Source organism: Motacilla alba, chromosome 23 (genome assembly GCF_015832195.1).
Source record: "Motacilla alba alba isolate MOTALB_02 chromosome 23, Motacilla_alba_V1.0_pri, whole genome shotgun sequence".
Lineage (NCBI taxonomy): Eukaryota > Metazoa > Chordata > Aves > Passeriformes > Motacillidae > Motacilla > Motacilla alba.
The window spans coordinates 4,994,863-5,113,678 of NC_052038.1; the positions used below are offsets into that span (position 1 = coordinate 4,994,863).

Sequence of the window (118,816 nt, forward strand, 5' to 3'; positions counted from 1 at the left end):
CCGCCTGTCCCTGTCGCCACCACATGGGTGACACTCCAGAGCTGTCCCTTCCAGCACGGGAAGGAAGGAGAGACCCTAACTTCTGTTTATTCATCCCATTCCGTGCGCCCGGCCCCTGAGCGAGGACATCAGTGCCTCCCTCACCCCGTGACGTTTTCAAAACCCGTTTTTACAACCGAGCTGATTTTCAGCGCCGCCGCCGCCGCCAGTCCCCGTGTCCCAACGATCGCCAGCGGGGTCACCGCGGCCCAGGCTCCGCGCTGGCTTTTTCCATGCCCTGGGGCAAGAAACGCCGAGCAGGAGGGGTTTGGGGCCAGCAGCTCCTGCTCGGGGCACCCACGGGGCTCAGAGGGATGCGGGAGGACCTTGTCCCGGCGTTAATGAGTAATGAGGGAGCAGCCAGGGCTCCGTGTCCCCGCGAGGGGACGGAAATGGGGGCAGGGGATGGAGGAGCACAGCCCGGCTGCAGGAGCGGCCGCGGCTGCTCCAGCCCGTGATGCCACCGCTGCCAGCCCGTGGTTTGGCTTCTGTTTTTCTGGGTTTCACTCGCCAGGGATCCCCGTTTCACCTGGGGACGTGGCAGAGTCTCTGCCTCCCCTCGCCTGTGGCCGGGTCTGGTGGGAGCTGAGCTCTTGTGGGAGCTGCTGTCCCCAGGAGAGTCCTGTCATCACCCTGGCCCTGCAAGTGGAAATGAGTTACCCTGCTGGAGCTCTCTGGGGGATTTCTGGGGCCCTTCACGAAGTGCTGGTGAGCTCCTGGAATTTCTAGGGCTGGGACAACCTTCCTCTTCACCTTCCTCCTGTGCTGCCCTCGCCCCTCTGATGGGAGCTCCCCCCGCAGTGTAACCGACCCTCTCACTGTGATTATTTGGACAATGCTCCATTCCTCTGTGCAGAAATATTTTTCAAACTGGTTCTGCTGCCACACGAGGAGGGAAAGATGAAAAATGGGATTTTTTGGGGTTTTTTTTTTATTTTGGAGGCTAATGACTCGGAAGCCGGAGCCAGCAGCAGAAAGTCAACACAAACACCCAAAATGGGGATTAGAATTTCCTCAGAGCAGCTCAGCTCGATGTGGGTCAGCAAAGCCCAGGGAGCAGTGACACGCTCAACCTTCATCCTGGAAAGGAATCAACCCCCTGCACCATGGAGGGGCCAGGAAATTCCTGCCCAACTCCTTCCAGCGCTCATTTCAATCCTGAGTTTGGGTTCAGACGGGTGAAGGGGAGGGGGGTGTGAGGCAGGGACACAAAAGCCCAGCAAACCCCGGCCTTTCCTCAGGTGTCACCCCAGGTTTGGAGCCAAATCCCCATCCCTGCTCCTGGGAAGCAGCAGGATGCTCAGCTTTGCACAGCCCACAAGATACAAGAGGCAGTGCCCGAATCCCCCAGGGGATGCTGATGTGCTGGGAAGCCTGAGGGATGGAGAGGCTCCTTGCTTTAGAAACCCTTCCAGCCATTTCCAGCAGCTGGCAAACTCCTCTGGGCGTGCAGCCAGGCCCTGGGAGCGTCCGGGAAGGATGTGGCTCCAACACAGCCAGCAGGAAACGCAGGGACCCAAACCCCTCGGAGCCAGGAGTGTGGAAATGCAGCAGAAACCACCTGTGTTCCTGTTGGGATCCTTCCCTTGGCTTTGCCACGTGTCCTGTCACCGGCCTGTGGCTGCTCCAGCCCAGTCCCTGCTCGTCCTGTTGTCCCCTCTCAGCTGGATCACGGAATCGTGGAATGGTTTGTGTCGGGAGGGAACTTAAAACTCATCTTGTTCCGACCCCCTGCCCTGGCAGGGACACCTTCCTCTGTGCCAGGCTGCTCCAAGCCCTGTCCAGCCTGGCCTTGGGCACTGCCAGGGATCCAGGGACAGCCACAGCTGCTCGGGCACCCTGTGCCAGGCCTGCCCACCCTGCCAGGGAAGGATTTCTTCCTGAAATCCAATCTAGATCAGATTGGAGCGCTCATGCTCCTGAGCAACGCCAGCTTGTCCTGGGCAGTGAAATCCTTGCCCAGAGCCTCTGCCTTTCCCAGGCAGCTCCTGGAGCTCTCCTGGCCTCAGGCAGAGCCTGGAGAGCCACGCCAGGAGGCTGAATCCCCCCCGGCCCCGAGTCATTCCGTTTCCAGGAGCTGATGAGCTATTAGCAGCAAGCAGCAGCGCGGCACAGGCTGCAGGCAGCATCTTGGTGGCCTCAGGCGCGCCCAGGACAGAGCACCGTGTCCCCCGGGGCGCTGCTACCGGCGGTGACAGGGCGAGTGTCACCCCCGGGGCCGTCAGGTGAGGAACCGGTGGCGGCTGCGGGATGGGAGGGCAAGGGCAGGACACGGCTGCCAGCTCCGGCTTCTCTCCTGGGGCCGGGGCCAGCCAGGGCCGGGGCCGGGGCCGGGGCCAGCCCCCCCGGGATGAGCGGGACGCCGCCCCGGGGATGACGATGCTGGAATTCCGCGCTCCCGCTCGGTGTTCCTCCGTTTTCCTGCGCCTGCCTCCCGCTGACGCTCAGCACCTCGGGCCAGCGGGTCCCGAGGGCTGCGACAACAGAGGGTCCCGAGGGCCGGGACCGCCCCCCGCTGTCCCCGCACCGCCCCCCGCGCGGAGAGCGAGGCGACAAAGCCGGGACGCGCCGGGGGACGGGAAGAGCACCTCGGGGAGCTCCGGCAGCCGCGGCAGCGACCCCGGCGGCACCGAGGGGAGGGTCCCCGGTCCCCACGCCCCCGGGGCCACCTGCGGGCGAGGGGGGGGCGGGGGCCGGTGCGGGCGGAGCTCCCGCAGCCCGGCCCCGCCTCGCACAGAAACTTTCCGTCGGCGCCGGGCGCTCGGCGGGAGCCCGGAGCGGGGCCGGGGCTGCAGCCGGAGCCGAGCCGAGCCGAGCCGAGCCGGGCGGGCCCGGCCCTATGGGCAGCGGCTGCCGGCGGTGCGGGGCGGTGCGGGGCGCTGCCCGCCGCGGCCATGTCCGCCGGGGCTGCACCTGCGGCGGGCGGCGAGCGGGACCCGGACACGGAGCGGGGCGGCGGAGGCTCGGCGGGGGCTCCCGGGGCTCCCCCCCGGCGGAAGAAGGCCCGGGCGAAATCGCTGCGCCGGGCGTTCAGCTGGCTCCGGGGCCGGCGGCGGCTACCCAAGGACGGCAGCGGCTCGGGAGGGACGGAGGGAGCAGGTGAGGAGCGGGCGGGGAGGTGGCCACGGTGGCGCTTAGGGAGGGGTCACGGTGGTGGCCGCAGTGGAGGTGGACGAGGAGATTTCAGGGTGCTGCTCAAAGAGGCGTCGAGGTGGTGGCCAGGGTGGTGGCAAAGGAGGGGTCACGGTGGTGGCCACGGTGGTGTTGGAGTGATGGCAAAGTGTTGAGCGGTGGCTGTGGGAGTGGGCGAGGAGGTGTTGGGGTGGTGGTCGCAATGGTGGCCAAGGAGGGATAAGGTTGGTGGCTGTGGAGGGCTCAGGGTGGTGGCTCAGGGGTTGTGGCTGTGGCCAAGGAGGAGTCACAGCGGTGGCCTTGGAGGCGGTGAAGGAGAGGTCAAGGTGGTGGCCAAGGAGGCCGAGGAGGAAGAACTGGAAGCCAAGGAGGGTCAGGCTGCTGACCCTGGAGGTGGCCAAGGAGGGGTCACCGTGGTGGCTGAGCAGGAGTTGAGGTGGTGACCACGGACGTGGCCAAAGAGGGGGCACAGGAGGGGCAGAGGTGCTGGCCATGGTGGTGGCCAGGTGGGGTGGAGCTGCTGGCCGTGGTGGCAGCAGCAGGGGAAGGAGGTGGCAGTGGCCGTGGTGGCAGTGGCCATGGTGGCCGTGGTGGCAGCGGTGGCAGCAGGATGGATCCGGCAGTCCCTGGCGCGATCTCGCCCCGGCCCTGAGGGCTGGTGCCGGTTCACTGGGTAGGTTCTCCCTGCGCTGAGTCAGAAGGTCACTGGGGCTGAGGGAAATCTGGAGGGATGCCAGCCGCTGCCACCTCCTCCTCCTCCTCCTCCTGGGCAGGGTGTTTGCGTGCTCCAGGTGTGGCCCTTCCTGTCCCAGATATGGCACTCACCCCGGCCCCTGCGTGGCTGCTGCCTCCACGGCCCAGTCACGTCCCTGCCACCCTGACCAGGACAATCCTGCAGGGGAAGCTGCTCTGGGTCCCCTCTCCTGGCCAGCCTGGAGCTGTGTTTTGGGGATCCAAGGGCTCAGCCAGGGAGCTTTGGCAGAGCCATGGGTGCTGGCTTGTCTGGTCACGCTCCTCTCCTCAGCGCTCTTTTGGCACTGGTGGATGTCCCAGCGCAGAAGGATCACCCCAAAAGCCTGTCCCACCCCACGCTGTCGGGGACACCGTCTGTGTCACACCCCTGCCCGCCCTGCGGGCACCTCTGCAGGGATGTTTTGGCTCTTTTGCCAAGGGAGAGGCCTCTCCTGTGGCACCCGAGCGCAGCAGGGTGTCAGCTGGGACTTTCTCCCTCACTTTGCTCCAGGGAGTAAATTTCCAGGCATCCAAGCCTGCGTGCTGCGTGGAGAAGCACAGAGGGATCTGTGCTAGGACAGGAGTGGCTGTGGAAAGGGAAAAGAGGCTTGGGAAGGGCTGAGCTCTCTCCTGGGCCGATCCATCAGATGCTGCTGGTGGTTCCTTCCCAGCCCTCCGTGTGTGGACGCCGCTGCCACAGCCCAGCACTGAAACCTGAGCAGAAAAAACGAGATGTGCCGGAGCATGTGATGTTCCTCTTCACGGCAGAAACGCCTCCAGCAGCTCTGCCAGCCTTTTTTTTCCATTTTTTTTTCCCTTCCCCTGGAGTTGTACTGTTCACCAGCTAATCCTCAAAATGCCAAGTCACGGCCTGTCAGGGTCACAGCTCAGGGACCTCGCTGTGGCAGCTCGTGCCAGCCAGGGCTCTGTCACTGCGCTGCCACCCTGCTGTCCCATCAGATGCATCCAGGAGAGCTGTCCTGAGTGCCCACAGCCCGTGCTGGTGATGGAGGGCCCGGGGGACTCTTCCGCCCATTTGTGCTTTTGCCAGCACTGCCATCCCGTGGGACGGGAGGTGCCCCAAATTCCCTCGCACCTCCCCTGGCGTGCCGGGGGAAGCAGCACGGATGTGCAGCGGTTGCAGCTTGCCTGCGTGACTGAATCAGCCTCCCCGCGCAGCTCCAGCAGGGAGAGCTCGCCAGGAACCCCTCCCTGCTCCAGCGCCTCCGGCTGCGCCGCCAGCGCTCGCTGGGTTACCGGCATCCGTCCCCGTGGGATGGGGAGAACGTTTCCCCGGAGGATGGGGGTCAGGATGCCTCAAGATGCCGGGCTGGGCTGTGGGAAGGGAAGGAGTGTCAGCCCGGGGTGTTTTCCAGGGGGGCATCAGCCGCACGCGGCTCTGACCTGCCCGGGGGCAGCGCCGGCATCACGAGCCTTCCTTCTGCAGCGGGACCGGCTGGGAATTTTCCCAAACATCAGCTGGGAGCGGGAGAGGGGAGAGCTCTGAGCGCCCTCAGCTTTCCCTGTGTCCGTGTGCTGCTGGGGGTGTCGGATCAGGCCCGTGCCCCCTCACCTGCCCTTCCCCAGGTGGCTTTGGCCGTGGGTTTGGGACAGGGAGCAGGATGGCTCCAAGGGGTGGCAGAGACAGAATTCCTCCCAGGGCACGTGGGTGAGGGCTCATCCTGAGCGTCTGCCCGCCGTGCTGTGGGCTGGCATTGCTCAGCACTGAAATCAGGCAGCGGGAGGATGAGAGCATTTCCACTTTGGATCAATCCCGTGGGTCCCGTGGCTGTCAGCAATCCCATCCCTGGCTGCCCAAACAGCTGAGCTGTGAGGAAAGGCTCCCTAATCCCGCTCCTGGGCGAGCATCAGCCGCCTCGGGGGGACAGCAGCGGCTCCGGGAGCTGGGGGGATGGCTCCATCCCGGCTGGAATTGCCTCTTCTGGATGCTGGGCCCTCTTTGGGTGGATGGGCCCTGCTGGCTGCAGGTGCTGTCCCAGAACCTCTGCTCCAGCCGTGTTTATTTCCACAATAACCTCTGGAGGCAGAGCACTGATAATAATAATAATAATAACCACCAATATTATTTCCACAATAACCTCTGGAGGCAGAGCACTGATAATAATAATAAATAATAATAATATTATAATAATAATAATAATAATAATAATAATAATAATAATAATAATAATAATAATAATAATAATAATAATGTAATATTTCCACAATAACCTCTGGAGGCAGAGCAGTGGTTAAGCCCCAGGCTGGGAGCTGGGGCAGGGAGAGCAGCTGGGCTGTGCCGAGGGTCAAACACAGAGCAAGGATTTGGGGTGCCCGGCTGTGGCCACTCCCTGGGCTGGATTTCAGGGTGCAGAGGTGTGAGCACAGCTCTGGGATGAAGGATGAGATGCTGCTGGGCTCCAGAGGTTTTAGTCTGTTTTCTTGGCTGCTGCTTTATCCAGCTTTCACAACATTCCTCTTAATTCCTTGATGAAGTAAAGGAATCGATGTTCCAGAAATATTAAATTAGGGTTGGCTTTCTTTTTCCTTTTTTTTTCTTTTTTTTTCCCCTTTTTGATGCCAGCTTAGTCCAGCAGCAATGATTTCCTGAACTGGGGTGGGGGACAGTGATGTTAAAAATAAAGCTCTCAATGCTCACAGCTGCTTTGCAACAGCAGCAAGTGCTCGTTGGGACTGGGGATTTGCCATGTGCAGGGTGAGCAGAGGGTGGAGGGGCTGGGCTGTGGTGGGGATCCTGCTCAGCTCCTTCATGGAAAGGGTTTTGAAGCACTGGGAGGTGTTCAAGGAACAACTGGACGTGGCACTCAGAGCTCTGGGCTGGTTGACAAGGTGGGGTTTGATCACAGGTTGGCTTTGATGATCTTGGAAGGTTGTTCCAACCTGAATAATTCCGTGATTCTGTGCTGGTGACGTTTGATGCCACGGGGTGCACGTGAGCCCTCAAGGAAATGTGGGGCTGAGCTGTGGAATCTCCCGGGACAATTGTTTCCTCCATCCTCTCGGTGTAAACACAGTTGAGCCCTGAGCTTGTCAGCTCAAAGGAGAGGGGAGAGGCGTGGGGATTGCTGTGTGTGTGTGTGTGGGAATGAGTTTGCTAATCTGCCAGAGGCACAGAGTGACACTTCAGCAAATGTGAGCAGCAGGAATCCCCTGGCTGGCCTGGCCTGGCACCGGTGAACAAAGAGAGGTGTGTCTGCAACCACAGCTATTCCACCTGGAGACAACTGGGAGGATTACTCCTGGGAATAACGTTCCATAAGATCCGATAAAACGATTTCAGAGGGGTCAGGTTTCCCCCGTGGAAGGCAGGTCTGGTTTCATAAGACAATATCATCATTGACTCCGGCTCCGGCAGCGCTGGGAACAGAACCCGCTGGAAGGTGAAGAGCTGGGCAAGGATGAAGTGAAAAACCATTTCCCTGCCAAGCAGGAGCCAGAGCTTTGGGCTGCTTGTGCTGTGCATGGATAAAACCCACCTGACCCTGAGCAGGGAGCCGCTCTCCCTCCACCTCTGGGGGCTGGAGCCAGACCTGTCATCAGCAGAGCCGGCCTGGACTCCGGCTGGAGCAGGAAATCATTTGAAACCCTTCTGGTTATGTATTTCTGTTAATGATTTGGGATCTCAAGTGGGGTTTTTGTGTTACCTTTGCCTCGCTGAGCTTTACTTCCCCGTGAAGGGAACAAGGGCTGAATTCCTTTCTCATTCAGGCAGCTCAGCTCCTGCTCTGTGTTTGCCGGGAGATGAGATCAGGTTTGGAAAACTCCAGAAGGAGTGGGTGAAACAGCAGGAGGGATGGGTAGAGCACCAGGAGGGACAGATCTGTCCCCTGTGACAGCACAGAGGGGTCCCCGTGCCTGGACTGGCCTCTCTGACCAAGGGAATGTGTGACTTTGGGAAGATCAGATGTGCTTGGGGCAGTCACGCTGTGCTGGCCCGATCTGTATCTCATGAACAGCTTCTCTGCTGCTCCAAGCTCTTATCAGAGTTCTGTCCGTGACTCAAACCAGGGGTTTCTGGCCTGGAGAAGAGATTCTGCCTGGAATCAGCGTCTCTGGCCCCCAGCTGCCCATTCTCATGTGCTGGGGAGGCTGAGGATGCTTCCCCTCCCCTCCCCTTGGGGCTGCACTGAGGTTCTAACACGGAGCAGGGAACTGGGGGGCTCAGCTGTCCCCACTGCCCAGATTTCAGCTGTCCCCACTGCCCAGAGCCAGATTTCAGCTCACAGCAGCACCAGCTCTGGGGTGCAGGCTGGGAGCAGGCCTGCCCTCAGGTTTCAGCGGGGTTTGTGCCCTGAAGCAGCAGTGGGGCAGCTCAGTGGGGTCTGTGGTGATGCTGGAGCCCCCCCACGCTGCTCCCAGCCCCCCAAATCCGGCAGGGACTGAACCACGAGGCGCAGGAGGAGCCGCAGCTCCTGGCGGCTGTGAGTTACCCCATCGCAGCGGCTGCAGCTCCGAGAAGCCACTCGGTATTTTTGGCAGGCGTGGGCTCCGCGGGGCGCCCGGGGCTGGCTCCCTCCCGGAGCTGTGCCCGGGGGCGGGGACGCCTCGGTGGCCGCGTTCCCTGAGCAAGTGCTGGCACGGAGGGAGGGCGTCTGCTTTGGGAGTGGAGGGGGAAGCGTCTCCCTGGATCTGGGGCAGGCTCCGGCCTCCCTGCTCCTCCCAGGGAGGGGAACGCGAGCTGCGCCGGGAGGTTTGTCCGGGGGGACTGCAGAGGAGCCCCCTGGGGCACTGGGGAGGGGTCGGAGTGGAAGGGGGGTCCACGTTTTGGGATGGACATCCCGGGGATGCTGAGAGGGTCTGGGCTGGGAGGAAGCCTCGTCCCAGCCTGGAGGTGCCCCTGGCTGACCAGAGGAGGAATCGTGTCCCACTGGGCACAGAGCAGTCCCTCTGAGCTGCTGCTCTTGTGACCGTTGTTGGTTTCCTTGCTTCATCCCCGCTGCCCCAAGGTGGAAGGGCTGTCCTGTGAACGGGGCACAGCCAGGAGTGGAAAACAGGGAATGTTTTCCACTGGATCCCCTCATCCCCTGAAGAGCTCTCACAGCAGATGGGGCAGCAAACCCACGGGGACAGTCCCTGCCCAGCTGAGCGTGCCCTGAGCACCCAACCAAGCTGGTGAGGAGCTGAACCATCAACATTTCCATTGCTGAGGAGACTGAAGTCCAAAGATTAATTCGGTGCCGATCACCTCGGGAGGTCAGGACAAAGCTGCTGGTTGATCTTTAATTTTTTTTCCTTTCTTTCTTGCACCACCTCCCCGTTTTTGTGCCTTTCCCACAAAACCCTCCTTCCTATTTATCCCAGCCTTTGATGAATCACCTAAGGAACATAAACATTGCCAGCAGGAATTGCCCACCACTGCCTGCCTGGCTGACCCCTCCCTGCCCTCGCAGCATTTAACGTTCTAATTAAAAATCAGGAGGGAAAAGCGGCCTTCGGGAAGGGGCCGTGGAGGGGCTCGGTGGGGTGGTGTGGGCAGCTCTTGGAGCAGCAATTCCCGTGGTTTGGCTGCTGCCGGAGCAGGGAGAGGCTGCTGTGGCCCCGGAGAGGGCAGGGGAAGGTGCGGGCAGTGTGAGCAACGTGCTCGTGACTCGCCCCAGAGGCAGCAGCGGCCGTGGGGAGGATGCCGGGGGTTGCCACCCACGCCAGGCTGCGTGGGGCTGGCGTGTGGCCGCTCGCCCCGGCTTTGGGCAGCGGCAGCGCCCAGCCCGTGGCCTCGGGCGCTTTGCTCCGGCCTTGGGGGAGGTCTCCCCCTCCCCAAAACCCACCAAGCGGGGAGGGTTGTAGCTGGGGACAGCCAGCAGCGGTGGCAGCGCGGCGAAGAACTCCAGCGAGGTGCGAGCGCGGCTGGAGGCGAGATCCCGGCGCTCGGCGGCGTTTGGCCACCGGGGCGTCTCCCTGAGCCCGCTCAGCCTCTCTGTATCACCCAGGCATCCCCGGCGGAGGGATGGGGCTGGGAGGGTGCCGCGCTGATCCCGGCTGGCCCCTCCTCTCTGCCCGCACCATTGGCTCCGGCGCGGCCGCCTGCGAGCGCTCGGCTCCTCCGGGGCCGGAGCGATGGGAGCCGGCGGCTGAGAGCCGTCCTCTACCGGGGCCGCCCGGGCCACACCGGAGCCCTCTCGGCTCGGCTCGGCCATGTAGCAGCACCGCCGTGCCCTCCGCCCGGCCGCGGGGGAGGCGACAGCGGCCGCATGGGCAACGCGCACCGCAAGAGGAGCCCGGCGGGCGGCAAGCCCGGCTCCTCCTGGCCCTTCGGCCGCGCCGGCAAGCCCAGGGCAGGTAGGAGCCCTGGGGCCACCTGGGGGTGGCTGCGGAGTGCGGGGGTCCCCGCTCGGGGTGTTGGAAGGGGTCGCGCCGGGAAAGTTCGGCGCCGGTGTTCTGCCGGGCTGGGAGAAGCGGGGGGCGAGGGGAGGCTCTGCTGTGCCCTGCCCGGTGCTGGGGGGGCGGGATCGGCCCCCGAGGCCGGTGTGGGGCTGGGGGAGCCCCCCTGGCTGCAGGCAGGGCCGCGTCTGGCTGCAGGCAGGGCTGGCCGCGCTATCGGGACGGGATCAGCTGAATGAGTTACTGATTTGTTTTCCAAGTGGGATCCCAGCGCTGCCAGCCTCGCCGTCCTCCCCGGCTCCCCGCTCCCACCCCGTGCCTCAGTTTCTCTCGCCGTGCCGCGGGGATCTGGGGGTGTTTGCAGGGGCTGCTCCCCCCTCGCTCTGCGCCTGTCTGTCTGTCCGTCCGTCCACACACCGATTGCCCCCCTGCTTTATGGATGCCACTGGAATGCCCAGCAGGAAGCAGGGACCGAGATCTTTCCTGCAGGGACCAGGAACAGGGAAAGGGTCCCAGGCCCGGCTGGACCCACGCGTGGAACAGTGACTCCCGTGGGGTGCCTGGAGAGCTCCCTCCATCAGAGCAGGGTGATGCCAGCAGGGAAGGTCTCTCGCAGTGACATCGTCCCCGTCCCGGCGTTGCTGACTGTCCCACTGGTGTCATTAAACTGTCCCTGCGTCCCCAGCCCAGCCTGAGGCAAGGAGGAGCCTTGGGAGGATCACAGGAGCAGGGTTGCAGGGGCCAGGGATGGTCACTGGGGGGTTTTCCCCCACCAGCCCTGTGTGGCCCTGCTGTCCCTCCTGCCCTGTTTCCCTTTGCAGGCGGCAGCCAGCCAGGAGTGAGAGCCCAGCTGTCCTCGGGGTAAACGGGGCCTGGGGTCAACTCTGCGCAGGCCTGGGGACAGCACTGGGAGCAAAACCATCCCAGAGGTGGGGCCTGGCGTGGGGAGACCCCGCAGGTGCACAGGGACAGGCTGCTGGAATGTCCTGGCTGAGAACATCCGCTCAGTGCGTGGGGAAACTGAGGCAGGAGGTCAGCCATCACCCACGGCCGTGCCGGGACAGCGTCTCCTTCGCTGCGGGCTCTCCACATCCTCCTCTGGGTGGCTCCAGGCTCGGTGCCACTGGCCAGGCTGGGCTGGAGCTGCCATCCTCTCCCTTTCCACACGCTGTTCCTGCCCAGAGCTCCATCTCCTCTCCATCCCCTGCCAGCCTCGGCTGTCCCCTGGGCTGTCCCCTGCCAATCCCGAACCAGGACCGTGCCTCCCTCCCCCAGGGCTGCTTGGGAAAGCCCTGCTCCATCCACCTCGGCCGCCCTGGAGCGGGCGGGATGTGGGACTGCCAGAGCCGGGGCAGATCCCGGGGGGCGAGGGCCGGCTCTGGGGCCGAAGGCCGTGGGGTGGAAGGTGCTGAGAAAACATGGGGCGAGTTGTGTTTGTTCTCTGCCACGGCTCCATGGCAACGGCGCGGCGGCCACAAAGCCAAAGAATTTGCATTGTGTCGCTTCAGCGTTTCGGAGGGCGCAGCCGGGATCACCGGCTGGGGGCAGGGTGTGCCGGCCCCCGCGGCGCTGCCGTCTGCCCCCGGGTGCCTCTGGATTTTGGGCTGCAGAATGGTCGCGCACGGCGGGCGGCCGGGGCAGCGTCCCCAGCTCTGTCCCTCTGGTGACTGGAGGGTTAATTTGGTGTTGGCTCGCCAGGCCCGGGCAGGCGCTGGCAGATGGTTTCGTGCTTGTGCCATGCGTGCAGAGGTGTGGGCACCGCCTTTGGGTGCTGAGGGGGCAGAGCAGGGGCCCCCAGGGACCGCAGGGTGGGCGCAGCCGAGGGCTCCGGGGTGGCTCTGCCGCTGAGCCCCCCCGCTCTGCCCCCCAGTGCCAAACCCACGCACCCCGTGCCCACCTCCCCGTGCCAGAGCGGGGCCCGCCTTGCTCCGGGGGCATCCCCAGCCTCTCGTCCATGCCGGGGAAGGTCCTTGAGCCCCAGGGAGACCGAAGCCTCTTATCGCCTCCTTATCGGGACTCCCCGCCGGGCCCTGCTGAGTCAGGGCGCAGGAACGTGGCTGCTGGCCAGGCTGCGCCCCGCGGAGTCAGCGGCGATGGGGATGGGGATGGGATGGAGATGGGGATGGGGATGCGGATGGGATGGAGATGGGGATGGGGATGCGGAGCTCTGGGTGCGGGGTCACCCTGCACCCGCGTCCCCTCGGTGGTCGTAGGGGCTTCTCGCTGGGAAAGAGAACCCCAAGGAATGGTTTGATTTGGAAGGGACCTTGAAGCTCATCGCCTTCCACTCCACGGGCAGGGACATCTTGCACTATCCCAGGCTGCTCCAACCTGGCCTGGAACACTTCCAGGGGTGGGGTACCCGAATGCCCCAGGGGTGTTTGTGGCTGTGAATGTCCCCAGCAGCAGCAGCAGCTGCCTGGAGCCCCTCGGCAGTCCCGGCTCCTGCGGGGCAGCTCCGGTGTGGGCTGAGCTCTCTCCTTTGCAGCCTCTCTCCGTGCCAGCCCCACGCTGGGCCGGCTCCGCAAACACCCGGGGGACGGATGAGAGCGGGGCCCGGTCCCGGCGGGGGACACGCCGAGATTTACACAGGCGCTTCCTCCAGGCACCGCCAGCCAGCATCCTGCTGCGGCCGGGACATCCGAGCCCTGCCGGTGCCCCCTCCTGCTCCCGGAGCAGGGCAGGAGGCGATCCGCGGCTGTCCCCGGCAGGCAGCTGGGCTCTGACATGCCGTGCCGTGCCGTGCCGTGCCGGCTTGGCACGCTCCCGGCCCCGAGAGGCAGGGATGGGGCCTGCCCTGTGCCTCTGGGTTATCCCCCACCCCATCTCGGTGGCAGCTCCTCTCCGTGGTGGCACATGGCCCTGTCCACCTCCGCGGCAGGATCGGCACCTCCGCAGCGTTTCCTTGGAAAAGCCCCGCGGGCTGGGAGCGGGGCCGGGCGCTGCTTGCAAGGACGAGGACGGGGGATCCGTGCACGGAAAAAAACCTGCAACGTCTTGTCCTTAATCCGTCTGCAGGGCTGGCTCCTGCGGGGAGCCAGGTGCCTGCTGTGACAGGCAACGCCTCTGCCGTGGCGAGAGCAGCCGGTGCCCTGCGAACAAGGCCGGGACAGCCAGCCCCGAGCACCGCGGGGGCTGGAGACACCGAGGGAAGGACATCGGGGAGTGACAAAGCTCTGGGGAATGGAAGGAGGAGGTGTTGGCGGCCCACCCATGGTCACAGTGCCACCGGTGTCACCCTCTGTGTCTCTTTCCTGCCCGGAGCTCCCCGGCTGGGATGTTCCCGCCCGGATCCGGCTCCTGCCTGGGGAAGGCTGTTATTTACCTTCAAACCTGTTTGGTGGCTTCTCCGGGAGGGGACGGCAGCGGGGTGGGGACGCGCTGGGACGGAGGCTCGCTGAGCTGCCCTGGGCTGCTGCGGGGGCCGGGATGAGGCACAGCCGGGCACTGGGGGGGTCCTGCCCCAAGACCCCCTCTGGTCTGCTGCCAGCCCCTCGCCCGGGTCTGGGATAGTTCAGGCAGCAGGAGACACTCGGTGTCACCTCAGGGCTGGCTGTGGGGCGGTGTGGGACAGCGGCGAGGTCAGGGCCCGTTGCACAACCCCGAGTGCTCCTGTCATGACAGCAGCCGTGGCTGGGGGCGACCGGAGCCACGGCTCTGCTCCAAGTGGGGTTTCACCCTGCACCAGCTCCTTCTCCAGGGCCTGCTGGCTCACCGAGGTGAGACCCGGCAGCTTTCTGCGCTGGGATTTAGAGGAAGAAAAAAAAAACAATCCAAGTTTGTTTTCCCAGTTGAAATTAATTTTAGTTCAGGCTCTGCGTGGGATCGTGTTTGAGAGCCGAGCCAGCAGCGTGGATGGGGCGGTGTTTATTTGCTCGGTGGAGATGTTTTCCTGGCTGGAGCAGCCCCCCAGGTGTGGCCCAGGGCAGGCTGGCGGCAGGGGCTGTGTGGCCAGAGCCACTGTCAATATTATTGTGCTCTTACCCTGCCTGGAGTGCTCAGGGTCCCCCGGGGTGTTCCAGGGCGTGGATGCTGTGCTGAGACCAGGATTTGGGGAACGGGTTGGTTGTCTTTAGCGGCTCCCAGACACCCTGAAGAGCTGAAGGTTGCAAAGGGAGTGGAGGGACAGGATGCTGGAGCAGAGGGGCTGGATGAGGTCCCTTCCAAGTCAGAATACCCTGGAGCACTGCTCTATCGGGGTCCATCCATGTGCTGACAGCTCCATGGAGCTCTCAGGAATGGGGTTCATGGTGCACCCCACTGGCGTTACCCATGCCCGTGGTGGCAGCTGGCAAGCAGAGCAGTCCCCAGGCCTGGATGGTGCTGGGAGGGACCCCCAGAGTGGTGGGAGAGCACCAACCCCGTGGGGCAGGGGGCTTCTCGCCGCTCTGGCTGCCGGGAGGAGGGAGGCAAAGGCTCCATCGCAGGACACAGGCGGGCTCCCCGGGGACCTCGCAGCCCCTTCCCGCCTCCTGGCAGCTCCCCCTCCTCCCCATTTTTGGGCGGTGAGTCAGTGGCGGTGGAGGGGCGGGCAGGAGCTGCTGCTGCCGCCGCAGGACCCGCGCGGTGCGCGGAGCAGGCAAGTCGGGGCAGTGCCGAGCAGGCAGAGATGGATGTTTGCAGCCCAGCCCGGCCAAACCTGCTCGCGGGAGGCACAGGCCTGGCGAGGAGGGGGACAGGAGCTGGGCTTTGCTCCCCTGGCTCTCTCCAGGTGAAGAGCAGCAGAGTGAGAGCTGGGCCAGCACCGAGTTCTGTTTGCAGCATCGGGCTGGGCGGCCCTGGCCGTGCTCATGTGGGGTCTCAGCCCTGGTGCCTCCAGCCCGTCTCAGGCAGAACTGAAGGCGGCGTGCTTGGGGTTCCCTGTCCCTTCCCGTGCCTTGCTCCGGGGATGCTCTGCTGCCTCCGGGCCGCCCCTGGCGCTGGCAGCAGCAGGCACCGGCTCCGAGCTGGGGAGCCCATCCTTGAGAGGCCGCCTGCTCCTTATCTGCGAGAAGCCCGCTGCCACGTGTGGCCGAGGCACGTGTGTCAGCTGAGCCCGGAGGGCACGGGGTGATCCAGGATGCACCGCAAGGAATGCACAGGGGCCGGGACACCGACTCCGACCGGGCGTGTTGCTACCGGCAGCGGCTGCAGCTGCAGCGGCTTCCCCAGCCCACCGGGACCGGCAGCCCCTGCTGCAGCATCGGGGCTCTCCCCCTCCCGGCTTCCCCCCGGTTCCTGCAGGTTTCCCCGAGTGTTGGCAGAGCCGGGGTGAGGCCGGCTGGGTGAGGATGATGAGGTGGCGAAGGTCACAGGGAGTGGGAGAATGGAGGCTGCCACGGGGCTCCTCCGAGGCCGGGCAGCGTCGTGCCCCGGCTCAGCCCTGGGTTATCTTTTGGGAGGTTGCAGCTCCTCCCCAGGGGTGTCACTGGGCAGGGACACGTCTCCATCAGCGAGGGACATTCTCCAGGTCCTCTGTGTGGGCAATGGGCCACAGGCAGGAAGGTGGAGCAGGGCCAGGCTGTCTGCCAGCACCTGGGAATGTCCTCAGAGCCCTGGCAGCAGCTTCCACCTGTGCTGCCATCAGCAGATCCATGGGGCTGAAGCTCAGCTATGCCTGGGCCCTGCAGCAGCAGCTCAGGAGGGGCTGTCTCCCTTTTCTGGGGGAGCTCCTGGTGCCATGGAGGGGGGCCTGCTGCACTCCCATCTCTGTGGGCAGAGCTGGAAGGCTGGACCCTGACCTGTGGAGCCAGGAGCAGCGTCCCTGCTGGCTGCCACCATCCATGGCTCTTTCTGGGCTCAGGACAGGCTGCCCAGAGCAGAGGGCAGTGCTCAGCTCAGCCTGCTGCCTGCCTTGCGCATCCTCAGCCCTTTAATTATGTCCCTTTTCCACTTGTGCTGTGAAAAGGAGCTGGGGAACCTCTGCCCACCACCACTGTCACCTTCTGGGGAGCGTGTGGGCAGCAGGGCCCATCCTGCCCGTGCTGGAGCAGGTGCTGGCTCAGGCACAGCTGGGGAGCTGCTGCTGTTTGGGGCCGTGGCCGTGTTGGAATTCCAGGGAAGAAATCCTCGCTGAGCCCGGAGCTGCCTGGCTGGGGACACAGCGATGCCCTTCACAAGGTCACACTGTCCCTTGGGCTGCACAGGCACCGCCTGGGGCCTCTGGGACCCTGTGCTGGGTGAGCCCACGCTGCACGGAGCTGGAACCAAGCCTGGGCACAGCCCGTGGGGAGCTGCAGGGCAGGGGCAGAGGGTTTGGCACAAGGACACGGCTGCCTGCTGGGTAAACACTGGGTGCTGCTCACCTTTTGGGGTAAAACACCTGCAAATGGGGAGGATGGAGCTCCCAGAGGTGCTGGGCACCCACTGCCCTGCACAGTGGGGACAGTGACTGGCAGTGCCGCTGTGTGACCGCCTGGCATTTCTGCCCCTGCTTTCACCTGCCTCTGCAGCAGCAGCTGGAGCTACTGGTTAGACTGGTCCCAGACCTGGTTTTCCCCCGTGCTGCCAGCCCTTGTGACCGTGACGTGGCCCTGTCCCTAAGGACAAACACCCTTTGCCCGTCCTGGCTCGTGTTCCCTGCCCGGAACGGGGCTCTCCTGGCAGGGTCCTGGGGGGACACTGGGGACAGGGATGGGGAATGTGACCCTGCTGCCTGTGCTGTGTCATAGCCAAGGTGTGAAATCCTCCCAGTTCCTCCCAGTTGGCCGCCTGTTGTGGAAGCGAGCGCCTGGTTTGCAGCGCTGCCGTGCCCAGCGGGGTCCTGGGGGGTCCCGAGGGTCCAAGAGGGAGGAGCAGGGGAAAGGCTGGCCCCGAGCCTGGAAGAACAGATCCCTGTGGTCTGTGCCGTGCGTGGGAGGAGGCGGGAGGGCCGGGGGCCAGAGGAGGGGCCCCCTCTTCCCTTCTCCCGAGGAGCGCGGTGGGCGCAGCTGGGACCGTCCCCTCCTGCCGGGGACTGTCCCCTCCTGCCACCGCGCAGCCGTCCCCGGCTCAGGCTGCTCCCTGCTCGCAAGCAGCTGCGCCGGAGCTTCTTCGCCTGGCCGAGCATCCTCCCGCCCGTGCGGATGAGGACGGAGGGAGGGAGGGAGGGAGCTGGGGGCCGCCGGCATCCGCCCCGCCGGCGCACACCGGCTGCGAGCAGCCCCGGCACAATAGGCTGAGCCTCCTCGGGGGGCGGCGGAGCCCCCCATCCCTGGGGACCAGACCCTCTCCCCGGCCACCATGGTGGTTTTCATGGGCAGGAACCTCTCCTCGCTTCTGGCTTTCTTCAAGAAGAAGGGTGAGTGAGCGGCGGGCAGGGAGGGAGGCAGGGAGCAGAGCCTTGTCCTTACACAACCCCTGCCCGCCGGGACCCCCCCCCAGGCCCGGCCCGGGGTGCTCGCCCACCCGCAGGGGCAGGGGGGGCTGCCATCCATCCCCGGGGGAGGGCAGGGAAGGTCAGCCCGGCCCTGGCCTCTCCCTCCGCCAAGTCACCGGAATAAATCACTGCGCTCCTCTCCCCGAGCGCGCCTGGGGGGTGCCGGGCGAGGGGCTGCCGAAACTGGGGGACAAAAGCGGATTAGGGACATGATGGTGGGGGGGCTGTGGGTGCCTTGTGTCCCCTGCAGGGATTTTGCGCCATCGCGGGGGACCCGTGTGGCAGCAGCCGCTGTGCCCGGCGGGCCGTGCCCCGGTGCCCGCTCGCACCGCCGGGGCTGGCGGAGGCAGAGGCCGGCATGGCGGCGGGGCGGGAGGCTCCATTGTTCCAGGCCCGCTCCTTTGTGTGCTGGAGACAGAGCACGGCTGCCTCGTTGCCTGCCTGGGCTGGCCCTGAGGGGCCGGGGACACGGGGGGCACAGGGGACGAGGGGTGGTGCGTGCTGCTGGCGATGCCAAGCAGCAGGTGCCCGTGGCCCCGGGGTGCCAGCCCCGACGGTTTCCTGCGCTCGCCCTTCCCTTCCCTTCCTCAAAATTGGTTTTTTTTTGTTTTTTTTCTGGGCAGGAAGAGTTTGAGGCTTCGCTCAGGCGTGTGGGCAGGAGCGGGCAGGGCTGTGCCACGGTGCTGCAGTGCCAGGGCTGGCTGATGCCAGGGCTGGGTGATGCCAGGGCTGGGTGATGCCAGCGTGGCCCCTGGCACTGCAGGGTGCTGGGGGTGGCTCTGGGGAGGGGGCTGCCAGGCAGGGAGTGGAGGCTCCGTGCTGCCCCAGGCGTGGCAGATGGGGTGTTCAGCCTCCAGCGGGGTTCGCAGCAGGGATTTGGGTCCTCTGGGATCTCTGCCGCTGGATGTGCCTCAGTTTCCTTCTTCTGTGCAGTTCCCAGCCTGCCGGGGCATGGGGGGATGTCCCTGCTCTTGGGGTGACGAGCGAGGCCTGGGAATGACGCAATGCTCCGAAGGGAAAGTCATCCTCATCATCCTCATCCTCGTTCCATCCACGTTTAATCCCCTCCTGTGCTGCCCCCTCCCTGCTCAGCTGCCCCCAGCCCCACACAATTCACCAGCTCCTTATCTCCTAACCAAGGCGCTGGGGAAGGAGGGTGGTCCCACACCCTGGAAAGGTGGCTCCCACATCCCACATCCATCCCCACACCCAGGGAGAAAACCAGCCGAGACATCCTGACTCCGGAATATCGACCGGGCGTGGGATGGGATTTCTCTCGGTGTTCCCAGCGCCCGCTTTGGAGCCGAGCGGGATAACGCCACCCCGGCGTGGCTGTCACCACCCAGCACTCATCCCCTGTGGGTTGGGACGCTCTGGTGGCAGCGTGGCCGTGTCCCCCCAGCCCAGCTGACCCCGCTGTCCCCACAGGTGCTGCCAAGGGCGAGGGCGAGAAGCGGCTGAGCGTGCAGTACACGGCGGGCGAGGAATGTCCCGACAACGTCTTCTTCCCCAGCACGCGGCCCCCGCACCTGGAGGAGCTGCACAACCAGGCCCAGCAGGGGCTGAAGTCCCTGCAGCACCAGGGTAGGTGTCCCCAGCCCCAGGGCGGCCTTGGGGACGCGGCGGAAGGGCTCCTGGCTGGCCGGGTGGTGTGGGCGGCGCACGGGGCTGAGCAGAGTCCAGTGCTGGTGGCTGGGCTGTGCAGGGGGCACTGCCAGCTCGGCAGCTGCTTCCTCCGATTCCCCTGGAGGGGTTTACCTTCTGTCTTCCCTCCACAGAGAAGCAGAAACAGACCAAAAGTGCCTGGGACCACGGGGACACCAGCAGCCTCCAGGTGAGCCCTGCCGAGTGGTGCTCCTGGGGGTGAGGGGACACAGGGGGGCTCTTCTGTCCTCGCTGGGTGGTGTTTGGGGGCAGACAGACAACCAGCCAAGGTGGCAGGACCATGTCCGGGGGGGTTGTGGGGCTGGAGCTGGCCGCGTGTCCCTTGGTGTTGTCCCCTTTGCCCCATGATGAGCTGTTTTGCCCATCCTCAGCCTCGGCACGTCCTGCTCTGCCCTGTGGGGCTCTGCCAGGGCCCCCCCTGTGCCTGCATCCCCTGTCCCTTCCCCACGGTGTCGTCTGGGAGCCCTGACTGAGGAGGGTGACCTGGTGGCATATGGGGACTGTTGGCCATGTCCTGCCTGTGTCCCTCCCTGGCTGCTGACGAGGGGAAACTCCCTCTCCTTTGGCCGAGCTGAGCTTTGGCAATCCCTGGGCTCTGACCCCGCTGCCAGTGCCTCACCCTGTTTGTGTTTGCTCGAGCTGCTGCCTCTGGTTGGCTCTCAGCCCCTTTAACCCCTTGGAAGCGGGGGACTGGGATCCCCAGGATGGGCAGAGCCACGGGGCAGTGAGGTTCGGGGCTTGGGTTAACTCTGAAGTGTCTCATCCCAACCTCTGCCTGTGCCAGGGGTGCTTTGGAGGGATGGGGATGCTGGAAGCCGTGTCCAGCATGGGGCTGTGCCCAGGGGGTGCTGGGCATCCTGCCTGTCCCTATCCCTGTCCCACACCCCTCTCCCAGCCGTGGCATCCCTCCAGCCCTGGGCTCTGGGGCACAGCAGGGCCGGGAACACCCACGGAGTCATTTTGGGCTTGGCACGGGGGCGAGCCTGGCAGCTCCTTGAGGTGCTCCTTGCACACCCCAGACCCGTCTCTCCTGCCCTCCGGGGGGCTGCAGAGCCCTGCAGGGTCCCAGGGGCTGCTCCCAGCCCTGCTCCTGGTGGGAGGACTCTGGATGCCGGCGTGGCTGACTCAGCCTTTGGCCCTCGGAAGAGCTTTTGTCTCGGCTGCAGAGTCAGTTCGCGGAGGGGAAGGGGCCTGGCCGGGGCCGGGGCAGTTCTGTCCCCGCAGCCCGGGCTCTGCTGAGCCCACTGTGTCCCCACAGTCCTGTGCATCCTCGGAGGATGACAGCCTGTCCTTCCGGAGCCGGGCAGCCTCCTGTGCCACCGACAGCACCTCTGAGGATGCGCTCTCCATCCGCTCCGAGATGATCCAGCGCAAAGGTACCCGGCTGGGGCTGCCAGGGGGGCTGCCGGGGGGGCTGGGGAGAGCGGCAGGGAGCTGGGTGAGCCTTGGTGTGGCCACGAGCCAGCACAGGGATTGGGGACCCTTGGGAGAGATGAGAACAGCTCTGGCTGAGTCAGAGCGTTGGGGCTGGGCGAGGGGGATGGACAGACAGACAGACAGACAGTGTCTCCTCCCTGCTCAGTCTGTTCACTTGGTGCCTCTGGGCTGTTCCAGTGCCTGAGTCTGGCTTATCCTTTGGCAGTGGGAAATGCTGGGGACACTGGGGACACCTGGCCAGAGCCCCCCCTCACACCAGCTGGACCCTCTCGCACCTCTTGCAGGTTCCACCTTCCGACCACACGACTCCTTTCCCAAATCCTCAGAGAGGGCTGGCAAGAAGAGGAAGGAGAGGAGGACGACAGTGCTGGGCATCCCCCAGCACGTCCATAAGGAGCTGGGTAAGCTTTGGGAACAAGGGGAATTTTTAGGATCTGTTTGCCTTCCCTTGGGATCAGGCTGAGTTCATCTCTCCCTGCTGCCAGGTCTCAGGAACAGCCACGGAGCCAAGGGACATCCCGAGGCGGATGGGCGAGGGCCAGCGGGCCACGGGGACAGCCAGGCAGTGCAGCCCCTGCTGAACGGGGGGCAGGTGTCCGGCGATGCCGTCCGCATCCCCACCATCGACGGGAAGCTGCAGCCTCTGCCCGCGGCCGGCGGCGCCCGCGTCTGCCTGGGAGTGCTGGAGGAGGCGGATGCAGCCCTGCAGAAGCACATCAACAGGGTTTACTACGACGACAGCTTGGTGGGGAGGAAGACAGCGGCCAAGCTGTCGCCCATGGTGAGGCCGAAGTCGCTGGCCGTGCCAGGCATGACCACCTACGCCAACCCCCCGGAGATGCTGGTCGGCCCCGTCATGTCCATCTCGCCCCAGGGCACCTACATGTCCAAGATCATCCCCAACGCCATCCTGCCGCCCATGGTGGACGTGGTGGCCCTGACGAGCAGCAGCGTGCGGACGCTGAGCCGCTGCAGCCTCGTGTCATCCAGCCCGGCCTCGGTGCGCTCCCTGTCCCGCTTCTCGGAGCGCAGCCCCCGCAGCCGCGAGCCCTCCTCCTCCAGCGACAACTGGAGCCACTCGCAGTCCACGGAGACCATCGTCTCCAACAGCTCCACCATCTCCTCCCAGGGCGGCTGTGACCACCGGCAGCCCGAGGCGGGGCCGCACGGCGAGGCGGACGCGGCGGCTCGCTCCGATGCCGACCAAATCAGCATCTACAGCTCCACCAGCTTCGCCAGCTCCTGCTCCAAGCCTGCTGCCGGCCTCGCCCCTGCGGGCCCCGGGCTCCTGGGCGTGGGCAGCGGCCGCGCGTCCCCCGCCTACAGCACGAGCAGCCAGGCGGAGGGCTCGGACACGGCCAGCCTGGCCAGCGAGCGCTCCTCCGCCCGCAGCGTCTCCCTCAGGAAGATGAAGAAGCCCCCGGCCCCTCCTCGCAGGACCTACTCGCTGCACCAGAAGGCTGACGGGGAGCCCAAGGTGCTGGGGCTGCCCCCCCAGGCCCGAGCGGCGGCCCCAGCGGGAGAGCAGCGCGCCCTGGTCCCCGCGGCCCGAGCCCTTCAGCCCCACGGGCGAGGATGAGGTGTTCTCCCCGGCGCTGAGCGAGACCAGCAGCCTCCGCTCCGAGAGCCTGGCTGGCGCCAGCTCCCCCGAGGCCCCCCGGGGCCGCCCCGGGGTGACGGTGGTGCTGAGAGAGCCCCAAGCTCAGGCCAAGTGGAGCTGCCCCGATGGCTCTGACCGCACCATGTCCCCCTCCAGCGGCTACTCCAGCCAGAGCGGGACGCCCACACTGCCCACCAAGGGGTTGGGACCCCCAGCTGTGTCCCCGGGCAAGTCTCAGCCCCAGAAGCCGGACCGGCTCTGCTCCCTGCAGTCACCGGCGCTCTCCGTGTCCTCCTCCCTCACCTCCATCTCCTCCTCGGCCTCGGACCCGACCCCTCCCGAGGCGCTGACCGGTCGCTCAGACCGGTTCATCATCCCGCCGCACCCCAAGGTTCCCGCTCCCTTCTCCCCGCCACCCACCAAGCCCCAGCAGCCCCCGGCCCCCGCCGGCCCCCTCCAGCCCTCACAAACCCCCCCAGCGCCCAGCACTGCCAGCCAGGAGCCCTCGGCCAAGCCCAGCGGCAAGTCCCCGCCGCCGTCACCGCCGCCCGCCTACCACCCGCCTCCCCCGCCGGCCAAGAAGGTGGAGGGGAGCCCCCAGACCAGCAGTGAGCCCCTCGCCGACACCGCCTGGCCGCCGCCACCACCGCCACCGCCGCCAACCCCCGCAATCCCCGAGGAGCAGGATCTGTCCATGGCAGACTTCCCCCCTCCGGATGAATCCTATCTCTGCAGCCTGCCCAGTGCCACCTCGGCCCCGGCGGACGGGCGGATGGCAACACCGAGCCCGGGGCCTGCTTCTTCATCATCTCAGCAGCAAGAGCCACCCGCCGGGGTTCCACAGCCTCCACACCCCGCCGAGCCCCTTCCCACGGCCTCCGTGCCCCCGCCGCCACCGCCGCCTCTCCCGCCGCCCTCGGCTCCGGCCCTGCCGCCCCAAATCAGCCTTAAGAAGGCGGCCAACGGCCCCCGGGCGGAGGCCAAGAAGGAGCCGGTGTCACGGAGCAAGAGCGGCCCGGCGGCCAAGGAGGACGCCAGCCTGCCCATCGTCACCCCGTCGCTGCTGCAGATGGTGCGGCTGCGCTCCGTCAGCGTGGAGCCCGCGGCCGGAGCCGGAGCCGTGGCCGGAGCCGGGGCCGAGGAGCGTCCGGCCCCCCAGAAGCCCGTCCGGCGCTCGCTGTCCACGCGGCAGCCGCCTCCCGCCCAAGACGCGGTGCCTTCCAAGCAGCTCCACCACGCCGTGCACCTCAAGGCCGCCGCCTTGGCCTCCGCAGAGGCCGCGGAGAAGCCGCCGGGTGGCCGAGCAGCCCAGCCCGGCCCCGAGGGGCCCCCCGGCGATGGGCAGCTGTCCCCCAGGAGCAAATCGCCGGCCTCCACCGCCAGCTTCATCTTCGCCAAGAGCTCCAGGAAGCTGGTGATCGAGACGGCCTCGTCCCCCGAGGCACAGGCCGACCTGAAGAGGAACTTGGTGGCCGAGCTGATGAATTTCTCGGGGCAGCGCTCGGCAGCCCCGGCTGCTGCCGCCCCGCAGGGCCCCGGAAAGGCGCAAGCCCAGCGGAAACCCGGCAAGATCCCCCCTCCAGTAGCCAAGAAGCCTTCGCTCGGCTCGGGGCCGGCTCCTTCCCCAAAGGCACCGGGGGCAGAGGCGTTGGGCTCCCCGGTGCTGGACGGGGATGCCAAAGTGGAGGAGAGCAGGACTAAGAGTGAGCTGGCGGGGACGGAGGGCAGGAACGGCACGGAGCCGTCGGCTCAGAGCCTCCCTGCACAAGGTACGTGGGGTGGGAGGCACGGGACGGTGCTGCTGGAGGTTCAGCCTCGTGCTCAGCGTCCTGAACTGTGCATTCCCAAGTGATGAATTCCCAAGCTGGACACCCGGCACGGCTCCTGGGTTGTGTTCCAGCTGGGAGGCACTGGGACAGCAGGGACGGAGCCTGGTAGGGCTGCGAGAAGCTGGGATTTGGGGTGGCTGACGGGCTCTTTCCTCCTGCTTTGCAGACAGACGGGGAGAGACGGCCTGAAGGATGACACTGCAGGACTGGAGCCCCCACGGACAGGAATCCAAATCTCTCAGGGACCTGGGCAGGTCAACGGACGAGTGTGGAACTGGCAACTAACAATACAGGAAGCAAACAGCCTTAGCCTCCACGGCCTTGATGATATTTATGCAAAAATGGTGTTGGTTTCACTTTCCTAAGTACTACAGCTTTATTTTGCTTTTTTTTTTACTGGACTCGAGGCCCGTGCCCAGAGCCAGCACCTCCTCCCTGCCAAGCTGATGCTTGGTGTGGGTGTGTGGAGCTGAGCAGCCACACCCAGAGGAGTTTGGGGGCCAAAGACACCGGAGCTGGGGCCGAAGACGCCGGAGCTGGAGCCACCGCTGCCGGCCAGACAGGCCCGCGAGGAATGGAAGCACTTTGGACAAGGAATGGGAAGGCTTTGGCCACGACAGCGCCTGGGGGATGCAAACAGGAACAGGGGGGGATGGAGGTGCTGGTTGGGAGGGATCAGGGCTTTGGCTCTCGATGGAAAGGCAAGAGGGGCTCGTGGCCAGCACCGGCTCTGGCCACTCGCCACTGCCCAGCAGGAGGAAGGGCCTGGCTGCCCCTGGAGCTGGCCCTGGGCTCTGGGGTAGAGCCTTGATTCTGTTTCTGTAAACTCGGGTCACATTTTGATTTCTGTGATTGTAAAAAAAAAACGAACGAAAAACCAAACAAAACAACAAACCCAACCAAACCAAACCAAACCAAAAGCAACTGACCCTCTGCCGCCGAGTAGCTGCTCAGAGCTCTGTACCTGGCTGGTAAAAATGATGACCGAAGCTTGCTGCCTCCTGTTCTTCCTGGTTTATGGTTGCAGGTCCCTTCTGGTGCTGCTGAGCTCCAGGGACACCCTTGGGCTGGCTCCAAGCACCGCTGCCCAGTAAAACTCCGGAGCAGGGCTGGCTGCCAGCTCCCCTGGACAGATGGGGACAGCCACGTGCAGTCAGCTCGATATTTTATTGGGTTTTATGACAGACAGATGGTTCCCGAGTCAGTGTTTAAGGCCCACACCCCCCACGGGCTCAGGACAGCCCCACAGGTGCTGTCTGGGCTCCTGGCCAAAGAGCAGCACCAGTGGCCACAGCGCTGGGTGGGCTGGGGGTGGAGCAGGGGACGGGGCCTGCCGGGCTGTCCCCAGCTCTGGTAGCAGCAACACAAGGTTGGAGAAGCAGCTTTTCCCTTCTGCCCTCACCACAGCACCCACACATGCCACCCCAGAGGACAGGGAGTCCAGTCCGTGGCACAATTGGGAGTGAGCCATGGCCCCAAGGCCAGGGGGATGAGTCACATGAGTCCCTTGGGTGTGGTGGCACCTCCAGTCCCCAGAGGCCCAGGGGGATGCTGGAGGCTTCTCCGGGTGAGAAGCTGCAAGTTCAGTCCCAGGGCTGAGCCCCGACTCGGGGCACGGTGGGGAGATGACTGGGAGGAGCCTGGCAGAGGTGCAGGAGTCAGGCAGGAGGCACCAGAGCAGCCCTGGCACTTGTTAGCTGATGCTGCCACCCCTCAGGCTTTTACAGGAGACAGTCCCCAGCTTGGTCAGGAAGTTTCTCTGCTTCCACTGCGCCACACAATCCTCGGAGATGTGGAAATCGGCCTGGGGAGCACAACAGGGGGCAGGGTCAGCCCTGGGAAGGTTCATCTCCTCCCCAGTAACAGCGAGGGGGCAAACAGCCCATCTGGGGTCACCCAGAGGTGGGGACAGTGTGGAATCCAGCCACTCCAGCTGTTCCCAGGCCTCACCTGCAGCTTCTCAAAGACCTTCTTCTTGGGTTTGAGCTCCTCATCGGGCTCCCCACCCTCGTAGCCCTCCACGTAGACGCGCTCCCCGGCGCAGCACCCGGCGGGGGGGTCCAGGAGCTCCACTTGACGGGGCTCCCCCACACTGAGGAGAGGTGTGGAGACACCAGAGTCACCCCATGGCCCTGCCCAGCTGCCCCTCAGCGCCCCGAGGCAGGAGGGGTGTTCCAGCCCCGGTGTCCCCTGTGTCCCTCACCTGGAGGCACACAGCACCATGCCCTGCGACTCCACCCCTCTCATCTTCTGGGGTTTGAGGTTGCAGAGCAGCACCACGAGCCTGTCCTGCAGCTGCTCCTTGGGGACAAAGTGCACCAGGCCGCTGACCACGGTGCGGGGCTCGGCCTCGCCCACGTCGATCTTCTCCACGTACAGGCTGTCGGCATCTGGGTGCTGCCAGGGGGAGCAGGGGTGGGAACGGGGTGGCAGACAAGGTGGCAGTCCCTCCAGGCACACCCCTAATGTCACCACATCGAAGGGTTCCTCCCCTGTCCCCATACCTTCTCCACGCTGATCACTTTGCCCACGCGGATGTCCAGCCGGGATGGGACCACGTCCTCCGGCTCGGAGTTCTTGGTGCCCTTCTCTGCAGGCTCTGCAGGGTGAGGGGAATGGTCACAGCACTCAGCACAAACCCGGGCAGGTGGTCAGCCCCAAATGCGGGCCCTGGGGGGAATCCCTGCAGGGAATTCCATGCTTGTCCCTACACCAGAGAGCAGAGTCCCTCCTGTGCTGGCTCTCCTCACCTTTCCCCATGCTCTCCATGGCTGCTTCTGAGTCTGGAGCTCCAAAACTTTTCTCTGACCTCAGCTCCCTGGAGAGAGCTGCCCCACTCAGCCCTGCATGGCCAGGGCCCCATTTCCCTGAGCTCCCAGGGCCCCACTTCCCCAGGCCCCCAGCCCCTCCTTACTGGCTTTGGATGGGGTGGGATATGCAGCACTGCTCAGCTTCTTCAGCTCTGGGCTGTTGAATTTCTCTCGGATGGGGTCAAGCAGTTTGTTCAGGGCCACTTCCACAGAGTTCTTCAGGTCTCCAGGGTGCACAACCTGTGTCAGGACAAAGATGTTCCTGTCTGAGGCCACAGGTGGGAACTGGAGACCCAACAATGGGAAGATGAATCCCAAACCATTCTGATTCTTCTTGGACATCAGAAGTCCTCCTGCCTGGGAGCATCCCACACTACCAGGCCACGCTCCACACCTCCTCCTAGTGCAGATATCCATCTCCCAGCACTCCCAGATTGGTCCCAGGAACCTCAGGCAGAAGCTTCAGCCCCTCCCAGCACTCACCAACTCAGCAAAGTCCTTCTCCAGGGCCTCGTAGGACGTGTAGGTTTTATTTCCTCCCCATTTTTCCTCTCGCAGGACCACAAATTCTGGAACAAAACAGGTTTTAAAGCTCAGATCAACTCAAGGCTCAGCTAAACCACCCACCCCACTCTGTCCAAGAGCAGGGGCTGGGCAGGTGGCACTCAGGGACAGCCTTGTTTCAGGGGACACACTCCTGTCCCTTCCTCATATCCACACCCCAGCGAGCCCCTCACCTGACTTGAGAGGGAAGAGGACGTGCTTGATGAAGGAGAGGACACCGTTGTTCTCCACGTTCCCTGGCTCACAGAAAACCTTCTTCAGCTTCTTCTTCACGTCCTCCTTGCGGTCCAGGAGATCAATCTTGGAGTCCTGCAGCAAGAGATTTCCTCAGCCCTTCACCCAAGCTCTTACCCAGGAAATTCATGCTGGAGTTGCTGCACCTTCTTAGAACCCATGAGAATGGGGAGGGTCCCCTCTCAGCCCCCAGCCACCAAGCTGTCCCCCCTGAGCCCCCTGAGCACAGGCAGATCCAGGACCGACCTCTTCTGACGAGCTCATTTTGCCGCCCGTCAGCCCAGGAACCATGGGGTTCATCAGATGGACGCGCTTGGCGTAGCCCAGGGAAGGGAGGTACTGGGAAACACAAGGAGGAAAGTCAGAGACGAGCCCGGTTGAGCTTTAACTCACAATCCCTGTTTGCTCCTGGCTCCGGGTAGCTTTGGGATCTGAGGGAACGGCACCCAGGAAGGGCAGAGTCACAGCCAGGGATGTGTGGCTGCACGGAGCACGGGAGCAGCAGCACAGAGAGCTGTGACATCAACCAAAATCCCACACAGCTCTTGCAACGGATTTGGGAGTGGCCAAGCCCTCCCTGAGGCCCCAGTCTGGCAGAAATCCCCCCATTCCTGACCTTCTCTGCGAAGGTGAAGATCTTCCTCTGATCCACCCCTCCAAACTGCGCGTCCACCTTGAGATATTCCTCATCCAGCGCCTGAGGAGAGACACAGAGCCTCGAGGCTGGACCCAGAACCGTCCTGGCCTGTCCCTCAGCCTCTCCTGGGCCACTCCCAGCCAGGGAAAGTCAGGAACATTCCAGACTGTTTGCTGGAACAGCAGCTCCGTGCTCGGGCCAGCCTTTGTGCCACCACCAGCTGTGACACCGGGGTAGACAAGGAACGACCTTGGCACTCAGCCCCAAATATCCCCGTGGCCTTGGCACTGCCAGCACCTCCCTGGCACTGCCAGCACCTCCCTGGCCACCAGCCCTGCCTCACCCACCTGCAGGCCTGGGTAGAGCAGACCACTCAGCAAGGGATGCTCCACCTGCTTCACCACCTCCGCCCCCGCCTTCTTGGCGTCGTGCTGCGTCACCACGGAGGAGAGGCGGTACACGTCCAGCGTGTACTCCCTGTGGGGGACAGCACTGTCACCACCGGGGACAGCTCTGCCCCTGGCCACACCACTGTCACCATGGGCACGGGGACAGCTCTGCCCCTGGCCACACCACTGTCACCACTGGGGACAGCCCAAACAGCTGCTCCTGGCCACACCAGTGTCACCACCGGGGACAGCTCTGCCCCTGGCCACACCACTGTCACCATGGGCACGGGGACAGCTCTGCCCCTGGCCACACCACTGTCACCATGGGCACGGGGACAGCTCTGCCCCTGGCCACACCACTGTCACCATGGGCACGGGGACAGCTCTGCCTCTGGCCACACCACTATCACCACGGGCATGGGGACAGCCCAAACAGCTGCTCCTGGCCACACCAGTGTCACCACCGGGGACAGCTCTGCCCCTGGCCACACAACTGTCACCATGGGCACAGGGACAGCTCTGCCTCTGGCCACACCACTGTCACCACGGGCATGGGGACAGCCCAAACAGCTGCTCCTGGCCACACCAGTGTCACCATGGGCATGGGGACAGCTCTGCCCCTGGCCACACCACTGTCACCACGGGCATGGGGACAGCTCTGCCCCTGGCCACACGGACAGGGGACAAAGCCTGCAGGCACCTCCCGGAGTGACAGAGCTGCAGGCGAGGCTCTTTCTGTGAGGCCTCAGGTTGAAGCTTTTGTGTTTGTCAGGTTCTGTGCTGCCCAAAGTGGATCCATTGGGGCCTTCTAATAAATCCCTGCTTTTGGGGATACTCCTAATAAATCTTTTTTTTTTTTTCTTTATCTCCACCCAGCCTGCGTTCCATCTCGGCCCCCAAGGCTGCCCAGGACTCACTTGCTGAGCTGGTACTCGGTGCCGCGGACGAACCGCAGCTTCTCCAGGGGCACCCCGATGCTCTCCAGCACGGCTTTGATGATGTGCTCGTAGTAGCGGGTGCGCAGCTCCAGCAGCTCCCACGGCGCCTTCATGTTGTCCAGGTAAGCGTGCAGGTCGGCGAAGAGGATTGTCACCTAGCACGGGGGACAGCGGGTCAGGGGAGGCGCCCGGCTCGCTGCGGGTGCCGGCGGCAGGGTGGCACCGCCCCACCTCGCAGCCGGCCTTCAGGAAATCGGCGATCTTGGACATGGGCACGAAATAGGCCACGTGCGGCTTGCCCGTGGTGGCGGTGCCCCAGTAGATCCGCAGCTCCCGCTCCTTCAGGATGGCCTTGAGCTTCTCCTCGCCCAGCACCTCCTGCCAGGGGACACAGCACACGGAGCTGCAGGGACACCGCGGGGGACACATCCCGCTGGGACACATCCCGCTGGGACACACCGCGAGAGACACATCCCGCCGGGACAAATCCCGATGGGACAAATCCCGATGGGACACATCCCGCCGGGACACATCCCGCTCGCCGTGTCCTGGGGCTGATCCCGGGGCTTGTCCTGGCTCAGATCCCCCCATCCCGACCTCCCCATGCCCTGATCCCCCCATCCCCATCCCCCACACCCTGATCCCCCATCCCACTCCCCCCATCCCGATCCCCCCATCCCGATCCCCCCATCCCAACCCCCCCATCCCCGATCCTCCCATCCCCGATCCCCCATCCCCGATCCTCCCATCCCCGATCCCGCCCCGTTTCCCCTCTCCTACCCCCATCCTACCGTACTCCCCCCGATCCCCCCGGTACCGGGACCCCATCCTGCCCCAATCGCCCGGGCCCCGATCCAGCCCCGCTCGCCCCTCAGATCCAGCCCCAATTCCTCCGCCCAGCCCCGATCCAGCCCCGCTCGCCCCTCAGACCCAGCCCCGCCGCCGCCGCTCGTTCCCCCGGCCCAGCCCCGCCGCCGCCGCCCGGGCCCCATCCGCCTCCAGGTACCTGCAGGTTCCGCGTGATCAGCTGGTATTTCTCCTGCGGGCCGGGCGCGGGCTCCATGGCGGCGGCTGCGGGGCAGGACACGCGGTTACCGGAGCCCCGGTTCCCCTCCCCGGTAGCCCTGATTCCGCTCCCCGCTTCCCCGCCCGGTGCCACCGACCTGCCCCGGGTTGCATCAGCCCCGCTCGGCGCTCGACTGCCGCGCCTGGGCCTGCCGAACGCCGAGCTGCCGATGCAACGAGCGGGAGAGAGGGGGGCGAGCTCCTCCAATCAGAGAGCGCCCCGCGCGGCGAGGAGGCCCCGCTCCGCCAATCAGAGGGCGTCTCGCGCCCGTGGGGGCGTGGCTTTGGCGCCGTTAAGATGGCGGCGCGGGTGAGCGCCTTTCCCGCCAGGCCCGGCCGGGCCGCGGCCGCTGCTTTGCCTCAGCCCAATTTAATTCTCCCTCGTTTATTCCGGGCGGTTTTACCCCTTTTTTTGCCGGGGCTCGGGGGGCTCCCTGTGTGCGGGTGGGGCGGGAGGAGGAGCCGGGGCGGGGCGGGCTGGGCCCCGCCTTGGGGCGGTGCCGTTGAGGCGCCGGTTGGGCGGTGCCCGCTGAGGGACGGGCGGGCCCCTGACGGAGAGAGGCGGGGGCGGTGTTGGCTTCCAACCCTCGGTGAGGGGACAGCGGGGCCGTACCGCCTCCTGAGGTTTTTATCTGCACAGGGAAAGGCTCCAGGGTGACCCAAGTGCGGGTTTTGGTGTCTAAAGGGGCTCCAGGCTGCACGTGGGACAAGGGCCTGAGGGGACAGGACACGGGGAATGGCTGCCACTGCCAGGGGAGGTGGGATATTGGGGAAAATTCCCGTCTGTGAGGGCGGTCAGGTCCTGGCACAGATTGCTCAGAGAAGCTGAAGCCTTGTGAAGGCTGACCTAGAAACTGGGCAGAGTTAAAGAATAAAATAGTGTTTTATTAAAAGGATACACCTTGGGCCACACAAGAGCCCTGCCAGGGCTGCACCCAAATGAAGGATTTTGCATGAGTGTCTCAATGACTAATTCCCTGACAGGCCTCCTCTTCCTTTGCTCAGTTTTTCCCAATCAAAAAAAAAAAGATTTTTTTTATTTTTAAATGTGTTTATTTGCATCTCTGCAGGGCGGAGGTGGGGGTTGAGACACTTGGAGGTTCGATTTAACGCCTCGGGTGTCTTCTGCAGTTTAAAGCTGTGAGCTGGGATTCCTGGGGTCTGCTGTGAGGCACTGGCAGCAGTTTGGGAGGAGAGGGCACAGCCCGAGGGGGTTTCCAATCCTCGGGGTTTCCTGCTTGAGGGAGCACTCAGGGATGAAGGATTGGTTGGGACCTAAAACAGTCAAGAACGGAGATCAAATTGTGGTGGTTTTGCCTCCCCTGGTAAATTCCAGCACTTTTGGGAAACAGCTGAGCTCCTTTCACTGAGGACGTTGCTTTTGCTGGCAGGTTGGAGCTGACTCCTGCTGATTCCTCCTCTGGAAGGGCCGATCGAAGGCCAGCAGCAGCAGATGAGCCTGTAGAGCTGGAAGCAGAGCTGCGGGAAGCCACAGAGGCATGGCAGAGAGCTGCCCTCCCTCCCCTGGGCCCCGGCAGGGATGCAGGCAGGAGCGAGCCCCCAGGGCCAAGAGGCTCTCGGATTGCAGCGCGCAGCTGCAGGCCCTGCAGGCGGCCAAGAAAGCCTGCGTGCTGAGCCGCGACTGCAGCACTCCAAAGCCGGCAGGACACCCTCTGCTCCCTTCCCCGGGCTCTGCCTGCTCCCTTTTCCTGGATGAGAGCGGGCAGGACGAGCTCGGGGCCGGTTTTTGTGTCCCCAAGTACGACGACGTGGCCATTTCCCTGGACGTCAGCAGGTGCTTCGACGACAGCGAGCTGGACGATTCCCTGCTGGAGCTGTCGGGCAGCGAGAAAGGGAATTCTCCCTTCGATTACACCGAGGAAGAGATCCAGGAAATCTTGGCAGATGATTCCACGGAAGCTGAGCAGCAGCAGCAGCACCTCGCTGGTGGAAGCCACCCGAGCCAAAGCGAGAGTGGGAAGAGCGAGCAGGCCCAGAGCGGCGGCTGCACCGCGGGGACGTCGCTCAGCGAGGCGGCCTCAGAGGTCACACAGCCAGCAAAGCAACCCCAGGAGCATCCCTCTGGGTGTGCTCCTGGCTCTTTGAGCGGCGCTGCTGCTCTGGATGGGGCTCAGAGGCTGCAGCAGGAGCTGGACCTTGACCTGCAGGAGCTGCTGAGCCTGAGCCCGTTCGCCGCCGCCTGCGCCGAAGAGGCTCTGGAGGAAAACAACCTGGAAAGAGAAGCTTTGGATGCCATGATAGATGATTGCTTGGGGTATTCCACCGCTGCTGGGAGCTGCGTTCCTGAAAAATCCTCTGAAAGGGTGGTGGCTAAAGGGCAGGAAAGCCTGGCTCAGGATTGCCCGGGAAAATCCGTGCCCTCATCCGGCCAGAGCACAGGGGATGAGAGTCCAGCATCTGCGTTGCCGCCCAAAAAAGAACTTCCCAAAGCACCAACGAGCTGTTTGTCAAGGAAATCAGGCTCTCCAGAGGATGCTGAAGGGGAATCCAGAAGAGCTGAGCAGGCACCAGGCAGCACTAAAGTAAACTCACATCTTCATTCTTGGAGCTTGAATGGTTTTAATCCCATCCCTTTGGATTTGTCCATGTGCACACGAGTGCTTGTTGACACAGGGGAGGTTTTCCAAGTGGATTTTTATGTAACTCTAAAAGCAAAATGTACATGGAAAAGTTTTATTACATTTTAATCCCCTTTTTCCTTCCCTTTTCAGTTAAGGGACACAGCTGTAGGCCAGAGTGGGCAGGAAGAGCCACCCAGTGGGAAGAAAAGTGGCAAAGTAATTCCTGTCCCACAGGAGAAGGAAGAAAGGTAATTTCTTAGGAAATCTGCACTTTAGAAACCATCCCAGCTGTTTCCTCCACCACTTTGTTGGCCGTGCGTTGCTGGGTTTATTTCTCTTTTTAAATTCACTCGCACTGGAATAGCGGGGAAACAAGAAATATTTCACCCTGGAAGAGGGGAAAGAATCTGGGAAAGTGGGAAAGGAGGTGGGTCAGGCAGTTGTGCAGGCAGGAGAGGGGATGATGGATGTTTGTGCCTCCCTGGCTGCTCCTCCCGGAGCCCTTCCCTGCAGGTGGCAGCAGCAGAGCGGGTCGGGATGTTGCTCCTGCTCTTCCCCGCTCCTGGAGGCGGCACATCGGGGCTTTCCCCCTCATTCTGGGCGTCGCTGTTGTTTGAAAAAAAGAGCTTTTTCTGCTTTTTTGAGAGCTCCCTGCGGGTTCCCGTTGCGGCCAGCAGGGCAGGGACCGGCTGCGTGGCTCAGCTGCTTTGCTCTCGGCGTGGTTGATCTTTGGCAGCTTTACTCATATAAATCCTTTCATTTTTTAATTTTTTTTCCAATCCCACAACAGTGCTACAAGAATGTCACATCTGCCGTAGTTCTGCAGGGCTCTTTGCCCTCTCTGTGAACTGTAACCTAATTTAACAAATAACCTAAAAGATAAAATTAACACCATTTATTATTTTCAAGGCCAAAACAACGGAGCTGCATTTCAGAAGCACAGCCTGAGCAAAAGAGACGTTTCTCTCCAGGCTGTGCCAATCCAAGTGAGGAAAAGTGTGGCTATTACCTCAGGTAACCCCCAGGTGGGAGGGCATGAGGCTGGTGGGGAGGGAAAAATTCATCTCCTGGCTGGACCCGAGTTCTTTATTTGCAGTTGTGTTCGTTTTCAGAGGGGAATAAAAAGTGCCTGGGACACTTTTGTGCACTGCCGTGCACAAAATTCCTGCACAGGAATCAGCCTGGCTCCAGGGCTGCCTCAGAGGAGTTCTAAAGATGTCTGGGAAATGTTGTGAAGGGAGTTTGGGTTTGTGTTCCATGGGAAAAGCAGAGCTGAGCTCTGGCTTGTTCTGTTGGGGATTAACTTGGTCTTGACAGTTCACAACTGTCCCAGAATCATCAGCATTGGAAAACACCTCCAAGAACGTCGAGTTCCCACCTCATCACCAGCCCAGAGCACTGAGTGCCACCTCCAGGACTCCACCACCTCCCTGAAACCTCACACTGGGGCATCTTGAGCTCAGCTGCTGGGATTTGGACTCAGACTGGGGAATCTTGAGCTCAAGTGCTGATATTTGGACTCAGACTGGGGGAATTGAGCTCAAATGCTCAGATTTGGACTCAGACTGGGGAATCTTGAGCTCAAGTGCTGGGATTTGGACTCACACTGGGGGAATTGAGCTCAAATGCTCAGATTTAGACTCAGACTGGGGGAATTGAGCTCAAATGCTGGGATTTAGACTCAGACTGGGGGAATTGAGCTCAAATGCTGGGATTTAGACTCAGACTGAGGGAATTGTGAAGGCTGACCCAGAACAGAGGCTAGGTGGAGTTCAAGAATAAAGTAGGGATTTATTAAAAGGTCTCAATGGCACTTTGGGCAGCACGAGAGCCCAGCCAGGGCTGCACCCAGGATGAACCAAAATGGTCACAAAATGTGCAACTGGTCACGGGGCCTGTCACTTTTATCAGTTCTGCTCCATTTGCATATGGAGTTAATTGTCCAATTCCAGCTTTAGGTTGTGAAGTCCCATCCTTTTCCTCTCTTCAGCCCACGTTGTTTGTGCTCTTGGGCTGAGATTTGGATCATTTGGTCCCCAGCTAGAGAAGGAATTGTTTTGTCTCCCTAATCTGTGAAGAGATTTCCCCATCCCCTAACATGAAGCCCAGACCCACACACTAAAGCAGCACAGAACCTGAAAAATATAAATTCCAAAACCTGATGCAACAGACTGGGATGTTCTGCGAGGCAAAATATTCTGGTAGCTTCCAGCCACGGCTCCCTGTGGTTATTTAGAGTGTTCATGGGTGCAATAATTGCCATTTCTTGTGAGGCACAAGAAGCTGACAGTTGTGTGTGTGGAGCCTGCACTTAGGCAGGCAGCAGGAACAGCTGCATCGCCACAGGGCTGCTTCCAGAGGATGAATCCAGCATAAGTAATGCAGAGGGGACAGGCAGGGAGAGCTAAAATGGCCTGTTTTCTCTTGCTTTCAAATTAAAAATGCAAGACGTATGTTGTGAGTCACAAAAAATCAGGCGAGGAGCTCTAAACGAGCGAGGCTGACAAGTGAAACCCGGCTCTCTTTTGCCGGGGAAGAACATTGTCTGTGATGAGCACAATTTGATTTTCTCATTAGTGCAAAACCTTTCTTCTTGCAAATAGCTGCAGGCTTGGAATCCAGCCCGACGGGCAGCGTGGGCTGTGCCACTTGTCCCGGGTGGAAAGCTCCTGGGTGGGCTGGCAGTGCCCTCTGGCCGTGTCCTGCACCTGGATTTGTGTCATTGGCAGAGGAAATGCTGAGGGATCCCGAGGAATTAGTGAGGAAGGAAAATCAGCAAGGTTTAGAGCCAGCGAGGGAATTCCTTCTGGGAAGCAGTAACGAATATATTGCTGCTACAAATCTTCAGCTCTGTTTTGAGTTGCAAATCTCCTGGCATTTGTCTCAGGGTAATGTTTGCTTTGCTATCCCATCTTTTACGTAATCTGTCTGTTCTTCCTTGGATCCTGGCTCTTGCTGCTGTGCTGTCTGAGGGAATTCCAAGCTGGCTACAGGAGAGATTTTGTCTTTTCCCTTATCTGCACGCTGCCTTGCACTTGCAGGAAATAGAATTTTCATATATATGTATATAAATACAACTTCCATATACATCAAATCCATTTCTTATATCTATATCTTTTATATCTGCATATATCTCATACATATTCTCATACTGGGTGATTGAGTGCTAAAAGTCACACTGACTAGTTGGGAAAAAATCCTTTTATATTCAGAATAAACTTCTCACATTGAGCCATCTCCAGGGTGTTGGGAGAGAACCCCGTGGCTCGACTTGTGCTTCCTCTCATTCTGCTTTCTAGATGCTGTTAAATCCTAATATATTCATTTATTTGCAGCTTCCCCTAAAGAATTGAAATGCTGCTGAGGCTGTGCTGGAGCAGATGTAAAAATGAGCTGTGATTTGAGCATCTGCTTGGCAATGGGGGGGCTGATAATTGACCACACAAGATTTCTGCCAGCTGACCATTTGTCAGTGTTTGCACTTTGTTATTGCCCTTTATCCAGCAGTAAATGGAATTATTTCCTTCCTGATGAGATCCTCCTTGGCAATTCTGGGGCTGGATCAGCTGCACAAATAATGAGGCTCCTAAAACTCTGTTATTTGGAGCAGAATCCCAGGATGGCTTGGGTTGGAAGGGACCTTAGAGATGATCCTGTTCCACCCCCTGCCGTGAGCAGGGAGCTTTCCACTGCTCCAGGCACCTCTGGAAAGCTGAGCTGGCTCCTGTCTGACCTCCAGCCTTTTTTTTTTCCCAACCAGGACTCCATCAGGAGCTCTCCTTGAGGCTTGATGTGCTTGCTAGAGGTTTTTGGTGCTTTTAGATATTTTCTCAGACTTTCTCACAACCTGGCACAAACCTGATAAATTATTTCCTTGCATCTCCCTGGAATCGAAGGGAGTGGAGGAGGAAATACCTTATAAAGAGTCCCAAACCATCTGGTTTTACTGTAATAACAAAGATCAATATCTTAAAAAAACCAGACAGTGTGTTTAAGGTGATGGAAAGGGAGAGCAGTGTCAGGGAACAGATGGAGAAACAAATCTGTGAAACACAAATGAGCTCTTTGCTAGCAGACTCTGCCTTGAAAGACTCTGGTCTCTTGATTGATGCTGAGCTGGCTGAGGGGAAGGAAAAAAACCTTCATCTTGAAGCAGTTTTTACCTGCCCAAATTAATTTTGCTTGGATGGAGAGTGGGCAGGGAAGGTGCAGGGCTGGGGCTGTGCTGACATAAAGGAAGAATTCCATGTAATGGCTGAGCTCAGGAGGGAGATTTCACTTCAAAGCAAATGAAATCCACCTCCAAACCCTACATTTCAAGAGATGTGGGATGGAGTAGGAATTGATAAAGTGGATTTCTAAGTTTATGGTGAGGGGAGTAAGAAGTTCCCTGGGTTCAGAGTGGGAAACTCCTGGTCCAGGAGCTTTTCTAGTGGCAAAGCTGAAATAATCAGAGCTCCCTGTTCCTAAATGAGTGGAACTTGCCTGAAAACCTCATCCCAAATCTGTAGTTTGGTCTTGACTGCTGTGGAAGGAATGAGGACGTGCCCAAGGAGAAAGAAGTCCAAAGGTTTTAAGTGGCAGCTGAGTTTCTGCAGCCCCCTTTCCTCGGGCCAAAAGGCCTCTGAGCCCTGGTGGGGGTGGTGAGGCACTGGGATGAGTTCCTCCAAATACTTGGTGGGATTAATCTGCCCCTGGAAAATGAGTGGAACTTGCCTGAAAACCTCATCCCAAATCTGTAATTTGGTCTTGACTGCTGTGGACGGAATGAGGACGTGCCCAAGGAGAAAGAAGTCCAAAGGTTTTAAGCACTGTCCCATGGCAGCTGAGTTTCTGCAGCCCCCTTTCCTCGGGCCAAAAGGCCTCTGAGCCCTGGTGGGGGTGGTGAGGCACTGGGATGAGTTCCTCCAAATATTTGGTGGGATTAATCTGCCCCTGGGACTTCCCCTGTTGGAGAGGAGCTCCAATCTTTTCCTGGAGTGAGTCAGGGTGAGAGTTTGTCCAAGTTCTTGTCTCTCCTCAGGGGTGAAAAGTGCACCCCTGGCAGCAGGAAATGTTCCCTCTGTTTTTATGACCCGTTTCACCTCTGACTCAGAAGGCCAAGGGAGGGAGCTGGGATGTAGGAAGGCTCAAAATCTATAAAATAAAGTTGTGATCTCTTCTACGCTTACTGCAGACAATGGGAACTGCTGTGTGCAGTGAGAGTTTGCCTTGGAGAACCTCCCTTCCTCCCACACAAGCCGTGGATTTCTCCAGAAAAACTTCTGAAAACCCCTTCTAGAAGTATCAGCTTTTGGCAAGAGGTTGTTCCTTTGGGTGAGCGGGAGCTGATCCCGCAGTTCCTGAAGGATTGCTGGGGAGAGGAGCTGTGATTCACACCCATCACACGGCTGCAGGGTGGAAAATCCTTGGAGTTTGGAGGACGCCCTCTGTGCTGTGCTGAGAGCCCCCGGGAAGGGCAGAATTCCAGGGAATTGGCCTTTCCCTGAGCTCCGAGTGGAATCCAGGCCAAGCTGCTTTGATCGGAGCCCTTCTGGTCGCTGCCTCTCCTTGCTGAGCACTGAAAATAAAACTGTGCTGTGACAGAGGTGACAACCCAGTGCCAGGCAGCTGCTCCTGCTCCAAACCAGATGTCTGGACAGTGGTTTTGCAGGAGTGACCCCCGTGGTTGGGCTTGGCTTTGAAAACTGGATGGTTTTGCAGTTCAGAGTTGTGATTTCCTGCGTTGGGCTCATCCCCTGTGCACAAACAAGACCAAAATAAGGCAGCAAAGTTGGGTTTTTCTTCAAAACACAGATGGGACAAAGCTTTGTAGCACTCTGAGGCCTGCAGATAACCAAGTCCCTTGAAGTAGTTTGGGTTTTAATCTTGCTTTTCTGAGGCTGCCTCAGGTTGGTGGGGTTTTGTCTTGCTGTTTCAGAACGTGCAAATGAGAGGGTTTAAGGTGGGTGCAGCACTTTGTGAGGAAAATTCCCTTTTTGTTTGAAGTGGAACCTTCAGCCTTTGTGGTGGGCCGGGGAGAAGGAGCTTTGCAAAGAAGGGGAGGAAGCACCAGGCAGAATTCCTGAAAGGAACTTTGATGTTCTCACTTCTCAAGGTGCCTTCTAAGGATGTGGTTTCGCTTTGAAAAGCTCCTACCAAGAAAATCAGGTACCAGCTGAGGAAATGGAGATTTGTTCTCAGAGCTGCTGCCGCCCCAGCCTCATCCAAATGCTCCTCTCGTGTTTGTTTTCATTTTTTCACAGACTTTTTTGGGCAGAAATTCCTCAAATTCCAACCCATCCCAGTGGCTGAGCAAGAACTTGGCCAAACCACAATTTCCAGAGAATTCCTGAACACTTCCAGTGCCCTCCTGTTGGCTTTTGCTGCTGAGGGGCTGTGCTGCTTCTTGTTCTGCGTTTAGAGGTGTTAATTGGTCTGGTTTGCAGTGGTTTGAAGTTTCATCCGTAACTTCTCCTGCAAAAGCATTTCGTGAGATTTGCACTTGAGTTTCTAAATATTTTGCAGCTTTTAGATGTCATTTTCTTCTTTCCTGTGCTACTGAGCAATTCCAAATGAGTTGGAGGTGGATGGGTTGATCCTCCCAATGTTCTTCCCAGGGGTGCCAGCAGGGCCTTGTGACTCCTTTAGGTATCTATAAGTGGAAGTTTGGAGAGCAAATTAAGTTTATTCAGGCAGCAAATCATCTCATATTTTTATCATCACAATCTGACTATTTTTGGAGATGCTTTTGGCCCGTGTGATCTTAAAGAAATCAAAAATTCAGCTTAGTCCTGAAGTTTTTTAACATTGTGCTTCACAGATTTTATTCTCAGTCAGGGCAGGGACATCTCCCACTATCCCAGTTTGCTCCAATCCCTGTCCAACCCAGCCCTGGACACTTCCAGGGATGGGAATTCTCAGCCAGCAGCTCCCAAACTATCCCAGTTTGCTCCAATCCCTGTCCAACCTGCCTTTGGACACTTCCAGGGATGGAAATTCTCAACAAGCAGCTCCCAAACTATCCCAGTTTGCTCCAATCCCTGTCCAACCTGCCTTTGGACACTTCCAGGGATGGAAATTCTCAACAAGCAGCTCCCAAACTATCCCAGTTTGCTCCAATCCCTGTCCATCCCAGCCCTGGACACTTCCAGGGATGGAAATTCTCAGCAAGCAGCTCTCAAACTATCCCAAACTATCCCAGTTTGCTCCAATCCCTGTCCAACCCAGCCCTGGACACTTCCAGGGATGGGAATTCTCAGCAAGCAGCTCCCAAACTATCCCAGTTCGCTCCAATCCCTGTCCATCCCAGCCCTGGACACTTCCAGGGATGGGAATTCCCAGCAAGCAGCTCCTGCCCGTGCCAGGGAGGTGCTGATGGTGTCTCCAGGGGTGCTCCATCCCCTCGGGTTTGTGTTCCTTGGGAGTGTAACACTGCCACAAAGCAGCTCTGCCCTTGGGGAAGGATTTCGAGCTGCGAATTTCCCTCTTTGACACTGCAAGCGATCCACATCCCAATGGTGGAGAGGAGGGAGGGACTGTGGATGATCCTCCGTGCAAGGACAGAGTGTTTTGCTGTCAGAGAGTAGCCAAGGGCCCTGCTGATGATTTTTGCTGTAGTAGAACCCAGTGATGTCAATAAAAACTGGAATAAAACTGGCTTGGTGCGAGCCCTGCATGAGCTCTGACGAAATGCTTCACAATTAAAAATGTGACAGCGTTTATCAACGCATTGCAGCCAGCCAACAGCAGCTGGAAAACAATGAGACTGAAATGAAACCACTGTGTGGGGGCTTTCTTGTGCCTTCCTTTCAAAAACTAACCAGCTCTTGCCTGCAAGGAGGAAGAAATTACATCCTCAAATGGGAAGTAGTGGAAGCTGATAAAATTCTGCCTTTGGTTTGGGAGGATATTTAGGTGCAGACCAGGTCTGGGTGGTATAAATAGGTTTTATTTAGCAGTTGGTGGCATTAAAGGTGAGGGGTTTGTGAGTTCAAAAGGACAAAGATGCTGCGAGGTGTCAAATGGCATCGCAGGGCTCTGTCATTATTGCCACTCCAGCATGTCCACATTCCAAGGAAAAAAAGAGGATTTTTCAGGCTGCCAGCTTTGCTGCCTCCATCTGGGAATCTGAAATTCAAGCTGTGCCTTCCCCGGCTCTGTCACTAATAATGAAGGTTCTTCATTTGGAACTTACTTAAACCAAAATTGAGGCTGAAAGAGAAACCAGCTCCTTTTTCCTCCAGACGTGTGGGCTGCAGCCCCACCAAGGGGGAACAGCATCATTTGAACGCCTGAGGTCACCAGACAATTCAATAGACACCAGATTTGTGGGGCAAACAGAAGATCTTTTAGCATAGCAAGCGCCTCGATGGGGCAGCTTTTTAACGAAAGCTGGGAAAGCTGATTGAATTTGGTCAGCTCTGCTTCCAGACGAGGCTGTAATAGCTCATTACACGTCGTTAGGAAGCTGCTTGGTTTTTTTTGCTGCAAATCTGGGGGAAATTACATTTGGTGGAACATATGGTGTCATCTTCAGCTCTCTCCTCGGGAAGCTCGGGCCTCGCCGAGGTGCCGCGTTCTGCTGGGGGAAAAATGGATGTGCAGCTGTGACATTGGCTTTGGAGTGATGTCACCTCTCCCGTCTTTGGCAAACGCTGCCATCAGCAGCCTGTTCCTCTCCCTTGGCATCTCCATCACCAGCTGAGATTGTGCTAACACTTCCCTCCGTGTAGGTGTTTCCTCCTCGGCTTCTGTGGAGGTGCCGGGGGCTCGGAGCGCCTCGTGTTGCCGTTCTGCTGGGAGCAGGAGCCTGTGCCGGTGCCTGGTGGCCCGGGGGTGGGGGTGACAAGTGGCTGGGGCTGTGTTGTGAGTTGGAAGGACGCGCTGTGCAGGATTGTTTGCTCCACACTTCCTCCCGCGGCTCCTCTTTGCTAAACTCGTGGGGGAGGAATCCATTGGTTAAATTGTACTTGTAGGCATAATATTACAGTGCTGGGAAGGAGGGAGGAGAGCGCTGCTTAGCTCCAAACACGCCCTGGGTGTGCTGGCAAAGGGCTTTGTTTGCAGCTCCCTGCTCCTATTGTGCCCCAAATCTCTGCTCAGTTGGTTCTTGGAATTCTTGGATTCATCCCGAGCCAGCTGGGAGGGCTTTGCTTTCAGACGTCGGCAGGGAATCAGCCTCTCTGGGATCCCTGGCACACTCCCACTCCCACTTGCTGCTTTTTAGTGTTTCTTGAAGCCTCCCTTTTGCAGCTCCCGCTTCCAACAATGAGTCAAAATCAGCACTCGGGGCAAAAACACGCGGGGGGACGTGGGTGGTCTGGAGGGTGTGCTGTGCTGTGGCCCAGCATGACTTCCCTCAGTGTGCCTCGGGTTTATTTTTGCTTGTTCTCTTGCCTTTATTGACTGTAAAACACCTCAGGAGGATCTTTTGGCAGCTGCTGATGGGAGCGAGGTCTCTGTTCTAAAGATGGGTTTCGGGTTGAGCTCACGCGGTGGCTGACTCTCATGGGTCACAGTGGAATTTAGTACCCAGACAGCAGTTAAAGCTCTGATGTTTATGACCCTCACAACAGCAGCGTTTTAAGTAACTTTCTTCTCCTATAACCTTTTCCTAAAGTGTGGATTTACTCCATCACTTCAATTCAGAGGGGCTGAAAAATGTCCTTGAAGGGAATCACTTGGACCGAGTGGTTTGCAGTCCCTGTCTGAGCTGAGTTCTGCCAGCCCACGTTTGTTTCTCCTCACAAAGAACATTTCCTTGCTCTCCAAGCCTGCAGCTATAGGTTATCAAATGCAGGTTATCAAAATAACCCTGGCACCTCCTGCCACACGTGAATGTTGAACTCTGCCCCACGCTGACACCTGAAATTTAATTCTGCTCTACCAAACGAGCGCTCACATCTCTGTCAGGAGAGAAATAGCTGAAACCTGTCCCTGGGGAACAACAACTGCGGGAAAAAAAGGGGATATGTCTGAATTCCCAGGGACAAGTGGCTTTAAAACAGCCACACAACCCCCAAACCTGCCAAATTAGCGGGCTGGATTTCCTCTGGAGCAGCTCTCTGAGGGCTGTCTGCCCCAGGATTAGGAGAGAGCATCTCCCTTATCATTTTGCACATGCTGTACCATCTGTCCTAAATCTCCCTTTGTAGAGCTGTGGATTCCAAATGCTATTTCTTCCTTGGGAGATAACAGACGTGGCTGAAGAATTTTGTTAGGTAGGGCTGGGGTGCTATTTATGGTGCAAGTTTTTTTAGTCCTGCAGCCAGAACCAACTCTGAACCTCCCTGGGTTTCTCCACCCAGACACTGAGAAAATATTTTATTTTGTAGATCTGTTTAGGTTTCAGGTCTGGGAAATACAAAGTCCCCCAGTTTTAGGGTGTGTGTGCTGCTCAAAGGTGAATATAACTCAATTAAATTCAGGCATTACAAGGACACAAGAGATGCCTTTAATCTTTTATTGTACATTATAAAATGTTTATTGCTCTGTCTGTATCAGAGGTGGTGACCTCTCCTTCTTGGTGATGGAAGAGTATGTTCAGGCAAAGGATCCTGGAGCCACCTTTGGGGTTGGCCTGGCTGGAAGCAGGACATCTTCAGGAGAACTTCCTTTTCCCAAACCAGCTCTTTGGGAAAAGCTGGTGACAGGGATAGAGGAGAGATGGCAGCTCCTCACTGCCAGCCTGTTTCTGTGCAGGAGCTCCCAACCCAGGCTCCTCCAAACCTTCCTCAGGCCAACCTCTGTTGGCATTGGATGGAACAAGTCGGATCCTTCCTCATCCCCTAAGTGCATGTGGAGTGGTCTTGTGGAGGAGTTAAATAAACACAGATACCCCATGGCACACGACAAAGAATAAATCTTTTTCATGTCATGGTCCTGCATCTCCCAGCGTTCCAGAGCACCAGCAATCCCCAGGGATCCTGTCAGCTTACAAACATCCAGCACTTCCTAAGAGAGAGGAGAAGCCCAGCCCTTTCCCCTCCGTCCTCATCCCTTTTTGGGAAGGGTTGTCTCCAGCAGCCTCCTGCCCTTCCAACGTCAGGAGAACAGCACAGGCAGGATGTGTGAGGAGAACCAGCCCTTCCCACACAGAAACTTCACTAAAAAGAAGCATTTTAAGAACTTAAGCCCTCAAAAAAAAGGCCCCTCAGGCCAGAGCCTTCCACAATAAACAGCTCCTGCCCCTGCAGACCTTGCATAGCAACCGGTATCATCAGGTATTTTGTCTTTTTCTGGTTTGTTTTTGTTTTTTTTTTGCTGACTGGCTACATTTTTATGGACCTTTTATCCCATTGGTGGTGGACTCAGGCCCAGCTGAAAATACCACGAAGAAAATGGTTGAAATTATCCTGGAAGCTAAAGAGCAGCTTCTGGTGTCCCCTCATGTTGGTCTGTGCCTCAGTGTTCCCCGATTTTTCTGAGGTGAAGAGCACCAGTGTGAGAGAGGAGAGACAGCAGCAGTGGAGAATGTGCTGCAGCCCAGCTGGAGGACAGCCAGGCAGGTTCTCCTGGTGGAAATGAGAACTGGGGGATGCCTTTTTTGTTTGAAAAACCCACCTGCAAGACGTGTTACACGACACACATCGATGAACGAAGCGGGGCCCGAGCGCACTGCAGCCAAAATTTGGCTTCTCGGTGGTGTTTGCCATGAGCTTCCCTCCATTCCTGCTCAGAGGGGGATGTGCCTGGTGCCTGGGAGTACTGCCAGGGATGGAGTGACAGTGAGACCAGAGAAAGACACTACAGAACCTTGTGCATTCCCAAAAACCAGGAAAACTGTCCCAGAAGATGGAGTGTGAGCGTGGGAGCATCACGGATCACTCCAGCATCGCTGATTCTTCTCCATCTTCTTTGTTTGGGTGTCAGGGTTTGGTTTTGTTGGTTTTTTTTCAGGATTTCCCTTCCCGGCCAGATGTTTTGCAGAAACACAGATGAGGAGGTGGATGCCAGCAGAGTGACAATCACGAGGTCTTGTTTTGCAAATCGCTCCCACAATGTTTCACCTCCCCAGTCATCGCGGCTCAGAGGCAGAGTGAGAGTGAGGCATGGAGTCCATCTCTCAGGTGTCAGGCTGTCATGCTTCAATGATGTTCACTGAGGGCTTGTTTTTTGGAAACTAGGAGAGGAAACAAAGGGAAAACGGATGTGTAGGAGGGAAAAAAATCACATCAGAGCTCGGCGCAGTCTGCAGGTCTTGTTTTGTGAAAATTCTCCTTCCCACACCTTCGTGGTGATGGAAAAGGGTCGGAGTTGAGGTTTTAGGCTTGTGGGGCTCATCACTGCTTCTGAACCATCCTAAATCAGTGAACTGTTTAAAACACTAAATAAATATGGTGGAAATGGGAACAGAAGCACGAGGAAGTTACATTAATTGAAATAAGTTGGGATAAATTAAAGGCTTGACCTATTTACACCTCGGCATCGGGTGTGTTACCATCTTTGCTCCTGCTGATTAACTCTCCAGTTAATTACAGGAGCAGTGTCCTCTTTGCCACGTGCTGCTGTGGGAGGACCCGAGGAACTATTTTTTTCCCTCGGAGATGCTCAGATCATCCAGAAACGTGGCTTGAAATCTGATTTCTGGCGGCCGCGCAGGATCCTGGGGATGGGGGCGAAGCGCTGCTGTCCTGATCAGCAGAGCCGTGGGTGTGGAGGGTGTTCCCGCATCCCACCTGCTGGGGAGGATTCTCTACAGAGATTTTTTGGGCTGGTTTAGCACAAATCGGGCACTCACCTTGCTCCTCAGGAGGCCCCCGCCCTGGTGCTCGGGTGTGCTGTTCTCCGAGGCGCTCTTGGCTTTCTCCTTGCTGTTGTTGGGCTCGTTATCTTTGATGATGTCGTACTGTCTGCAGAACAGGGCGATCACCCCTGCCGGGAGAGAGCATCACCATCACCCCCAGCAGCTCGGCGGCCTGCAGAGATCACAGATCCCTCTGGCCAGCCTCGGCAGCATTCCCAGTTCCTCCCAGAGCACAGCCAGGCTGCCCTCTGGCTCTTCCCTTCATTCCGTGCTAAACTAGTTAGACAGGGCGACAGAAGATTAATTAGATTCCAGCCTCCCTGTTATGAAGTGTTCTAAGCCCTGCATTTGGACCTCGACCAACACCAACCCCGCGCTTCGGCGAGCACCGGAGCTCCTGGAATTTCTGCCTGCTGAAAATGTGTCCTCTGCTCCTTGTCCTCTGCTCCCTGTCCTCTGGAGCTGGAGCTGGCAGAGGAGAGCTTCTGAACCTGCCAGCACCTGCAAATGGGCACCAGCACAAGCTGCGAGTGGAAATTTCCTCCCCCACACCCCCAGGCACGTGGAGAGGGAAGCAGGGGCAGCCGTGGCACGTAAGATGACTGCAAATGTCTGTCTGAGAAGCTTTTATGTGATGTTTTCCACCAAATAACCTCTCTGCCTGCACATTCCAGACACGTAGGTGAAGCGGAGCCAGGCAGATGCTGCTTTTCCCTCCTTGAAAAATCTTCCTTAATAGCCAAATATATTTAAATCTTCCAGCATCGTGCTCTATAAAACCAGCGTGGCAGTTGCCCCCAGGCTTTACTGATAAACACAGTGGCCCAAATTCTTTCTTTGGGAATGTGGGTGAACGGCTGATTCCAGGAGAAAAGGCCTGAACGTCTGCCACAGCCACTCCTGGAGCGATTTCCCCGGGTAAAACTGGCACGCCAAGAAGGAAAACGCCATGAAAAATTCCAGAAACACAAGAGCTGGGGCTCGGCTCAGTCCGGAGCTCTGGTTCCGTTTGGATTTTCCCAAATATTGTCATCCAGGACAGGTGAAAAGCTGGAAGGAGGTTTTTGTGTATTGAGACTTTTCAAAGAACCCATTTGATGTAGAGAGATTGTCCCCACACCCCTTTTGCTTTTTAAATGTAAGTGATTTGTCTGGAAGGGAAACTGTGGGATTAGCAAATTCTTTGTTCCCAGCTGATCCCAGTCGCAGATTATTCTACAGCGGGAGATGAATCAGTTGTTCAGTCACCCCATGTAATTATTCATGATTATTTTCCCTGGCAGGGCACTGAAACTGGGATGTGCACAACTAAAACACGGCATAAATGCCGAAAAAATGGTGGCCTAGAGGTTCTGGAAATCTTCTAAGTTCGTTTTGATTTTCATGTGATTGTTGGCTTTAGGAATAATTGCTGTCCAGTCTCTGGAGATGCAAATAAGGGGGGAAAAATTATTATACATGGATCTGATTCAGTGTCACCTGGGTTTCTCCATCCCTTTTTGTCATGGGGAAATTTCTGTGGAAAATTTATGTATAAATATAAGTAAATTATAACTATAACTAAAACTAAAACTAAACTAAATATAAATATAAATATAAATATAAATATAAATATAAATATAAATATAAATATAAATATAAATATAAATATAAATAACCAAACATGTAAATAAACATATACATAAAACTAAAATTAAACCATAAAGATAAAGATAAAGATATATAAATAAACCTGTAAATAAACATATACATAAAACTAAAATTAAACTATAAATAAATATAAATATAAATATAAATATATTAAACATAAATATATAAAATATATAATACATAATATATAAAATATTAAAAATATATAAATATAAATATATATAAAAATATAAATCAGTGGGTGTGGAGAGCAAGACTCTTAAATCTCTGTTTTGCCTGAGTATTGGAATAATATAATATTCAGGAAATTACTGCAACCTGTAATATCTGAAGGACTCAAGGCAAATCCTGTTGGATATTTGGATCCCTGGAAACATTCCAGAACAGGGCTTGGAGCAACCTGCTCTGGTGGAAGGTTGGGTGGAACAAAATGATCTTTATGTTCCTTCCAACCCAAACCATTCCATGATTCTGTGGCTGAGAGCATCATAATCAGGACAGCCTGGAAAAAAAAAATGAGATGATGGGATTAGCCACAGGGAATTGCTGCCATCAAATCCATTTTCTGCTTCCTGGTGGACCCAACTCGAGCTGCAAAACCCAACTTGAGGTGCCCTTACTGCTGAGAACTCTGGTTTTTTATGGGAGGAAGGGTTTCTTCCGTGGTTCCTCGTGGCATTCCTGAGGCCATCCTGTGGATGTTGCTTTGGACAGAGAGCTGGGACTGACCTGCCCACATGAACAGCACCACGACAATGATGAGAATCTCCCCCGCTCGCAGCTGCTGGTTTTTCTTCGCCATCTCCTTCATCGTCACCTCATCTGCACAAGGGCAAAGAGACACCATGAGCCCCAGGGCCCAGCTCAGAGCTGCCCCAGGAGTGCTCCTGACCCCAGTCAGTGTGGCAGGGGCAGAGTCCTGAGACTCCTTAGGGCACCTAATTGGGATTTAGGAAGGAATTCCTCCCTCTGAGGGTGGAGAGGGGCTGGAGTGGATTTCCCAGAGCAGCTGTGGCTTCTCCATCCCTGGGCGTGTCCAAGGCCACCTTGGAAAGGGCCTGGAGCACCCTGGGATAGTGGAAGTGTCCCTGCCTGCAGCAGGGGGTGGCACAGGATCAGCTTTATGTCCCTTCCAACCCAAACCGGGCTGGGATTCCAGGATTCATCCTGTGACACCCTTGAGGGGACGGGGCCAGGGAGGAGCAGTGGGACAGGGCAGTGTTATCTGCCCCCATGGCTGCTCTCTCTGCTGTCCCTGTCCCTGTTAGTGCCATCTGCAGCTGTCACAAAGCCTGGCATGCTCCAGCAGCTCCAGCTCAGGAGCGTGGAGAGCCTGGCAGGGTATTTTTCAGCGGAGCCCTGGGATTCAGGAAGGAGCAGAGCCTTTTTGCAGGGCGTAATTCGCCTCCTTGGCTTCAAAGCATTAAGGAGATTACAGTTCAGGCCCCCAGGAAAGGAGCAGTGCTCCTCTTAGTGCTTCCAGATAAACTGCAATTCAGGATTTACAGCCTCCAAATCAGTTTAATAAAGAGAGTCAAGGACTCACATCCTCACAACCACGGCCAAAAGCCCTGGAACGGGCTGGGCCCTCAGCAGGCAGGGGGGACCTGGGTGTCCCCACACCCTGCACTGCCAGGCCCTCTTTGGAGCAGGATTCTTGCTGACAGAAAACCCTCAAGAGCCTGGTTTGGCTAAAGAAGAACAAGTGAAGCAGTTGCCAGTGAGGAAGTGCCTGATTTTCTCCCTGGAGATAATGAAAACCCATCTGGATGTGATCCTGGACAACCTGCTCTGCTTGACCCTGCTTGGGTGAGGTCCCTTCCAAGCTCAGCGCTCCGTGATTTGGCAGAAATATTGAAAATGTAAGAAAAGTGGGAGCCTCTGGGTATTTTTTTCCCTGAAACCTGAGCACAGGAGGTGCCATGAATCCCTCAAGTGCCCTGTGAGCACAGTGGTGTGCCCGGTGCCATCCAGGGGGGCTGGTTCCACATGAGCTCACAGGCTGGCCAGGAATTCCCCCTGGCATTCTCCACTTGTTGGGACCAAACACAGAGCTGCAAACCTCCTCCTCGTCCTCCTCCTCCTCACTTTGTTAAATCTCATCTGAGATGGGAGAAGGAGCGGCCACCTCCAGCAGCACCTCGTGCCCCCTCCAGCTTGTCCTGAGAGGACACTCAGCCCCGTGAGTGTTTATCTCACAGGGTTTATCCTATTCATCACCCAGGCTTTCTCCCAGCTCCTGTCACCACACAGGATCCTGGTTCCTCTCTGCGGAGCCCTGTGTCCCAGGGGCCACGTAGGAACTCACCCACACTTGCCTTTATTTTTAGAGGCTAGTTTCTCAGCTTCCCTGGGGGTCTTGAAGAGGACTGGCTCACTGGCAGGGCTCTGGCCTTGGATGCTGATGGACTGGACATGCACAATGTACTCAGTGTCCTCCTCTAGGTCCCAGAGGGCACAGGAGCGGGTGGTGGTGTTCACCTCCTGGATGAAGCGCAGCATCCGCACGTCCTTCTTCTGGAAGCCGAGAGAGGAGAGCACAGAGTGGTGGAGAGGCCTCTCCGTGTGCATTTGCTGTCACCTAAGGCCACCGATTCCTGCCCTGCCCACCACGTGGATGTGGAGGAACCATCAGGACCCTTCCCTCTCTGCAGCCACCGAGGCGCAAAGCGGGATGGGGGAGCCAAATCCCCTCCGGGACCACGAGGGACAGGACGAGAAGGGATGGGCTTAAACTGCAGCAAGAGGATTTGGGAACCAAGGGCACCTGGGGGGAGATGGACACGGCCAGAACTGGGTAATTCTAGGCACGGTACCTGCTGGGAAATTGCAAATCCAATGACGACTTCATCTTCCAGGACATCCCAAGTGACCACGGCCGAGTTGGCTTTCAGGTGTTTGACTGTGACATTTACTGGAGCCGATGGGCTGTCTGCAAGGAGGGAGAGCAGAGCCTTTACAGGGACAGGAGACACAGCAAGGGCAAGGAAAGGAGTGGGAAAGGACCTTCCTCAGGATCTGTTTGGGATTCGTGACCTGGGAATTGCAGGCACTCCAGGTCTCAATTCCCAGGGTGGAGCTAGGAGATGCCAGCTGAGAATAAGAGTTACATTCCACATGGGTTCCAAGTGATAGAGGGGAAATTTAAGTTAAATGTAGGGAAGAAATCCTTCCCTGAGAGGGTGGTGGAGGCTGCCCAGAGAAGCTGTGGCTGCCCCTGGATCCCTGCAAGTGTCCAAGGCCAGGTTGGAACAATCTGGGACAGTGCAAAGTGTCCCTGCCCATGGCAGGGGGTGGGACTGGCTGATCTTCTGTCCCTTCCAACCCAAACCATTCCGTGACTCCATGTGTCAAATACCCGACCCTTGGGAAGAATTTCTTGAACGCCACAGCCAAGCCCTGAGCAGCTCATTCATGCCATCCTCCCCATCAGCCACATTTTTCCCTGTCACAGCCTGACAGTGACAGCTGGGAGCAAATCCCAGCTCTGCCAGGGACGTGTGCACTCAGGATGCTTTGAGGAGCAGGCGTGGAATAACCGGGAGAGTTTCTTGTGTTTTTTCCCTGGCAGAAAATGTTCCTTACAATGTTTTGTGGCTGATGTCAGAGCACATCCAGCGAGCATCCACTCGGAGCTGCCAGGACACGGCGGGTATTGTAATGTGGAAAGGGCAGGCCAGGAGAGCAGGAGCCTGAGGCTCTGTGTTTATTCCCAGTTCCAGAGCACAGCTGAATTTCCAGCAGGATCCTCCCAGCCTTGCCAAGAAGAGCTGAGCTCCTGCACAACCTCCCCAGGAGCCTCTTCCCAAGGGAGCTGCCCAGTCCAAAGCCCTTCCTGGGAAGGTTTTTCCTCCTAGGCTTGGCACAGCTCTTCCAGCTGGACTCTGTTTCCACTCTTCTGGTCAAATTTCATTCACAATCTTCAGCTTTGCTCTGAACCCAAAGCAGTGAAAGCTCTGAGTAGCCCCAGGAGGACAGTAGGGTGAGGAAGAGTCGTTTTATTCCAATTTTTTATGAGAAATGAATACTTTTATTTCATTATAACCACTCCTTTGGGGCTGGCACAGGTCACCAGTACAAGGGGGGTGCACTTGTGCCCATCTCCAGTGACACTTGTTGGATTTATGGTCATTCCCAGCCGCCTGGATGGAGCTGAAAATATTCAAGCTGTGGTGTCAGTGTCTGACATCACTCCTGGTGAATGTTCCCCGGGGACAGAGGAGCACAGAATTCCCCAGCTGAAGGTCACTTGGCGCAGTGATCCCTCCTTCCTTTCACAGCCAGCAGGTAGAGCCTTAGGAATAAAATGTCTGGAGAAGCCATTCGAGCCAGACTGACTCTCAGTAAGAAAAAAAAGTCACTGAATGGCTGAATTCACACAAATTTAGGGCTTTAGGAGGAGCAGCAAGTCTCTGATTCCACAGAGGGATGTCACTCCTCTGTGCACTAACGGAGTCGGTGTTGACCCAGAGCATTCTCATCTCCCAGGGCCTGGCCCTCATGGAATGAGGCAGAATTCCCCAGCCATCCTCTGGGAGGAGGGGACCCCTCACCATCCTCACCCTCCCTGCAGCAGCAGTGCCAACCACAAGCCGAGGAAGGAGACAGATCATCCTCCCCATCCTGGAATAAAAGTCCCTTCCAAAGCCGGCTGTGACACGAGGAAGGGACGTGGGTCTGCAGCTCTTCACCTTCCCCCGTGACTGAACCAACAAAAGTCGAGTCTAATTTTAGGAAGGGGCGGTCAGCAGACAGGAATGTGCACGGGGAAGGTCTGTGAGTCATGCCTGATGAATTTGCTGGAACATACGGAGGACATGACGGAGTTGAGGGATGGGAGACAAAACATTCTCCAGCTGCAGCCGAGCACTTCGCCCTTCCCGGCTGCAGCGCTCAATCCCGCCCTGCTTGTCTTCCCTGGGTATTTTTAGGAGCTAAATTTTGTATTTTTTTTTTTTTTTAAGAGCTACCACTGACTTAGCCAGCTTCAGTTGGAGGAGGGCTTTGAAAAGAGATGAATTAACCCCACAGGAGCAGAGAGCAGAGATCACGGAAAAAAAGCTGGGAAAAGGGAACAGCACTCGGAGTGTTCAGGTCCCCTTTGAAATTTGTGACCTTGAGGGAGGCACAGCATAAAAAGTGTCCGAGTTTCCTCATGGCATAAGATGTGGGGGAGTTGGGAGGACCTTGAAGAGCTGGAGGAGAGCAGAAAACTCTCCTGGGAAGTGGTGGGAGAGGGTGGAGAGCTGTGAGGCAGGAGGGAAGCACTCGGCAAAGCTGAAAGCCAGAGCTTGAAGCCTCCAAAACTGGAATCTGGATGGAGGTGAGGGAGAAATCCCCTGGAGTGGGTGGTCAGGAACATTCTAGAATCTTTCTTTGTAGGAATACCTGAGGGAGGGATGGGGTAGTGAAGCCAGCAGTTCTAAAATCCAGGAATCCAGGACAGCAGATCCCAATGTGCCTTCCCTTGCACTGCTACACCCAAATCAGGGGTGTCAAACCAGCATAAAAACACTAAAAAGAGAATCAAACCGTGTTTGACAGATATACAAACCCAGGAAAATGAATTTCCTGCTCCCAGAGCTGCAGGGATAATTTGGAATCAAAATTTTCATCCGTGAGGTTGCTTTTCTCCCTGTTCCCAAGAGATGAAATGATGAGATCATGACTTCCTAAGACCTACAACACCGTTCCAAGATATTCCACAGGACTTTTGGCTCCTTGGCCCTGTTGCAGCTCTTTGTCAGTGCCAGCCTGGCTGAGACCAGGTGGAAAAGGTGTAATTCCTGTAATTTCCCAGCTGGCTGCAGGGGGTCAGCAGCTCCAGCAGGGCCTCGAGGTGCCAAATCCGAATTTTTGTTTCCTTCTAGGGTCATGTGCAACTCCTGGAAACTTTGCTTCTGTGCCTGTGGCAGCCAGGAAAGCTGCTGGTGTTCTGGGAGTGGGCACAGAGGGTGGGAATGCTGCAGGGATAGCAGGGAACGGGTTGTGGATCAAGGTTTTTATTTTTGTGCCTGTTTACTCCAGAGCTGCTGAGGGCAGCACATTCCTTGTGTGCTCCTTAAGGGAATGGTGCAAGATTCCTGGTTTAGCACTTTAACTTCATTCCAGTGCAGGATGCTGGAGCAAATCCCACCCTGCAAACCGGCAGAGGATATTTACCCAAATTTAGATGGAAAAAATATTTCTCATTTTCATGTCAGCAGAAAAACACCCCGCCCCTCATTAAGGGGAAACCCTGATGACTTCAGCTGAAATCTGGACTTTTAAACACGAATAGAACTTCAAAAGGGAGGATTTCTAAAATCCCATCTGGTTTCCTTCCCACAGAGTCCGAAATCTCCCATCCCCCAGACCTGTGTGTCCCAGCCCTCCCCGATTCCGCCGCACCTGGGGCCCTTTTGGCAGGAGCAGGTCAGAACCTCCGCTTTTCACCAAGAAATCCTGAGCCCTGGAGATGATCCTTCATCCCTTCCCCGTGCTGAGGACCCCTCCCAGCCTTCCATTAAATGTTTTCCTCGTTATTGTTGGACTTTAATTGGAGAGAGAGGAGCCCCACACATGCTTTACAGCTCGTCCCTGGCTTCACCGTGAGGAAGAGGAGGCCCCCCTGCTTCCCTGTGAGTTGGATTCCCTGTGGGAGCTGTGGCGTGGATGGGAGGGGTGAGGAAAAGAGCAGGGAGAAGGTTTGTTCCATCCACCGTCACCTGGGAATGGGGAGGATGCTGAATATTGGGGTGTCCAAACCTTGGGGTGTCCGGTAGGATCAGGGAGGTACCCAGGCCACAAAGGCATCACTGAAGGGAAGGAGGAACCTGTGGGAATGTCGCATCCTTGGGGTCACCTCAGGCCAGCCAAGTCCAGGCCACAGGTCTGGAATTAAAGTGTATTTTATGGATTTATCTCTTCATCCAAGGGGTCCCCAAAACCCCCTGAATTCACCTCTCCCGTGGAGGTGCTTGGAATTGCATCCTTCCCGAGGCTGTGCTGTATTCCCAGCCTTTCCCAATCCACTCAGCTCCTCTCCCAAGCAGCTCCTTCCCTGCTGGGAAGGGCTTGAGCTGCCTCAAAGCCCCAGGGACACGGTCTGGGGAGCTGAGGCTCTGAAGCAGCTCATTCCCTGCTTTCCAGCTGCCCCTTCCTGCAGCAAGCAGTGAACCCCAGCCTTAATTCCCTGCTTTCTGCACCACAACCTTCTCTGGAGATGCGGGAGATGAAAGGACACGACCTGAAAGGAGCATCCCTAAAATCCTTGTGTGATGTTTTCTGCCCATTCCCCAAATGTGGATTCACACGGAGCTGCTTTTGCTGCTGCTCTGAGCTCTCCCAGCATGGATCCCATCCGTGGCTGTAATTGCTTGTGGGTTTTATGGGGTGTGTGGGAAGGGCTGGCGCATTGCTCAGCATTCCCAAAGGTTTTAATGAAGGGAGCCCCAGGGGAATGTGTGGGAGCAGGGATCATTCCTGCCCCCAGCCCCGCGGGAAGCAGAGCTGCTTGCTAAGATCCAGAGATTTCAAAGAGCAGAGAGGCCAACTGGTGGTTCTTCGGCTGGGAAAGAGGCAATTATTCCCTGCTGACCTCTCACTTCCCTATAAAAATGGGATATTAATAGGCCACCAGCCCCCTCCTGCCCAGCCCTTGGCTCTGTGGCTGATTCCCCAGGGAGCAGCTGCCCAAACGTGCTGGAAATGCTGCCAGGAGCGTGGAGCCTTTTCAGGGAGCACGGAGACTGTGGCCAGCCAACCGTTGGGAATTCCTTGGGGCTGAAGGAAGGAATATTTCTACCCTGGAAAGTCCAGGCAGGATTCTCTCAGATCTTCCCAATGCCACGGTTTGGGTTTAAGTGCTGCCAACTCAGAGCAGAGTCGTTCCCATCGTGGCGTGTTTTATCCAGGATCTAAATATCCACGGAGAACTGGGTACCACAGGCTTTTCCAGCTCCTCTTATCCCACACCTCTGCAGTATCAGAGCAATCAGAGGGGGTGAGGAAGCCTGGGAATTTCCTGGGCAGTGCTGGATGCTGACACCAGACCTCTCCCAGGATTTTGCTGCCTGCTCCCAGCCCAGCTCTGCTCTCGTATCCCACTTTTTACTGCAGGCAGAAAGGTTTGCAGCTTCATTGCTCAATACATTCCTGCTTTTAACTGAATTATACTCGACCCAGGCCCTAATTCAGCCTTTGGGCACTTCATGAACCAGCAAGAGTTTGTTTAGCAATGAACATCCAAAGGGTGAGGATGGATCCAGGAGCAGCACGTGGATGGCACTGCCACGGAGTGCGTGCCTAATCACTGCCAGCACATCTCTCTGGGAGGAATCTCCCTTTCCCACAAGCAGATTGCCAGCAGGACGCAGTGTTTGGAAGAGGATGGCTCAACCTTGGCTGCCTCTCACAGCACCATCCCTGCTGAGAGCCTGACACCGGGGTGAGGAACCTCCACATCCCAATTAAATCCCTCCCACGCCGAGCCAGGAATCAATAAAGTGCTTCGCCAGGCAGGAATCTCCCCGGCCTCTGGGATGGAGGGAGAGGCCTGCAATGGGCTGGTTTGTTGTTTCCAAATTGCTGAGAGACCTTTTGCTGCTCTCATGAGCCTGCTGAGCTTGCTGCTCACCCTGATCCACGGGTGATCCCAGCTCCCCGGGCTCGGGGGAGCTCATCCAGCTCGGACAAGCTGGGGATCGGCACCTGGACTCACATTGGTGCCTTTGCTTTGCTCTCCTTCTCCCCACGAGGCCGGGGGGCTGCCTAGGGAGGGGGTGAGGCTGGTTTGAAGCAGCTCAGGGGGTGAGGACACGCTTCAGAATCCAGCCAGGGGGGTTTGGCACCTTTTTGGGCAGCTGAGGTGGGGGAGCTGTGAAGGGGCTCCTCAAACTGGAGCTTGTCCAGCTCCCGAGGGCTGGCCCAGAGCTGTGCTGGCAGGGGACGTTTTACCTGAGCTGTGTCACCTCTGCTCTCCATCTCACAAAAATAAACCTGACCTGAGCTGCTCTACGGGCTGGCACCTCACGGTGAGGCTGTTTGCAAGTCACAAAGGCTCTTGTGGCCTATTTTGGGGTCTTCCACCATCACCCCACTGCTCTTTGAGCCTCAGCAGTGCCCCGAGCCCAGCCCAGCTCCCCTCTCTTCATTAGCTCAGCCTAACGAGGAGAGGACTGCTGGCAGAGCAGGGGCAAAATGAAATCCTATTCCTGACTTGCCAACCACCCTGAGTGTTTCCTCAGGGACCTTCTGGAGCAGTGGGAGTGATGGGAGGGCATCACCCACCCAGGTGGGATTTGGGGTTGCCAAGGAGCATTGGTGTGAAGATTATTTCTCAACCACCTCGTCCTCCTGCTCCCACTTGCCCTCCTCACTCACCTTGGCATCACCTTGGCAAAAAATGGTCCTGCCTGGCCAAAATCCCTGAATTCAGAGCAGGGCCTGTGCTCCGTGCCACTCACCAGCCCTTGCCCTGGCATTGCCAGGGGGGAATTTGCACCAGTCCCTCCTGGGAATGACAGCTTTAATCTCTCATGACAGGAATGATTTTAAACCCACTCACACAAGCTCTGGGTCCAAAGGGGGCAGACCCTGGAGCCTCCATCCCTGCCTGGGAATGATTTCCTCCCCGTGGGCTTTTCCAATGACTCTCACTTCCCTATAAAAGTGGGATATTAATAGACCAGCCCCCTCCTGCCATGGCTTGGCTCTGTGCTGATTCCCCGGGGAGCAGCTGCCCAAACGTGCTGGAAACGCTGCCAGGAGTGCCAAGGCTTGCGTGCCTTGGTGGCCTTGTGGCCACATCCTCGGCAGGGCTGGGGACACGGAGCTGGTGGTGACGCTGCTGCTGCCTCTGTGTGACCTTGGGAAAATCACTCTGTGCCCTCATCCCTGTGTTCCTGCTCTGGAAAACAGGGCCAGCACAAACCCTCTGCCTCTCCTGGGTGCAGGGAGAGCCTGTCAGGACCCTTGGCACGGGTGGCACAGGAGGAGGAGGCAGTGGGGCGTGCGTGGCACCACCCCAAAGTCACAGAGCTCACCGTGAGCTCCTGGGAAGGTGGCACAGGCACCTCCCGGCCCAGGCAGGAGCAGGAGGTGGGTATGGGCAGGGACACAACTCCCTGTTTACTCTGGGATGCCAAGCGAGGTGATCCAAGGATAAGGAAGAGCAGGGAAGTGGCCCAGTTTACAGAAACCCCGAGTGCTGTCACAACTGCAGACGCCTCCATTGTGCCGTGGTGTTTTCCTCATGGCTCCCTCGTTCCCTTTGGGAATATTTCATTGATCTCCCCGGGTCTGGCACTTGTGAAACAGCAACTTCAGGAGCCGATGCCTGGCCAAGGATGGGTGGCAGAGCTGAAGGCATCTGGGGCTTGCTGCAGCCCAAAATGTAACTCCAGCAACTCCCAGGGATGGCTGGAGAGAAGGAATTTCCACTCCCTGGAGCTCTGCATCCCTAATAATCACCCCCAGGCTCCTGGAATGCAAGATATCCTGGCAATCAGCAGGCTGCAAATCAAAGCAGCTGTTCCACCAACATCCTGCAGCCAGCCAAGGAGACAGCCCTCGGCTGGTTTGGGCTGGGGAGCTCCACCAGCACTGCCCACTTTACACCCACACGGTGACTGCTGGGGCCGGTGAAGGCAAGAGTGGACTTGGGTCCATCCTGGTAGCTCCAAAATGAGCTCCAGCTCAAGGGACTACTGCCTTCCCAAAGATCCCCCACTCCAGGGGAGCTGCTCAGCTCGGAGGGGCCTGGCTTTTGTGGCCGGGATGTGCAGTGCCCCTGGAGAGGGGGTTCCTCTGGGGCTGCTGGGGTTCCTCTGGGGCCACCGGGGTTCCTCTGGGGCCACGGTGCTTCGCCAGCGTTCACAGAGCTCCCAGCAGAGCCCTGCTGGGCCCTGGACAGCCGGGCAGGGGCACAGGCAGAGCAGAGCTGGCTTTGCCCCCTCCACTCCGGTTCAGCCCTGTGACACGAACCGGGGCCGCTGCTCAGGTGCCCAAAACCTCCCCCTGCTCCTGCCCAGCGCAGGGCGAGGGGCTCCGCTCCCTCTCCCCGTTTCCACAGCTCCCTCCCCGGGGATGCCGGGCTGCGAGCGCCCGGCGCTGCCCGTGCCCGGTGCCGCGGGGCTGCGCGTCCCAAATCGCCGCCTCTCCCGCACCCAATTCCCGGCAAAGTCCCCCCAAACTCCGTCCCCTCGGCGCAGCCCTGTCCGCTCACTGTGCTCCCCTCCGGGGGTCTCTCCTGGCCCCGAACCCCCTCCCCACAGCCCGGCAGCCGCTCCCGGGGCCCGGCCGCCCGTACCTGCCTCCACCGGGCGCAGACCGGCGTAGCTGAAGCAGAGCAGGAGCGCGGCGCCGGTGCAGCCGAGGAAAGGCTCCATCCCCCGCGGCCGCTCGGGGCCGGGCCGAGCCGCTCCGGGCCGGGCCGGGCCGGGCCCCGCCGGCGGCGCGTCCTGCGGGCGCGGCGGAGCCGTTCAGCACCGCGGAGAGCGCCGGGGCCGCTGCCGCCGGTACCGCCGGTGCCGCCCGGTGCCGCCCGGTGCGGCGCGGCTCGGCGGGGCTCCGCTCCGCCCGGCAGCGCCCGGCTCGCCTCGGCTCGGTTCGGCACGGCACGGCACGGCACGGTACGGTACGGCTGGGCTCGACCGGGAGGCGGCCCCGCCGAGCCCCGGCTCCGCCCGCTGCAGCGCCGGGCAGCCCCGCTCCGGTCCCTCCCCCGGCCCCGGGGGCGGCGGGACGGTGGCGGCTCGGGCCCCCCGCCCAGCACGGCCCCGCTCGCTGCCTCAGTTTCCCCGTCCCGCCCCCGCAGGGGTCCCGGCACAGCCGTCCCGGGGGTGCTCGGACACCGGGGGTCCCATCCCGGCCGGGAGCAGCCCTGGGGGACAGCAGCGGGGACGTGCCACCGCCAGGGTGTCACACAGCCCCTGCGGGTCAGCAGACGCTGAATTCCGAGGGAAGCGGATCCGAGGAGCCTCTGGAATTAGCCGTGCCTCCAGGTTAATTAACCGGCACCCTCTGATTGATGCTCGCTGGCGATGGGAACAGAATCCAGGTCCCCGGCTCAGCTGCCAAATCCTGCGACACTGGAGGGGGACCCTGCTGTGACCCCGCTGCTGCTCCCCACCAGCGCTGGGGCGTCCTGGCCCTGGCAGGGGCTGCACATGGGCTGGGTGGCTCTGGGCACGGGTGGCACCTTCCAGCCCCCAGGGACAGCCCTGCCTGGGGCACCCGGCCGTGCTGAGGGTGGCGAGTGCTGGCTGTGTGTCCCTCACTGTCCTTGTGTCCCAGGTGTCCATCTGCCACCTGCCCAGGTGTGCTGGGGACTCCCAGGAGCATCACTGGGGTCCCCACGTTTATGGCAATCCTGGTCTCTATGGTTTGGTGTACGGCCTGATGGTTTCTCCCTGCTCACCCCTGCAGATGGATGCAGAGGGGGCTGAATCAGGTGTGAGGGGCTCTGGCAGCCCCTGCCACCCTCCCCTTGCCACCCTCCAGCCAGGCATGGGCACAGTTCTGCTTGGGGGACACAGTGACAGACCCCCCGCCAGCTGGGGAGTCCCCAAAATCCTTCCTGGACAAGTGACAGGCACCCAAGGGAGAGCAAAAAAGCCAGGGGACAGCCAGGGGACAGCCCTGTCCTGCCAAACCTGTGCCACTCCACCTCTTTCCCCGGCGTGGGTGATGACAATTGCCAGCACTGTGTCTGTGCCACGCTCCTGCTGCATCCCAGGGAAATGCCTGTGGTGCCTCCCTTTCATCTCCTGCCTGGCAGCAGATTAAAATTTCATCACTTCAGCTCTGGAGAAGGTGCAGGGGAGGAGCAGGAGCCCCGGGATGGACAGCGGGGTTCAGCCCCTCGCTGGAGCTGCCTGCCCTGGGCTCGGGGTCCCCAAATCCAGACACAAATGGCTGAGCTGGAAGGAGCAGGATTTGGGCACTGCCCTGCAGGGATGGCTGGAATGGAAGGAGCAGGATTTGGGCACTGCCCTGCAGGGATAACTGGGCTGGAAGGAGCAGGATTTGGGCACTGCCCTGCAGGGATGGCTGGAATGGAAGGAGCAGGATTTGGGCACTGCCCTGCAGGGATGGCTGGAATGGAAGGAGCAGGATTTGGGCACTGCCATGCAGGGGTGGCTGGAATGGAAGGAGCAGGATTTGGGCACTGCCCTGCAGGGATAAGTGGGCTGGAAGGAGCAGGATTTGGGCACTGCCATGCAGGGGTGGCTGGAATGGAAGGAGCAGGATTTGACTGCCCTGCAGGGATGGCTGGAATGGAAGGAGCAGGATTTGGGCCCTGCCCTGCAAGGGTGGCTCCAGGCCAGGCTGCTGCTTCCCCTGGGGCTTCCTTCACCAGAACACGAGGCTGGGCAGGAGACACTGCCGGGCTCAGGCTCCTGGTGGTGCCTCCTCCATGGCCTGCACACCTGGAGCAGCACCACAAACCCTGAGTTCTGCTACCAGTGACGCCAGAACAGCTCCAGGAAGGCAAAGCTGAGGTCCCAGCAGGATGTGCCTCCGTGCCAGCAGCAGCAGCAGCAGCAGCAGCTTCCCCGGCTCCGCAGAGGGAATTCCGAGTCCCCCAGCAGTGAGATGGAGGGATTGACACACAAAACCGAGGATTCCCTGCCTGCCTGGACCCCATCCTGGGCCAAGGCTGAGCCCCAGCACATGGGACGGGCAGTGTTTTGCCCCAGTGGCTGCTGGCAGATGTGACAAGGCTGGTCTCTGTCATCCCACTGCCTCCCAGGCTCCCACAGGAGGCTTCTGGATGTGTCCTGGTATTTTTCCAGAGGCTGAACACAGCTAACACCACAATTCCTTGTCTTTTTCCTCTCCCCCTTTCCAAATAAAGGAGGAACGTTGCTCTTTTCCAGCCCCACGACATCTGCCACGCCCAGCAGGTGCCCTGGGATGTCACCACCCCTCTGAGGTCCCCTCTGAGGGCTCCCTCGGGTTCCATGGGACTGCCCACACTCTGCTTGTCCTTTCCCTGTCCCCTCTCCTTCCCCACCGCTGGCCAAAGCTTTTTGGGGTGTCCTGGTCGCCCTGGGCTCCCCGCGCAGCGCGGAGCCTCCTCCACCTCCCCAGCCCATCGCTATTCAAGTCACACGACGCCCGTCACGCGTCCCCCGTCTGCCAATTAAGTCACAGCTCTAATTACGCACTCGGGCTCCGCAGACGCTCCTCTTCCCTCTCCCGGCACCAGACGGACACCTGGGAGGCCACCAGCTGTCCCACCCCTCGCAGCCAGCCCTCCTCCCCGGGCTGGGCTCTGCCAGGGGCCGAGACACCAAAAAATTGTCCCTAAATCGGCGTTGGGGTGTGGGGCCGCGGTGAGGGCATTGCTGTGCGGCCCACGAGGGAAATGGGTCTGGATGTCCCCCAGGAGCGACAGTCCCAGCCCTGGGGGGGTGTGGTGGCACAGAGGGGGGTACTGAGGGGGTGCAGGGGGTTCAGGAGGTGCAGGGGGTGCGGGGTACAGGGAGCTCAGGGGGTACAGAGGGTACAGGGGTGTGGGGAGTGCGGGGCTCAGGAGGTTCCTGGGGTTCAGGAGGTGCAGATAGTGCGGGATACAGGGGGCTCAGGAGGTACAGGGGGTGCAGAGGGTTCAAGGGGTTCAGGGGGTTCAGGAGGTGCAGGACGTGCGGGATACAGGGGGTTCAGGAGGTACAGGAGGTACAGGGGGTACAGGGGTTACAGGGGGTTCAGGGGGTGCGGGATTCAGGGGGTGCGGGATTCAGGAGGTGCAGGGGGTTCGGGGGGTGCAGGAGGTGCGGGATTCAGGGGGTTCAGGGGGTGCAGGAGGTACAGGGGGTTCGGGGGGTGCAGGAGGTCCGGGATTCAGGGGGTTCAGGGGGTGCAGGAGGTGAGGGATACAGGGGGTTCAAGGGGTTCGGGGGTTCAGGGGGTGCAGGAGGTGAGGGATACAGGGGGTTCAGGGGGTTCAAGGGGTTCGGGGGTTCAGGGGGTGCAGGAGGTGAGGGATACAGGGGGTTCAGGGGGTTCAAGGGGTTCGGGGGTTCAGGGGGTGCAGGAGGTGAGGGATACAGGGGGTTCGGGGGGTTCAGGGGGTGCAGGAGGTGCGGGGATTGCGAGGAGCCCCCGCATCCCGGCGCTGCCGAAAGCCGCTGCTGCCATCTGCCGACACCGCGCCCGCTCCGGCCCCGCGGAGCGCCGGGAGAGGACGGGGGGCACAGCCGGGACCCCCCAACATCCCCCCGGCACCCCCGGGACAGGACCCGCGCCCGGCCCCGCTGCGTCCCGCGGGTTCTGCCGCAGGGGGCTGGGGACAGCCGGGCTTGGCCAGGAGGGGACCGGGGTGTCCCCGCTCGGAGCCCCCCGGCTCGGAGACCCCCGGCCCCGCTGTCCCGGCCGCTGCTGCCCCGCCGCGTCCCCGAGGGTCCCTCGGTCACCCCATGGGAAGGGGCGAGAAGCCACGAGAGGGAGCCCGGGGCCCGCGCGTGGCCGCTGCCCTGGGGACAGTGGTGGCACTGGTGGCACTGGTGGTGGCGTTTAACCCCTGCGTTCCTTGAGGAGGGCAGGGGGACAAGGCACAAGTCTGGGTGCAGACCCCCCTGGGCAGCCCCCCCAGTGCCACCCATTCCTGTCCCAACGGGGCCGTGCCCTTCCCGGGATGGCAGTGCCACCTCCGCAGCCCTCAGTGCCCGGGCTGGGGACACGACAGGGACAAGCTGCAGCCCCGGGCCAGCCCTGGCACGTCCTGGTCCCCCAGCAGAGCCCGAACCGGGGCAGCTGGAGCAGAGCCTGGCCCGGCTCAGGGACACCCCTGTGCCCGAAGTGCCCCAAAGCACGGCCCAGGCGGCGTCACGGCGCTGCTGAGGGCACGTGTCAGGGTGCCAGCACCCCACGGGGACCGGCACGGTGTCCCCAGGAGCCCCGACCTTGGCTGGCAGGGCGAGGTGAGGGCGACGTGCTGCAGGGCGGCACCGCGGGCACTGCAACTGGGGACACGGGGACACAGGGATACAGGGACACAGGGACATGGGGACACAGGGACACGGGGACAAGGGGATACAGGGACATGGGGACATGGGGACACAGGGATACAGGGACAAGGGGACATGGGGATACAGGGGACAAGGAGACACAGGGATATGGGGACATGGGGATATGGGGGACATGGGGACACGGGGAACATGGGGACACGGGAGACACAGAGGACATGGCAATACGGGGACATGGAGACACAGGGACATGGGGACACGGGGACACAGAGACATGGGGACAAGGGGACACGGGGACACAGGGGTACGGGGACATGGGAATATGGGGACACAGGGACACGGGAAACACGGGGACATGGAGGACATGGCAATATGGGGACACGGGGTCACGGGGGATACAGGGACACGGGGGTCACGGGGGACACGGGATACGGGGACACGGGGATATGGGGGACAAGAGGACACAGGGGACACGGGGATATGGGGGACATGGGGATATGGGGGACATGGGGACACGAGGGACAAGAGGACACAGGGGACACGGGGTGGAGCCGCTCCGTTATGAAATGTTACGAAACGTCCCCGCATCCCGCGCTGCTAAGTCAAGGTTTAGCGGGAGAGCGGCTCCTGATCCAGATGAGATGGGGCATCACAAAGGGCTTTGTGTTCCAGGAAGCCTATTAGAGCTTAAATTATACAAATGGGCTTTTTACCAAAGATCCTCATTATCTGCGCATTCGCTTTTAATCCCCGGCTATTCCCCTGCCCCACCCTGCCCCGCTTACCTTCCCCGTGTCCTCCGCAGGGCCAGGCCGCGGGGACAGGGACAGGGACACACTCTGGGGACAGGGACACGCTCTGGGGACAGGGACAGTGACACACTCTGGGGACAGGGACAGGGACACACTCTGGGGACAGGGACATGCTCTGGGGACAGGGACAATGACACGCTCTGGGGACAGTGTGGGCCAGTGGGGAGGGGTCTGTAGGGTATTTGGGACACCCTGGTTGTGCTCACCGGCACAACGAGTGGCTGAGCCCCTCCTGCTTTGCCCTGTCCCAGTCTGTCCCAGTACCCCAGAAGGTTTCAGGGGTGGTGTCTGTTGTGTGCTGAGCGCCCAAACCTCCCCGGGCACACCCACAGCCATCCTGGCTGCACCTGCACTCCTTCCGTGCCACCCTGCCCGTGTGGGCACCCACGAGGATGCTCCCGTGGGCACTGGGGGGGTGATGAGGGCGGTGAGGCTGATGCTGGACCCCAAATCACCGAGCTCTGGGCACCCTGAGCATCACCGAGTCCCGTCAGCTCGGGGACCACAGGCAGGGCCTGGCCGAGGCCACCACACACTGCCCGGGACACACAGAGGCGTGTGGGAGCCCTGAACCCCCATTCTGGGGCACAGGGACACCGCGGGGTGCCCTCCCGGGGTGTCCCTTCCCGGGGTGTCCCCTCCTACCATGTCCCCTCCCGGCGTGTGTCCTCCCGCCGTGTCCCCTCTCGGGGTGTCCCCTCCCACCGTGTCCCCTCCCTCCGTGTCCCTTCCCGGGGTGTCCCTTCCCCAGGTGTCCCCTGCAGGGGTGTCTCCTCTCGGGGTGTCCCTTCCCGGGGTGTCCCCGGCAGCCCCACCCCACCCAGCTCTGCCGCAGAGGATCCTCGGGGGCTTCACGGCTGCCATGGCAACGCAGGAAATTCCCACCGAAATCCCTGCAGGGAGGAGGAGGAGGAGGAGGAGGAAAACCGGGAGGAAAACGAAGGGGAGCTCCCAGGCAGGCTCAGCAGCACCCCAGTGTGTCCCCAGCAGCTTTGGGACGATGCCACGGTGGCACTTGGGGCTGTTCCAGCCTCTCCTGGCAGCACCACCCGGCCCGGAGCAGCCCTGCCCGCCCTGGCACCCCCGGGGCATCCCGAGCTGTGCTGCCCGAACCCGTGGCAAGGGCTGCCGGAGGGGGCTCCGGCCATAAACCCAAATATTTTGGGGTGGAGGGGGTGGGAGCCAGGCAGGGTGAGCCGGGGGGGGTTTGCCCCCCGTGCCAGGGACCCTGTGGATCCCTGGGGGTTTGATGTCCCTGCCCGTGCCCCCCTCCTGGGCATTATCCTCCCTGTCCCTCCTGCAATCCCTTCCAGCTCGGGGATTAGGTGGGTTTAGGGTCGGGTTGGAGTCGGAAATGGGATGCTTTCAAATCAGCCTGCGTCAGTTGTGCCTCTGTCACTCATGCCCAGGGGGATTAAAATAGATATGAAGATTATCAGACGGGAGGTGGCACCCCCCACCTTGGGGCCCCCACTCTCCGCCAGCCCTGTGGGGTGCTCAGCTCCAGCCCCCCGGGATGTCATCCCAAAGGCACAAACATCTCCCTTTCCCTCAGCTTTCTGCTCCCACCCCCTTCCCAAATCTCTTTCTACAACAAATCTCTTTCTACAACAAATCTCTTTCTACAACCTTTCTGCTCCCACCCCATCCCAGCCTCTTCCCAAATCTCTTTCTACAACAGGAGAGGAGAAAACACCCCTGCAGCATCTCCCCTCCCCAGCCCCCGTGTTTCCAGCCCAACCCCATTCCCAAAACGCTGCACTGGGCTGGAGCCCTGTGCACAAAGCCCTGCCTGGAGCTCAGGGAGGGTTCCCAGGCTCACGAGTGGGAATTTTGCTCCTTGCTGTGGAGTGTCAAGTCCCTGTGCTCCTCGGGGCCTGGGCTGCTCCAGTTCTCCACCTCTGTTTGGTCCAGAGCTGCTCACCCGTGTTCCAAACCACACCTCTGGGGTTTGGGTGCTGTGCCAGCACTGCTCCCTGTCTCTGCCCCGCTTCAGCCTGGCTTTGAGGCCAGGAGGTGCCAGGTCTCCCTGGGTGGGTGCCCAACGCCCCTCGGCCTCACTGACCATGGTTTGGGTTGGAAACTCACCCAGTGCCACCCCTGCCACGGCAGGGCCACCTTCTGCTCTCCCAGGCTGCTCCAAACCCCGTCCACCCCAACCTTGGATGCTTCCAGGGAGGGTCAGCCACAGTTTTTTAATGCCCAGGAGATTTTGGGGTGAATTAACCCCATGCTGGCTCCTTCCCCCCATCTCCCCATTGTGGAGCAGCCACCCCAGCACACCCCTGCTCCCCCAGGCCAGCGGTGGGGCGCTGGATTTAATCCCTCGATGCTTTTTTGTTTGTGTAATTCCAAGGAGAGTGGCTCTTGCTCCCATCTGCCCCTGCCATCTGCTGCCCACGGCCACCCCGGGAAATGCTGGGAATGGCACCTCCTCATGGGGAGCATCTGTCCCCACTGGAGCCTTTCCCAGGGCTCCGAAAGCCACTTTGCTCCTCGCCGGACTCACTGGGGGAGCTTTGCTGCCCTCGCTCGAGTCCTGGGGACACCCAGCCCAAAATGTCCCTTTCTGGTCCCAAAAAGCCTGGCTTGGCACCTTCTGGGGCCAGTGGGGACAGCATGTGCCAGCGTTCCCAGTGCCCTCCCAGTGTTCCCAGTGCCCTCCCAGTGCTCCCAGTATCCCCAGAGCTCTCAGTCCCCCAAGACTTCTCAGTGTTCCGAGTGTTCCCAGTGCCCAAAGACTTTCCAGTCCACCCAGTGCTCCTTCCCAGTGTTCCCAGTGCCTGAAAAACCTCCCAGTGTTCCCAGTGTTCCCAGTTCCCATTCCCCGTGCTCCCAGAGACCCCCAGCCCCTCCTCCGGGGGTTCAGGGGCTGCACCCCGAGCTCTCCTCCGTGGGGCGAAGTCCCGGGGGGGTGCGTTGTGTCCCGGGGGGGTCCCGGGGGATGCTGCCGGTGCTGCCCCCGGTGCCGGTGCCCCTCCGGTGCCGATGCTCCTGGTGCCCCCCCGGTGCCGGTGCCCCCGGTGCCGGTGCCCCCCGGTGCCGGTGCCCCCGGTGCCGGTGCCCCCCGGTGCCGGTGCCCCCGGTGCCGGTGCCCCCCCGCCTCCCGGCGCTGCGGCGGGCGCTCCCGGCGGGCGCTCCCGGGCTGCGGTGGCGGCGGCGACAGCGGCCGTCTCCGGGCAGGTAGGAGGTGGCGGGGACAGGGGGCCCGGGGGGGACACGCACACACACGAGCGGGGGGCACCGAGGAACCGCAGAGCCCGGGGCACCGGCACGGAGCCAGCCCCGGGCACGTCCGTGCGGCCGCAGAGCCGCCCCCGCCCCGCCGCAGCTTTCGGGGGTGCTCGGGGTCCCCCGCGGTCCCCGACGCTCCTTTCGGGGTGCCCGGTGATGCCTCTCCGCGGGAGGGACCCTCCCGTGGGGGTGTCCCGGCAATCGGACGGTGCCCGGTTTGGGGGGAATCCCCCGGAGCCCCCCCCTCCCCACCGGAGAGGATTCCCGGGGGGGCCCAGCCGCCCCTCCGGAGGTCTCCGCTTTGGGGGGGTCCTGGCAGAGCCCTCTCGGGGTGCTGAGCCCCCCGCGGGTGCCCTCCTCAGCGGCGGGAGCTGCTCCGGGCAGTGGGGAGGGGTCACAGACCCCGGGCATTGGGGGTGGGGGTCGTGCCAGCCCCGAGGGGACAAAATTGGGGACCCCTGAGTGGGGTGGGGACACGCAGATCCTTCCTCGGGGTGCTGGAGCGGGGCTGGATGGAGTGAGGGGTGATGGAGAGACCCTGTGGGGTCCCAGCCCCCCAAAACTGGGGGGGGGTCGGGGTCCAGCCCTACCTGGCTGCTCCTCCTGGGGAGTCCCGTTTGCCCTGAGATCCAAAGGAAACTTTGGGGGTTTGGGGGTGCTGGGGCCTCTCCCTGCTCTGGATGAAGCAGCTCCAGGCAGCCTCTGAAGCCCCCACTGCACCCCGTGCCCCCCAGGACGGTGGCAGCGGGTCAAGGTCACCACAGGGTCCCCAGGCTGGGTTCTGGGCACCCTCCCTGGTGAGCTCCTCCTTGCTGGGCTGGGCTGCGCTGGGTCCCCCCGGGCTGGGGGCACCCTGGGGCAGGGACAGAGCCCCGAGCAGGTCCCTGGCACCCCCAGCCCTTCCTGGGGCTCCAGTGCCCGCCGGAGGCATCAAACATTAACGGGGAGAGCGGAGGAGCTGAAGATAACCCTCCTGCGAGGGACCTGACCCGGATCCGGCCGGCCCCAAGCTGGGCCGGACCCAGAACCGCAGGCGCGGCTCTGCCGGGGCCCCCTCCCCTCCTCGGGGCCGCTGTGCCCGGCTGATCCCACCTAAATATCCCCTATTTATTATGCAAATGAGCTCTAGGGGCTGATTACGCAAACAGGAGGGGGCTGGCGCTGCCTGGCGCTGGCTGCTCCCCGGGGCTGGCCCCGACGGCTCAGAGCGGCCGGCGGGGATGGAGGGAGCAGCCTCGGCGTCCTGCCGGCTGTCCGGGGGCTGCCAGCCAGCGCTGCCCCGTCCCTGTCCCCTCCTGTAGCGCACAGGGACCCCCCCGAGCCCGGCCGGGCCCTCGTCCCCCCCAGCCGGGGCGCGTCCCAGCGCGATGGGGAAGCAGAACAGCAAACTGCGGCCGGAGATGCTGCAGGACCTGCGGGAAAACACCGAGTTCTCCGACCTGGAGCTGCAGGGCTGGTACAAGGGCTTCCTGAAGGACTGTCCCTCGGGCATGCTGGACGTGGAGGAGTTCAAGAAGATCTACGCCAACTTCTTCCCCTACGGCGACGCCTCCAAGTTCGCCGAGCACGTTTTCCGCACCTTCGACACCAACGGCGACGGCACCATCGACTTCAGGGAGTTCATCATCGCCCTGAGCGTCACCTCCCGCGGCAAGCTCGAGCAGAAGCTCATGTGGGCCTTCAGCATGTACGACCTGGATGGCAACGGCTACATCAGCCGGGAGGAGATGCTGGAGATCGTGCAGGTACCGGGCTGCCCCGCCGCGGCTCCTGCGGAGCTCTCTCGGGTGTCACCGCGGTGCCGCCGCGACTGTCGCCTCCCGGGGTGTGGCTGGGTTGAGGGTTTCACGCTGCGAGACCCCCGGGACAGGGTTTGGCTGCAGCAGGGATGAAGCTGTTGCTGCCTTGCAGCTGTGGCTGCGGGGGTTATTTTATTCTGGAGCATCCCGAGTCCTTCCCTGCCTGGGGATGTCCCTTTGTCGCCTCATCCCGGGACTCTCCCGCGCTTCCAGGGCGGGCAGTTGTCCCCCTGCATGCCTGGTGGGGTTGGCAAATGGGTAGGAGACGCTTTCCTCGCCCAAACCCCACCCCGGTGATTCTCACGGGCACTGCAGCAGCATCCCAGCGGCCAAAGCCTCCCGGCAGGAGCAGCTCCAGCCCCGGCTGTGCTGGGAGCCGAGGGAGCCACAGCCCGATCCCATGGGAAGGGTGACAAACAGCAGCCCCATTCCCAGGGAGCAAAGCCCAGAGCTCTGTCCCCGTCCCAGGTGGGCAATGCCCCCCCCTCACCCACCCTCACCCCCTGTCCTTCCCCCAGGCCATCTACAAAATGGTCTCCTCTGTCATGAACATGCCTGAAGACGAATCCACGCCGGAGAAAAGGACGGACAAAATCTTCCGACAGATGGATACTAATAACGACGGTAAATGAGAGGAGCTGCAGGGGATTAGGGCAAGGTCTCATGGCTAAATCCAGGGCTCGCAGGAGGAGCTGATTAAATGGCTCATGTCCGAGGGGCTCAGGGTGCTGGGCACCCCAGGGTGCCCCTCACGGGTGGGGAGGGGTCCGTGGGTGCTCCGGGTGGTCTCTGGTGCTGGGGGATGGCTGAGCCGTGTCCCCTTCCCCGCAGGGAAGCTCTCGCTGGAGGAGTTCATCAGAGGGGCCAAGAGTGACCCGTCCATCGTGCGCCTGCTGCAGTGTGACCCCAGCGGGGCCATGCAGTTCTGAGCCCCACGGATCCCCCCGAGCCCCCCCTGCCACCCCCGACCCCGCAGATGGTCACTGTCCCTTGCCCAGCCCCTGCAGTCCCCGCTGTGCCCCCACAGCCCCTCGGGGGATGAGAGCTGGAGCCCGGCTGGTATCGGGGTGAGGGGGGTCTGGGGGACAGTCCCCATCCCCGGGGGACAGTCCCAAACCCCGGGGGACAGTCCCAAGCCCCGAGGGACAGTCCCAAACCCCAGGGGACAGTCCCCATCCCCGGGGGGCTCCTGCACTGGCTTCACTGGTGGGAGGGTGGAGGCAGGCTGTGCCCTGAGCGAGGACAGTCCCCCCAGCACCAGGGCTTGGAGCAGGGTGGGACAGGCTGTGGCCAAGCCACTGCTGCAGGCGTGGGGACACAGCCTAGGGGACAAAGCCCCCGTGGCTGGGGGGTCCCCAGCACCCAGCCCCACACGGGCAGGGCTGGGTCAGCCCCTTCCCCACGGCGTGGGGCCGTGCTTCTGGGCTTTAATACCTGCAGAATAAAGTTTGTGTCAGTGCAGTCCGTGCCGGGAAAGGGGACACGGAACCCCTGGGGACAGCTCCAGGTGTGGATCCAGGCTGGTTTCATCCCTCACTGCAGCTCCAGGCAGCCCAAGGCCACAGGATGGGCTCGTGTTCCTGGGGATGCGTCCACACTTCCTGGGAGGCAGCTGAGTCCTGCCGTGGGGCTGTGCTGGTGCTGGAACGGGGCAGGAGTGGCCAGGACACATCCACAGGGACATTTATCCCTCAGAGCCGGGCGGTTTCTCCACTGTCCAGTCTCAGCAAGGCCAGGCACTGCCCGGGGCCGGGGCTCTCCACAGGGGCCGCCTGCAGAGAGACCTGGAAGCCGGAGGGAAGGATGAGAGTGGGAGCAGAGGGGTGGAAGCCTCGGGGCCACAAGTCACCCCTGGGCCCAGCCAGGTCTGCCCCAGCCCTGCAGGGAGGGGAGGGGTTGGAGCTGAGCCCGGTGAGCCAAAAATCACCTTCATCCGGAGCATCCCGCGGCAGCAGCTGAGGCGGAGGAGCTCGAGGGCGAGCAGGAGGCAGCGGATGCTGAAGAAGATCCCCACGGCCTCCAGCAGGAGGGAGATGAACCAGAGGGACAGCGTGGAGCTCTGGGACACAGCGGGAGCATCAGCCCCCTGCGCGTCCTCCCCACGCCCGGCACATCCCCGTCCCCACCCCGCGGGGCACTCACGTAGACGCGGGTGGGGTCGAAGGGGCACTCGCGGGACACCGGGGCGGTGCTGGCGGCGGAGCAGGGGGCCAGCAGCACCCGGCCCTGGTTGCCCAGGGTGAGGCCGATGGCCACGAGCAGCGCCAGCAGGCAGCACAGGCAGCACAGGCTGCTGCAGGCGCTCAGGGCCAGCAGCGCCCATTTCTGCAGGAGGGAGAGGAAGAGCAGGGACACAGGGATGTCCCCTCCCCGGGATGGACCCAGAGAGGGGCTGCGGGGGCTGTGCAGGCTCTCTGGGAGGGCTGCACCCACCCCGGGTGCTGGGAGAGGGGCTGGGGGCGCTTACGAGGGCAGCAGGGCCGAGGTAACGGGAGAGCAGCAGGGCAGAGACTCCACAGGAGACGGTCTGCGGGGAAGCACAGGGGGGTCGGCGAGGAGCAGCCCCTGGCCCAGGCACACCGGGCCCCTTTCCCTGCTGGGGCTGTCCCTGGGAGCTCGTCCAGGGCCAGCGTTCACCTCCCTCAGCCTCACCCAGTGAGGAGCCCCGGAGTGTGGAATTCCCCAGGAAAGGCTTCTTTAGGGCGGGGAAGGGGAGGCAGAGCAGCATCCATCCTGCATCCCATCTCCTCCCCACCCTACATCCCTCCCTACATCCCTCCCTCATCCCAAGCCCTCCCCACGCCCCCGCCGTGTCCCCAGCCCCGTTCCCGGCGGTACCAGCAGCGCGGCGATGACAGCGGCGCTGTTGGTGACACCGTAGTGCAGGGAGGTGGCGTCGCGGGCGGTGACCACGAAGCGCAGGACGGAGCCGTGCACCAGGGCCCCGGTGATGAAGTTGAGGTGCCCGACGATGAGGAGGATGAGCCCCGTTTTCATCAGCACCTTTCGGTGGCCGCTGCGATCCAGGCGGCCTGAGACGAGGGGAGAGGAGGGTGTGGGGTGGCCAGCACCGAGCTGTCCCTGCCTGCCACAGGAATTTGGGGACAGCCCCAGAGGACGTGGCCCGTGCTGGCAGGAGGTGATGTGGAAGCCACCGGTAGCCCAGATATGCAGACCACTGGTCCAGCCGGCTCTCTTGGGACTGGAGCAAAGGTGTGGGACCAGTGGCCATGGGGACAGGGTCCTTGTGGGGCTGGGAAGAGCTGGGGCTCCTCAGAGTGACAAAGCAGCTCTGGGAGAGCAGCTGTGCCCAAACGGCAGCTCCGGGGCTGGGTTCGGGCAGCCAGCACTTCGAGGAGTGACCGGGGGGCTGTTCCCCCTCTGGAACCCACCCTGACACAGCCATCACCACCAGCGCTCGGCCCAGCTCCTCCCTGACCCCACCCGAGTCCCTCAGCTCCTCCGCCTCCCCCCCTGCCTCAGTTTCCCCCGCAGAGGGCAGAGATGGAGCCCTCCTGTTGTGATCCCCGCCCAGAGCTGGACTCACCCGCTCGGCACATCTTCAGCGGGCCGCGATCAGCCCATCAGAGCCCCGCGGTGCCCCGGGGGCCTGCCCTGCCCTCAGCCCCCGGATCCATCGGCTCTGGGCGGGAGCGGGGCTGGGACGGGGCAGGACCAGGACACCGGGGCAGGACCAGGACACCGGGGCAGGACCAGGACACCGGGGCCACCCGGAGCCACCGCCTGCTGCTCCAGTTCCTGTCAGACCAGCTCCCCGGGACAAAGGGATAACTCCACCTTCTCCTGCGTGTCCCACCCCTGCCAAGCCAGCAGCCGTGCCGTGACATGCCGTGCCGTGCCGTGCCAATTCACCATTCCACGCTTCCTCATCCCCCTCCCCGTCCATCCCCACCCCCCCAGCACACCCCAAAGCCGGGGCAGCAGGCTGGGATCCGGCCAGGCAGGTGCCAACCACAGGCTGAGGGGCTGGGAAGGGAGAGCCCTGGGGTGGGACACTGCCAGGCCACAGGGCAGCGCTGCCAGGGACTGCCCTGCAGGGACAGGGCACAGCTGAGGGGTCAGGGCAGGTGGTGACTTGGCTGATTGGTGACTCAGAGGAGCTGGTTTGGTGGCCATTGTCCTCAGGAAGCTTCCAGGGAAATTCCAGGGACTGGGATGGGGACAGGGCCTTACTGGGGTGGCTCACACCCAGCTCAGCTCACACCGAGGGGCTGTGGGGCCCAACAATTCAATTCCAGGGACAACTCTGGTTCCTGGGAGTGCTCTGGGGAAAGGCACCGTCCCCAGTGTCCCACCTGAGCCACTGCTCTCAGCATCCTCAGCTCCCACACACCCACAAGTGCTGGAAATTCGCCTTTTTTTCCCCATTCTTCCCCTCCTTTCACCTGTACCCAGCCCTGCTGCACAGGGAGAGGGAGAAGAGGGACCTCTCCTCTTCCCAAGCCTTTGGGAACAGCATTCACGTGGGCAAAGGCAGCTGGAAGATCTCCCTGCAGCTTTGGAAAGGATGAGCTGGATTCAGGTCGAATGACAACCAGAGTCTTTATTCCAAGAGTCCCTTAGGATGGTTGCAGACATACAGACACACACATATTTACACTCTTACACACCTCACAGAGTTTGAACCAATAAATTAAAACAAAAAGAGGACGAGGGGGAATTTTTTTTTCCTTTCCTTTTTTTTTTTTGTCGTTTTTCTGTCACGTAAGAAACAGCAACTCCCCGAGGCGAGGCTGGGGGAACCAGCTGCAGGATGGCAAACAGAAGCCAACGGGGACACGACCCCGGCCCAGAAGCCGCAGTGACAGGGAGCGTGCTCAGGTCACACTCTGGCTTCGATGCACTCCAGCTGGACCATCTCATCCAGCCGGCAGCCCTCGGCTTGGGCACAGTGGCTCAGGTGGGCACTTGGGCTCTGGGCACCTCTTGCTCTGGGGGTGTGGGGGCAGCCTGCGGCAGTCTGGCACAGGGGGGACTCGCACTCGTCCGAGGTAATGTCCGGCACGTCGTCCGACTGGCTGTCCGAGCTCTCCAGGTCGCTGCGGATGCTCTCGGGCTGGGCCAGGGTGATGTCCCACGTCTGGCTGGCAACGCAGTCCTTTTGCTCACAGCTTTGGTGTTCGCACGTCTGCTCCCGCTTGTTGTCGTCCTCCTCGTCTTCCTCCTCCTCCTCCTCCTCCTCCTCTTCCTCGTTCTCTGCCATCTGGGTGTGGACGTGCAGGGAGTCCTCGGTGCTGCTGCCACTGGTCAGCTGGTAGTGACTGGGTTTGGCTTCGATGTCCACCTGGATCTCCATGTTATTGCACTCCCTGCAGGAACAACCACCCTCACCTTACTGGGTTTGACTGGGCTCTACTGGGAGGATCACACCCCCCCCAAACACGAGCAAGATGCTGCTCATCACCCCACGACTCGCTGCTCTCCAACAGAGCCAAGATCACCCCCAGGCTGAGCTGGGAAAGCTCCAGAGTCCCCTCAAACCGCCAGAACAGCCCCTGAGGGTGCTGGGCTGCAGATCCCCTCCCCAGCCTCCCCACCACACACGGAGGCTGCTCCCAAACTGTCCCCAGCCCTCCTCCCGTGCTAGAAGGATGGATGCCTGGTGCAAACACGGCCATCCCACCACCCACAGCAGCGCTCACAGAGCCTGCATTTCTCCAGGACGGCCTCCACCAACGCTCTGCTCGGCACTCCACGTCCTCCCACCTGTCCTGGGGGTTGTAGGAGCTGATGATGGAACCAGCCATGGCTCGGGTGCTGGCGTTGTCGCTGATGGCCCCCAAACTGACCGAGTCTTTGGGGAAAATCTCCTTCTGGACATCTGCCTGGACTTCCAGCCTGCAGGAAAGAAGAGGGTTCCTCAGAAATGCTTCAGGAGCACCAACCCATCCCTGCTCCCCACGGGAAGGCAAGAATCCCTGTGAGCTGGCCCAGCTCAGTGTGACAGGAGTTTAACCCCAGTGGCTGCTCTGATTTAGTCTCATTTTTGCCTCCATTTAGGCAAATCCATTCCGTTTTCCATGACGAAGGCAAAGCCGTGTTTACATCCATGACTCACACGATTCCTGCGAAGAGCTGATTTCCATGGATCTCGCACAGAGCTGTGATTACATCCCGGCTGCCACATCAACACGTGGCTCTAATTACCCAGCAAACTGACTCACAGGCAAGTTAGGAGGAAAACTGTGGTGCAACCTCCTGACTTGGAGAGCCATGACCCTGCTTGCAGAACAGGAAGCATTGAAGCCTCCAGGCTGGGATAACAGGGCTGGAATAGCTTTAAGCAGGGCAGGCAGGAGCTCTGTGCTGCTCCAAATTAAGCTGAAGCATCAGCTCTGTGGTCTCAAGGAGCTCAGTAGGGATCTGTCCTCCTTGCAAGAACTAGACTGGCACTGACTCCAGAAACAGAATCACAGAATGGTTTGGGTTTGGAAAGGACCTTAAACATCATCCAGTTCCAACCCTGTGCCACGGGCAGGAACACTTTCCCCTAGACCAGGCTGCTCAGAGCCCCATCAAACCTGGCCCTGGAACATCTCCAAGGATGGGGACTCCACAATCTCTGTGAGCAATCTGTGTCTCCCCACCTTGGGTGGCTCTGGGCTCCAGATCATCCTAGGTGATCTCCTAGACCTGGTTATTCTACGGCAGACCAACAAAACCAGCACGACACAACCCCTGGATCAAAGCAGCTTCACTCACACTGCTGGAAAGCTCCCCAAATCAAACCCACTCAACCCACAGAGGCCTTGGGAACCCCTCTGCTTTCCCCACGGCCCAGTTACCTGCTGTACTTCCCCTTGCTCCCCGAGAGGACCCCCCCGCTCAGGGTGCCCCCGGACAGGGCGGCGAAGCTGGCGGTCTCGCTGTAGTTGCCCTGGATGACGCTGAGCCCGTCTGTGGGGCTGCCACTGGTGCTCAGCACACTGGTCAGCCCCTCAATGCTGCTCTCTCCGATGCTGGGGTTCTTCAGGGCTCTCCAGGCATCGGCCACTGCGGGGAAGGAGAGCACAGGGGTTGGATTGGCAGTGGGAGCGCTCGGCTGCGATGGCTCATCTCAGGTTTGGGAGACATCAGGACCATAAAGCATTTCATTACGAGAGGCAGCAACAAGAGCATTTTTGCTTCACCCCCTTCCCATCCCCAGTTACTACCTGTGATGGGTCCATCATCTTCATCAAACTCGATTTTCACGCCCTTTCCGTTGGCTGTGCTGACCCCACAGCCACCGCCCCGGCACAGCGAGATGGGCACGACCCCATAGACGTAGGCCAGCATGATGGGGACCCCAATTCCTGGAGAGGAGGAGGAGCTGGGTTAAGAGGAGCTTAAAGATGTGTTGGGTAGACAGAAAAGATTTTTTAGGGACTCTCTGAGTCATGCTTTTGTTGCTTTTAAAGGTTCCAATTCACAGTTATGCAGACAGACAGTGGAGGAGCCCTGTGGGCTGAGTGAACCCCAAGAGCATTGAACCCCCAAGGCGTCAGCCACCAAACCATGACAGGAGGCAGCTCTGTGTGACAGGGGACTCCAGGATGGGCTGTGGCACAGCCAGCTGGAGCTGCAGACAAGCCCTGTGCTGGCTGCGGGCCAGCTCGAGCACACCAGGATGTGAGACAGCGTCGTACCCAAACCCACAGACAGCTGCACTCTGCAAATCATCCTACAGCCACCCCCGTGGCACTGGGCTGGGCTACCCACTCGTCTCAGTGGCTACAAGGGACGGGGCAGAGCCCACTTACCCACACTGACAGCAGCAATGACTGGAGAGGCGATGACAGACAAGGTGACCCCACCAGTGATGGCCAAGTTCCTCTTGTGCTTGGAGGTTTTCTTCCCCTCATACCTGCTGTGGATCTGGCGGAAGAAAATGCCCCAGGTGAGAACAGCAGACACCCAGGGGACATTAAAAAGTGATTTCACAGCTTTGCCAGCTGCATGAGCCCTTGGAGAACCTCATTTGGAGCACAGGTCTCCTCACAGAGCAGACCTAGCAGGAGGGTCTGTGTTGAAGAAAAAGAAGCAACAAGCACAGGGCTGATGGGCTCAAAAGGAACCCCCTGGGTGCTCCCGGGTCAAGGCAGAGGCACAAGAGAGATGCAAAATGCATTTGGGAGGCCTCGAGCCTGAAGGGTTACCAGGGCTATCGGCCACCACCTTCTCCCTGCCCACACAAAGCCCAGGAGATAAGAGAAGCTTCAGAAGAGAAAACTGAGTTTGGGTTCTGTGACAAGATCCACCCTTCCTATCAGCTCTAAATTTCTGGTCAGCGCAGAGAACACCCCAAAGCCTTCTGCCCCCCACACTCACCTTCCTCCCAACGTACACAGGGATGCCAATGACCATGGCAGGAATGGCAATGCCAGCAATGAGGGAAATGCCCACAGGAGCTCCAATCAACGTGCCCAGCTGCCAGAGAATCTTCTTTTTCCGACTCCATGGCTTTTTGCCCCAGAATGTACAGCCAGAGGGGCTTCATGGAAGGGAAAAAAAATGACATTAGCACTCCAGCAATTTCTATAAGCTCCTGAGAATCCCAACTTCAACTTGCACATGAATAAAAACCCAAAATTTAGGATACGGGTAGACAACGCAAATAAGTTTTCTGTCTTTTTTTTTTCCCAAAGGTGAATATCACACTATTGGGTCTATGTTTAATGGTCAGTACACTGAGATGTCTCAAAGATAATTGTATCAGGAGCTTTGTTTGGTGTGGGAAGAGCACCTGAATGCTGTAAAGTGGGACCAGAGTTCATCTCTTTGGGTCAGAAACAATAAAATCTCGCTGAAGCAGGAGGGTGAAAGTCCAGCGGGGGCAGTGAACTCCTCCACAGAGCCCGAGAGAGGCACGTGCTGCTGCCCTGCTCACCTGAGGTAATGCAGATCTGAGATCTCCTTCATGCAGAGCCAGCAGAACTCGCAGCCGCACACGGCGCACGTCATGTGGTTGCAGCTGCCGTCGTTCATCTTGATGATGTAAGCACTGCAGCGTGGGCACGGCTTGATGTCATCGGCTGAGGGGGGGAAACAGGGGGTTCAGGGGGGATCCCTGCCCCGAGAGTCAACAACCAACCAGGGGATTCTCATCAAGGACTGACATCTTTATTTTCTCTGCGGCAGAACACCTTTGCTGCTCACGGGGGGCGGTGTGTCTTTAATTTATCTCAGAGAAGATAATTTTGGTGGGACAGACCCTACCAACAGCAGGGACTGGGAACAACAGCCACTTGAAAAAGCTCATTCTAATCTTGAATGGGATGTATTCCAGAATTCAGGCTTAAACACAGGGAACAAGTCATACCTGCCCAGCACGAGGAGCCATTACTGAGTTGCTCCACGGAGGTGATTCATGGGCCAAGAACAACACAACAACTGGGAGAACAGGCACTGGAGAAAGCCCAAACCTGGCCTTTAGGGGACCAGGGGCTGCAGCCACACACAGCTGCAGAGGCTGCCCAGGCCCCAGCCTGCTGCTGGCAGAGCAGGATAAGGGGTTTTCATCCCTTCCTTAATTCAGGCATCATCTGATCGTGGTTATGCAATGGCTGTGCCGTGGTTCAGGGCTCTGCTGGCCCCTGCAAAGCTCAGCAAGATGAAATCCAGCTGTGAGCCCAGCTCACACCTTATTAATCACCAGGCTGGATCCAGCACGGCGGGGTGGGGAGAAACCACTGTCTCAAAAACCTCCCTTCCCGTGGCTAAGTGCCCTTCCTGGCAGGGATCTCTCTAACAGGATAGAAAAACTGGGTTTTTCTGCTGGCTGGGGCAGTATCTACGCTGTCCATTCTTAGGGCTCTCTAAACTGGGGCATGTTGGACCTCGGCACACCACTAAGCCACCTCAGAACCACCCACGACAGCTCCACGCTGAGCGAATTAATGTTTGAACTCCTCACATGGGAGGAAAAATAGGGTATTTTGTTTGGGGGTAGGGCAGGGCTTCAACAAATGGCCTCACTGCCCACTTCCAGAGTCAATACAGTTATTTTTAAGGAACACAAACTCAGCAGACACAGCAGCTCCTACCAGGCATGGAGGAGTTCTGTGGGTTGGCATTTTTTTGGTACCTGCCATTACCAAGAGCTAAGAGTGCACGGAGCAGAGCTCCCCACACTCAGCTGGCTGCAAGTGCTGCTCTTCACCACCGGGCAACTTTGAAGCTGCAACAGTAAAAAAGTGACTGCTTGTTCAGGGTTTAGCTCAGCAAAAAAAAGCAAGAACATCCAAGATCAAAAGAGCCACAAGCAGAGCCGGGGCGGATGAGGGGAGTTGCCGTGACACAAAAGGCCCCAAAGCACATCATCACCTACTGATCTATTTGGTGCTGCTGGAAGAGATCAGATGTGTTCAACACACAGGAGGAGGGGAAATGACTCTGAGTTTCACAGCTGCTGGAGACACTTTGAGGGGAGGAGGTTTGCACAGACGTGCCGCTTCCTCATCACACACACACACAGAGCCAAGCAGCCAAAAAATCAGGGTGTGACTCTTGCAGGGCAACGAGCTGGAGCCTCGTGGGTGTCTCTGAAGTTGGGATGTTCTATGAAAAATGGGTAAATCCATACCTGGCCCTGACTCCTGTCCGTAGCTGAGGCCCGAGGTGTGCTTGGTCCGTACGCGCAGGGTCTGCGCCCGCTGCTGCCGGGCCATGTCACAGGTTTGGTTGGGGTGCCATATCTGCTTGCAGTGGTAGCAGAACTCTGTCTGGCAGCCATCCCTCTCACAGGTCAGCTTGGGGCAGCTGGCACAGCCGTAGGCGATCACCGCGTACCTGCGGGCAGGAATTCACACACAAAGTCACCGAGGGAGACTTGCTTTCGTTCACACGCCCCAGAGCCACCGGCCCACCTCCCCCATCTCCCTCCTGCTCACTGCCACAGCAGCCTCCACACCAGACACATTCCTGAGCTCTGCAGGGCCTGAAATTAAGCACTGCTAATTGGGTTACTCAGGGCAGGGACCTTTCCTGCAGGCAGCTTGAGATGCTGAGTTGTTCTCTCCTCAGTAACTGCTGGCAGTTCTCACTGGCAGCTCACACAGGGCAGATTTGTCTGGCCCAGTGTGCCCAGCTAACTCCTTGCTGTTTCCTCCCAGGATGGGCTCTGGCTGCTCTTTCCACGCACACACATCCCTCGTCTCCTTAGGACAGATCTATGGATGGTCCAGGGGAGCCTAGGAAAGCTGAGCCTGTCCTGGGCACTTCCATCAACTGAATGATTCTAAAAAAGTGGAATAACAGCTCCAGAATAACAGTTCCACACGCAGCAAAGTCAACAAGCGAGCTCCTGAGGATCTCCTCAGAACTTCCTTTTCCAAAGAGTGGTGAAGAACAATGCCCTGCCTTTGGAACAAGACAGAATTGGAGTGAAATAATCGACTGTGCAAGAGAGAGAGGCCAAGCTCAACCAGCTCAGTGTGACAGTAGCGTGACACGCCCAGAAGGAAGTGTCCTGTGTACACAGAAGCCTAAGCAGCATCACCAAGCAGTGCTGCAGAAATCTGAGTGACAGTCACTGAGGATGAGGCTGTTTCCCCTGGCAGGGGCTGACACGAGCAGTTCCAGAAGTGCCTACCCAGTCCTGCAACACCCATATGGCAAAAAGGGTATTTTTGTTAGTGGTCAGAGGAGAATAACTCCTGTTTGAGGTTTCATATTTAGAGCTTGTGTGGCTCGAGTTGTATTTGCCTCTTCTTCTCCGAGGCAGCGGCGTGAGAACCACTGAATGTGTCATACCACAATGATTCACATCCCGTGGGAGTTGGAGCAACTTCATCCTGCCAGGCTACGACAGCATCGCCAGAGAAACAACGTCTGAGGGCTGGCAGGCACGACTGCAGCCCTACCTGTGCATCCTCACACCTGCACCTGAGCCCAGCAGGAGGAGAGACGGGAAAACTCCATCCCTGGAAGGGCCCCATGGCTGGATGAACTTTAAAGTCCCTTCCAACCCAAACCGCTCTGTTCCTACGTGATAATTCTGTGATGGAAATGACCCAGGGGGTTGGGAGGGATGAATTCGATTCCCGTGCACCTTGTCTAAGGAATATCCCACTAAATTTCCTCACCCTGCCACTAACCCCCCCCAACCAGCCTGCCCTTGGCAAAACAGAAAGGAAAAGCTTCATCTGCCCAGCTGTGTTGTGACACTGCTATTTCAAACCACAACAGCAGCCTAGGAGAGCTCAGTGTAATATATTAAGCACGCTCTAAATAAATTATCTCCTCACTCAAAATGTTGTTGGTTTTTTTTTTTTTTAACACTCAAGAAATTAAAATCATCAGCACTTATATTTTATTGCTGGAGCTGAAATGACAAATATCAGGCCCAAGCCCCCAGCTGTGGGGAAAGAAGCTCCAGGAGTGTCTAGTGGGGAAAGAAATAACACATCTCCATGTCAAGGTCACCTAGAAAATGGGTTTTGAAGCAAAATGCTGAGGAATAGACATGGCAGGACCTGGATGGACAGTGGTTCTCCTCTTCCACTGACCTCTGACATACTGCTGGCTTACATGGCCATTTTCAGGCTCAATCCCTTTAGATAAGAAGAGAAACTGAGTTCTCCTCCCTGAGTTTTCCCCCACAAAGCAATGTGAGCATTTCCTGAGACCCCAGGACCGGCACAGCTCCACTTCCAGCCCCCTCCTTGGATGGCCACGAGTTTCCTCTGTCCCTCCCCTTGCCCATTCACGGATCTCAGCCCACACACCTCCGTTTGCTTTCAAGGTTCTGTTTTTCTCCCAAGCTTTTGGGAAGGCTGCAGTGTGACAAACACTAGACAGCGATACCACCTGATTGTAGCAAGGGGAAAAAAAAAAAAAAAAACCAAAAAACGGAGCTGCAAACACAGAAAATGATTTGTTTTGCGATGGATGGCGCATCAATTGACCAGGGTCTCCATGGCAACACGCACCGGTGTTGTGTTCTCCTCCTCCTCTTCCTCCCGGGCAGCACAGCCAGGCTCTTTCATTTAGGAAATGCTGCGGGATGTGAGGAAGGCACAGGGTGTTTTTAGGGTCCTTGATGCTGCCACCTCGGTGAGGTGACCGGAGAATGCCACCCCAGCCCTTGTGGGGTCGGTAATGATAGAACCTTTAGCATTTTTGTTGTAACTTCACTCGGGGGTTTTGCTCGCCTTTGCCCAGGGGGAGGGGAATTGAAGTTTCAAAAGCCCGGGTGAGGCCTCCTGAGCTCTGAACATCAACAGATTGGGAGGAGCCAGAAGAAACAGAGGAAATAAAGGGACATCAACAAGCATCACCCCCTGGCGAGGCTGGAGACACCTGGTCTGGGGAAAGATCGGTAAGAGAACCAAAGAATGAGGACTGAATCAGCACCGAAGGGATCAGTAACCAACAGGAGATGGAATCATTGTGGAATTTAGGACAAACAAACGTGAATTTCTTGGGGGTTTTTAATGTATAAATGTGTGAAAAGTCTGGTAAAGAACCAGGTGGGATGGAAGGATTTTCACTGCACAAGCCAGGCACGTGTGGATGGAATGATTTCTGCTGCACATCCTGGCCAGAATAAAGGAATGCCTTGATTCTCTGACACTGAAATGACGCTGCTGGCCAGTTTCAGTTCGGGTGACAGCGGTGGGTGACATCCAGTGCCAAACATCACTCTGCCGTGCCCCCAGCCCTACACTCTGTACTACTCCAGCACTACTACAGCGGGGAAAGCCCGCTGTAAATAATTCATACCCTGATTTTACATAAGCACAGCCACACAAGCTCTGCTGGGAAGAATGAATAGGGTGATTAATTCCTCTCCCTGCCGGAGGGCTGATTCCAACAGCCTTTGTTCGAGCGCTACAGACACGCCAGCAGCGCTGGTCCACTCGAGCTGTCTCCAACATCTCCAACAGCCCCCGGGTCGCTTCTTGCTCTTCTGGGCAGCTGGGAGGAGGATGCCAGCATGTCACCTGGCTCATCCTGCTCCCTGACTAGCCAGGGAGGAGGCTTTAGCTCAGAGAAAGAGCCGCGTGTGGCACCAAACCCCCCCCAGAGGAAGGGATCAGGCTCAGGCTGTCACAGAGGCAACGCCCTCCGGGCCGTGCTGGAGCTGGCTCCTTCCAAGCAGCCAGCCCGGGTGACGCCGCTGTTTGTACACCTTATCCTGGGCACAGATAACATCACAACAGTCAAGGAGCTGAGATTCGGCGAGCAGGAACCGGATTTTCCCCAGCCGGTTACCAGCAGAGGCATTCCCTCCGTGGCTGCTCTATCTCCCTGATCTTATCCCCAGCGCTGCTGAAATATCGAGATCTCGCACTTGATTTGGCTTCAGAAAGGAGCAAAGGTGTTGTTTGCTGTCAACTTCACCCTCTGAAGGAACAAGCCATTATGCAGGATGCTCGAGAGGCCGTGAAATGGGTAACCTGAGCCAGGTTCACTGATTTGCATAGGATGCCTATTACAAGGCTCTGATTAAATCTTCACAATCCTCCCACCAACTTTTCCATTCCGACTACTAGGTCAGACTTTCCTTTCATGTTCCTGCTACCCAGAATTGCCATCCAAGCTGAGGTGTAGCTCAACTTCACAGCACTTCTCTTAAGTTCCCCGACCAAGCCCTTTTCCAGGCAGCTTCGGCTCACGCCCAAAACAGAAACCTAACAGAGTTCGTTTAAAAGAAAAGGGAAGAGAAAATGAAAGCAACACGTTCATAACTACACAGTCATCAGGCTTGGCTGGGCTGACTTCTGGACAGACAGACGTTTCCTCACTTGGGCAACGGACAGTGAGTCAACATCACTCCTCTCTGCTGTGTATTCCTGTCCTCACTGGGAAAAAGTGACGGGTTCCTTCTTCCCCACCACTGGAGGCTGCACCGTTGTCCCCATGCACTGTCCCCAGGACTGGCAGAGGAATGCACAGCTGGGAAAGTCCACACTTACCATTTGTGCACAAAAAAAAAAGGTTTCTGTTACATTAGGGAAGCGATGGCTTTGCTAAAACCCCCCCTTCAAGTCATATCACTCCTACCCAATCTGTCTGTGTTTTCACAATCCCCAAGGTCAGATCCTGGAGCTCCTGAGAGATAATGGGGATAGATGGAATTTCGGTACCCAAGGCCTATCAGCTGTCCTGAAGAGACTGCAGATAAGCAAAGAACCCCTGCAGCGAGGGCTCTTCCTGGGACACAGCAGCGCCCTACTGAGGGTGAGCCACCCCTCCCTGTGCTGTCCTGGGACGCACGTGGGCACGGGCAGCTCAGTGAGTCCCGGGCCACCCCAGCCGGGATGGGGATGCCATCCGCAGGACCTGCTGGGGATAGGCAGCAACCACAGCGCGTTCCACTTCACCCAGCTATCCCAGCACGTGTTGGGGACAGGCAGCATCCCTCCAGGGTGGGGTCTACCTTCCCCAAGACGCCCCGGGACAGAGAGATGGGGCAGCACCCTAAGGAGACAGCAGGCTTCCCTGCCAAGCTGTCCCAGACGGAAGGGACGGGGGTGTCCCCCTCCACACGCTGTCCCAGCATGGAGAGGACAGCACCCTACGTGGACAGCGGTTCCCCACTCCCCAAGGTGTCCTAGGACGGAGAGACGAGCTGGTCCCCCGCTGCCCGGGCTGTCCCAGCACGGAGCGGCATCATCCCACCGCCACCGCATCACTCACCCGCAGTCGGGGGCCGGACACCAGCGGCAGTCGGGGTCGGCGGCGAGGCAGCGGCGCAGCATGAACTCCTCGTACTTGGCGACGAGGTGCGGGGAGTCGCGGAGCAGGCGGCGGATGTCGGCGGGGTTGAGGCGCTCGCTGCACTCGGGGCAGCAGATGTTGACGCGGGACTCGGTGATCTCGATGCGCAGGTACTGCCGCAGGCAGGCCCCGCACGACCGGTGCGGGCACGACAGCAGCCGCGGCGCGTTCTCCGCCGGCTGCCGCACCAGGCACAGCGGGCACTCCAGCTCCTCCTCGCCCTCCGGGACCACCGGAGCCTCCTCGGGGGGCGGCGGCGGCGGCGGCGGCGGCGGCGGGGCCGGCGGGGCGGCGGGGGGCGGCGGCGGGGCGGCCGGGGGCGGCTCGGCCTTGGCGCGGCGGCGGCCGCCCGCGGCGGAGGCGGCGGCGGCGGAGAAGACGCTCTGGAAGGAGAGGCGGCGGCGGCGGCCGGGCTTGGGGCACTTGGCGGCGGCCGAGTGGATGGATGAGGAGCGCGGCGACTCGGAGTCCCGCTCGGAGCCCATGGCGGCGAGGTTAGCCCGGCGGTGTCACCGGCGGCGGGGTCCGAGGTGGTGGCGGCGGATCAGTCCGGGGGCTCCGAGCGCCGCGTCCCTGCCTCGGCCGCGCTGTAACGAAAGCGGCGCCGGGGCCGGGTGAGCGCGGCTCCGCCTCGTCCCGCCCCGCACCGGGCGCGGCCGCCGCCGCCGCCATTTCGGTTGTGGGCACCGCCCCCGGGCAGTCCCGGAGCCTGCGGTGCCCGTCCGTGTGCCCGTCCCCGTCCCGCGGCTGGGGCGCCTGGAAGTGGTTCTAAAGCATCTCGGTGAGGTAGAGCTGAGCCTCCGCTCTGCTTCTGGGCTTCCCTTGGTGCCCCCCGCCCCTCAGCGCCTCCATCTCCCCTCAAGCGCCATTGCTCCCCTCAGTCCCTGCTCCCCTCAGCACTTCCATCTCCCCTCAGCGCCATTGCTCCCCTCAGTCCCTGCTCCCCTCAGCACTTCCATCTCCCCTCAGCATCTCCATTCCCCTCAGCACCTCCATCTCCCCTCAAGTGCCATCGCTCCCCTCAGTCCCTGCTCCCCTCAGCACTTCCATCTCCCCTCAGCATCTCCATTTCCCCTTAGCACCTCCATCTCCCCTCAGCGCCATCGCTCCCCTCAGCCCCTGCTCCCCTCAGCACTTCCATCTCCCCTCAGCGCCATTGCTCCTCTCAGCCCCTGGCTCCCCTCAGCATCATCTTCCCGGTCCCATCGGCACCCCCTGCTCCCCTCAGTGCCCCCATGTCCCCTAAACACCCCTGTCTCCCTTCAGCTCCCCATTTTCCCCTCAGCGCCCTGATTCCCTCAATGTTTGGGTGACACTCTCAGGCACATGGTGGCATTCATGGGGTGTCCTGCATAAGGCTAAGAGTTGGACTCGATGTTCCTGATGGATCCCTTCTATCTCAGCTTATTCTATGATTCTCCCTTCAGATTTACATCTTCTCAACATCCCTCACTCAGTACTGCCATGGCTGCCTCACCCAGGGCCTGGAATGGGGGGAATCTTCTGGCTGGATTGTGCAGACAAAAAAGGTTTCTATTTAAAAAAAAAACCCTGGGGCAGTTTGCTTTTTAACATCTCTCGTTGTTGAGGGGTGTCTATAACCTCAGGAGCCCCCTCTAAATCCATCCATCCCAGTGGAGCACCTTGTCCCTCGCTGTGTGTCCCTCCTTGATAACGTTTCTGAAGATCACATAAAAATTTACTCAGCTGGGAACTCCTCCCCGAGTGCCAGGTTTAGAGGCACTGAAACTACAACCCACATTCTCACTGCACTCATGCAGAAAGTTAAAAGCCTCAGCTTCCTTCCAGGGTTCCCCTGTGCCCAGAGGGGTCTGCCAGCCTCACATCCCATCCAAAGGCAGATAAACTAACAGGAAGGATGCTGCTTCTTATTATGCAGGGGAGGTGAAGCAGAAAGATCTGCTGCGTCTACGAAGAGCCTCTTAAATCAGCACAGAAGGAGCTGCCTTGCCTTAGACTGTCAGCTCTGACTGGACAGACTGTGGTTATTCATGTGACAAGTGTGGCTCCATCACTGTCTCCCAGCTATCACTGTTCCTGAAATCATCTCCCTCAGCAAAGCCTGTTTGCATGATTATTATTACCAGAATCCTTCAAGAGCTGGGATGGGAACAAGGAACCAGGATTTTGGTGCTGGTGCTGCTGGATTGCTGCAGGCAAAGACCCCAGATCTGTCACGTCGAGGATAATGATGACACTTCCCTGTCTGATGGGTGAATGAAGGCACAGAAGGAGTAAATCACCTGCACAAATGAAGCTTCCTCCTCTCCTAAACGCCCTGCAGCAATCCTGCTTTTCCCTGTTCCTTCTCCATTAATTCTGTGCCTGCCATGCACCCTCCCTCACTGCTTATCCCAAGATGTCTGCTACACCCCAGTCCTTCCCCAGAGATTGCATTCCCCAGACATTTGTCAGCTCTTCACATTCCTGCCCCAGCACACGGGGCTTTGGACCAGCTGGGAGTTTTGGACCACACTTAGGTTTGGCCCCAGAGTGGTAAATTCCTGCCTGGGATCAAAAAAACCTGTTAATTAGCAAGTTAATTTGGCAAGGGCCAAACAGCTCTGCTCCAAGAGAAGCAGGGATGCTTCCAGGGTGTCTGTGGAGCACATTTTCCCTGAGCAGTGAGCTGCTGAGCTGTGGTCCTTGGGCAGGCATGAAGATTTCCCTGACACTTTGTGCTGTGGAGCTCCCAGAGGAAAAGGACCCTTTTCCTTGGGAAAGGAGGGCCAGATGAAGAAGGGAGAGATGTTATATTGGTGTAAATCGAGATTATATTGAAATTACCTACTCCTGTCTTGAGACAAGCTGGGTATGAGGCATTTTCAAATGGCTGTCGCTGCCCATCTGTAGCAGAGACTGTCTTGCTTTGATGATTTCACTAGAAAAATCACACTCTTGACTGAAATAGAGAAACCTGAACAGGACTTGTGTGGGACGGATCTCCCAGACAGCACTCTGCCAGCTCAGCCCTGCGTCCTCTGCAGCGTAGAACAGACTCTAACTAATTGTGGGAAGGTTTCAGCTCAAAAGCTAATGTGAGACAGGCCTGAATTACCAGTAATGCAGACACAGAGAGACAGAGAGCAAAACCATCTGGAGCTCCTGGGAAAGGATGGGCTGATGGGGCAGAAATGACTCTTCGCTGCCTTATATGAGGAATCACGATACCAGCAAGGCTGGGGGAGGCCAGGGTAAATCCGAGTGACTTCAGAGCCATCTTCCCTCCTCTCAAGCTGTGCAGAGCTCTTGCCAGTGGTTATATATTTGAGGGAATTCAGTGCTTTTATGGAGCTCTGAGATACAGATTTCCAACTGTCCGGACCCTGCTGTGCTCCAGACTTCCCAGCTACTTAAAAACAAGTTCTCCATGGCAGAGGTGTTTCTCCACGGCGAGTTTCCACAGCCCTTGCCAGGAGCAAAGGCTCCTGCTCAGCGTGTTCCTGACTAGCAGTTTGAACCCGGTAGTTTGTTTTGATTCAAAAAAAAAAAAAAACCAACCACAAACACCCCAAGACAAACAGCCAGGAACTGGATGCAGAGGGCAGGAAAGCAAGCTGCCAGGGAGGAAAAGAGGCTGATTGGGATGTCACCGGATTGGGAGTGAGATCAGATCAGCCCCTCCCCGGAGCTGCGGGGAAGCTGCCACCAGCCTGACCGTTAAACTGGGGGATATTTGAAAAGATAAACCCAAACCAAACAAACAAAAAAAGATACAGAAGGCGGGGGCGTGACGAGGGGGGATTCAAACGCTGCGGCGAATCATTCTGCAAATCCCAGCTCCAATAGGCAAATTTGCTTTTGCTTACGCTGGCAGAAAGCTGGAAGATTGCTGACTTCCGACCCCGCTGGATTTGGCACAGGCGACTTTTAAAGCTGCCTGAAAGCGCTGTATCCCCCAGGAAGGCTTCCAGGGAGAAGGCTTTGTCCAGACACCGGTTGGAGCCACCCCACACTGCCCAGTGCCGTTCCCAGCCTGGATGGAGCCACTGGGGGAGGCTGAGCCGGGCTGGACCTGCTTTTGGGAGGTATTTCTCTTTCCAGAGAAATATCGTGGTCACCCACACCCCAAAAAACCCCTGCAAAGCAGAGTGACGGCTCTGTCACTGTCGAGGAGGAAGCGCCTCTGGTGATGTAATGAAAATTCCCCTTGGTAATTCAGAGAGTGAAAGCAGAGGCTGAGCTGCTGGGAAGGGATTGTGAAAGTCAGACTGCATGGAGGAAGCGGGGTGTGCCTGGCCGGGAATATCGCCGTGGCAGCAGGCACGTCGGTTTGGGCTTGCAGCCGACAAAATTGAAATTCTAGCTCTTACCACATCCCTTTTGCCCACCTTTCCCCCCCTTCCTGGTGACCCAAATATCACAGGTATGGGAAATACCTGCCTGATGCTCTCCTCCCTGGCATGCAGGACACAGGGGGTGTTGAAACAGCTATTTCAGGACACTCAAAGATCCAGTCTGCCTTAAACCTCTGGAATGCAGGCACCGAGGTGTGAACCTCTCCTCAGCACTGCCTCTTTTCTCTGGAAGCCCGTGGGTCTCCTCAGGGTTTCTCCCACTTTTCCCAGGCAGGGATGGGGGGGTTATTCAAGGGGGACAGGCTGCATTGCAGAGCAAATGGAGTTTAGAGAAAACCCAGCTCCTGTCGCTGCTTGCTGATGAAATGCAGGAAGGAGGGGAGCAGCTTTACACCAGGAATTCTTCCTCGTTTTTGCACAGGGAGACTCAGGAATGACTCAGCTCTGGTTTTGCTGGGCAGGCTGAGACCTTTGGCCCTATTAAGGTGGGACAGCCGGGGCTGTTAAAGTGATCCAGGTGCATCAGGATGCCAAAATGCAGATGGCAGTTTCAGGGGGTCTCTCTTCTGAGGACCCACCACGGGTCTCACCTGGGATGTGCTGCACTCACAGCATCTGGAGGAAGATGAGAGGGACACACAGATTGAAGTAGCACAGAGGTCGTTTTAAACCTCTCAGAAGTGCAGTGCGAGGTGTCCCCCCAGCTCCCTGCCCTGGAGAGTTGTGCCAGGGCCACGTGGGCTTCCCTACTCCTCTTTTAGGGGTCCCAGCTCCAGGGCAGGGATGTCAATCTCGGCTTGCCCGAGGCATTCAGCGGGGCTTAACCCCGAGAGCCTGGAGCTCTGCAGCGAGGGACGCTGAACGTTCATGGGAGCAGCTGTGAGTGCAGGAACTGAACCTCATTGGGGTCATTTTCTGCCAGGGCCCCGGGGAAGCACTGGGTGGTAATGACATGCACTGTGATCGTTTGTCAGATGGAGATGTCATTAACGGCAGCTCATGTCTCTCCAGGGAAGACACCCGTGGCTGGGGAGGGCTCTCCCCAGTGTGCACATCTCTGCCTCTATCCAGTTAGTTCGTGTTCTGTTTGCCTCTCCTGGTCCCCTGAGATGTGTTCAGGGAAGGAAGGAGATGATTGTGCTTGACTCCTCTTTTCTCTGCTGGACTTAACGAGGATTGACATTCTTTTAAATGAAGAGGAAGAGGCAGGGGATGAGAGCCTTGGGATCAGAAATGCAAGGCTCTTCCGAGAGGATTTGTTCTGGTTTAGTCTGTGGTTACACCTCCTCTCCCCTCCATCTCCCCATCCCACTCTGCTCCCTCCTAACACCCACACGCACGGCAATCTTCCACTCCCTGCTGTGACTTTCTGGGGAAGAGGCTGTCATGTGAAATCCTGGGAGAGAGTTACCACATGGAGCTCTCTGAAAGCATCAGAACAGCCCTTGCAGAACAGGCCGGCAGCCGGGGGAACGCTGAGCTCCCCCTCCCCGAAATCCTCTCATGGATGGGAGGTGGGGGGAGCGGGGAATCGTCTTGGAAGCTTGGGAGCCGCCTACACACATGGCAAGGCTTGTCAGCAGCTGATAAATGAGGTGGGAGGTGGGGAGATTTCGAGGGGGAGGAATGTGGAGGCTCTCGTGCCCACCTAGCTCCCCCATCCCGTCTCCTGCAGGGCTCCCACAGCTGGGGTGGCCACGGGCTTGGCCCCGTTGGTGACACACGTGCAGCGAGGAGAGACCCCAAAAAGGGACTCGGATGTACTTCAGCAGTGACGCAAAGGTAGGGACCATTAAGCAATTACTTATAATAGTAATCTGACATGCTTTTCCCCTCTACAAAAAGCAGCATTTCCTTTTGTAATAAAAGCACAGGCTGTTCTGTGTTCTTTATTCACCTCCACGCTCGCTGAACAGCTTTGGGGATAGAAGTGACAATGATCCCTGCTCTCAAGTCACTCTCACCACTGACCTGCTACCCTTAATGATGGGGGATTTATAGCTGACAAGGTTTAGCACTGTATGGTGCTGCCATCAGGATAGGGCTGGCCAGATCCCTATGGCAGGAGGAAGGAGCCAGACGCCCTCCTCACCTGAGTCATTAAATAGACAATTAAATGTTTGGTGTTGGCGTAAACACAGGCAAATTAGTCACTGGAGAAAACCTCAGTGCCTGTGATGGCTGGCTGTGGTTAGAAGGTGGTGGTGACAAACACCTGTGACAGCAGAAAGCCAAGAGGCATGGAGATGGCATGGCATGGCATGGCATGCTCCTGGCTCTGGAGTATCTCCCTGATGCCAGCTGGTTTTTGGGATGCTCAGCATCTTGCAGGACACGAGCAAACGTGGCCATAGCAGAAGCAGCAAGATCAAAGTGAAATCTTCAGGAGGAGCACCCATGGAGAGCTGAGGAAGAGTTTGTCCTGCCCTTCAGAGAGCAGATGCACAAGGCAGAGCTCTGGCACGGGCTTGGATTTCTGCAAGGAGAACAGAGTGAGGCACTGGCCTGGTTTCCAGGAAAGGAGAACAGTGTGTCACAGAGAAGGCATTGAAAAGACCTGAGGCTTCTGCCTCAGCTTTCGGTCTTACTCCTGCAGACACGTGGGTGCTTGGGAGTTCAAAAGGCTGAACTGGAGGCTGTCCTGCAGCTGGCACAGCACAGGAAGCTGTGGGCTCCTCCTGCAGAGCTGCTGGAGCAGAGACCACAGAGGGTGTCCCCGTCTCTGCTGGAGATCCCTGCTCAGCTCGCATCAATCCCTGCAGCGCTGACCTTTGCAGTGGGACTGTGGGAGTCCGAGGTGGGCAGGAAGGCTTGGCACAAGCCAAGTGCCCAGAGCCCCCAAAAAAACACTGGCAGCCCTTCAGCAACATCTCAAAACCTCACAGGATCTCTGACATCCTCTCCAGCTGGTGCATCCCACAGCAAGGTAGGGCTGGGCACACCACACGTTTCCTCCAGCTGACCCACCCGTTTCCTATTTTCTGCAGACATGACAACTAGTGAGTTAATCCTGCAGGCCATAAACTAAGCTGTATTAGCAGACACCATCTGTCCTGTTTCATTTGCTGATGCACGACCTATTTTGCTGTGTAGTGGAGCAGGCACTGCAGTTTTGGGGCTTGCATGTTGCAGTGTCCCTGTTGCCAGGGCGTAATCCACTGCTCGCAGGGACCTGCTAGTGGGAGAAAGCTCCAGTGAACTGAGCACCACTGGGACCTGCTGCCATGGGCAGGTGGTGGATGAAGCCTGTCCCAGTGGCTGCCTGGCCTCCAAGGAGGTTTGGGCTTCAATCCCACAAAGCACCTGGGAAGGGAAAGGTCTCAGCAGAACTTCCCAGAACGAACAGCACGACTGCCCTCAGCAGGGTCTTCTGAAGCCCCTTCAGCAATGGCCACATCCACATTCCCTCACTCGTCAGGAGGTCGTGGAGGGAGCTGAATTGTCATCCCAAAGTGGGGTTTATGGGAACAGGCTCAGCACTCCAGCCACACTGCTCTGGCCTGGGGTAATTTCTGTGCTGTACAGAGCTGAGCAATGGCAATCACACCAGGATAGGGAAAGACAGGAAGAGAACTCTTCCTTTATCCCTCTGGTCATGTCTTGGAGGAGTGTGGTGACCCTTGTCTGGGTACAGAAGTACAGACATTGTGAAAGGTCATAAAACCATCAGGATTTTCCAAGCCAGTTATTATTTGACTTTAGCAGCTCTTGAGGCAATTCCAAAGGTTAGTGCCTTGTCGAAAGAAGCCTCCTGAATTTACCAACTTTCAATTTAACTCAGCGCTGGTGGCAGGAATTTTCCCTGAGTTCTGAAACAAAAAGCCAGGAAATTCTGTGGATGTGTGCTAAGGAGTCAGGAGGGAGCTGAGTGCAGGGCTGGCTGCTAACACACTCATCTGTTCCTCAGAGCCAGGATGATCAATGGTCACTGACCTCTGCACTCCCAAAATCAGCCAGAGAATGTTCAGCTTCCTGCCTGACTGCACAAAAGTGGAAGAGAGAGTGGAAGGAATTATTCAGACTGAGCTTGGCCTCAGCCAGACCACCCCTCTCTGCCTTACCTCAGTTGCATTATTTGGGTTTTCCAAATGACTCCTGAGCTCCTAACGTGGCCCAAACCCACCCCCTTCTGTGCCATCAGTGTCCTCTGAGTATCCAGCACTGCCAGAAAGCTGGCCTGGAGTCATTCCCCTTTCCTGCTAGTCCAGCTCTTTTCTCTTAGAAACTGGCTTAAGCTCTGAACCCTGGCGTTTCCCACCCTGAAATCTGTGGTAACTCCTGCACAGCCTCACTGCCTGCAGAGGTGTTTGACCGCTCTGCTGAGCTCTGTACCCTCAGCTTCCAGCAGCAGCAAGCCCTGCTGTCTCCTTCCTGCCCTCCCAAAGCTTTTCTCAGTGTTCTTTTGTGCTGTTGACACGGCATCAGATGTGACAAGAAACAATGTTCCACAACGTGCCCTGGCGTTCCTGCAAGCTGTGCCCCCCAGCCTGCGCTGGGAAAAGGAGAGCTGGTGTCAGGGTCTCTGACTGAGGGTTTGGGGTGGAAACCCCCACTGCGTGAGACTGACCCCAACTTCTCTTCTTTCTCTCTTTGAGCTTTGCGAGGAGGATTGGCTCAAGAATTGTATTGATCTCAGTCCAGGAACAAACATTCCCCTTCCACAGGCCACAGCCTCTCTCTCCTGTGTGTCATGTGAGGAAGAGGAGCAGGGAAGGGCAGTGCTTTGCCAAGACTAGAACGTACCCAAAACTGTGACTGCTGTCAGGAGGTGGGAAGAGGAAGAAAGAGCCCATGTGGTCAGCCCTGGAAAGGGCAGTTCCTGCTGAGAACTGCCTGGGGAACAGTCCCATTTTCATAACCAGCAACAGCTGTGAAAAGGGGAAAGAACAGTGATTCTGGACCCTGCCAGCAGCACCTCTTGCCTGCAGCCAGGCTGGGGGAGCAGCGAGAGCTCCCAGCACAGCCCTCTGGCCCCACAGCAAGGAAAACGTGTGTCATTTTCCAGAGGGCCGAGCCAGCATTAACCAGGTGGGGAATGTGCGAGCCTCTCACCCTGAACACGTGCTTGCTCAGGGTTCCCTTGTCTCAGCTGAGATCTTTCCCCAGTCTGACCCTTGGCTGCCAGGCCCCAGCTCAGTCCAGGGCTGTTCCCCCTGTGCTCTGTTCTCTGCAGCACAACAAGGTGGGCAAAGGGAGAGGGGGGCTGTAGTTTGTCCTTCATTCCCGGGCTGGCGTGGAAAGGCAAATGGGGTTTGTTCTGCTGGGTTCTGCTGCTGACCCACGCCTTCCTTCCCGCAGCCTGATGCAGTGGCCACAAGCCTATTCTCTCTAACTTCAAGCACAACCCACCTTTACCACAACCAGGAAATTCCTCTTCTCTCTCCCTCCTCTCCCTCAGCCCTTCACCACCATGAGAAACACTCGCTCCTCTCTGGGGCTTGTCGTCTGAGGGCTGTCTTAACCAGTGTTGGAGCAAACTGTCCCCTGTGCTGCCTCAGGCTGGGCTGTGCACAGCAGAAAATTGAGTAGGAGGTTTCTGGGGCGATCCGTGTGCACTGAGACCTCAAATGCTTCTCTGAAATCAGGCCCTGCTGTTGCTCCAGAGCATCCTTCTAACAGGGAGGCAGCAGCCTCTCATCTGCCCAGCCCTGCCATCTCTGATCCGGGCTGCCATCCCTTTTCCCCTGAGCACCAGGAAAAGTCCAGTGCCTGACACTGAAGCAGCAGTAGCTGCCAAGAGCCTCTCAGCTGCCCCTGAGTTACAGAATCCCTCCCTGCAGTCTCTCAGGAGGAGCTGTCAGCAAAACCAGCCCTATTTAACCAAAGCAGAGACAGCCTGGCTTTACACGGCCTCCCTCTGCCTTTCCCAGCTCCCCTGGAATCAGGCATTCTTTGGGAAAAGCCTCTCAGGGCAGCACCAGCTCCTGTGCTTCTCCCTGGATGTGAAGCTCAGCCACAGCAGCATGCAGGGCTCCACGTAGCTCTGGGTGCTGCTCCAGCTATTCCCTCCCCCCTTCCATGGATCTCCTGCAGGATTCACAGCCCAGCACCCAGGGGTGCTCCCCATGCCCAGAACGGTGCCCTCAGCATGGGATGAGCAGCGAAATCGCAGCTGGAAAATCTGGCAGTGGACGTGGAGCAGAGCCCTGTCCCCGGGCTGGGGACCAAGAATGCCTCTTTCCCATCCAACACGCCAAGGCTCTGAGCCCTGCCAAACCCCAGTGTTTGTTCCTGCCTTTGGCAAGCAAGGCATGGCAACAAAAGCATGTGCGAGGCAGAAGGAGTTCAGTGAAGGAGGGAAGTGGGTTTCTCTTGGGTCTCTGTGACCTTTTCTGGTTTGGAAAGAACAGAGATGTGCAGAGATGCTCACAATGCACAGCAAGGCTGTTTCCACTGCCCCAGCAGCAGAAGAAACCTCGTGGCCTCCTTCAGTCACAAGAAATTGGAGCCCAGAGCCACAGCCCAGCCTTTGGCTGCTGGGGTGGAACCAGAAGTCCAGCTCCTGGGAGTTGGTGCCTTTGCCTGTTTGCAAGGAAAATTTATGTGCAGCCACGGAACCTCACTGTGTGCCTTGTCTTCCAGCCCTGGTTCTCTGGGATACAGCTCCTGCTGTGGGATGGGAACAATTTTTTTTCAGCTGGCAGCAGCTGAGCCAAGTTGTTTTGGAGTCCATGGACTGGGAGTTATGTCAGCAGTGCCCTTGGCCATGAGGATCCCACTGACTCTCACCTCTCTCCTTGGAGGAGCAAGCAGAGAGAAGGAGCTGTTGGGGCAGGGCCAAGAGAAGGGCTGAGACTGAATGACTCCAGTGATTTCTCCGTGTGCTTCCAGCCCTTACAGCTCAGCCTCAGAGAGAAGAAGTGGTGCTGGCAGGAGGAAAGAAGAGGAGTGGAGTTCTGTGCAGGTAAATCGGGAATGCGCCTCAATCCTTCAACAGCTGAGAGTCAGGAGCAGGTTTACAGCAAAGATGGAAAAGCTGATTTGGCCAAAGGGATAATATTTCTGTTGGGACCCAGAGAACTATTGATTACTCAAGTAACCTCAACTATTTAACAAACAGCCACCTCAGCAGAAAGAAATTTCAGCCTGGTTTTAGGGAGAGGATTGAGGGGTCTCCAGGGTGGCCAGGCAACAGTGGGAATGTGTATTCCCAGTCTCCTTGACTCTCCTTGCTGCCCTGCCCGCTCCCGGTGGCACCAGATAAGGAGTGAAAACAAACACCAAGTAGGTGCCTGTGAGTGCCCCTAACAAAGGAAGGGGGAAATGTTCACTGCAGTGGAGTCGTGGCCGAGATAGCCTGTGAAATAGGCAGGATTAAAATGTCTCACAGGACCTGGCTCGGCTCCCAGGGTCTTCTCTGGACACTGGCACAAAGGCAGCGCCTCCTGATGCTCCAGGTCTCTGCAGAGCCTCGCAGATCCATAGCACTTTTCCCAGGAGGGAGCACGAGTTCCCAGATAATGCATTTCTGTATTATTGTGTGCCTGGCAGTGACAGCCTGTGGTGGGGGCTGAACACTCAGGTGACAGAGCATGGCTGTGGGGACAGGGTCACATCAAGGCACCGGGAGCATGTCAGAGCCTCAGCTGCTGCAGCTGATGTGCAGATGCCAGGCTTTGTAATATTCACATGATCATCCCTTTTGCAGTGTAGGCAAGTATGGGGGAAAGCAAAGAGAGCCAGCTGAGCCTGGAGAAGGTCAAGGACTAGGAGGGGGTGACTTGGCCTTTCTGTTTGTGAGAGGTCCTGGTGCCATTCCCGCACTGAATTTTGAATAACCTTGAAAAAACTCAAGTTGGAACATGACTTTGAAGCAGTCCTGCTGCTGGTCATGCAGAACCACAACCTGGGGAATGAAACTGAAGAACAGCAGTGTTAACTCTTCCCTGCACCCTTCCCTAAGTGGCCCTGGGAGCCCAGCTCAGGCTGTGCCCAGTGAGGTCCCCCTTGGGGCACAGGGGCCCATCCCGAGCTGGCTCCCTCCCAGCACAGCTGCCCTGGGCAGAGCTGAGGGCTGGCACGGAGCAGCTGAGGGGCCCTCCCCTCCCTGCCTTCCCATGTCAGAGGCTCGGAATGCAGCTGGCCCTGCAGCCACCTGGGTGACAGCACTGCCTGTCACCCTCCCGGCGTGGGGCTCCCACCCCTTGCTCCCAGAGAAGCCCCACAGAGCAGCACAAGCTGTTGCTGTTCGCAGTTTCCATGCCATAAGCAGCACTGTGGCCACCTGGGCCACTCCCAAGGGGTCCCAGTAGACCCAGCATGTGTGCCTTGGTGGGCAGGGATTGTGCATCACACAGCAATTGCTTCCCTAATTAAAGCATATTTCTGCTTCTCGTTGTGATTACACTCTCAGGCACTCCTGGCTGCATTTCCTCATGGTCCCACTGGGTCACAGCCCCCAGCCCTTTGAATGCCTCAGGAAACGTGTTGGTTCAAGGAAATGGTCGTGACAGGAGCATTGGCCTCTCCCTGTTCTTGGATTTCAAGCAAGGTTTCTACTTTGTGCCTCTTTCATCTCCACTCCCACACTGGTTTCTGACACCCACAGGGGTCACCAGCATGGAGCTTTTGAGCCCAGATGTGCGTTCCTCAGTCAGGTACACCCTGAGAATCCTGACAGGCCAGCGTCAGGTCAGCACAGCTGCGTGGGGTGCTCATAAACTCATTTTCTAGTTTGCTGAGGCTGCGTATTCTGAGTGTAGGTGTAGAGTCCCTACACCCTGCTGCTGTGGGATCAGAGCTGGGAACCCACAAGCAGCAAGGAACCAGCCCAACTCTTGGATCAAGAAAAAGATGAAATTCCCCCCAGGACCACGGGCCAGCACAGCACACAGGTACTGCTGGGCAGAGGTGACCGTCACCCTTACTCCCTCTGCTAACAAAACAGATCCCGTTATGCAACCCTTGTGCTAAAAGGCAACACGACACCCAGAGAGGCTTCAAGGACTTCGTTGTTTTGCCTCCCAGGTTTGCAATCCCCAGGATCCACATCCAGAGAGCTCCTGGCAGTACCCATGCACCTGGCTGCCTTCCCCAGAACTATTGCACAGGCAGGGGAAGTGCTGAGGCTGCTGGGGATGTGCAGTTTAGGATTCCCACCACAAACGCGCTGCTGGGCTCCGTCCCAGTGCACCAGCTCTGCTCACAGCCTCCTCTAAGACAGATGCAGCTCAGGGCATGGAGTCTCAAACTTCTGATTAATTTCACCAATGACCCGTGCTGCAATCCCTAGGGAGAACTCTGCTGCCCTTCTCCAGCCAGGGACCAGGGCTGCTCTCCAGTCCCTTTATCCTGTTCTGGAAGTGCAGGTACTCCCGGCTCTTCCCAGTACAGCACCAGTGCCACACACACTGCTGTCACACACCAGTTCCTGCACCAGCCAGCTGGGCTCTGACCTGCTCTCGCTGTCCCACAGCCAAGCCCTGCTGTGCCAGGCTCTTCAGGCATTGTATAATATTCCCGCTGCCCAGGAGCCGTCCCCCAGCTCCACATCACCCCGAGAGATGCCGAGGCGGGCGCTGATCCCACGGCAGCCCGCGGAGCCCCCCTGCCCCGCTGCCCCCGGGCATCCCTTACCTGTCCCCGGAGCCCACTGCCGGTGCCGCTCTGTCCCCTCCGCAGTCTCCCCGCTCTCCCTTTCCCACTCCCCTTCCCTCTGCGCCACCTCCCCGCGTGATGTCAGCGCAGCCCGGCCCCCGCAGCCTCCCCAGCGCACCCTCCACGCCACGCAGCCGCCCATCGCATCCCGCTGCTGCTGCTGCTTCCCTGCCCAGCGTTGCCACAGCGACAGCAGGGGAATCCCATCCTCTGCTCCTCCACCTCCCAGGGCCTCGCTTGGTATCACCCACTGCAGCTCTTCCCAAAGAGACAGCGGGAAGGACAGGGCGACAGCAGGGGACAGCAGCAGGGAGCGGCCAGCCATGGCCTTGTGCCTCAACATACCTGCAAGGGAAGGGAGAGAGAGCAGAGGGAGCCGGGGGGAGCAGGCTCAGAGCAAACGGGCTCACCTTACCCGCAGCGGTGCCGCCCCTGGCCCCTGAGCTCTTCCCACCTTCCCACTGCCTCCATTTCTCACTCCCAGGCAGTTCTTTGTTCCTCAGCCCCACGTGCTCGCTCCCTCGGGGCTGTGCACATGAGCACCGTGATGGCACCGAGTCCCCACAGACACCTCTGCAGTGGCTTCTCCTCGCCCCACATCAAGGTCAGAGATCAGGTTATCGATCAGAAACTTAAGCCCAGCTCCAAACCAAGCCATCAGGAGTCGGCGGGCTCATCACCACTAACCACAAACCCACAGTGAAAGGTTTTCCTGCAATCCCTGTCACCAATGGCTTCATTGGGAAGGGAGAAGGGCAGATACATTTTTAGGACTGCAGCACATTTTTAATGGAAAGAGATGGCCCAGGGCTTTCATCCCTCCCCCCATTCAAGATGCTGTTTCTTTTCAGCAGAAATATTGCTGCATTAGAGAACAGGTCACTTCCTCTATCAGTGAGAATTCAGTGTCCTATTTGATGCTGGTCCTTGTGCTATAAATAGGAATTTTCCCCTTTTATAGTTGCTGAATAATTGTGTGTATGAAATATGAACACAGTTTTCAAAAGAGTGCCTGATAAGCAGCTTGCTGGAATGAAATGGTTGAGCAGAAGGAATTTACAGCACCTGCAGAGCATCGTGTGCTGTGGAAAACATTCAAGGTCAGCCTGAGAGAGGCAGGTCACAGCACAGATCCAGCTCCAGAGGAGCCAGGCTTGAGCTCACAGACACCCCACTGCAGCCTCCCCACAGCGCCCCAACAATCCATTTCATGCTCCACACTCGGGTAAGGATCAAACGGAGGCAGCCCAGCTCAGAGGAGCCAAGAGTCCTCCATCCCACAGACCAGAAAGCCAGGAGCAGCAGGCAGAACAGGTTTTAAAAACAACAGCAGGCAAGGAGCAGAGGACACAATCCCAGACAAGGAGGAAGAGCCCAGCTTAACATCCACCATCAAAAGGAACAAGGGAAGGCACAAAGGCCACAGAGAGGCACAAGAATGGTAATGGGAGGTACAGAGAGGGAATGAAAACACCTGAGCACAGAGACAGAATGGCAGAGGAGCAGGAGAGCCCAATTATGCTGGAAAACCAATAATTTCTGCAGGACATGGGTACATGCAGCCCAGTCCTTTCTGGTGCCTGAACACATGCAGGGCTGCAAGAACCGTGGATAAAAAACAAACCTCCATCAGTCCAGGAACAGCCTCCTCTGGGATACCACAGAGGGTCAGAGCCCCTGTGGAGGCAGGAGAAAGGGAGGCCAGGAAATGCTCTCATTCCCTGCATTAGGGAAGAATTTTCCCTGTGAATTTAGAGAGGGAGGGATGCAGCAAAGTATGAAAGGCAGAAACAGAAGACACAATAATGTGGCTTCCAGTTGCTGCAGGAAGAGAGAAGGAAATAACATCAGCTCCTCCATACACTGGAGATTCAAAGGGAGGAGGAAAAAAGGGATTACATCAGTTAAAATGCTGCAGGGAGCTCTGGACAGAGAGGATACACAGGGGCTCGGTGCTTTCAGGCTCACACAGGAAGAAACAGGAGAGAGAACCAGCAAAAAACCACCATTGCTATGGTGATCTAAAGCATTGGACACACTCAGCAAGGAGAAGAGATAAAAGGAATTACAAGCCACATTTCCAGCTGCACAGAACATCCTTGAGATAGGATCAGGCCCCAGGATCCACCCAGCTCAATTGTTAGTTGATGCTGTCATCTGCCTCCTCATCCTCCACGCTGTCTGCAGGTCAAAGAGGACACAGCACCAGATACAAATGTAAAGGGGTTATTTTATTATTGATTCAGAGGTTAGACAAGGCACCATTTGATCTAAAAAGAAATGCAAAAAAAACCACCCCAATTAAGTGTTATTTTTGCAGGCAATTAAGAAAAGTCTCTTTTGCATTTCTCCAGCATTGTGTGAATTCCAGCTTGGTCATGATCACAGAAAAGCCACCCCATTCCCAAGTAAGGCAGGTTTGGACTAGAGCCACAGCCCCTCTGTTCAGCAGCAGAGAATCCTTGAGAAGTCTTTATGCCAGGGTTTAGGAATGCAGCAGAACAAGAAAAACAGAACTTCCAGGAAAAGACCACGGCATCTCTTTTTCCTTTCCATTTCACACATGATGAATCATTTGTTCTTTTGGTCCTCAGCTGATAGGAAGCAACTTTAGGAAAAAAATCACAGCAAACCTTTCAGTGGCCTCAGAGTACCAAGAGCCCATGAGACAAGCCCTGAAAGTCCTGGAGAAGCCTGGAGTAACATCTAGCCCTGCCCTCCAACAGGTCAAGGACCTGCAGCTGATCACTGAGAGATGTTTCCCTCTCCACAAACATGATTTCTAAGGAGAAGGCCGTCTCCTCTTCACAATGATTCTGCCAAATAAGAAATCCAACCAAAACCCAACCAAATCAGCCCCCCAACCCCTTGTTTACCACCTCCTTCCCCCCCTCCCATCAATCATACCCCCCTCCCAGCTGCCCTCCCTGCAGCCAGGCAAGGGCTGCAAGGGGTGATGTAGCAGAGTGTGCAGCGTTTGGTGGTGTCTCATCTGCTTGATGGAGTCACTCAGCTGGAATAAATGGGAACAGAGAGAGAAAAAAAAAATATTTAGGGAAAAACAAACAAACAAAATTAAGCATGGTTTATGGTAAAAAAAAAATTAAAAAAAAAAAAGAGGCTGGTGAGCTGGATGTGAAGAGAGAGGGAGGAAAGGAATGAAGAGTGGGGGAACATCTTGCTCTTGCTGTAGAGTAAAACCTTGACCAAATCCAGGAATGCCAACAGGCTGGGAACCCTTCCCAGAGTGTGGGGAGCTGCAGCTCTCCCTTTGGCTCTCAAAATAAAAGCTGTTTCCACACAACTTCTTTAGTCACCAAGAAGCCAGGGCAGCTGTAACCCACACACTTTCCCGCTCCCTGGGGCACAGCAGTCCTATCCTAAATGCTATCCCAACCTTCCAGCACACCAACTCCAGGTTATCCTTCCACAGGAAACCCAGAGACAGAGCAAGGGCTGTCTGGGAGTCCCAGGGGACAACAGGCTGCTGGCAAAACCAGCCCTGTTTACTGTCAGAGCCTTTCTCCTCAGTCACATGCTTTCTAGAGCAACAAGTCCACTGCTTTTGGTTCCCAGTTTGCTGGAAGGGAAGAGGTTCTGTCCCTGGAAAGGATGTGTGAGGACAGAGAGGGGATTGTCAGGCAAAAGAGAAGTTATAAAGGAAAAGAGCAAGGGATTCCTGAGGATTAAACATCTGCTCTGGCCACGGAGCTCACAGCAGCTCAGTGCACAGGATGGAGTGGGCCATCCCCAGAGAGAGAGAGAGGAGGATACTCAATAGCAATCAGTAAACACACATGGAATGCCAAAGGACAAAGTTTCATCTGGGCCAATCCATATTTACAGCGGGGTCCTCTAGGAAGGGCTGGAATCCCTCATGGCTAAAGGTCAGTGCCAGCCCTGCAGTGTCACCACACAGCAGCACAATGCCCTGGAAAGGCTCTGAGCACACACAGTGTCCTCAAACACAGCCCGTGGAGCTGCTGGATTTGCTCAAGAAACAGGAACATTTCCATGAGCTCACAGTGAAGGTCGTTAGCTCAAGGGCACGTGGAGCCAGTGGTTAATAACGCTGTCTCTCGAGCCTTGAGAAATCATTTGTTTTGCAATAAGGCTTTATTATATTTAGACTTTGGGATCAGGAGAAGCTCATTGCATCTTCCTCTCCTTGGTCAAAACCAAGGTGAGAGTGAAGAGTTAAAACCCAAGTCCTTTTCTTATCCTCAGGACATCCCAATCTGCCACACAGTAACTGCCAGACTCTGACCACAGATTTCACATTAAAAAGAAGCATCTCACTAATTTGCTATCAATCCCACAAATAAATAAAGGTTGAAACCCCCCCCACCCTCTTTCTGCCCCCACAAGTGCCATCAGAACAGGAACCTGCTACCCCACAGGGAATAAAACACATACAAGGAGAACATATTTCATCACCCAGCCCTGAGCAGCAGCCAGGCTGGCCCTCAGGCTGCTCCCACAGCAACACACACAGAGCAACCCCAGGTTTCAATCCTGCAGCTTCACCTCTCCTGGGAAATCCTTCCCCCACATGCCCAACCTTCTCCAAGGTCCCTGTGGGGTAGCTGGGAGGAGCCAGAAGTACAGTTCCTTCCAGAGAGGAGCATTTCTAGGATGAAACAAAGGCTTTTTGACCCAAAGGAGTGCAGAGCCCATTTCGGGCAGCTGGAGCCTGGGCTCGCTGCGGCCTCTAGAGGCCAAAATCCCAATATCTACACGCAGACTGACGTTCACATATAGCCACATCGAGACCGTTAACAGCTCGTTTAATTAGAGAATTAGCACAGCCCTGCCTTGGGCTGCATCACCTCATCCCTTCCCCTTCTACTCTGCTCAGTCCTTGGCCCCAGAGAGACAGAGACAGAGAAAGAGAGAGGAAAAAAAAAGGAGAACCCCATCGTGGGATGGAGCTTTAAATGAACATAACCAGGTCTTTACATGTTGCTTTCGTGAAGGCTGCCAGGATGCTGGCAAACACCACGTCGGGGGACTGGGAGGCATCCACGGCCGTATGGATCCCTCTCTTGCTGTAGTAGGACACCAGGGGGGAGGTCTGGGTGTGATAGGCCTTCAGCCGGGTTTTCAGGGCCGTCTCGTTATCGTCCGAGCGGCGGATCAGGGGCTCTCCAGTGACCTGGGAGAAGCAAGGGGACAATCTCCAGCCAGCTGCAGCCTGGGATGCTCCCCCCTTCTCTCCCTGCTCCCCTCCTCCTCCAGGGCGGTGCTGCAGAGGAGACCCCAGGTGTGCAGGGGGGATGGAGCGAACCCGGGGCAGCCAGAACAAGACCCAGAGCAGTCACTGAAGAGAGAAGGGCTCAGCACCGTGGTCTTTTTCCCCCACACACCACTCTGCTTGCTAAAAGGAGCCTTGAGACCAGGCACCAGCTACAGCTGCTCCCCAGGATGGAAACCAGTCACAACCAGAGCTGTGGACAGAGTCCAACAAGTTCAGAGGCTGGCAGAGCCTGGGCCAGCTCTGCAGGCTGGCCATGCCCTTCCTCCATCCATCCATCCATCCATCCATCCATCCATCCCTCCCTCCAGTGCCGTTGCCTCAGGCTGCCCCAGCAGCTCCCCACGCTCCCCAGAAAGCCAGGACAGGAAGGCACAAGAGAAGGAAAGAAATGAGTTTTTTCCAGGGAGACACTGCAAAGCATCAGCTAAACCCAAAGCAAGGCAGGCTGCAGCCTTGGGAGCTCACATACATCGTCCTTCATGTGCTCTTTCGGGGGTCTGAACTCCTCGTGATACGAGCGGCCACTCGCTGGGTGAATCAGCCTGAGGCAGAAAAGAAGTGTCAGCAAAGCAGCTGGTCAGGACAAGATCTCCTGAACCTGCCACTCATCAGCACAGAAACATCTGCCACAGCAACACCCAGAGCCTTTCACTTGTAAGAAGATTCTCTCCAGTTATTTCTGTACCGAGGGCCTCTTCAGTTTGGAAAAGCAGCTGCGCTGGGAGATGGAGAAGGGGAGTTTTACATCCTGCTCTGCTGGGAAAGGGGTCTGGAAAACAGTGCACGAGAACACACTCCTGACCCTGGAGGAAGTTTACTGGATCTCAAATGTATTCAGTGTCCTGGGTAAGGGAGCAATAATAGCTTTGGAGAAGGAAGAACTTGGAGTGAGATTTCTATAGAAATCCCTGATTTATAGGGCAAGGAAGGGGCTCTGCTCAAGGCTGGCCCGGGCACGGGGCAGAAATAGAGACCAGCAGCACAGCCAGCCTTAAGCACCGTGAGGACAGCCTGGGATCTGAAATGAGGGTGCTCTTCCACAGACTAGGAAATCCCAAGCTGAGCACCGAGCACTGGGAGAGGAGGATTACCGTCCCGTGATCCTCCGGATCAGCAAGGAGTCGGGGATGCTGAACTCAATGACGGAGTCGAGCTTCTCTTTCCTTTTCTCCAGGAGCTCATCCAGCTGCAAGAGCAAACACCCACCTCAGAGGGGCTGAGGGAGCAGGGACCCCTGGGTTTGAGGGAAGGGGGTGCCGGAGCAGCCCCCGAGCAGGGGCTCCCATACCATCTCTGCCTGTTTCACTGTGCGTGGGAAGCCGTCCAGGAGGAAGCCGTTCTTGCAGGGAGGGGAGTCCAGGTTGTTCTCAATCAGCTCCACCACCATCTCATCACTCACCTGCGGAGATGAGACAGGTACGCTGTCAGGAAGGGCACCCTGAATTTACACACAGCTGCTGCCCGTGCGGACAGGGTGGGATTTTTGTGCAGGGCCAAGGGTTGGGCTCAATAATTCTTGTGTGTCCCTTCCGATCCTTGTCTGTCAGGATATTCTGTGATTCCATAGTTCATGTCAATGCTCAGGCTGCCTGTTCAGGCCTGCCCACATCAGGGCAGCACTCCCTGCAACACTAGGACATAGGCAATGCCACATTTCCCTCCAGGGACACTCCAGCCCACACAGGGACTTGGACCAGCACTGTAACCTCACTGTTACAAAGGTTGCTGCGTTGCAAGGAACGAGGTCAGCTCAAACTCCTTAGATTATTATTTTTTTTAACCAATTCACAATACAAAGTATCAACACAACCTTGATTTCCTGTTACTTTGTACCTTCACCTACACATCCACCTCGGGAGGCAGGCCTGGGCAGGAAGGGCAGAGCAGGCGAGTTGCTCATTGACTCCTATAAACCTCAAACGAAGGTGAAAGCCCGGTAGCTGCTGACAAGCTCTGGCTTCAGTGGACAGTTTTTTCCCCATCTAACAATCTCAGCACACCACTGGGATTAGTGCCTTTTCCACAGATGCTGCAGCCCCAACAACAGCTGTTTATTTGGGAGCAGCTCTCCTCAGCAGCGCTGTTTTCTCCAGCACACACGGCTGGGACCCAGCAGGATTGGGGACCAGGCTGTCACAACACACAAACAACAGCCCTGCAGGCAGGGGAAGTAAGCAACAAGTCACTTCTGTGCCTTCCTGATTACACCCTTTGGAGAAAAAAAAGATGCTGAGCATAAAGCCCATCCTGAAATGCTGGGGTGCTCCCAGCTGAGTTATCACAGAGCTGCGGGATGTGCCCGCGGAGCAGCCTGGAGCTGCCTGCCACACACAAAACACACGTGGCAGATACCACCAGCCTGGCCAGATAACGTCCCTATCTTTCATAACCAGCTGGGGATTGCAGGCTCGGTGTTGCAATGAGCTCTGAGCAGAAGCGAGATAAGACTGCTCTCCCCATCTGGGGCCTGCAGATTCTCCCTGGGGTGTCAGGAGCCTGTGGCAGCCGCAGGGATGCTCGAGATCTGCCCCACACTGGGGCAAGTCACTGCAATTTGTGGTCCCTCGAGTTTCCCCGAGATATTTCAGTCGTTAGGATGAGATAATGAGACCCTCAAAAAAATGAATGTCAGAGATTCTAACTCATGTCCCTTGAGAATCCAAAGTGTCTCTCTCACACAGCAGCTGCTGTAACTACAACAGCAACACCTTTAGGTCTATTTTCACCTCACAGTTACAGGTGAACCGAGCTTATGCAGGAGCTGGGATGCAGATGAACCCTCTGAAGTGACACCTGGAGCTCAGGTATCAAGTGAAGAGACACAGGAGCCACAAAGCACGGCTGTAACATCCTGCAGCTCCAAGGATACACTGTGACCACAGATTCCAGGAGCCAGAAAATTACCAGCCAGCCTGCACCCCCTGAAAGAGAAAAACAGCCCAGGGCCACAGGCTGCTGGTAAGCAAACAGTAATTTTGAAGGGGAAGGATGTTTGTATAGGACGCTTCTCCTGCAGGGTGATAGAAGGAAAGCCCCCAGCCCATCCCTACCTTCACCCTGCAATCTGCATTCCTACACTAATTAGAGAATCCTAATGAGGAGATGCATTTCGTCTGCTCTCATTCCAGATGCTGCCAGCCCATGTCCCCTCCCAGCACATTCCCCGCGACCCACCAGCTTCCCCGAATCCATCGTCTCCTTGAGCCGCTTGCCCAGCTCGGAGCCCGAGGCCACCATGGCCCGCAGCATGTCGCCGGTAGCCAGGTGGCACACGCAGTAGGTCTCGGCCAGCTTCGGGGCCTGCGGAAGAGGACAGAGGTGAGACAGGACCTCGGAGGCTGAGGATCCCCGGCCCGGCGGGGCCTCGTCCCCCTGTCGCGACAGCGGGACAGTCGCTGCCCGGCCAGCACGTGGCAGAGCCCGGCACGGAGCCCCGGAGCTCAGCGACACCGCGTCCCTAATCCGGGACAAAGGGATCGGGGACAAAGAGCCCCGGCCAGCGGGCCCCTGGAGGCGGGATAGGACCGAGCCCCCGCGGAAGGGAGAGCCGGGGCCACACGAACCCACCGCACACCGGCATCCCTCGGCGGGCAGGCGAAGGCCGGACACCCGCGTCCCTCCACGCGGGGGGTCACACGCTGAGTGCCGGGAGTGGGGAAAGCCGGGATCGCTCTCACTCCCGCCGGCATCGCTCTCACTCACCTGCGTGCCCTTGCCGGCGCCGGGGGGGGCCCAGCAGCACGGCGCGGATGCCGTGGCGAATCCCCGCGGCCGGGGCCTGCCCGCCGCCGCCCCCGGCCTGCGCGCTCGGAGCCATGGCCGCCGCCGACTGCGCGCCCGCGCCGCGCCTCGTGGGCGGGGCAGCGCCGCCGGGCGGGGCCATGCAAATGAGGGGCGGTGACATGCAAACCACAACGCGTTTTACATAGTGTGGGCGGGGTTATGAATGAGTGGGCGGGGTTATGAGTGAAGCGGGCGGGGTTATGAATGAAGCGGGCGGGGTTATGAATGAAGGAGGCGGGGTTATGAATGAAAGAGGTGGGGTTAAACGGAGGTGGGCGGGGCTCTGCGCGCCACGTGGATCGCTCGGTGTCCCCGCGTTCGCCCCCAGCTGTCCCCAAGCCCTGGGGTGCTGCGTCCAGCTCTGGGTCACTCGGTTCAAGGAGGACATTGAGCTGCTGGAAGGTGTCCAGCAGAGGCTGGAGCACGAGTCTGATGAGGAGCGGCTGAAGGAGCTGAGCCGGGGGAAAAGGAGGTTCAGGGGTGGCCTTATCTCTCTGCATCTCCCTGAAAGGAGTTTGGAGCCAGGTGGGGGTAGGGCCTGCCTCCCAGGCAGCTGGTGACAAGGCAAGGGGACAAGGTTGGATGTTAGGAAGAATTTCTTCACAGGAAGATTAGACATTGGATTGGGCTGCCCAGGGAAATGGTGGAGTCACCACCCTTGGAAGTATTAAAGGAAAGACTGGACGTGGCACTTGGTGCTGTGGGCATGTTAACACGGTGGTGTCCGGTCACAGTTGGACTTTGTGATCTCAGAGATCTTTTCCAGCCTAATTGATCCCGTGATTCTGAGCTGTGCTCGCCCAGGCGTCGCGTGGGATGGGCTCAGTGCCCTGCTCTGCGTGGGCTGTCCATCGCAACACTGCCCAGCACATCCAGGAGGGACTGGCACCGCAGGGCTCTGTTCTCCCAGCCTCTCTGCATGGTCCCCACATCCCACAGAGCGCAGTCCAGTGCTGGTGATGGGCCAGAGCACAGGCAAAAGCAGCCAGGATCTCACAGCAGACAAGAGCTTCCTTGGCCCTGGTTGCCAGGAGAGCCTGTGGCAAAGCCAAGACCACAGTGTTGGATACAGAAACCCAGGATAAGTCGGTGCTTCCACTCCCCCCTCAGTGGGGACAGCCACCCCTCCACAGACAGAACATTGGCTCCTCAGCAGCACCAGAGAGAGCTGCACATTTAACAAGAAGAGTTAAAAAATCCCTGCTGAGCCCAACCGTGGGCTGGAGCGGTGGCACCGTGTCCAAGATCCAGGTCTCACAGATCACACAGAGCGCCTGCCCTGATGGCAGAGCTGCATCTGCCACTGGGGCACCCACCAGAACCAGCCGCAGCTCAGCAAGGGCAGGACCGGCCCCTGACATCTTCCCAACTGCCTCCCCCTCTGTGGAGTGCCAGCCAAACACCGCCCAGCCTTTCATCTGCAGGAAGCCTGGTTCCCCTGGCAGCATTTCCCAGGTATTCCGGGCTCTCTTCCCCGCCGAGGGTCCCCGCGCTCGGGATGCGCAGCCGCGGGAGGCAGGGCAGGGCTGCGGGGCTGGGGATGAGCTGCGGGGACGCGGTGAGAGCCCGGGGTGACTGCAGGGGACAGCCCCAGCCTTGCGAGAGGGTGGGCGAGCATCCTCCAAAAGGGATGAAGGATGCTCGGAGGTGGCTCGGCCAATGGGGCGGCTGGATTTGGTTGTCATGGCTACGGTTGGGAGGCAGAGCAGGGAGGCAGTGCTGGGAGGGAAGGGGTGCAGAGCCCCCCCCCATCCTCCGCAGGGGCTCGGGGCAGGCAGGGAGCTGGGGCAGGACAGACAGCTGGCCCTGGGGCCGGGTCATTCTCTTGGGATACTCATGGCAGAGTCTGTTTAAATGCTGTCTGAGGTAAGGGGGCTGTGGGGGGCTGTGGGGGAGCTGCTTTGCCTGGCACAGTGAGAAGGGAGCTGTAAAGTGCCTGTGTTGCTAATTCAGGGATGGGGGTGAAGGGCATTGTGCTGTCGGTGCCCCTCTCCCTCTCTAAGCCCCTGCACTGCTTCTCCCCAGACACCCTGGACCCCGAGGCACAGCTACACCTCAGGCTGCTGCAGGAGCTCAGTGTTCCTCGGGGAGCCCCCCTGACAGCACACCAGGACACCTGGAGGGACAACTGGACCGTGGTAAGGAGGGGATGTCTGAGGCTGGGGCACGAGTTCTGACAGGAGTGACCCATTTCATCCCTTCTGTGCCTGACCAGGGTGGGCTGGGTGCTGTTTGGTGGTGGGGGCTGAAGGGTAAAGCTGGAGGAGTTGCTCTCCTTTCCTGCTTGGGAAGCCCTGAGAGCTTCAAAACATGTTTTTTTCATCCTATTCCTGTCTCTGGAATTGGCTGGTGGTGCTTGCTCAACGCATTACAACATCCTGCTGCTCCGGGGTCAGCGTGGTCTTTCTCCCAGTGCCCCCTGGAATGCTGTCAGGAGGTCTCTGTGGGGAGGAGGGGGTGTGCAGCTCTGGGAAATGAAACCTCTGCCTCCTGCTCCCTTCAAATCAGAGAGACCGTGCTCCTGGAAGAGCCCCGGGGCTAGACCCGGATTATTGGAGTGGAAATGTTCCCTTGCTAGCTCATCAGCTCCCTGGGTTATGTGCCAGGCTGGATCCAGAGCAGGAGATTGTTAAAGCTCAGGGTGTGAGCTCAAAGCTAAAGCTCTGCTAGGATGAGCCAGAAAACTCCGCGCTGCTTAATTGTCCCCTTGTTCCACCCCCTGTGTCACGGGACAGCCGTGGAACTGCATCCACAGCAGGGATCCAGGCTGTCCTGAGGCTGGGTGGTGTCAGTGAGTGGCCTGTGCTGTGCCTCCCTTGTCCTGGGCTCCAGGAGCCTCCAGCTGTTTGGGATCCATCGGGGATGTTCGCCCCACTGAGCGCTCAGCAGATCCTGCTGCATTCCAGAGCGTGGAGGGGCCTGTGCTGGCCTAGAAAGGCATCTCTGCTCCTTGGCTTTGTTGTTGACTGTGCTGGTGCCTGCTGATGGAGACGAGGCTGCTGTGTGCCAAAACAGAGCTCTGAACTGCAGAGAAATGTGTCTCCTCCCCCAGGGAAGATGCTGTAACCCACAGCAGGGCTCTGCTGAGCTGCTGGTTTGGAGCAGAGCAGCACACAGCTCTACCCTGGGGCACCCCGGGCTGTGGGATGGGTGCTCCAGGCTGATGGAGCTTCTGGACCCTTCCTCTGAATATTCCCTTCCTTTTTACAGCGTGTCTCACCCTTAGAATCCATCCCCTGCTCCAGGAGGCTCTAAAGGAGCATCCCCACACCCAGAACATCCCACCATGAGCGGGTACTTGAACGAATCCAACTTCCTGATGGTGGAGGAGGGCTTCACCACCAGAGACCTCCTGGAGAACCTCCTGGGCGAGCTGTGCCAAGAGGTGAGGGATGCTCTGCTGCTGCCTTTGGAAAAGGCACTCCTGGAGCTGCTGCTCACTCCAGCTGTCTCCTAGAGCGACCAGCAGGCCTTCTTCGTGGCGGACCTTGGGGACATCGTGAAGAAACACCTGCGTTTCCTGAAGGCCCTGCCCCGAGTGAAGCCCTATTTCCCGGTGAAATGCAACGGCAGCGAAGGGGTGATCCGGCTGCTGGCAGAGCTGGGGGCAGGATTTGCCTGTGCCAACAAGGTAGGGCTGTGGGAGGGCAGCTCCGGGGGAAATGTTTGTGGGGAAGTGGCAGAGCTCACCCTCCTTTCCTAAGACTCTGCTCTAGGTGACATTTTCAGGGGCAGGAGTGTCCCTCTGCTGTCACAGCCCAGAAATCCTTGTCCCGTCTGTGTTGTCCCCTTTGGCTGACATCCCTGTCCTTGGAGCTGGTGGCACAGCACATCCCTGGGGTGTCACTGCCACGGCTGTCCAACTCTCGGTGTCCTCAGGACTAAGCCTAAAGCTTTTTGCTCCCTCCTGCTTCTCATTTTTAACAGCCAGACTTCCAGGGAGGAGGCAAAATGAAATCACTTACTTTAATGTAATTAAACAGGACAAGAAAGGACAAGAGTTATCACAGCTCAGACCAGGAGTCAGCCCCAGGCCTGCTAGCCCCTCTTGTCTCCTCTCCCATTCTCTGGTGTTTTTAAACCTGTCCCTGCCAGGACAAAGTCCACTGTGATCCCTTTGAGCTCTGGTAGCTTTTCCCTGGAAAAGCCCAGGCTGCAGCGCTGGCGCTTCGCCCTCCTCAGCACTGCGAGCTGGCCGAGACCCAGAGCTGGTGGCTGGTCCTCACCCAGCTCCTGGGCACCTGCTGCACGTGTCCCCTTGTCCCTGCAGGCAGAGATCACCCAGGTTCAAGGCATTGGGGTCCCAGCAGACAGGATCTTCTACAGCAGCCCCTGCAAGCAGGTCGCCCACATCAGGTACGCGGCCACGCACGGGGTCAGGCTGATGGCCTTTGACAACGAGGTGGAGCTGAGCAAGGTGGCCAGGAGCCACCCCCGTGCCAGGTGAGTGTCTGGCAGTGCCACTGGAGCGGGTGCTGCAGGAAAGGATGGGCAGGGGGCCGTGGGGGGCAAGAGGAGGTTGTACAAGGTGGGTGTCAGTCTCTTCCCCCAAGTGGTAGCACAAGAGGAGCAGCCTCAAGCCGTGCCAGGGGAAGTTTGGATTGGATATGGGGAAAAATTTGGTCACTGAAGGGGTGACCAGGCAGTGGAACAGTCTGCTCGGGGAAGGGGTGCAATCAGCATCTCTGGAAACATTCAGAAAACTTGTAGATGTGGTGCTCAGGGACGTGGCTTAGTGCTGGACTTAACAGTTGGGGTTAATATTTGGAACTCAGTGATCTTTGGGGGCTTTTCCAGCCCTCAAAGGCTCTTCCTTTCATCATCCTGTTATTCCGAGACCCCTCAACGCGGTGTGCCTTTGCTGTGCAGGATGTTGTTGGGGATCACTGCTGACTCCATCCCTGCTGCCCACCCGAGCATGACCTTTGGGACCACGCTGAAGTCCTGCCGGCGCCTGCTGCAGGCAGCGAAGGACCAGGCTGTGGAGGTTGCTGGCATCAGGTACAGCCCTGGGCCTTCTTCCCTTCTGGATTGGGATCTGGGGAGCTCTGCCCTGCTGGAACAACGCAGTGCTCCGGCTGCTCTGCTGGGAGTGAGGTGAAGGCAGGGATTTGGCCTCGTTGGGGCCAATTTGGGGCAGGTTTGACCCTCAGACAGGCTTCTGCAGGGCTGGCTTGCCGTGGCCTGTGGGGAGCTGAGTGAGTGACAGCCCCAGTGCCTTATCCCCTCTGCCCTGGGGGTGATCAGACCTTGCTGAGATGGGGTCTGTGCCCTCAGCTTCCACCTGGGGAGCCGTGGGCTGGAGCCCCAGGCCTGGGCCCAGGCTGTGGCCACAGCACAGCTGGTGTTTGACATGGGCACGGAGCTGGGACACCACATGCACCTCCTGGACATCGGGGGGGGATTCCCTGCCACTGAGGACACCAGAGCCCCGCTGGAAGAGGTACAAACCTCCAACAGCTGCCCTCAGCAGGCAGAGAATGAGCTTGGAAGCTCTCCCTGGGTTTGGCTCCCTGCGAGGAAGATTCTTTTTCTTCCCTCCCAGATCGCTGCTGGGATAAACTCTGCCTTGGATTTGTACTTCCCTGAGGGCGGCGGGGTGGACGTTATTGCCAGGCCTGGGCGTTACTATGTCACCTCTGCCTTCACCCTGGCTGTCAGCATCACTGCCTTGGAGGAGATCCCCGTGGAGCAGGCTGGCTCTGATGGTAGGTGTGACAGCAGGGCGTGTTCCCTGTGTCCCTGAGCCTTCCTGAGCCCTCTCCCCACTCCCCAATGGGTCCCCTGTGTCCCTGAACCCTCTCCCTGTTCCCTGATGTGTCCCCTGTGTCCCTGAGCCCCCCTGAGCCCTCTCCCTGCTCCTTGATGTGTCCCCTGTGTCCCTGAGCCCCCTTGAACCCTCTCACTGCTCCCTGATGTGTCCCCTGTGTCCCTGAGCCCCCCGAACCTTCTCCCCACTCCCTGATGTGTCCCTGAGCCCCCCTGAACCCTCTCCCTGTTCCCTGATGTGTCCCCTGTGTCCCTGAGCCCTCTCCCTGTTCCCTGATGTGTCCCCTGTGTCCCTGATGTCCCTGAGCCCCTCTGAACCCTCTCCCTGTTCCCTGATGTTTCCCTGTGTCCCTGAACCCTCTCCCTGCTCCCTGATGTGTCCCCTGAGCCCCCCTGAGCCCTCTGTCCCCTCCCTCGCAGAGGAGGAGTGTGGCAGCAGGAAGAGCCTGGTCTATCACCTCAGCGATGGCATCTACGGTGCCTTCAGCTGCCTCCTGTTCGACAGCCCCTGCCCCCGGCCTCGGCTGCACAAGGTGAGGGGCGAGGGGCTCAGGATGTCCCTCACGTTGGGTCAGCCACGGGGCGAAGCTGCACCCACTCCGTGGGGCCGAATTCGGGGCTCGGGGTGCCACTGGGGACGTGCTGATCCCACAGAGGCCGTGCCCAGAGCAGCCCTGGCACAGCAGCAGCCTGCGGGGCCCGCCGGGGCACGGCGAGGATCGCATCGCCGACGGGCTGCAGCTGCCCCGGCTGCACGTGGGGGACTGGCTGCTTTTTGGGAACATGGGAGCCTACAGCACGCCGACAGCGTCCCTGCTCACAGCTGCTCCCCGGGCACGCGTCACCTGCGCCATGTCCCGTGTGGCCTGGTAAGAGATGGGCAGGGCTGGGGTCACCCACGCCATGTCCCTGTGGCCTGGTAAGAGATGGGCAGGGCTGGGGTCACCCACGCCATGTCCCTGTGGCCTGGTAAGAGATGGGCAGGGCTGGGGTCACCTATGCCATGTCCCTGTGGCCTGGTAAGAGATGGGCAGGGTGGGAGGGCAGGGCTGGCTCCCGTGCGAGGTGCTGGCTTCTCTTCCAGCTGGGCTCTTGGCCCAAGGAAAAGGGGGAAAGCTGAGTCCCTGAACCTGGGAATTTCAGGGTGAAATCATGGCCTCGAGAGGCAAAAGTCCTATTTTTAAAATAGGATTTAAAAAATGTTTTTAATATTAAAAATATGAAATATTTAAAAATATTTTTTAATGTTATCATGGTTGAGGCAGTTTTTCACTGGAGGAAAGAGAGCCAGCTCACCTCTGGCTGTCATTCTGGGGGACAGGAGAGCCCTGGTGTGTCCCCATCCCATCCTCAAGGGGCTGCTCCTTCCCCTGGCTCCCCCTTGGGTGTCTCCCCTTGCAGGAAAGCTGTCCAGCTCTTCCAGGGAAAGCCACCCCAGACAGAAGATGACCGTGAGAGCCTCTGCACGCCCTTGTCCTGTGGCTGGGAGATGGCAGAGACACTTTGTGTCACCCCTGTCTTCGCTCCAGCTGGCATCATCTGAGCAGCTCTGGGGAAGGAGCCACGGTGGGAAAGGTCCTGTGGTGGTACTGGCAGGGGAAATGTCCCATCATGGTGTTGGGGTGGGAAAAATCCCATGGCAGCACCAGGGGAAATGTCCCATCATGGTGTTGGGTGGGAAAAATCCCATGGCAGCACCAGGGGAAATGTCCCATCATGGTGTTGGGTGGGAAAAATCCCATGGCAGCACCAGGGGAAATGCCCTATAATGGTGTTGGGTGGGGAAAATCCCATGGCAGCCCCAGGGGAAATGTCCCATCATGGTGTTGGGGTGGGAAAAATCCCATGGCAGCCCCAGGGGAAAAGTCCCACAGTGGTGCTGGAGGGATAAAAATCCTACAGCGGGAAAAGCGGGATTTTCACATCCTGCAAATCCACAGTGGGAAAAGTCCCCTGGCTGTACCAGAAGGGAGAGGTCCTGCGGTGGTACCGGAGGGGGAAAGGATCCCATGGCAGTGCCAGGGAGGAGGAAGATGCCATCCTGCCTCTGGCATCACCCCGCTCTGCTCTCATGGCCTTGGAAGTAAATCCTGTCCCATAAATCCCGCTCCTCCAGCTCCTGTGCTGTGCCTGCCTTCCAAAGGGGTTCGGGGGGTCTGGGCTCTGTTTTTAGGGGGGTGGTGGTCATTGGTAGCCCAGCGAGGCTTGAGGGGTCGGGTGAGGAAGCCCCTGGCACTTCCTCCCCACCCTGTGCCAGGAACTGGGAGCACTGGGGGGCACTGGGAGAGCTGGGAGAGCTGGGGGGCACTGGGAGAACTGGGAGAACTGGGGACACCGGGAGAACTGGGAACACTGGGAGAGCTGTGTGGCACTGGGAGAACTGGGGGGGGCACTGGGAGAGCTGGGGGCCACTGGGAGGACCTTGGATCATGGGAATGCGATGCACTCAGGGTAATGGGACACCGGGTGACACCGAGGTGGAGGCACTGGGAGCACTGGGGGGGTGCATTGGTCAGATCACCCTTGATCTCCAGGTTTGGGGACTCAGAGAGGGCACTAGGAGAACGAGACTGGGAGGACACTGGGAGCATTGGGAGGACACTGGGAGGGCACTTGGGGGGGCACTGGGAGCATTGGGAGGACACTGGGAGGGCACTTGGGGGGGCACTGGGAGCATTGGGAGGACACTGGGAGGGCACTTGGGGGGGCACTGGGAAGGCACTGGGAGCCCTGGGAGAGCCTTGAGCTCCGTGGCCGCCAGGGGGCGCTGGGGCGCGGCGCGCCGCAGTCCTCCGAGCCGCCAGGGGCGCTAGAGCACAGGGCGGGGCGCTGCTGCCGCTCTTCTCTCTGACTCCGCCCAGCCGTAGAGCGCGACACGGTGCCGCGCCGTCGGTCGCGCTTGACGGCGGGGGCGTCGCGAAAGGCCCGTGAAGGACGGCGGCGGGCCCGTGAGGGGGGGCGGCGGTGTCGGCGGCGCGACAGCGGCCGTGTCGCGACAGCAGCGCAGCCATGCCGTTCTGGGGCCTGCAGAAGCAGCTGGGCATCGATGTGGACAGCTTCCTGCTGCGGCAGAGCATGCCGCAGCCGCACGGCCAGGCCGCGGTCTGCCACGCCTTCGAGCGCGAGTGGGTGGAGTGCGGGCACGGGCTGGGCCAGACCCGCGCCCGGCGCGAGTGTCAGCTCGAGTACGAGGATTTCATGGAGTGCATGAAGCGCACCAAGCTGGTGGGTGAGCGGGGGGACAGCGCGGGGCCTTGGGGGGACACGGGGGGCGTAGGGATCTGGGGGTCCTGACAAACTGGGGGGGCACCAGCCGCGGGCTGGGGGGATTCGAGGTGCAGGGTCAGGCTGGGGAGGGGTGCAGAGGGGCCTGGCCGTGCTCTGGGGGAGGTTTGGGGGCTCCAGCTCTAGGGGGGGAGCGCTGCCTGGTCGTTCCCAGCCTGAGGGGGGGCTGGCCCCGCAGCAGCCCCTTCCCCCGGGCTGTGCTGGCTGCAGGAGCCCGGGGAAGCCGCGGCTGCCCCGTTCCTGGGAGGGTTCCAGGCCAGCTTGGAGCGGTCTGGTCAGTGGAAGGTGTCCCTGCCCACGGGGGTGGGGCCGGATGGGATTTTAGTTCCCTCCCAACCAAACCATTCCATGCTTCGGGGCAGCGTGGAGCAAGGTCTGTCCCTGCCCCTGCTCCTCCAGCAGCTGCCACATCCAGGACAAAATCCTGCTCGGAAAACGGGGCTGGAAACCCAAATCTCATCAGTCCTGAAAGCCCCAAAATCTTTGAGAAGAGCCTTAAAGTGGAGCGAGGAGCCCCAGGGCGGGGTTTGTGTGGGCTCCACGTCTGTGGGGCTGCCAGGACCTGCCCTGGGGACCCCTTGGGGACCCCCTGAGACCTCCCCTGTGTCCCTGGCAGACTCAGCGGCTCCGGATGATCCTGGAGCAGCGGGACAAGATGATCAAGCAGGGGAAGTACACACCCCCCGAGCACCACATGGGCAAGGAGGAGCCCAGGCCGTGATTCCCTCGGGAATTCCTCTCGGAAGAAAGCTCCCGGAGCGCGGGGCAGGGGCCCTGCTGTGGCTGGAGGGGAGCAGCCTCGGGTTGGGCGTTGCTGGGGCAGTAAATATCCGTTTGGAATGTCTCCTTGCCTCTGTCTTCTCTTTTATTTGGGGGGGTGAAACACCTCGTTTCCACACGGATTCAGAGTGGAGGCTGGATTTGGGATCTCTCCTGGCTTTTCAGTGTGTGGGAGGCAGATTTCCTCCCTGGGGGGGTGAAATCCCATATTCCAGCAGGATCCGTGGGGCCCTGGCACAGCCCGGGGGGTCTGTCCCTCCCCAGGAGAGTTTTTCCTTCCATTCCCTCACTTTTGGAGCCGCAGGAGAATCCCTGGAAGGGAAGAGAATCCCTGGAGTGGCCAGCTCTGTGCTTCAATCCACATTTTTAAAGCTGCTGCCGGTGGAGTTAGTGCTGGATCCTCGCTGGGACATTCCTGATCCCAAATCCCCCTGCTGGGATGGCAAGGGCTGAGCCCGGCGCGACCTCTGGGGGCAGGGATGTGACACAAGGGACATTCCAGGAGGGACATTCCAGACCCCTGACTCCAGGCAGCCCCTGGGATGTGAGGGCTCACAGCTGGGTGCTGGTTTTGGGGGGCTCTGAGCCCCCTCAGGGTGTCCAGGGCAGGGATCTGAGCCAGGAGAGCTCTGTTATTTCCCCTTGGAACAAAGTGCCCTGCAGAAAGCCCTTCCCTGGATTTCCCAGGAGCCATCCCAGCAGGGTTGGAGCTTTTCCTGGCATTTCTGCTGCTCCTCACAAGCCCCTGTCCCTCATTCCCCCCAAACCAGCCCTGCCCGAGCTTTGTCCCTTCCCCC

At 58.8% G+C, this 118,816-nt stretch overlaps 11 protein-coding genes across 13 annotated transcripts; 5 read left to right on the plus strand and 6 right to left on the minus strand.

The window, feature by feature from the left end:
* Positions 1-9,082: 9,082 nt before the first annotated feature.
* KIAA1522 (KIAA1522 ortholog) lies at positions 9,083-25,098 on the plus strand. The gene is given in 8 exon segments (XM_038160727.1): positions 9,083-10,200; positions 19,007-19,162; positions 19,357-19,412; positions 20,502-20,619; positions 20,965-21,081; positions 21,166-22,169; positions 22,171-24,049; positions 24,276-25,098. Coding segments are annotated over 8 exon segments (3,441 nt in total). The 5' UTR covers positions 9,083-10,112; the 3' UTR covers positions 24,299-25,098.
* A 159-nt stretch (positions 25,099-25,257) lies between these two features.
* YARS1 (tyrosyl-tRNA synthetase 1) lies at positions 25,258-30,936 on the minus strand. Its single transcript, XM_038160728.1, has 14 exons — positions 30,845-30,936; positions 30,688-30,752; positions 29,913-30,059; positions 29,661-29,836; positions 28,702-28,831; positions 28,334-28,414; positions 27,964-28,056; positions 27,657-27,792; positions 27,403-27,488; positions 27,024-27,159; positions 26,614-26,708; positions 26,313-26,506; positions 26,060-26,201; positions 25,258-25,913 (listed from the first exon to the last, which is right to left on the minus strand). Exons 1-14 carry the CDS (start codon positions 30,858-30,860, stop codon positions 25,803-25,805), a joined length of 1,608 nt encoding a protein of 535 aa, XP_038016656.1. The 5' UTR covers positions 30,861-30,936; the 3' UTR covers positions 25,258-25,802.
* Positions 30,937-31,868: 932 nt separating this feature from the next.
* LOC119711050 (S100P binding protein) lies at positions 31,869-58,988 on the plus strand. Its single transcript, XM_038160729.1, has 4 exons — positions 31,869-33,289; positions 33,479-33,576; positions 34,238-34,342; positions 54,036-58,988. Exons 1-4 carry the CDS (start codon positions 32,246-32,248, stop codon positions 54,151-54,153), a joined length of 1,365 nt encoding a protein of 454 aa, XP_038016657.1. The 5' UTR covers positions 31,869-32,245; the 3' UTR covers positions 54,154-58,988.
* On the minus strand, positions 43,759-59,426 carry FNDC5 (fibronectin type III domain containing 5). The gene is made up of 6 exons (XM_038160730.1): positions 58,996-59,426; positions 50,522-50,637; positions 50,024-50,222; positions 48,435-48,527; positions 46,050-46,183; positions 43,759-45,431 (listed from the first exon to the last, which is right to left on the minus strand). The coding sequence occupies exons 1-6, from the start codon at positions 59,072-59,074 to the stop codon at positions 45,390-45,392; spliced, it is 663 nt and encodes a 220-aa protein (XP_038016658.1). The 5' UTR covers positions 59,075-59,426; the 3' UTR covers positions 43,759-45,389.
* A 3,056-nt stretch (positions 59,427-62,482) lies between these two features.
* Positions 62,483-68,734, minus strand: LOC119711240 (collagen alpha-1(I) chain-like). The gene is made up of 5 exons (XM_038161177.1): positions 68,608-68,734; positions 67,545-68,546; positions 65,291-65,363; positions 63,596-63,655; positions 62,483-63,221 (listed from the first exon to the last, which is right to left on the minus strand). The coding sequence occupies exons 1-5, from the start codon at positions 68,633-68,635 to the stop codon at positions 62,483-62,485; spliced, it is 1,902 nt and encodes a 633-aa protein (XP_038017105.1). The 5' UTR covers positions 68,636-68,734.
* Positions 68,735-68,896: 162 nt separating this feature from the next.
* HPCA (hippocalcin) lies at positions 68,897-70,964 on the plus strand. Its single transcript, XM_038160799.1, has 3 exons — positions 68,897-69,449; positions 70,022-70,127; positions 70,335-70,964. The coding sequence occupies exons 1-3, from the start codon at positions 69,072-69,074 to the stop codon at positions 70,430-70,432; spliced, it is 582 nt and encodes a 193-aa protein (XP_038016727.1). The 5' UTR covers positions 68,897-69,071; the 3' UTR covers positions 70,433-70,964.
* Positions 70,965-71,194: 230 nt separating this feature from the next.
* On the minus strand, positions 71,195-73,063 carry TMEM54 (transmembrane protein 54). The gene is made up of 6 exons (XM_038161178.1): positions 73,051-73,063; positions 72,342-72,535; positions 71,971-72,030; positions 71,646-71,828; positions 71,431-71,562; positions 71,195-71,287 (listed from the first exon to the last, which is right to left on the minus strand). The coding sequence occupies exons 1-6, from the start codon at positions 73,061-73,063 to the stop codon at positions 71,195-71,197; spliced, it is 675 nt and encodes a 224-aa protein (XP_038017106.1).
* A 984-nt stretch (positions 73,064-74,047) lies between these two features.
* On the minus strand, positions 74,048-99,246 carry RNF19B (ring finger protein 19B). The gene is made up of 10 exons (XM_038160800.1): positions 99,125-99,246; positions 85,149-85,816; positions 80,089-80,294; positions 78,394-78,538; positions 77,835-77,997; positions 77,267-77,381; positions 76,679-76,819; positions 76,310-76,517; positions 75,231-75,362; positions 74,048-74,833 (listed from the first exon to the last, which is right to left on the minus strand). The coding sequence occupies exons 2-10, from the start codon at positions 85,712-85,714 to the stop codon at positions 74,347-74,349; spliced, it is 2,163 nt and encodes a 720-aa protein (XP_038016728.1). The 5' UTR covers positions 85,715-85,816; positions 99,125-99,246; the 3' UTR covers positions 74,048-74,346.
* A 2,109-nt stretch (positions 99,247-101,355) lies between these two features.
* AK2 (adenylate kinase 2) lies at positions 101,356-108,236 on the minus strand. Its single transcript, XM_038160802.1, has 7 exons — positions 108,105-108,236; positions 107,577-107,702; positions 105,691-105,801; positions 105,494-105,588; positions 104,872-104,944; positions 104,105-104,300; positions 101,356-102,158 (listed from the first exon to the last, which is right to left on the minus strand). The coding sequence occupies exons 2-7, from the start codon at positions 107,649-107,651 to the stop codon at positions 102,151-102,153; spliced, it is 558 nt and encodes a 185-aa protein (XP_038016730.1). The 5' UTR covers positions 107,652-107,702; positions 108,105-108,236; the 3' UTR covers positions 101,356-102,150.
* Positions 108,237-109,486: 1,250 nt separating this feature from the next.
* Positions 109,487-116,069, plus strand: AZIN2 (antizyme inhibitor 2). Of its 3 annotated transcripts, none has more exons than XM_038161155.1 (11): positions 109,487-109,640; positions 110,211-110,323; positions 111,396-111,570; positions 111,643-111,816; positions 112,456-112,628; positions 113,055-113,186; positions 113,463-113,628; positions 113,731-113,893; positions 114,375-114,487; positions 114,609-114,823; positions 115,356-116,069. In XM_038161155.1, exons 3-11 carry the CDS (start codon positions 111,472-111,474, stop codon positions 115,495-115,497), a joined length of 1,377 nt encoding a protein of 458 aa, XP_038017083.1. In that variant the 5' UTR covers positions 109,487-109,640; positions 110,211-110,323; positions 111,396-111,471; the 3' UTR covers positions 115,498-116,069. The 3 variants fall into 3 exon arrangements, with proteins under 3 accessions (XP_038017083.1, XP_038017084.1, XP_038017082.1); XM_038161156.1 differs by lacking the exon at positions 109,487-109,640 and adding an exon at positions 109,663-109,743; XM_038161154.1 differs by lacking the exon at positions 109,487-109,640 and adding an exon at positions 109,891-110,051.
* Positions 116,070-116,844: 775 nt separating this feature from the next.
* Positions 116,845-118,081, plus strand: LOC119711072 (NADH dehydrogenase [ubiquinone] iron-sulfur protein 5-like). The gene is made up of 2 exons (XM_038160804.1): positions 116,845-117,179; positions 117,856-118,081. The coding sequence occupies exons 1-2, from the start codon at positions 116,964-116,966 to the stop codon at positions 117,958-117,960; spliced, it is 321 nt and encodes a 106-aa protein (XP_038016732.1). The 5' UTR covers positions 116,845-116,963; the 3' UTR covers positions 117,961-118,081.
* Positions 118,082-118,816: the final 735 nt, after the last annotated feature.

Coding starts and splice junctions, on each gene's coding strand:
- RNF19B (XM_038160800.1), bottom strand. CDS start 85,714: ATGGGCTCCGAGCGGGACTCCGAGTCGCCGCGCTCCTCATCCATCCAC. Junction 77,382..77,834: donor CTGTGTACGTTGGGAGGAAG/GTGAGTGTGGGG, acceptor TTCTTCCGCCAG/ATCCACAGCAGGTATGAGGG. Junction 76,820..77,266: donor CATTGCTGCTGTCAGTGTGG/GTAAGTGGGCTC, acceptor CCTCCTCTCCAG/GAATTGGGGTCCCCATCATG.
- FNDC5 (XM_038160730.1), bottom strand. CDS start 59,074: ATGGAGCCTTTCCTCGGCTGCACCGGCGCCGCGCTCCTGCTCTGCTTC. Junction 46,184..48,434: donor GGTGCTGTTCATGTGGGCAG/GTCAGTCCCAGC, acceptor CTCTCCCGGCAG/GGGTGATCGCCCTGTTCTGC. Junction 45,432..46,049: donor GGGGCCTCCTGAGGAGCAAG/GTGAGTGCCCGA, acceptor TTCCTCTCCTAG/TTTCCAAAAAACAAGCCCTC.
- YARS1 (XM_038160728.1), bottom strand. Junction 29,837..29,912: donor TCCTGAAGGCCGGCTGCGAG/GTGGGGCGGTGC, acceptor CCCCCGTGCTAG/GTGACAATCCTCTTCGCCGA. Junction 27,489..27,656: donor CCTCTTCCCTCTCAAGTCAG/GTGAGGGGCTCG, acceptor GTTTTGTTCCAG/AATTTGTGGTCCTGCGAGAG.
- LOC119711072 (XM_038160804.1), top strand. CDS start 116,964: ATGCCGTTCTGGGGCCTGCAGAAGCAGCTGGGCATCGATGTGGACAGC. Junction 117,180..117,855: donor GCATGAAGCGCACCAAGCTG/GTGGGTGAGCGG, acceptor TGTCCCTGGCAG/ACTCAGCGGCTCCGGATGAT.
- LOC119711050 (XM_038160729.1), top strand. CDS start 32,246: ATGGCAGAGAGCTGCCCTCCCTCCCCTGGGCCCCGGCAGGGATGCAGG. Junction 33,577..34,237: donor CCACAGGAGAAGGAAGAAAG/GTAATTTCTTAG, acceptor ATTATTTTCAAG/GCCAAAACAACGGAGCTGCA. Junction 34,343..54,035: donor AAGTGTGGCTATTACCTCAG/GTAACCCCCAGG, acceptor TCCTTCCCACAG/AGTCCGAAATCTCCCATCCC.
- HPCA (XM_038160799.1), top strand. CDS start 69,072: ATGGGGAAGCAGAACAGCAAACTGCGGCCGGAGATGCTGCAGGACCTG. Junction 69,450..70,021: donor AGATGCTGGAGATCGTGCAG/GTACCGGGCTGC, acceptor TCCTTCCCCCAG/GCCATCTACAAAATGGTCTC. Junction 70,128..70,334: donor GATGGATACTAATAACGACG/GTAAATGAGAGG, acceptor CCTTCCCCGCAG/GGAAGCTCTCGCTGGAGGAG.
- AZIN2 (XM_038161155.1), top strand. CDS start 111,472: ATGAGCGGGTACTTGAACGAATCCAACTTCCTGATGGTGGAGGAGGGC. Junction 111,571..111,642: donor TGGGCGAGCTGTGCCAAGAG/GTGAGGGATGCT, acceptor GCTGTCTCCTAG/AGCGACCAGCAGGCCTTCTT. Junction 112,629..113,054: donor AGGAGCCACCCCCGTGCCAG/GTGAGTGTCTGG, acceptor TTTGCTGTGCAG/GATGTTGTTGGGGATCACTG.
- LOC119711240 (XM_038161177.1), bottom strand. CDS start 68,635: ATGCCTCCGGCGGGCACTGGAGCCCCAG. Junction 63,656..65,290: donor ATCCTCTGCGGCAGAGCTGG/GTGGGGTGGGGC, acceptor CCGTGTCCCCAG/TTGCAGTGCCCGCGGTGCCG. Junction 63,222..63,595: donor ACCTCGCCCTGCCAGCCAAG/GTCGGGGCTCCT, acceptor GCCCTCCTCAAG/GAACGCAGGGGTTAAACGCC.
- AK2 (XM_038160802.1), bottom strand. CDS start 107,651: ATGCTGCGGGCCATGGTGGCCTCGGGCTCCGAGCTGGGCAAGCGGCTC. Junction 105,802..107,576: donor CGATGGATTCGGGGAAGCTG/GTGGGTCGCGGG, acceptor TCATCTCCGCAG/GTGAGTGATGAGATGGTGGT. Junction 105,589..105,690: donor CAGTGAAACAGGCAGAGATG/GTATGGGAGCCC, acceptor TTGCTCTTGCAG/CTGGATGAGCTCCTGGAGAA.
- TMEM54 (XM_038161178.1), bottom strand. Junction 71,829..71,970: donor ACCTCGGCCCTGCTGCCCTC/GTAAGCGCCCCC, acceptor TCCCTCCTGCAG/AAATGGGCGCTGCTGGCCCT. Junction 71,288..71,430: donor GCGGGATGCTCCGGATGAAG/GTGATTTTTGGC, acceptor TCCGGCTTCCAG/GTCTCTCTGCAGGCGGCCCC.